Raw genomic sequence first — 144,179 nt, forward strand, 5'->3', positions numbered from 1 at the left:
CTGTCCCTTTACCTTTTACAGATTTCCCCCAATAAAACTCTTGCACTTCCAATCCCCCATCAGTTTCTCAGACCACCCTAACAAACAGAGCTGAATAATTGAGTTGAGTTGCAATTGTATTGATTTTTCTCTTTAAAATCTTCTCTAGGGTTGGAGCATCATGCAGACATTTATAGAACTCTTACCCTACCCAGTACAGATCAAGTATTAGTATTACTTGACTTCAGCTTTCCCAGCATCATCAACCAGCCGGGGTGTCCCCTTGACCAGCCAACTTCATCACACCAGGGAAACAGCTGCTCTGGTCCATGGGCCAGATCATCGTGGGTCAGGACGGCCAGGTCCGCATGGTGCTGGGGGCCTCCAGGGGCACTCAGGTCACCACATCCACTGCGTTGGCCATCATCCACAGCCTGTGATTCGGCTACGATGTGAAGCAGGCTGTGGAGGAGCTCCGGCTGCACAACCAGCTTTTGCCCAACACCACGACACTGGAGAAGGACATTGACTAGGCAGTGGCTGCAGCCCTGAAGACCTGACACCACCACACCCAGGTCACTTCTACCTCCACTGCTGTGGTACAGACCATCGTCTGCGCAGCCGGCATCTGGTCAGGACGCTTCAGACTCCAGAAAAGACGGGAACTCTGTGGGCTACAGAGTGCTCAGGCAGGCAAGGCAGGTGGACTGGCAGGCCAGGGATGTGATGCCCATGGGGCCCAGGGTGGGACTTTGGGGGATGTGCTTCCCCTGTGAACAGCAAAGCAGTGCAATAAATGGGGGCTACAGCACCAGGCTCTGGGCGGTCTTGCTGGCTGGCTCCCAATTCCCTGGGAAAACAAACAAACAAACAAAAATAATAATATTGATGAGAAAATGACCCAGAGCAGGAGGAAGAAGAGGAGGAACTGGCAGCTTCTCAAGTCTTATTGTCTCTAAGTCAGACCTGTTCACCTTTTTGGAGCAAGTGAAGGATACCTGGGATGTGAAGGGACTGGAGACAGGAGCCATACACCCAGCTGTATCTTCTCCTGGTATCCAGGGTTTGATGCTATAAAAGACAGGCATAAAAGAGTTTTCCCAAAAAGTGCTGCTCAGAAAATTTGAAAGCTGTCGCCTTGGAAATTTAAACATAACAGAAGACTGGGAATGTAAGCAGGCATGTCAAGGGTTGAAAGGACGTGATTATGGAAATAATCATATTGACACAATTCCCATAATAGAAATATTACTGCCAAAAGAAATAAAAGATATAAATCGAATTGGGAAAAACTCCACTTTTAGCCAGTAACTTATGGCAGAAAAATACTTTTTTGTGAGTAAAGACCCACATCATTTTTCTATCATACACATTCTCTGAATGGACATTTGGAAAACCTGGAGAGTCATCGAGTCTATAGTGTAAATACTCATTCAGACAGTTATGAATATAGGCTAGGAGTAAACATCCATTCAAACAGTCTGAAAACAAGAGATTTAAAAATGAAGAAAAAAATCCCAATATGATCAATGTGGGAGATCCTTTAACAAGTGTTCTTTATTCCTTAACCAAAAAATATTTAAAAATATATGAATAGATCTCATTAAATATGAGAAATATGAATAGATATCATTAAATCAAATATGAATAGAACAGTTTGGAACTTTGATTTACAGTGGAAATTGCAGAAGGGCAAGGCAAACCCAAAATAGCGATTCAGCCAAGTCTGCATGGGTATGTTAAGCCCCTGGTTTGGAAATGGAGAAAAGAGATGAAACAGAGAAACATGGTCTACTTCTTACTAGCCCATGCTGTCCCTTTTAGAGTTTCAATTGCTAATTCATTTGAAATGCTTCCAAAGTGAGGTCAGGTTGCTGAAAACAATAGCTGTTGAACACAAACAGATACAAGAGATATTGCCATTATATCTCTGAGCTCAAGAATTATTTTTTAGCAGAGTTTAAATGTCTTTTAAAAAAATTTTAATGGGTATCCAAGCTTCATTTGTGAAATTCAAAGCAGAATTTATCTTAAAAGATCTTATCAAACTACTCTGTTTTAGTAGAGCTCAAAAAAAGCAGATAACATTATTTTTTATCAAAAAAGTACCATTTTTTATGTCTAAGAAACTCTCAAATATATGCTTGTATGTTAATTAACTTTTAAAACAACAGTTAACTCCAATTTAACCTTCACAAGTTTGGAAGCAATGCTTTGGATGTGCTTTGCCTATCCAATGTAACAATCCTTTTATTTTTTTCATTAATTTTATATCAGGTGTGTTTCATTGAATTTTTTATTATTATTTTCTTATTATAAACATGAAAATAATTTTGAAAGAATGCCTGGAAGAGGAGAGCAATAGGTTGTATAAGCTGTAAAAGCATTAGAACATAACATAAAAACTACGGTACATAAATACTTGAATTGGTTGACAAAACTGAGAAAACATAACTTGAAGTCATTACAATTGTACACCTGCAAAAAGAGTAAGACTACCAAAGAAAAATTATCCTAGTATGAAGTATGTAGGGACACTACTGAGACATCTGTAAGACATCTAGTAAAAGAATAAAGTGGTGCTGAGAATATTGAAAGTAAATGAGAATAAATGGAGAGGCTAGGTACTGTTGCTTGAAGTGGGTATGGAGTTTGCTGCCCTGTAGAGGAAGCCATTACAAAGACCCGCGAAAGTAACAAGTTCCTTGGTCCCAGCCATATCACAGTTTCTACCTCACAAGTACAAAGCTGGTTTCCCTTGGCCCAACAAAGTGTCCTTTGGAGGATATGTAATCATGACTATATCATTTTATGCCCACTCAGTGCCTCTGCTTGACCACATATGAATGGAGATGGGTCATAATGGAACCACAGCAAGTGAGGGGGAATTCTGACACAGGCCAGCCATACCTGCCTCCAAAGACTACTGTCAAAGACAAATCCTGGGTTTGAATCAGAAGATTCATCATTTACTAATATATTTCCCAGATTATAAATCATCTGTCTCCCCCAAAACCACCCCTGAGAGAATATAAACTCCTGAGGGGCAGGAATCGTTGCAGATTTGTTCACTGCTTCATACCAAGCACCAAGAATAATAACTGGTAGAGAGTAGGCACTCAAAAAATAACTGTGTATTGAATGAGTAGCTCTCCCTCCCCCAGGAGAGTGTAAGACCCTTGGGAGCAAGAACCATATTAAATTGGCCTTTGTACATCCAGCATCCAGTTCACTGACTGAGACCTCTTTGCATCAGTGAATACTTGTTGAATTAATTAATTGATTATTTGAAAGTAGAACCAGTAGAAAGATAAATTTTCTTTCCAATCTGGAGATAGGACATTGGAATCTATCTTTGGGCCATGCATGTGTCTTTTGTTTATCAGGTGTCCTGCAAACTCTTCCAGTCAGGTGTAGGATTCAAGGACAAGTATAACAATGTAATTCATTTTTCTATGGAATCCACACAGAAGCTGGTGCAATTCTCAGGAGAGAACAGGAGCTAAGGTGGCATTTCCCAGACCTCAAGCATTTAAATATCACTTACAGAGTTGCTGCTTCCCCTACACCTCAGCTGCACTGATATATTTTTCAATTATTTATTATAAAACAATTTTCAATTTACAGAAGAGTTTTAAAGGCAGTACGGAGAGTTCCCATGTACGCTTCACCCAATTTCCCCTAATGCTGACATCTTACACAACCATGAAACATTCGTCAACACTTGGAAATTAACATCAGTACAACACTATTAAATCAGCTGCAGACTGTATATTTGTATTTCACCAGTTTTTCTACTAATGCCCTTTTTCTATTCCAGGATCTAAACCAGAACACCACGTTGCCCTTAGTCATAATAACTCCTTAGTCCCCTTCTAACCTATTAAAATTTCTTGATCTTTCCTTGTTTTTTCATGATCTCAACTAACAGACACTTATGAAGATTTGTGGTCAGGAATTCTATAGACTACCTCTTAATCTGAGTATGTGTACTGCGTTATGATTAGATTAAGGTTGTAGATTTGGAGGAAGAACATCATAGAGATGAAGTATAGTAGTCCATTAATTTTTATATCCCAAAGATGTTGCTATTTTACAAAGCAAAGTGAGTATTTCGTATCACATGCAACACATGTCAAAACTGGGTTGTGCTAAGCCTAGAACTCCTGGTAGATAGTTCTTTTGTTTACCAGAACAATTGAATTCATAGTCTAGAGATACAAGGATAGGCTAGGAGCCTAGTCTGGAGTGGGGGTCAAGGCTTAAATTACATGTGTGGGTGAAAACACCTGCTCCTGTTTTGGTCCTTCTAGTGACTAATCCCATCAGCTTCTGGAGAAAAGAAAATGAGAAAGAGACAATTTGGTGGGCAAATACCCAAGTTTCTTACATTGATATCATGAGTGATGACACAGTATAATAAATGGCGCATTGTAAATGTAATAAATATTTGTTGATGAATAAGTAAATAAACAAATGGCAAGGCAACAGAGGCACATCTTCTGGTACAACTGACAGAATACTGGGCTCTGGGGACAGTGGACCTGACCCAAGATGTTTGGCAATTTTTCTTTTCAGATGTCATAATAACCTGCAAAATTAGCTTATAATAGATAGTTGAAGAGAAACGGCTGGTAAGATCTCATCAAAGTTTACATTAAGTATAAAAGCTAGAAATTAAGTTGAGCCACACATAATAAGCTTCTTCTTGCCATTCTTTTGAACCAAAGGAAGATCCTAGAAAAAAATACTTTTGTTTCCTTATTTTAATTAAGTCAATATATCTAACAATCTTAAGTCAAGGCATTTACATTTTTTAACAACATTAAAATGAACGTTTTCTATATATTACAGACAAGAACTTACGTTCTCTTACCAAACTTAATGTAGTATAGATTATTGGTAGAATTTTGTCTTTTGATTTTTAAAGGTTTCACCTGGAGGAATCTAAAAATGCACATATCACTGAAAAGGCAGTTTTTCTATTTTGGAAATAATTCCTCCTTAAAGAATGTCTCTGGCTTAAAGAAAATTTGGAAAAGGTTTTCTCTTTGAAAAAACTCATACGATTGAAGAGATTTCACCTTCAAAGAGTTTTACTCCAGAGAGAGTCCCCTTTGAGAATTATAAGCATTGCATAGGAAATGTATTCTTTGAAGATTTTCATGTAAAAAAACAGTTGCATGACTTGGGTATCCTCTTTGAAGTTTTTTTTTAAACAATATTAAAAGGATTTCCCCCTTTGAATGTTTTCATGTTACTGAGTACTGCTTTTCTGAAAAATGTTATTCTCTATTCAGGGGGTGTGCTTTTCTTTTCATTTTTTCCCCATTACTATCATACCTTTAATTATTTTGTTCTAATAAGAGAGATTGAAGATACTAATATACCAGGGCTCCTTCTACCTGCTGTAAAACTAGGATTTGATTTCTCAGCTTCACCCTGCGTCAGATCAGATTCAGAAGTACTATAAAAATTACTACCCCATATAAGGAACCAACATAGAAATATGACCTAGCATAGGAGGTTTTATAAGAATTGGCAGTGTCTGGATGAATTACTTAAGAGCATCATTAAGTGATTACAGGTAACAGAGAACACCTCAATGAATAATTTCATCATTGTGTCCCTAAATCAGATACAGCTAAAGAAGAGACAAATCTTTTGGGGTAGATTAGATGAGGCATATCAAGATTAACATCAGGTTTCTCTCATTTGATTAACTTCCAGTGAGACTCCACTATATGTGCTAAATAGGACACAAAATAAACAAGGTATCAAACTTACTCTCAAGAAGTTTATAATCTTACAAGAAGGCATAAAATGCACACAAATGGCTATAATGTCAGATCTTGTGTTAATAAGTGCATCAGTAGTAAAAAAACCCTTATCAGGTTACAGAGAAAGGAAAGGCTGTTTCTGATTAGGGGGATAAATGTCTTCATACAGGAGGGGACATTTTAGATAAGTTTTAAGGCAGAGTTTCCATTTGGAGACTAGTAACCCATAATTGGGTCAAGAAATCAGTCTAGTGAGATGAGATTAGCATTTTCTTTTAATGAAATGGAATGGTAGAGAATAGAATAGAATACAATCAAAAAGAAAGTTTCTATGACTCAAAGTAAGGGAAAATGCACTTTCATGAAAATTTTATTCCATTTTATTTTTATGGACATATATGTGTGTGTTTTAGGTTGCAAGTTACTTCTTACAGTGGGTCTCAGTAAAACAAAACAAACAAAACAAAAACCATCTGAAAGCCACTATGTTAAAAATGGAAAAGATTTCAAGGAAGAAAATGAGCTAGGAGAATAGACACATTTTTGGCAGAGGTCAAAAACAGAAACATATTGAAGGACAAAATAATTCAGTACCTGGAAGATAGAGTTCACTAGAGGAGTGAGATAAAAACGGAGAAGTAAAATGAGGTGAGGAAATGAGTGAATTTTGGAGGAACCTGAAATCCAAGCCAAAGACTTCAAGTATTGTTCTAAAGTAGAGGGGAACAATTGAAGATGTTGTGACAGGAAGTAACAACATCAGAATATGGGCTAGGAAGATTAATCCATCAGGGATAGATTACAGGTAATAGAAATTATAAATGGGAGAGAGATTAGTGGTATATTGCAATACTGACTGAACAAGAGTGGAGTTTGTTATTTTTTAAATAAATATATATATACACTTCAAAAACACAAATTTTAAAATACTAAAATAGGATAAAGAAGAACTATTATAGTCTCAAATAGAGATGTGTCATCTTATAAAGAAACAAAGTAAAAAAATGAAAAACTTTTCCCTTTAATTGTGTTCTTTTAAATAAGAAGAATAAAAAAATTACACTACAGTAACACTGTGACAATGCTACATGTAAACACTGCAAAAACCAGGAATGAATTCGTAGGTCTTTTCTTCTTTTCTTTTTTTATTATTATTAGCATTAGGCTTTCTTTTTCCTAATCATTTAAAAATTAAAACTCCAAGACTTTTTTGAAGATATAACAGTTATATTCAGTAACTTTTATATAAAGATAGAATTCATATTGCTAATACGGCTAAGCATCACCATAACTTAAGAAAACTACTCAAAGGCCAGAATCACACCTTATGCCTCATATATTTCAGCTCCTAGCACAATGTCTGATGAATAGTAGGTAATTTTTCTATATTTGGCCTATAAAACTACAGGATTCCCAGTGAAGTTTGAATTTCATGTAAACGATGAATTTTTTTGGTATAAATATGTCCCATTTCAGAAAACAAATACTTTTTAAAATATAAGTTAGGTCCCAAATATTCCAATATACATACTTACACTAAAGAAAACTATTCAGTGTTTTTCTGAAGTTCAAATCTCACGTGTACTGTATTTTATCTGGCAATCCTAATAGTAGGTGCTCGCTAACGTTAAATAAATAAGTGAATGCTTATATATGCGTTATTTTTATTGTGGTAAAATATACATAATATAAAATTTATCATTTGAACCATTTTAAATGTACAATTCAGTGGCATTTAGTATATTCATATTGTGCTACCATCACCATGATCCACCTCCAGACTCTTTCACTATCCCAAACTGAAACTCTGTACCCATTAAATAATAAATCTCCATTCCCCCCTTCCCTCAAGTCCTGGCAAGCACGATTCTACCTTCTGTCTCTATGAATTTGTCTATTTAAGGTCCCTCATATAACTGGAATCATACAATATTTGTCCTTTTGTGCCTGGCTTATTTCACTTAGCATAATGTTTTCAAGGTTCATCTATGTTGTATTATGTATCAGAATTTCCTTCTTTTTAAGGCTGAATATATGTTTGTTTGTTGTTGTTGTTGTTTTGTGGTACGCGGGCCTCTCACTGTTGTGGCCTCTCCCGTTGCGGAGCACAGACTCCAAACGCGCAGGCTCAGCGGCCATGGCTCACGGGCCCAGCTGCTCTGCGGCATGTGGGATCTTCCCGGACCGGAGCACGAACCCGCGTCCCCTGCATCGGCAGGCAGACTCTCAACCACTGCGCCACCAGGGAAGCCCCATATATGTGTTTTTATTAGAGTATTCACATAAAGACTACCCTGTAATGCTCATATAGCCTTTCAAGCTTTGCTCCAATTCCAGCACTTTGCAGGTTAGAGCTATGATTCTTGCTGTTGCCTATCTACAACCCAACATCTTTGCATTTTCTGCAAGAAGCATAAGGAGTGGGGGGGTGTCAGAGGACAACATGACCTCCAAAAGAAGCTTTCAAAAAACTCATTCCCTTCTTCTGTCCCTGAACGCTGCTGCTTCCAGCAATCATACCTTCTGCATTTTCTGGACTCTGGAGCTTATCACCCCAGTCCTTCCAGAGCCAGCCACCTGTGTCTTCTAGCTTGGCTGAATTTCCTGAACCCCTGACACATTGTCTGACCATAGATCCCTACCAAAGCCTTCTTCCCAACTGCTACTGTGTACCGGGGCAATAACCCACTACAATATGTTCAGTAAGCAATTATAGTAAATATTTGCTAGCATAAGTTGAATTCTTTTTTATTATTTTGAAAAATTTATAATCACTGATACATCATTGGTCATTTTGAAATGATGTGTGGTGACTATAAATTTAACTTTAAAATCTTTTAAATATGTTTATATAATAATATTTTTATATAGCTGACATTTGTTTAATTTTCAGCTCTATTAAAGCAATTTTGTACTATTCTCCATATATATGAGATGGTTGCTAAGGAACTATTCAGTGTAAATATCAGGTAATTCAGGTTTGGGCTTCAAAGGTCAAAGAGCTAAATTTGAGAGATCAGGGGAAGATAATAGCAGTTTCTCTTTTTTCCCCCACTTGAAAATGCAGAGAGATATTCTAAAGTCTCCTTTTGTTTCTGTGCAAGATGAATCAACCATGGCACCTGTGCCTTGCCTATCATGACACTCATCCCATTTTATGGTGATTGTTTAGCAGCTCTCCTCTAGGCTAAGTGTTATGCTGTGTAAAGACTGCCTTGTGTACCCTCCTCAGTTTCCTGGCCCTGATAAATTCTTATTCATTTTTGCTTTAAATAGTCAATTATATTTTGAAGAAATGTTTTAAATGAAAAAAAAATTTAAATATAACACATATTTACCTTTTCCAGCACTTTTCATTCCCTTTTTAAGATCCAATTTCCTATCTAGAATAATTTTCCTTTTATCTGAGGAACATTTTTTTCATGGCACAGATATGCTGATAATTTGCTCAGCTTTGTTTGTCCAGAAAAGAGTTTCATCTTCCTTAACTTTTGAAAGATATTTTCTCTGGACATAGAATTCTAGTTTGAAAGGAAAATTTTTCAGCACTTTAAAGGTGTCATTGCAAATCATCTGGATTGCAATTTTTTCTCGTAAGAAGTCTGTAATCATTCTGTATTTCCTCTGGCTGGTTTTAAGATTTTTCTCTTTATCATTGATTTTCCACTACTTGATTATGATGTGGCTTCATGTGGGTTTTTGTGTGTGTGTTTATCATGCTTGGTGTTTGAGTTCTTGAACCTGCGGGCTAATAGTTTTGATCAAATTTGGGAATTTTTCAAGTCATTAATTTTTTCAAATATTTTCAGTCTTCCCTTCCAACTCAGAACTTCAATTACACATGTTTTAGACTATTTACTATCATACCATGGGTCATTGAAGCTCTGTTCATTTTTTTCAGTCTTTTGTTCCTTCTTATATATCAGTTTGGATAGTTTCTGTTAATTTTTATGTCTTCAAGTTCATTGATCTTTTCTTCTGTAGTGTCTAAAAACTCCATTAAGCCCATCAACAAAAAGTTTTATTTCAACTATTATCTTTTTCAGCTCTAGAAGTTCCATGTGATTTTTTTTTTTTTTTTTTTTTTTGCGGTACGCGGGCCTCTCACTGTTGTGGCCTCTCCCGCCGCGGAGCACAGGCTCCGGACGCGCAGGCTCAGCGGCCATGGCCCACGGGCCCAGCCGCTCCGCGGCATGTGGGATCATCTCAAACCGGGGCACGAACCCGTGTCCCCTGCATCGGCAGGCAGACTCTCAACCACTGCGCCACCAGGGAAGCCCCCATGTGATTTTTTATTTCTTTGTCACATATGTTATATAAAAATAATTTTATATAAAATAATCCTTTTATGTCTTTTATTTCCATTTCATTATATTTCTGTTTTTTCTTTAAATACTTGAGCACATTTATAATCACTGTCTAAGTAAATGTCTGCTAAAACCCATCATATCTATAATTTTGAGGTATATTCCTACTGATTGACATCTCTCTTGGCTATGAGTCTCATTTTTCTGGCTGTTTTCATGTCTTGTAATTTTGTATTGAATTTTGGACATAGCAAATTTTATGTTGTTGCATGTCTATGTTTTGTTGTCTTTTAAAGAGAGCTGAATTCTGTTTGGTAGACATTTAAGTTACTTTTGGATCAATTTGGCTCTTTCATGATCTTTTTTGTAGCTTGGTCAGGGATGGTCAAGAGCAATCTTAACACTAAGGCTTGTCTAGCCCTACTACTAAAGGATGACATTTCTAGGGTCTCTATTGAACATCCAGGAAATTCAATGAGGACTCTCTACTATGGCTTATTGGAACTCAAATATCTCCCAGCCCTGTGAGAGCAATGGTCATTACTCAGCTTACAGGTCTTCAGTTATTCCTTGACCAGCTTTATGGAGTTTTATTCTATTCATGTACAGCTCAGTATTCACCAGCAGACTCTAGGGTAACACTTGCAGACTTCTGGAGCTCTTTCTCTGCTCTCCTTCCTCTCCAGTTTCCCATCAGTTCAAATTTCAAGTTATTTAACCTCTCCTAAATTTGATATCTGTTACCTCAACTTAGTGAGACTGTCATATTGTGCTTTGCTTAACTCTCTCCTCACCATATTTCAGAAAGTGCCTTCAGACACAAGTTGGAGAGATCATAACGCTCACCTCATTTTTTCCCTTTTCTCAGTCCTGCACTCTTTGTTGTCCAGTGTATGAAAACAGTTATTTATTTCTATTTTTTCAAGTTTTCTAATTTTTTTTTTTTTAATTTTGATGGCAGGAGAGCAAGTCAGTTCCCAGTTACTCTTTATGGCTAAGGACACTAATGAGCCTAGCCCATATTCTTATCTGTGATTGACTTGTCTTGACTATTTACAAGTGAAGTTTCTGTTTTCCCCTGCTGTATTAGCCAAGAACCCTGATTTCACTATATAGAAGTATGTTCAGTTTGATTACTCCTGAGAGCTAAAGAAAGAACATAGCAATCTTAGAAGAAAAAATATAAAGAGTGGCCTACTCCCTGTGGACATTAATTCTGCTGTAGCTCAAGTACCTTGTCCATATTACAGCTGGGACAGATGTCCAGACTGGTGAACTTTATTGCTACCAGGGACTCAGGATCTTGACCATTATTTCTTAACTCAGGTGGTATTAATTTCATTAATGTTCTTTAAACTATTTACGAACATTTGTGTATGGTATGGATGAAATATTTCACAATAAAAAATCAGAGTTTCATATTGCAATACAGTAAAAGACTTGGTAGATCAAGGTGAAAAAAAAATGTAGTTTCTATCCTCAAGGACCTATAAGGTATGTGTGGTGGTGTAGTTGGGACACCCAGGCTTACAGAGATATTTAGAAAATAATAGATAAAAATGGGTGATGGAGAGCTATGGGATATTATTACAGCAAAAAGGGAAAGATTTTTTTAGTGTAAGTGACATATTAAATGACTCTAATAAAGTAAACAGAAATTAATTAGGCAAAGGACATGTGTGAGGTAGTGTGGCGTAGTGTGGGAAAGTTGGGAAGGTCATAAACAGGTGTAAACAAGGGCACTGAGGCAAGAATGGCACGCTAGGTGCAGGAACTTTTGGTGTCCTATTTGTCTGGAACATAAAGTGGGAGACTGGGAGTGTCTGAAAATGAGGTTCGACACCATGAAGAGTTTGCATACCATGTGAATAAGCCTGGACTTTACCTACGATGAAAGGGAGCCATTAAAGAATTTTAAGAAGATTGGTTCCATATTCAGATCTGTTTTTACAAAGACTCTGTGGAGTGTAGAGTTAATATGAATAAGAACACTGGTTAGAAGAGTCAAAAGGTTATTATAATAATTGAGTTAAGAGAAGATGCCTTCCCCTGAACAAAATTTAGTGATAGAAGAGGAGGGAGTCATTGAGAAATCAAGGACCTGGATGGTATAGCAACAAGGAACTGCAAGAGGCACCCTTCATCCTCAAAACTAGAGGAAAGGAGTAAGTGTGAGTGGTTTATCTAAATTATTTCATAGGTGAGAGACCTGCAAGTTAAGAGAGATTGTATATTATGGCCTCAGTTTTCTCAGTAAAAGTGGTCTGAGAGTGAGTGGAGAATTTGATAAGATTTGTGCCAATTTGGAGTAGTAATTGAGGGAGAGGAGGCTAGGTATGACTCAAGGGATTAATAGGAGAAGCTGAGGATCCGATTGTTTTGAAAATATGATTTTATGGTGGCAACATCTATAAGACTGGGAGATTTTTTTCACTTGTGACACTCAACTGTTCAGCTGTAGGAAAGAGAAGATGATAGTCTGAAACCTTGATTGCAGTTTTGTTGGGCTGAGTTGGGAGGATAGGGCTTCAGAGTTTTTTGAGTAGCGATTAAAAGCTTTCTTTAAATAATCAAAATCTACCTTTTAAAACTTCTCTCTCATACTCCTATAATGAAGAGGAGAAAAATGTATTCATCAGAATTCCTCTTGGGAAGAACAAAGTATAGTACTATTGGAAGAATTATTTCTTGGCATTTCAAATGAGACCCCCCCAAAGGCATGTTGAAGTAATAAATGGTGCTCACTAAAACTACACTCCTGAGAGAGGAAGGACACTTTGTTTTGCTTCAACAGAGAGAAGAGAGAATACAAAAATCAAGAAGAAAGAGAGAAGAAAAAGAAAGTTGTTGCAGAAGTCTAGCCCCTGCACAATATAACTCTTCATTGTCACCTCCAAATATTCAGGATCAATCTCATGAACACTTGGTGGAAACTGATTTATTATATTAATTAAACAAGGGACTGAATTTCACATGTATGTTAGTGCAAGGTGTACCGATGAAGGAAATATAGACAGAGGAACTGGAGGCAGAGTAGATCATGAGAATCTAAGCTCCCAGGAGTGGACATTGGTGATTCACACCAACTTTACCTTTAGTGGTAGGAAAGACCCCAATAGCTTCTCAAGGGCAGAATTCAAACTGATCCCTCTGTATCTCCTGACTGTCTTGGCATACGCCTTACACATGAGGAGCATTCAATAGCTAAACTCTGAGTCATCTGTCTCAAGGATGCACGCTACCTTTTATAAGAGGAACAGGAGAGAAAAGAGTGACTGGATCTCTGACCTTTCACTGCCTTCAAATAAACAACTCAAAGCACAGCTCAGCGCTGTCATTTTCATATAACAAGGGCATGACATTTTCAAACATCAGAGTACTAGGCTAGCACGGGTAAATTTTCTAAGAGAGACTGGATAACCAGAAACATACTTGCATTCAGTATCTAGTGTAAATTTTTGTGGCTGGGCTGCAGGTAAAGCCACCCTTATAACAACCCTGCACCAAAAGCCTTAGGCATCTATTCCTAAAGGTTAAGTGCTGGCTCTCTGTTCTCCTTTGGCTGGTCCAGGACATTATCTGCAAAAAGCTTGTCAGGTTGGTTACTATAGTGGCTAGTACTGGATTGACCAATAATTAGGCTAACTTCATGCCTCGGATAAAAGCAAGGTAGGAGCACCACGGGTTTTTTCAGTGGAAGGCTTCCAAATAGTCACTGGAGGAAAATGTATTGGACAAGGTTTAGGTGCGTTTTTTCCCCTAAATTTTGGATTAAATTGGGAGCTGGAAAGATGTGGGGGGAAGGAAAAAGTTTTCCTCAGCCCTGTTAGGGTCTCTGGATGGGTCTGAAAATCAAACTGACAAAGACAGATCAACAGCAGAAAAGCATACAAATTCTACTGAATTTTTACATGTACGGGGAGCCTTCATAAGAGAACGTAGACTTGAAGAAGTGACTAGAGCAGGAAGCTGTTATTCCTTTTAGACAAAGAAACAGTAAGTTTGTGAAGAATTGACCAAAGCGGTTTGGGCTAGAGGTAGTAAGTGGTGAAGAAATAACTAGGAAGGTAAGGGTGAGTTTAACAAAATTTGTACAGATTTCTCGACCCCAAATTCCCCATCTCTGATAACAAGAAGTTGTCCTTCTTACTGGTACAAAGAAAGTACCTTTCAGGTGGGAGTTTCAGAGACGGGTGGGGGGGGGTGGGACTTCAGAGTGACCTACCTGCTTCTGCCCTTTTCTTGAAATCCTTCAGCTTAAGATATTCAATATGCCAAGGTCGCATATTTTGAGTTAGTGTACCTTGAACCCCATGAAATGGAAACCATAATTTTGTAAGTAATTATGCCTTCAAAAAATCACTCTGTGGCCTATTTAGTGGATATTTTCAGCAGACATAATGTTGTTGGGTCCTAAGCAAAAAGGTACTAAACAAGAAGGGATAGTCACTGAAGAAAGGGGGAATGTCCAAGTTCATTTGACAAAGATGAAAGGTAGAAAATATTTCACTATTTCCCCCTATTCATTTAGCTGTCAAGTCTTAAGCAACTCAAACTCTTCCAGCTAACAACATGTTAGCTAATAAAAATCCTTAGGGGACTGATTGAATGAATAGATAAGAATTATTCATAAATCAACCATGATTAGCATATCAATTGTATGTAAATTAACTACTTGTGAAGTACTTGAGGGTGTCGAAGAAATAGTTTAGAAAACTGTAAACTTAGAAATAGTTTACAGTTAATGTTACTTTAAACATTCTGCTTACACTTAGACAGTTAAGTTGTACTGTTTGTAAGTAAGGAATTCTTTCAGGGAAGAGGAATGTTATTCAAGTCTGGCTCAACCTCAGAAGTTCTAAAATCCACAAAATCTGAATATTGTGGAGTTTTTTAAAAAAATGTTTTATTGTAGCTTTTAAATCCTCTCTTTTTTCTTTTTTTAGTGATTTTGGGAAGGAGATCCAGAAGATATGCCTACACTTGGTGAGTATAAAAAAAGGTCCAAAGATATATTTCATAAATTGTTAAAACCTTAGCTTAAAATATACCCTAATTGGTCACTTTGCATTCCAAAGCACATATAACATCAGAGTGGCCAGGCTGGCATCTTCTATTTAACTATATCCATGTGTCCGATGGAATGTAGGGAAGGAATAATCTCTTCCTCTGCCTATTTTAGGTTTTCCAACTAGGGCCTGTAAATTCGACTGACAGAAGATAGATGAACAAGAGAAAAACAAACAGAAGTTTATTAACGTGTATATCCCACATATGCACAGGGAAACTCGGGGATTAGGAGCTCAAAGGGGTGGCTAGACCTTGGGTTTATGCAGTACTTTACAAAAGAATAATAAATTTTTAGAGAAGTAACAAGACAAAGGAAAAGCACTTCGAGTCTCTAGGTCTCAAATTGCTAGACGGTAAATATCTGGGTAACTAATGGTAAATAAAGGCTAGTCAGTAAACTTTGTTATGCTTATTCCTCACGTGCTGCCTCCAGACTTATAAGGGTCTAAATTTGTCTCCAGTGGGGACATCTTTGTAAACTGTTGTCTTGCTTTTAAACAAACAGGGAAAGAACAAAGAACTTTTCTTGATTCTGCTTCTTCTCAGTTGCCTTCAAATCAAAATCATCCTTATGCCAAAGTGGCATATTTCGGGTGGCAAAATCTTTTACTCTCAGGGACAAGATTTTGTTTGCTGCTGAAACCTCTCTGTATTGGTAGAAAATATGAAAAAGGGATAGCTTTCGATGAGATATAAATAAGCTATGCTTCTTGTTAATATCAAAAGAAAGTATTCCTCCATTGCATTAACCAAGGTAAAATCAAAATAATATCATATTATTAGCATTAATATTGTTACCAAACTCAGGTTAAGCTGCTCACCACTCAAAAGTCAATAATTCGAGAGGCAAGTGTCAGTAGAAAGGAAAGTTGCTTTAATCAGAAAGGCCTGCAATCTGGGGAGATGGTGGACTGGCATCCAGAGACCAACTCGGAAGGTTCTGCTCAGCCATGACGGTTTGTAAATGGGAAAAAGGGGGAAGAATCTCAGTTATGTTAAATAACTTAATTTTCATCAAGGCAGGAGGTTGGGTTCTGATCATTCTCCATTGAGTGCAGACTGGGTGACTCTCTCTTCAGATGTTATCTTGTCTGAGTTATCTGCCTGCAGGATTCCTTAGGGAGCTGTTGGGAGTAGAGAGCTTATCATTCTTTAACTACTTCATTCTTCATTCTTCTTTTTATCTAGGGAAAGAATCAACAGGTTAGACGAGGCATGGTGTGCATCAGGAGAGCGTAAGTCAGGAATTAGTTTCAACTGCTTAGTGATCTCATTCCTATAATTAGGTTATTTTAAGGTCAGAGAGGAATAGAAATGGGCAAACAGGACCTACAGGAAAGGGGCAAAGGAGCTGCTTTCAATATCATGGGAAAATATCCAATTGGCCGATTATAGAAGCTTCAAATCAAAGACAGTTTCCAGGCTATACCAAGTGTCATGAAAGAGCTACTGACATAAATATCTTGAAGCTTTATGTATTTCAGTATTAAAGAGAAATGATGAATTCATTATATTGGCTTTTCCCCCTCTTCTGACATATCAAGAGTCTCAAGGGGGCAACAGTTTTATGAAACAGTCTTGCAACTTCCAAAAAGTTAAAATTGTAAATGTCTACCCTGAGTTTCTGCCCAAACATCTTGTAGGAACCTCATGTCCTCTGCTGCTTAAAACCTTCCAACAGTTTCCTGTTGCATTGCCTTTGGGATAAAGGTTCAAACTCCTTAGCTTGGCATATACAGACATTTCAGTAACAGGTTCCCTCTTTACTTTCCATTCCTTACAACAAAATGTTCAACACCATTGTTACCTCTCTGTGTACAGGTTCCAAGCACTTCATGCTCTCTCCTGACGCCCTGTTTTGCACATGCTGTTTCCTCCATCTGTAATGCCCTTCCCTGTCTCATCTATTGGCAAACTGAGGATCGAAGCTTCAACCACCCAGAGACCCTGATCACCAACGTCTCCTACTCACATTCCCCCCAGAAATGTGTAGGGGGCCTCCTTTATGTTTCTGGTTATACTAGAGCTGCACTGAATTTTATTTTATTTTTTTGCACTGAATTTTAGTAATTGATTTTCCCATCTCTTCTCTCTACCAGAAGTCAAATTACTTGAGGTTGAGGACAGTTAGGCTGTGTTGTTTCTTTGCTTGCTTTCATTCTTATGGCTTCAATACTTCACACAGAGATTGAGACATGGTAAATTTTCGATAAGTTATATGTTAAATAACTTAATTTTCAAAAATTTTGAAAAGCCACAGTTAACATGTTTCAATATATTTACATATGGAGTATTATACCTGCAGTCTCATACTGTTTTATCTTCTTTTAAGTCTCTGCTTAAACCTTACTTTATCAGAATGGCCTTCCCTAACCTCCCTTTTGAAATATATCAGTCAATTCTCATTTGTTACCCTTTGTACCCTGCCTTGCTATTTTTCTATATAGCAGTTATCATCTCCTGACATATATATGTATGTATACATGTGTATGCATACATGTATATATGTGTATGTGTATATATATATGTATATATATATATATTTTTTACTATCACTTCCTCTGGAATGTAAGTTCCTTGAGAGTAGTCTTTGTTTTGTTCTCTACTATGTTCCCAGTCCCTAAAACAGTGTCTGAAACACAGAAAGTATAAATTCATTCATTTAACAAATATTTATTGTTAATAAGATTAATATTTTATAGAGCCAGGTACTGTCCTAAATGCTTGGGATATATTGATGAACAAAGTAAGAGCTTCACCTTGTGAGTGTCCAGGGTGAGAGACTGTTGAGGGAGGAAGAAAGACAATAAAAAATAAACATAATACATAAGGAAATCATTTACTATATTGGAAGATGTTATGAAAAATGAAAGTAGGGTGAAGAGGATCAGGTGTGCTTAGGGGACAATTTACAATAGTAAATAGGATGTTCAAACAAATGTTTATGAATAAATAAATATGTATTGTGTGAATACATACTTGTTTAATGAATGAATGAATATCTTATTCCATGTGGTCAGCTATTTTATTTATATTTAAACTTCCATTAGTTAAATAACTTTGGCTCACCACCAGCAACATGAATGGTAACTTCTAGAATGGAAACTTATTTTTGTTTGAGCTGGATATTTCACCTCATGCAAAAATGAACTGAAAATCTATATTCTTAAATAAGATAACCTGATTAGAATCTTTGAGTTGGATCATAGAATCTGTACACCTCTAGTTATGTCATTTCGCAACATTTCTTTTAGTGAAAAGAAGTTAAGTGATACGTCCCACCCAGTTTAGGCAACTGACACAAGAGCCAGCTCTCCTGAATTACAGATCCAGTATTCTTTCCATTATCTCAGCCTGGTTCAAATCCAAATGTTCATTCTGAATAGAACTACTAGCCTGTAAAAATGCAACACACTTTATATCGGTGGGTAAAGTCAAATTGTTTTTCTGTATTTCAGTCTTCTAAACTATGAAACAGGATAAGGAAGAAAAGATTTGTCATCTGTTGTGCAGGCAGATCACTAGAAATAATAATGTTCCTAAGTAAACTTTCTTCTAAGTTCCCACTTCAGCTCATTTGTCTTATATATCTAATCACTTATTCATATATTCAAACACTTTTATTGAGTGTCAATTCTGGTCCAGGCACTGTGCTAAGCACGTACAATAGAGAGATGATTACCACTTGATTTAACAAAATCTATTCATTAATTCATTCCATAATAATTTATTGACTATTTGCTTTGTGCCAGGTATTGCTCTAAGTGTTGGAAGAGCAGCAAAGGACAAAAAAAATGCAAATTTATTACACTCATGTTGTTTGCATTTTGAGAGATGAGACAATAATAATCAATTAAACATTTAGATATACAATATAATGTTACACTGTTAATCCCTAAGAAGAAAAAAAGAAGTAAGAAAGGGAATAGAGTGATGGGAGAGAGTTGCTATTTTGCCTTTCTGAGGGAGGGGGGCACTTCTGAGCAAGACTTAAAGGGAGAAAACCATGCAAAGGTGCAAGAGAAGCATGTTCAAAGCAGCGAGCCCAGCCCGAGGTTGATGTGCTTGGCAGTGTATTCTAGATACAGCAAGGTGGGCTGTATCAGTGGTGTGTTGGAGACACTTGTACACACCCTCAAGAGCCAACTCTGCTCACCTCTTCCCAAATCCATGTTTAGTCATGCTTGTAGCTTGAAATCAGCCATGGAGGAAGAATTTAAGTCATGCAAATCAACAAACATGACCAATGAGAGCTTTTCTCCCAGTATTCTGCCTCTGTTCCCATGCACTGAGGCAGGGGAGAGTAGTAGTGGTGAGATCATCTCAGGGGGCAGATCTGACTTCTATGAGACTGGTTCACATGGCGGAGACCTGGCAAAAATGTTATGCTTGTTTTCTTATGTAGCCCTACGATCTCCCCCAACCTCAGCCCCTGAGGTGGAGAGAGTATCACTTGTAGTTACTGCTCCTTGTAATTGGCAGGTGGTGTCAGTGAAAATTCCCTTTGTCCCACCCTTGCACTTAGGTGCACTTATGTGCCACTCCTACTTTTTAAAAATGTTTAGTCTTTAACACCTATTTTATCATTTTCACAGTACCACCAACAACTAAACCTGAAAGAATAAAAAAGCTAAGTTGAGGACAGGAACAGAAAATGCTATTGATAATACCACCCGAAGTAAGTATGACATAAGAATGGCTTTAAGGTTCCCAAACTGAAATACATAGTACATTTGTAAAGTTCCAAAATACTCATTCTAGATCTGTTATCACATTTTTAAGAACATTATGTCAAGCACTAATATGATGGTGATAAAGGTAAAGCAACTAATGCATTGCAAAAGATGTCATACAACTTTTTTTTTATTGACAGTGTATGTAGTTCCAATTAATGTGTAGAAAGAATATTATCTTTACCCTTTACCCTTTACCCATATAAATGGTAGATTTCCTTTATTACCCCAGAACCTATAAATGCAGATAAACAGTGGTTAAAAGAAAAATAAATGTTTATTTGGTATAAGTAACAAGAAGAACTTGACTAGCTTACTAGCTTAAAGAGGGAGAGAGAAAGGCAGGGAGGCTCAAGGGTAGGAAAACCACTGGGCCTTAGGAATGACTGGAATAGAAACTGGAAAGTCTGATAGCCAGGCAGTATAGACTCTCATTAAGTTTTGCTCTCTTTTTGCATCAGCTTCATTCTTTTATTCCCTCTACAGACCAGTTATCTCCGCTCGTTAGCTCATATGGTAGAATATGGTTGTCCATTACTTCTGGGTTCAGATGTTACCTTTCTAATCACGTAAGAAGACCAGCTGAGAGTCTTTTCTCCTATCTCTAAATTTCTAGGTGGAAGGATCCAATTGATACAGTTTGCTAAGCTGCCCATTCCTAGTCTAATCAGCTATGGCCAAAGGGACTGGGCTCTCACAATACAAATGTGGCACATCAGAATACTTCAGACCCGATTCTGGAGTAGAAAAGAACTCAAAAAATCACTGAATTCAATCCATTGCCAAATGCAGTGATCTCTTCTGTCTGCTCTCTGACCGATGGCTATATTCAGCCTCTGCTTAAACACTCATAATAACAGAGAGCTGACTAAAGCATGAGGCAGCTCATTCATGGGTGAGGCAGTTTTATTGTTAGAAGGTCCATTCTTACATTGAGCTAAAATCTCTGTAACTTCAATCCATTATACTTTGTGGAACAATAAATAAGATGCCTAATTCCTCTTTTTACTTGGAAGCCCTTTATTTATTAGAAGATAGCTAAAATGTTCTTCACTGGTTTTCCCCAGTGTAAACATCTCCAACTCCTTCAAACTTTCTTTCTCTGGTAAGAATCCCCCATCCTTCACTATTTTAATAATTAGTTTGCTTTCAGCTATCTAAAAATGATATTTTTACTCCAAAGCATAAAGCAGTAAAGGAACCACCTTTGCTCACATCACTGGCAAGTCCAAAGTCAGTCTTCAGCAAGTGGGTGGTCCAGCAGCTCAGTTACACATTCAACCCTCAACAAACGCTTAGGGAGCACCTACTATGTGCCAGACATTTGTACTAGGCATTCGAGGTATGTCAGGACGCAAACAAACTGCCATTCTAGAGATTATATTCCAATGGAGAGAGACAGATGGTAAACAATAAATGTAAAAAAAAATAAACAAATCATATAGAAGGTTAGTGGTAAGTGTTTTGAATAAAAAAAAGTAGAACAAGGAAAGGGGGCTGAGATTGGGGGTGAGGTAGCAGGTGGCTGTATCAGGGTAACTTTCATTGAGATTTCAATCAAGACTTAAAGATGAAGACTTTATTGGGGGTGTACATAGGAAGTGGCAAAGGGGATATTTGAGGGAAGAGCCAAGAAACAGCTAAAGAGAAGACCCTAAGGCGAGACAGTGCCTGGAATATTCTAGGAACAGCAAAGGCCAGTATGTCGGCAAGAAATGAATATAAAGAAAAGAGTTATCTCGGCTGAGGACAGAGAGAGGGCAGGGGACCAGATCATGTAGGATTTATAAACCTTTGTAAGGACCTTGCCTTTTACTCAAAATGAAATCAAGCTCCATTTCAGGTTTCTGAGCAGAGGCGTGACATGGTTTTGCTTACATTTTAAAGGAATCTCCCTGGCTCCTATTAAAAATAGATTGTTGGGAGGCAAGAGATTCTTTCTGTCTTTCTGTAGGCTTTATGCTTAGGTAGGCTCCTGTTGTGATTTTAGTGTGGTTGCAAGCAATGATCAGAAGTACATGCTTCCATGTTTGCGTCCATCAAGAGAGAGATGATGATTATTACCATCATCAAATGATGGTAAATTTCATGCTGACAGACCCACCCTTGAACCAACCCCTGGTTTCAAGGGCGTGCCATGCTCTGATTGGCCTTAGGTCTGGATCACCCGAAATTATCACTGTGGAAGGGGGGGATGATTACTTTGATTGGTTTACCCCTGACCAAATTGCATGGCTACCCCACAATAGAGCTGCTAATGATATTGCTCTCCACAATTATCTTGTTATAACTGGTATTTTTTTTTAACATATTCTAACTAAATATAATCTGTGGGGAAAATTTGAGTAGGACACAATGGAACTATTATATGGTTAATTGAATACTTTTATTTCATTAACAAATCCTAATACTGTAATTGCTTTGGGTCAATGCTTCATGATTTCTTTATAAGTTGTACCATCAAACCCTGTATCCCCTAATATGTAGAGCATTTTGCAGCTGATCTTTAAAAACTTAAATAGGAGACTTTACATTTATATTCCTGTTGCAATCCTTTCAGTATCATTTTGAATGCTGATTCTATCTTCCTAATATAAGTTATCTGTCATTTGTAAATTTGGTAAAAATACTTCATCATAAGTATTAAATAAGGGCAAAATCATATTCATTTCCCCTTTCTTAAAAAGATACTTTATTTCTCTAGTAGAAAATGGGTATAGGGGGTGAGGGAATTATAGACTGAAGTGATGATCCTCCAACAGAAATATCTATTTGCAAAATAATTAAGAGATTTAACCAAACCTGAACGATTTTCAGCTCTCATTTCTCAGTTTTTCATTGCCGGTGTTAAGAAGCAAATGTATTCAAATTACTTTGAATACTCTAGAAATATTAAAATATATTTTGAAAATGCTGATGGGTTCCATTTTTTATTTGGTTCCTTTCTGTGTGAAGTTATCAAAGAAGAATTTAGTTTGGAAGAGTTACTTATTCCAGGAATGAGCTTAAAAGCTGTATTTTTATTTGCAGAACACTTGTCAGTTATCATTTGTGTGGTTATTTGCATAAAGTCAAATAAATTGTAATGTGGATTTTATAATACATTTATAGCATTTCATAATTTATGATATTATAAAGCAAAATGATGTTGTTTCTTTTGTATTTAGCATATTTTTCATCTTTTACTTTTTTCTTTACTTTTCTCCATTCATTATCCTAGTTTAGTTCTTTATGCATGATCATTCTAAAAACTGCTGATCCACTCAAACTATTGTGTTCTCTTCCAAGAATAATCTTTATTAAATGCACAGTATAGGAAGGACAGCCAGCTATGCTGAACTTTTTTCAGTGAACAAGTAGATAAGCAGTCGCTTTTGCAGAATACAAAAGAGCAATATTTGTGCTAAAACAGTCCTTTGTTCGCTGCCATCTAATCCTTTCCTTTTTAATGTAAAATTTATTTTTACCAAAGTAACACATGCACAAAGCTTAAAAAATAAATAGTTCTGGAAGATTTATCATGAAATAAACAAACCCAAACTACACTCTTCTGTCTCACCTTTTTCTTTTCCCTAAGTATTATATCCCAGAAACAACAACTTTAAACTCTTCTTCCTGATTTTCCTGGTATTTACCTCCATGCTTCTGATTAATATGTTCATATGCCATTTTCTCACCTATCAATTCTAGACATTATCTGTTGGCTTCCTACTTAGGAATATGAGAATTTGTATTCCCATCACACAGACATATGCACACATCCCTGCTTTTTTTCATCCTCCCATGAAATTGTTTTACATCTTAATTTTATTAATATTCACTGCTTACATTTTTATGAAGATGTAACTATTTTTATAACTGATCCACAGAGTGTACATGATTATACCTCCTTAAAACTTTATCTTGAAGTTAATTTTTTAAAAGTTTCCATGTATCTTTTATTATTTTTTTCCCCTAAGTTTGCCAACAGTACTATAAAACTCTGCTCAATGTATTCAGACATTTTTGGTCTATATGTTCCATGTTTTTCCTTGGAGTCATGTTTCCTGGAGCCCTCTGGTCTCATATTGCATTGGAACCCAAGGACTGATATATGGCTATATAGTTGTTGGCCTAGGCCTTAATTCATTGATATCTAATTTACTTCTCTTATATGTTTGATCTCTGGTTTCCTGGGTACCACATCTTCTTTACTGATGTATTCCTTCATTGGGACATACATCTTCCAGAAGATTTCAAAGAAAAAGTACATAGGGAACAAACTTTTCTACATTTAGTGTATCTAGAAGTATCTTTATTCTATTTTTGCACATAGATAATTTGGAAAGGAATCCTTCTTCTCAGTACTCAGGAAGATTTGTGCAATGTTTGCCTAAGGTGGAGGGAGGAGGTGGGCATTGACAGGTGAAAAAGAGAATCTTAGTACAGTTTTACTTTGGATGTCTCTTATTATAAGTGAGGCTGAACATTTTTGTTTTTACTTTTCTATAATGTTTGTTCATATTTTATTCATATGTTTTACCCATTTTTTAAAATTTGGTTGTTGGCCTTTGACTTTTATTTTTAGGAACTCCTTGTATATTAAAGAAATCAGCGCTTTTTTATGATAAGAATTGGTAATATTTTCCTGCAAGGACTCAAGGACCTGGAGGGTAATTTGATAGCATCTTTTAAAATAAAAAATGCATTCTACCCAGAAATTTAATTTATAGTATCTATCCAGCAGATATATTCACACATGTGAAAAATGACTTAGAAACAGGGATATTCATCAAAGATTTGTTTGTAAATAGCAAGATTGGAGGCAACCTAAGTGTCCATCAATAAGATCTAGTTAAATAAATCATGACTCTTATTTGGTGGAATATTTTGCAGCTATATATAAAGAATAAGATATTTCTAAATGTACTTACTGATAAGGACAGATCTCTAAGATATATTTTTAAGTTAAAAAAATAAGTTACAGGACAGTGTGTACTGTGGTTACTACTTTGTAATAAAAACTATGTATGTATGTAATCAATTTATGCATTAGAATATATGTGGAAAAATATACAGTAAACTGGTCCTCAGCAGCTGGAGAGGAGGTGTTAAAAATATGTGCTTCTTCTTTTTGAAACAGCTTTATTGATATACAAGTTACATACTATGAAAATCACCAGTATTAAGTGTATAATTCAATGAATTTATCATATTTAGCATATTTACAACTATCACCACAATTTAGTTTTAGAACATTTCCATTAGCCTAAAAAGAAAATTATGTCCATTTAGTTATTCCCCATCCCTACTCCCAGCCCTAGGCAAACACTAATCTACTTTCTGTCTCTCTCTGTTTGCCATTTCCAGGCATACTGTATATGCTTTTATACTTTTTGAGTTTATATTTTCCATTGTGAATTTATACCTATTATTCAAAAATACATACCCCTCAGAATTATCTAATTGATCCTATGATTATTTCCTCTTCTCATAAGAAGAAAATGCAGCATAAAAAAGTTAAAGGAAGTCTTTAGTAATATAAACAGACAAGAAGTGAGGCTAGGAATAAAATCAGAACATTACGAAAATGATCCTATCTCCAATTTTTTTTTTTTTTTTGCGGTACGCAGACCTCTCACTGTTGTGGCCTCTCCCGTGGCGGAGCGCAGGCTCCGGACGCGCAGGCTCAGCAGCCATGGCTCACGGGCCCAGCCGCTCCGCAGCATGTGGGATCGTCCCAGACCGGGGCACGAACCCGTGTCGCCTGCATCGGCAGGCAGACTCTCAACCACTGCGCCACCAGCGAAGCCCCTATCTCCTATTTTTATTGCATCAGTATTAGACCTCATTTTGGCTTAGCATACACTGAAATTTAGGTTTAATCATTGTTCACATAAGTGTAAATCTCTGTAAAAGGTCAAAACATTTACCACTCAGAAGGGAAAGAACAAATCATTATACTGAAAAAAGATATGGGTATGAAAATAATGCTGTACAGGCACTTCACTTTTTATTGCCTTATTTTGTTAGAAAGCCATAAATACTAATATAATCTTGTCATATATTACAAAGGTTGACCATCTGCTAATGTTGAGATTAATAATCTACCCCATGGTTAACTCATAAAATCATACAAATTTAGATTTGGATGAGGTTTTAGAAATTTATCTATGACATTTTCCCAGATTTATTCCACTAGATACCAGCCAATCTAATTATGTTAGTGGTGACATGTTTAACCTTTGTGAAAGTCTCTGTATAGATTTATTTATATGAATATTGTTGCTGTTAAAAAATCCAAGGGCCAAATTTGTGACCTGTTCCTTCTCAAGTGAATAATAATACTTAATAACAAAAATAATAAGGATGATGATAGCAACCTTTATTGAGTATTTACTGTAACCCATCACTGAGCTAGAGCAGTGCTTTATGTACATTATGTCTTTTAGGTTTCACAGTCACCTAGGATGAAGGCCCTATTTTTAATCCCATTTTCATTTTCAGGAAAGGAAATCCCATTATTTTCAGTAAATGAAATTTATTCCTGGAGGTTAACGAACATGTCTAGTGTCACACAGCTACTAAATGAAAAGAGCTCAAATTTGAACCCAGTCTTTAATCAGCATGCTTTTGTGATATACATTGTTGTATTAGCCTCACTCCTGACTCCATGTTGTATTTTGTCCTTTGTTTTATTTCTTATTTCACTTTTTATATTTCACTTTTTGTGTCTTGACTTGTAAAGAACCTTAAATCTTTTCTAGAAAGTGGTGGGGTTTAAATAAGCAAGCATATTGACTATTGTTTGTTTGTAGTCTTGTGCTTTATTAGGAGAAAAAAAAAGAAAAATGTGTTTTTGTGTGTATTATATTTTCTTTTGCCTCCTAAGGCCAGGTTTGCCCCCATGCAACAGTTTGTTTTTGCCAGGATAAAGCAAGAGCTAATCAATCAACATTGGTTGAATCAATGTGGGGAATACAAAGAATTATGCTAGAGTTCCTGCCCTTTGGGAGCTTACATATTTAATTGTTGAGTGAAAATACACGTACAAAACCACAAACGGGCTTCCCTGGTGGCACAGTGGTTGAGCGTCTGCCTGCCGATGCAGGGGACACGGGTTCGTGCCCCGGTCCGGGAAGATTCCACATGCTGCGGAACGGCTGGGCCCGTGAGCCATGGCTGCTGAGCCTGCGCGTCCGGAGCCTGTGCTCCGCAACAGGAGAGGCCACAACAATGAGAGTCCCGCGTACCGCAAAAAAAAAAAAAAAAAAGCCACAAGCACGTGAAAAGTGATTATTAATGGCACTGATAATGGGCGCTTTATGTATCATAAGTCAATGATTAAGGCAAAGAAACCACTGTAGGAAATAGGTGTTTTTGTTTTTAAGGAATCCCAATCCCTGAACCAAATCAAGAATTTTTAACATTTGAGTGCTTTGAAGAGTTCTATTTGGACAAGATGCTCTATAAGGTTTGCCCAAGTTAAAAATAATATAATTTTATGAATCATACAGAAAGTACCATTTAGTACAGTGAAATTCCAAATAGTAAAAGGATAAGAGGTTTGCATGCAGAAGATACAGGAAAGCCCATAATAGGCATTGAGAGTAACTGAAGAGACAAGGGATATTTGTGTGTGTGTGCACGCGCGCGCGTGTGTGTGTGTGTGTGTGTGTGTGTGTGTGTGTGTGTGTGTTGTGGTTGGGGGGGGGAAAGGTGGAGGAGAGAGAAAATTGCTGGCAAAGCAGTTACCCACTGAGCAAATTTTTCAAAAATGGATGCCTTTTCAAACGTTGTAGAGCCTCTGATAAAAACATTTTAAAGGAAATTTCCAATATGCTATTAAAAATAAAACAGAGACCGTGAGAGATACTGTATAGAAAAGGGAGTCAATTTGAGTAGCCTTTCTTAATGCTTCTTCCATCTCTAATCAGTGGTGAAGATGGAGCTACCGCTTCCATCCCCACTTGCTCTTTCAAGCCCCAAAATGGTAGATCCTACCCTTGGTACCAGCTTTTGTACCAACTCTTTAATACATCGCTCAATCTGTGTTCTTTTCCATCCAGGTATTGTGAATATTTCCTAGGGGTCCCCACTAATCATCAACTGAGTAAGGTGAGAATCACATCCTTCTCCACTTGGAACTTCAAGCGTCTGGAAGCAAAAGCGTATGTTTCAATCTGATGATGTGTACTTGCTTTGGAAATATTGTTTTTACTAAGCAGTGGTCTTGGTTAACGGGGTAAAGTGTTGTTTGTTTTTTAAGAGGATGGAGAGGTCTGCAAATAAAAGATGGCATAGAAAAAAAAGCTATAAAATAGTTTTTCCTTGGCCCGCCTAGGTCGAGGGGGGAGCCAACTTGGAGCCTGATTTGGAGGGAAAAGTGGAGGCTGCCTGGGGGCAGTCCTGCGGTCCAGTGACCACGCTCCCGAGGTCTAAGGCAGTGGGTGTGGAGGGTTGGGCGGTGTCGCACCCACAGCGCCCTAGGAGGGCAACAGGGACTTCGGAGAGGAACGTACAAAAGAAACGGAGCACGCCACGCTGCACAGCAGCAGGCCCCGGCCCACAGCGCTGAGAGCGGAGGGCGGAGGGCCTCACGCGCGCGGCTGCGCGTAGGAGGCGACGGCGGCTGCGCCCACTCCCCCTCGTTCCCGCGCCCCGCCGCTCGCCGCCCGCAGCCCGGCGCCGGCGCGCTCGGCTCTTTCCGCCGCCGCCGCTGCCGCGCGCTGCCCGGTGCGCTCCGGCACCTTCGGCAATTTCCGTCGGGACCTGGCCGCCATTTTCTCTCCGCTTGTGTGTCTCGCCGGCTGCGTGGCTCGGTTCTTGTGAGCGAAGCTTTGTCCGGTTCGGCAATGGACGGGTAGGTAACGAGGCCGGCGAGGAGGTGTGCGAGAGGGGAGTGGGGCCTGCCTTCGGCCTGGTCCGGGGTCGGGCCGAAACCCCCCGGCGGTCCCTCCCCAGGGCTGGGCTGCCGTTACCCAACCCCCGCCCCATCGCACACACCCCTCCTTGGGCTTCCCCCTGGCGGGCTCTGGTCGAGAAAACGGGAAGAAAGCGGGCTTGTGGACTCGGCAGGAGTTGGGGAGACGGCGGGGCGACGACCCCGGGGAGACAGCGGGCCCCGGCGGGGCAGCGGGGGATGGGCTCTGGGGGGTCCCAGGACGTCTCGCCCGGCCCTGCCCCCTCTAGGAGCCATTTCGATCCGTAACCTGGGACCCGGACCGCGGGCGAGCGGCGCGGCTGGGAGCGGGTGTAGCGGCCGGAGAGCGAGGCCTGCGTGGGAAGCTCCCTGCGGAGAGAGAGGCCGCCCCCACCTAGGCCCCCCCAAGCCGTCCCAAGCCTCCCCGGTTTCGCCCGGCCCGGCCCGCCCCGGCTGGGGGAGATGCCGGTGGCGGGAGCTCCCGGGAAGGCTGAGTGGGAGCCGCGGGGGAAGGGGGGGGGCGGGGAGGCGTGCGGTGGCGGGAGGAAGGGGGAGGGCAGATGTCACACTCCTTTGTTTTCACTGGAGTCCGCTAGTGGGGGCGGGAGGCTAAAAAACGCCTTTCTGTGTGGCCTAAGATCGTTCCAAGCTTGGCAGAAGGGCCCAGCAATTAAATCATCTCAAAAACGAAGTGTTTGTGGTCGACATCAGTCACATGGGCAAAGGCCAAGAGCCATGGCAGAAACAAGAGTAGATAGTCAACACAGGGCCATCTTTTCAGCTACTTTGACCAGTTTCTGGAAAAACAAAAACAACTCCAAAAAGCCAGAGCCGTGCTGCATCTTTGAGGCTGGCGATAGTGCTAAGTGAGGTGAGGCAAGGGCTTCGGGAAATGATACGGACCAGGGTGTCCCTGGTACTTAACGCTCCCCATCTGAAAAGATTCTTTAATAATTTAACTCATTGTTAGAAAGGAGGCACCCTTTAGGGTGAAAATATAGCCGTATTCATCCCGTTTGGGGGCATAGAAAAACAGTATCACTTAAAAAGTACGTTTATTGGAATCATTGACAGTATTTGAAGGGTCAGAAGTAAAATGTGAGTTTATTTAAATCATCTGGAGTTCAGTATTTTGTGAAGAAACTAAGTGCAGGTCACATAAAAGTTAACAGATTAACAAAATTTGAATCTTCCTAGAGGTTCTCTGGAGATTATTTTCCAGATGAAACAAATCCAGAGAAGTTCACTCTTTCCCCCAGATCAATATGGAAATAGATGGCAAAACTTGCCCTGGAATTCATGTTTCCTGTTTCTATCAAGATTACTAAAGAGTTAAGTTTTAAATCAAAGGGTAAAGGGGTATTAATAGGCTTTGGGGGTTTGTTCAGTTTGCTATTTGAAGTGTTAAAAAATACCAAAAGTGTGGTGAGTTTCATCACACCTTTGAAAGTCATTTCTAGAAAGCCAAGTTGATTATGTGCCACTGACCATCTTTGTTTTCTGTCTGCGTTGTGAGTGGAAAATTCATGAATGATGAAGTACCCTAAAAAGTTTCAAACAATGACCATTTGAAGAACAAGAGGTTGAAACTTGTTTTTTTCATTACAGAATTGTCACTGAAGTTGCAGTTGGCGTGAAGGTAGGAAAAAAGTTTAAAACTAATGAAAACTGGATTCCTCAGTCAACTGAGCATATTATCATCATTAGTGGAAACTTTCTGTTGGCTTTTGAAAACTATAATACAGCTTACAAAATTCAAGTGTAAAGTGTTTTGTTCAATTTTTAAAGTTGGTTTATATAAATAGTTTTAATCTAAATAGACAACAACCATAAATTTTTTTAGAAAGGCAGCCTATGAGAATAACATTTTAAAATAGTTATGAATGGTGTTCAAGGAATTTAAAAAGCTTTCAGACATGGCTTCTTGTGAATAGAAAATAACCCAATTTTCTGAGAGGATATGATGGTTTTAAATGGACAGATAAGTGATTTGACCTAAATCATATAATTTTAGTAATCTAAGATTTTTTTAGCTCTGCTTTTGTCTTACGAAGACTAAAATATTTTCACCAATAATAAGCCTCATTAGAAATCAGTTACTCTGATCTTTAAAGAGAAAAGAAACTTGTTTAGGCAGTTAGCTTCAAATTTGAGTCAGAAGTTATAAAGCTGGTTTGTGTGTCTGTTAAAGAAAGATAGGCCTTATGGTAGAGATTGTTTGGAATCTTTCCTCACTCACTATGGCCAGGAAAACTACTCATACTTTAAACGTTAGTTCTAGTGCTTAGGCGTTTCATTTCCTTGAATCCTTGCATATTTTAACATCGTGATTTATTATAAATTTTGTTTGTAAGCCTTTCTGCCGTCTAGGGCATGGTTCTTGTCTTAAATCTTCAATTTTCCAAGCCTGACACCATCTTCCAAGCCTAGTACTAAGATACTTGTTGGATGCAATGACATTGGATGCAGTGACATTTCCCCCCTTCAAGTGTGAGTAGGCTTGAGAGGCTGTGTGCTTAGTCCAGTTATGCTGATTGTTCCAAATAATTTTTGGAATTCTTAAAATTTCATCCATAACAGTGTGATATTAATCAGAACGCTTTTGGAGATATTTTGCGTTTTGCTTATTTTCTGTCCTCTGTATCTAGTAAACTAAGTACTTGTCCATGCTTTAATATTTAGGCTTGTCAAGTTCATATTATGTAGATTGGGGGAGAAATGATGAGTGGGAAGGTGTATTTATTTTTATTTGGCAATGCTGTTTTCTAAGTTGAGAGTGCAAGATGTAGATATTATAGTTACCATCCAAACAGCCTCTGGAAGTGAATTTTTTAAAAATAAATGATTCAAGTCTGAGTTGTCAACTGTTACTGGATGAGGAGAAAAGGAACTCACAGGACCCCGAACAAGCAGAGAGAAATGAGGATGCCTGGAAGAGGATGTACATATTGGGTTTATTGGCAGTTTTCTGTATTAGTAGTTTGAAGAGAAAACATTAGAAAATGATATAAAAGTAATTGCTAGCCACTTTTTTTGTCCAGTGTTTAATATAAAAGTTTTGATAACTAAAGTTATGTTTTAAATAATTTTCTAGGATAATGGTTAAGAATTTTTGCTTTGGCGTCAGACTTAGGTACAAGTAATTAAGCTTTTATGAAATAAAAAAAAAAATAATGTGCATGGTTAAAAAAAATTTAAAGTGAAAAGTATTTCTCCCTGATATCAAGTCCTGTTTCTTAGGTGTAGATAATTATGTTAACATTATTTTTGGTGCATTTTTTCCTGAAATTATTAGTTTATATATTAGCACACATATAAACATCCTTGTTTAGCGACACATATGGATTCATGCCGTGTGTACTGGTCCATATCTTGTCGTTAAAAAAAGCTTTATTGAGATACAATTTGACGTAAACTGCATATGTTTAAGGTATACTAGTGTTTTGACATGTATACCCCTATGGAACTATCACCACAATCAAGATAATGAACCCCAGAAGTATCATTTTGCCCTTTTGTAATCTCTCCCATCTGCCTTTCTCTCCCCAAGCAACCACTGTTCTGCTTTCTGTCACTATAGATGAGTTTGCAATTTTTAGAATTTTAAACAAATAGTCATACAGTATGTACCTTCTTTTTGCCTGGATTGTTCCACTCAGCATATTTATTTTGGGATTTCACCCATATTGTGTATCAGTAGTTCATTTCTTTTTATTGCTTTGTAGTATTGCATTGTATGGATATACAGCGATTTGTTTATCCACTCAACTCTTGATGGACATTTGGATTGTTTCCAGTTTTGGGCTATAATAAGTAAAGCTTCTGTGAACATTCCTGTGCAGGTCTTTTTGTGAATGTAAGCTTTCATTTCTCTTGGGGAAATACCTATGATTGGAATGGCTAGACCATATGGTTAGGCATATGTTTAACTTTTTAAGAAACTGCAAACTATTTTCTAAAGTGGTTATACTATTTTACATTGCCACCAGCAGGGTATGAGATTTCCAGTCCATCTACATCCTCTCCAGTGCCTGTTGTCTGGTTTTTTTTTGATTATAGAGATTCTAGTGGATGTGAAGTCGTAATCTTTGTGGTTTTCATTTGCATTTCTCTAATGTCTTTGGTGCTGAACATCTTTTCATGGGCTGTTTTCAAGCTGTGTATCATCTTTGGTACAGTGTCTTTTTAAATTTCTTGTCCACTTTTTAAATTGATTTATTTCTTTGAGTTTTGAGAAGTCTACATTTCTGGTTACAAGTTCTTTATCAGATATATGGTTTAAAATATTTTCTGCCACTTGTGTTTTCATTCTCTCCACAGTGTTTTGAAGAGCAGTAGTGCAGCAGTTTTTAATTCCGATGAATTTCAGTTTACCAGGTGTTCTGTGGTGTGTATTTTTTTTTGGTTTGGTGTGGCTCCTGCTTTTGGTCATATCTAAGCCATCTTGGTGTAACCCAAGGTCACGATGATTTTCTTCTCTTTTTTCTAATAGAAGTTTTACAGTTTTTAGTTTTGCATTTAAGTCTTTTTGAATTAATTTTTTTAATATGGTGCAATGTATGAATCAAGGTTTTTTGGGTTTCCATATGGACACTTTTTCTAGCAACACTCATTGAAAAGACTTTTTTTCATTGAACTGGCTTTGCACCTGTGTCAAAAATCAGTTATGTATGTACGTATGATTCTGTTTCTGTACTGTATTCTCGTCCATTGACCCATTTTTGTCTACCTAGTAGACAAAAGCGTACTGTTTTAATTACTGTAGTTTTATATTAAATCTTGAAATCAAGTAGAACTTTGTTCTTTTTCAAAGTTGTTTTGGCTCTTCTGGGTCCTTCACATTTTCCTGTGAGTCAGTTTCTACAAAAAGGCCTGCTGGGATTTAATTGAAATTAACTTGAATCAGTAGAGCAATTTGGGGAAAATTAACATCTTAATGTTGAGTTTTCTCATCCACGAACACAATTTATCTTTCCATTTACTTAGGTCTTTCATTTCTTTCAGCATTGTTTTAGTTTTCACTGTATAGATTTTGTATTTTTTTGGTCAGATTTAGCCTTATTTTGTGTTTTTTGGTGCTATTTTAAAGTAATTTAAAAAATCAGGGCTTCCCTGGTGGCGCAGTGGTTGAGAGTCCGCCTGTCAATGCAGGGGACACGGGTTCGTGCCCCGGTCTGGGACGATCCCACATGCTGCGGAGCGGCTGGGCCCGTGAGCCATGGCCGCTGAGCCTGCGCACCTGGAACCTGTGCTCCGCAGCGGGAGAGGCCACAGCAGTGAGAGAGAGGCCTGCGTACCGCAAAAAAAAAAAATCAAATGTGTATTTGTTATTAATATATAGAAATACAGATTATTTATGCCCATTGCTCTTGTATTCAGCACCTTTGCCAAACTCATTTATTAGATCGAACAGCTATTTGGTAGATGCCGTCAGATTTTATATATACACTGTTCATCATATTTATTATCTGGATGCCTTTTGTTTTTCTTGCCTGTGGCATCTAGTACAATATTTAAATGATGAGAGCAGGCCGCCTTACTTTTTTCCTGATATTAGGGTAAATTACTTAAATGATATATTTTTTTCTTAAAAGTTTGGTACAGTTCACTAGTGAAGCTGTGTGGGCCTGGTGTTTTCTTTGTGGGAAGGTTTTAAACCACATTCAATTTATTGAATAGATATAGGACTATTCACATTATTCTGGAGTGAGCTTTGGTAATTTTGTTTTAATAGAATTAGTCTGTTTCATCAGAGTTGCTGAACTTATTTGCATAGGGTTGTTTGTTGTATTACATTTTAATATTTTTATTATCTGTAGAATCTATAGTGATGTTGCCTCTCTTGTTCCTGGTATTGATAGTGTCTTTTCCCTATCAGTCTGGCTAAAGATTTATTTATTGATTTCATTAATATAAAACAGAAATCAGCTTTTGGTTTCATGGAGTTTTCTCTTTCCCATTTTATTGATTTCTTCTGTTTTAATGTTTTTCTGCTTTGTATTTAGTTTGCTCTCTTCTTAGTTAACATTGAGGTTGATGTAGTTGACATATCTTTTCTAATATAGAGAGGTTTAATGCCATGTATTTTCATACAAGTGTTGCTTTCATGGCATCCCTCAAATTTTGACATTTATACTTCTTTTCATTCAGTTCAAAATACATTCCAATATGCTTTTTTATTTCTTTGACCCATGGGTTATTGAGAAGTATTTGATTTCCAAGTATTTGGAATTTTCCATGTATTTTTCTGTTATTTATTTCTAATTTAATTCCATTGTGCTTAGAGAACATTTTGTAAGACTTGAATCTTTGTAATTATTTTATTGTTTTATGGTTCAAATATATATCCTGTTTTAAGTGCATTTGATAGGGATGTGCATTCTGTTATTGTTGTGTTCTATGCATGTCAATTAGGTCATGTTTATTGGTAGTGTTGCTCAAGTGAGCTGCCTTTCCTGATTTTTTATTGTTCTGTCACTTATTGAGAAAACGATATTGAAATCTCCTATATTGTGTATTTGTTTGTTTTTCCTTGCAGTTCTACCAGTTTTTGCTTTATGTTTTTGAAGTTATAATTAGCACATAAACGTTCAGGATTACTATGTCCTCTTGATTCATTGACCCCTTTATTATTATGCAGTGACCTTTTTTATCCCTGGTAATCTATTTTGCTTTAAAATTTAAAATTTTTAAAAATTTCTTTGCTTTCTTTTTTTAAAATTTCTTTGCTTACTTTTTCTGATATTAATACAGCCATCTTGGCTTTCTTTTGAATACAGTTTACATGGTATATCTTTTTCCATTATCTTACTTTCAGACTATTTGTATCCTTAGATTTTAAAGTGTATTTCCTGTAGACAGCATAAAATAGAGACTTGATTTTTAAATCCTATCTTACACCCTCTTCTTTTGGTTGTTGAGACCCTTCACAGTCACTATTGTTATATTAATATGGTTAGTTTTAAAAGTACCACTTTGTTGTTTTGTCTCTTATGTTCTTCATTCCCTTTTTTTTTCCTGCTTTCTTTTGGATTGAGTAATTTTTTTAATTCCATTTTAATCTCTTTAGCTGATTAGCTTATAGCTGTTTTGTTATGTTGATAGCTGTTTTAGGATTTATAGCATACATCTTTAATTTATCACAGTCTTAACTCAAGTAGTATTTATGCTACTTTACATATACTATGTGAATATTAGAATACTTCTCCCCCATTGGCCTCTGTACTATTATTATAACATTTTACTTCTATGTGTTATAAATTCTATACGGCATTCTTTTTATTTGTTTAAACAGCCATTTATCTTTTTAAAAGATTTAAACAACAAGACAAATAATCTTCTACTTTACCCTTAACATAGTTATGCACATGCATTGGATACTTAGGGAGGATTCTCTGCAGATTTCCAGAGTTCTCTCCGTGCAACTCTTTTTGGAACTCTGCCATACAAACTCTAGTTGCTTTGGTCCCCCTGGATTCTTGCCTCTTTCTTAACTCTCAGGGAGTTTTCCAAGTTCGACTTGGTTTCCTTATCTGAGCTGTGCCTTGACCTGGACTTTTTCTCAAGTGAGTAAGCTGGGACGATGATGGCTTTACCCCATGGTTGTTTTCTGACTCTGGGGGATCATTGTTCATCATTGTCTGATGTCCAGTGGTCTTGAAGAACATTGTTCTATATATTATGTGTGATTTTCTTTTTCTTTTATTTTTTTTCTCAGTTGGGCAAACTGGCTCATGTTATACCTTCTTGGCCAAAATTAGAAGTTCATTTTTTAAAAAAAAATTATGTAATATTTCTGCAGTAATAGATTTATCTTATTCTTTGTTCTGTGGATGCACCACAGTGTAGTTGCTTGACATACCACAATTTAGATCCACATTGATGAACATTTTGGTTTGATTCCCTTTGCAGTTAAAAATAGAAGCATACTAAAAATAGAAGTAAAAATGCAGTGTCAAATGAAATTTACAATTAAAAAGTTTGTTAAAACCACAATGCCACAAGTTTCTTTATTCATTTGTTTTCTACAGTTGTGTATGGGAGTGCCTGTTCTTCTACACCCTTACCAATCCTGGGTTTTAATAAAAATTTAGAATACTAGCTAATTTCACGGTAAAAAAAAAAGTTTTGTAATTTGAAATGGGTGAGATTTTTAAAATTTGACTTTCTGTTTCTGTGAACTGCCTCTTTGTATATGTGATCTATTTCAATGATTATCTTGTTTGTTACAACTCTATATAAAAAGAAAATTGATTCATATACATCATAGGTACTTTTTCTTACAGTTTATTACTTTTTTACCTCATACAGTTTTGGGCATCTAGGCGTGTTTGAATTATGAAGTAGTATAATTTATTTTTTTTGTCTCTGATACTTAAACATTTTTAATTTCAGTTTCCTTAAAATTGAGATTATAAATTCTGAAGATTAAAAGTGATTATGCATAAAAAGTATTTTCTGTGAATTAGGTCCTTTGTTAATGTTAACCAATTTATACTACATAAAGAACAAACAATTTTTATAGCTTTAGGGTATGTTGAAATCTCATTTTTCATTATCCTTATAAATGTGCTGTAGATTTTACTCAGTTCTCAATGATTTTAGACTCCTTTCTATTTGGTCAGGTCAGTGAGACTGTAAAACAAGAAAGGAAATTTGTGAATTTTTAATATGAAGTTTGTTGTATTTGTTTAAAATGTTTTTTTATGTTCTTTGTAATTTGTTTCAGAGGTTTCATTTCTGTACTCTTAACCATTTTTGCCTTTGAAATTCTTGCAGAATAATGGGCCCAAGTAGTTAGCTTTTTTCAAGTTAAATTTCACTAGAATTTTGAAAGCACTGGTTGTAAATTGCTGAATGCACAGTTTTAAGTTGTGATATGACTATTTTATTCATCATCATTGGCTTTCCTAGACAATTACAGTAAAATAATGCTAAAGAAAACTTTTTTTTAATAGTTGAACATAACTGATTTATAATAGGTAGGTTAAGAAAAACTGTGTTGTTTGGGTTTTTAGATTTTGAGTTTTCTTAAAATGTTACATAATGCTTGCTAGGGTATTTGTATTAGAATTTCAAATTAGAGACATTAGTGTGTCTGCTGAGTGTCAGCACTGTATTAAAGACTGGTGATTCAGAGACATTAAGAATAGAATATATGTGTCTTGAGGGCAGAGACCTTTTTTGTTTTATTGTTTCTGTGTCATCAGTAGTGCCTGTTAAATAGTACATACTCAGTATATATTTAATGACTATTGAAGGGTCTCTGGCTTCAACATGCTCATAATCTCATGAGCCACTTATCAGTAAAAAGGTAAATATCAATTTTATTGCACAACATTCTTCCTTTTTGCTGGAGATCCAAAAGAGCTGTATCTCTAGAACCTCATCTAGTTGAAGAAACAAATATACAAGGTTTAAGCAAATGCCCTATGGCTACGTTTAGGGAAGATTGGTTGGTAGAATCAGAGTAGATTTCATGAAATCAGTGGATTGTAACCTGTGTATTGTAAATGTTTGGGAGCAGAAGTGAGCAGTATATGCTGAGGGGAAGACATGGCCAAAGTTTTGTCAATAGGCTGGCACAAATTCATAGCCCTTGAACAAGTTAGCTGAATGATGGATTTTACAGCGAAGGGTTTGTGTAATATATGGGAGGGAGAGAAAAAATAGAATGGCCGATAGGTTGGAGAAAATTTCAAGTATTTCATGTGGTAGGCAGTATTCCATATATCTGTAAGCTTCCATACATGAAAGTAGCTCATTATTCTGCTATCTTTAGAATGTGGAGACTGAGCTGCAAAATAGTTGGCTTTGGTACTGTATGGAGCACCATGAATTAGAATATAGTCATTAACTATTCTAATCTCTTACTTGGTCCATTTGTGTTCCTGAACTGTAATAGCTTTCTTAATTTAGTTTCGGACATACTTCATTAAGGGCTAAGGTGGTTAGGTAATATTTTTACTTTAAAAGTAATAAAATACAACAGTTATGAAAGGTATGTGTTTTTGAGCAATGATTCGTCTTATAACTGTTATGGTGAATTTTAAACATTAAAAAAAGACACAGTAGTATCACGAAGCGTTATTTATATGTCACTCAGCCCCAACAATCATCAACGAACAACCCATTGCTAAAACTTAGGAGATCCACACTCTACTTTTCTCCTCCTGTATTATTTTGAGAAAAATTCCAGATTATTTGTTTCATCCATAAATGTTTTGGTGTGTCTCTTTAAAAGATAGGGTCAGTCCTCCCTCTCTTTCTGTTTTAAAGAAATACAATCACAGTACTGTTAGTGCACCCCCCCCAAAAAAAAATAGCAACAATTGCTTAATGTTCTTAAGTGCCAGATTTGTAAGATTTCTATTTGTCTCATGAAAGTCATAATATTTTTACAGAGTTCATTTTTCGTGGTGGGGAGGGATCAGGATCAAATAAGAACACATTCAGTAAATTGACATGCCTTTTAAATTTCTTTCAGTTTACGAATTCTCCTTTTATCACTGTGAGGTTTTTCATAATTACATTTTATTGTTGAAGAAAACTGGTTGTTGGTCTTACAGAGTTGTCCATAGTCTGCATATACTGATTGTATTCTGATGTTGTAATTGTTATGTTGTCCATATAGTCAGTTGGTAGATGGATCTACAGACCATCAGGTTCTCTTTCTGTTTTTAGTAATATTTTGTAAGTGGTGATATGTTTTTCCATTAGAAGATATGATATCTGATTTTTTTTGCATATGTCTGTGTGATGTTTTTTCCAAGAACATTTTGTAATAACTTTTTCTTCAATTTGTTTATGCTCAGCATAGTTTGCTCAATAGACATCTGTTTGTCAGTATTCTGAAAGGATATATACAAAGAAGTATATCTTGAAAGTCCAATTAAATTTTCTATAATAGAAATATATTAAAATTGAACATAAATTGGCATTACTGATGGTGGACAAGAAATTTTTTTCAATGAAGGGCTTGTCAAATTAAAAGCACGTGATGTAGAATTAACAGACTAGAGTTGGCCTCTAACATTGAACAAGGTAACCTCTGAGTTTCAGTTTTACAACTTTTAAGATGGGTTTAACAGGACCTACCTCAGAAATTATGTTGAAGATTGAATAATATGTAAAAGATTTAGCACAGAATGGCTGTAAGTGCTCAAATGATGGTGATGCTTGGTATTGTAGTTCTTTAATTTGTCAATCCTATTTAGAAGGAGCCCTTTATTAGAAGTCAACTTTGAAGTTTTTATTTTTTGTTACTGATTTCTAGGAGTTTTTGTATATAGTGGGTACTAAAGCTTTGTTAGTTATATATGGTACAGATAAATTCCTTCCTGTCTGTGGCTTGATTTTTTTGCATTGATGAATAGAGTAGGAAATTTTAACATTAAATTTATGTTTTAGTTTTAAGAAATCTTTCTTAAACTCAAGGTTTGATACTATATAGTCTTCTGGATTTTACTTTGAAAATTTTTAAATTTTGATTTTCACATTTAGGGCCTCAGTTTACATGTAATTTAATTTTTGTGTAATGTGTTGTAAATGGCTAACAAATCTGGTACAAACTCAGTTGAATGGTTCATATTTTCCTACTGATCTGCAGTGTTAGTTGTCAGGTTTCCATATATGTGTGAAACTTTCCCTGGGGTATCTCTTGTTTCATTGTCTATTACTGTCTTACTACCCAAATGTCTTAATTTAACGTGGCATCACAGTAAGTTTTGGAATCTTGGAGAGTGAATTTTGCAACTTCAAAATTGTCTTGGCATTTTCTTCACTGTATATATATTTTTAAGATCAGTTGGCTAAGTTCCATGAAGACTTTTCAGGTTTTGATTATAGTTGTACTAAATTTATAAGTTAATTGGAGAGTATTGTATTTGTATTATCAAAAAAATAAGATGGCAGAGCTGGAGAGAACAGTGATGTTTTTCTTTGAAGAATTTTTCCTTTACTTCTCCGTACTATTTTGTTTAATGCTTAATGCAGAAACTTAATGCTTTAGGCAAAAAGGAAAATATATTAATTCACTGATAATTTTACCAAAGCTAATCAGCACTGTATGTACTTCCCATCATTTTCCCTACATGTTAGAAGGATTTTTAAAAGCTTATGTGTAGGCATGAGGAAAGAGAGATGCTTCTTTGCCAGTTTGATTTTTTTCCAAAGTTATTGATTTACTTTTCTATTCTATTTACTTTTCTATTGATTTACTTTTCTATTATTGATGTACTTTTCTATTTCCCAGAATTTTATAGCATTTTTAAATTCTCCCTTTTTAAATTTTTATTAACAGTACACATTCATATTTTATCTTTTTTCTTTTTTTTTTTCCTTATCAGAGACCTTATTTTACTGGTCTTTTCAAAGTACCAGCTTTTGTTAATTTTTTTTGTTTGTTTCATGATTCACTAATTTATGTTTTTGTCTTTTTTTGCCCACACTAGATCTATTTTACTGTATTATTATTTTTTGTCCACTTCAGATTCCATCCCGAACATGTTTATTTTCTTGTTTAAAAATGCATTCAAGGTGAAGAAAGATCAGTTGATAGTTTGGGCAGTAAGCTTTGACTTTTAAGAGTTCCCTTTTTTCTTTTTTCTTTTTTTTTTTTTTTAAGATTGAGGTGTAATTGATGTAGAAACATTGTGTTATTTTCAGGTGCACAACATGAATTGATGTATGTATATATTGTGAAATGATTACCAGAATAAGTTTAGTTAACATCCATCACCACACTTAGTTAAATTATTTTCCTTGTGATGGGGATTTCTAAGACTTATTCTCTGCAACTTTCAAATATACAGTATTATTAACTATTATCAGCATGCGGTACATTATATCGTCAGGAGTCATTTATGTCGTAACTCCGAGTTTGTACCTTTTGACCACCACCTTCACTAATTCCTATCCCCTCTCCATCCCTCCCTAAAAGGCCTGGCTGTGCTTCTGGATACCACTGTTTTCTGTATCTGTGAGTTCAGTGTTTTGGGTTTTTGTTTGTTTAAGAATCTACATATAAATGAGATCATATGGTGTTTGTCTTTCTCTGACTTGTTTCACTTAGCCTAATGACCTCATTTGCATGTTGTTGCAAATGGTAGGATTTTCTTCTGTTTATAGCTGAATAGTATTTCATTGTATAGATTAACCACATTTTCTTCATGCGTTGATGGAGACCTAGGTTGTTACCATGTCTTGACTGTTGTAAATAGTGCTACAATGAATACAGGGTGCAGATATCTTTTATAGATAGTGATTTTATTTCTTTCGGGTAAATACTTAGGTGGTATTGTTGGATCATACAGTTGTACTTTTTAAAATTTTTTGAGGAACCTGTTTTCCTTTTCCTTAGTGGGTACACCAATTTACATTCCCATCATCAGTGCACAAGTCTTCCTTTTTCTCCACATCCTCGACAGTGCTTGTTATTTCTTATTTTTTTGGTAATATCCATTCTAACAGGTGTGAGGTGATATCTCATTGTGGTTTTGATTGGCATTTCCCTGATTAGTGATGTTGAGCACCTTTTCATGTTCCTGTTGGTCGTTTGTGTGTCTTTGGAAGAATGTCTATTGTGTCTTCTTTGATCATACTGTTCATTTTTTCTGAGTAGTATGAGTTCTTTATTTTTGATACTAACTTTCTATCTATGATTTGTAAATATTTTTTCCCATTCAGTAGGTTGCCTTTTCATCTTGTTGGTGGGTTCCTTTGCTCTGCAGCAGCTAAAAGTTTGATATAGTCTAAATTTATTTTTGCTTTTGTTGTCTTTGCTTTTGGTGTCAAAGCCAAAAAGTCATTGCTAAGACTGATGCCAAGGGGCTTAGTTATACTAAATCTTTAGTTTGATAAGGATTGAATTGAATCTGTAGATTGTTTTGGGTAGTGTGAACATTTTAACAGTATTCTTCCAGTCCATGAGCATGGAATATCTTTCCACTTATTTGTGTCTTCTTCAATGTGTTTCATCAACGTCTTACAGCTTTTTCACTTTTTTAAGCTTTGTGAAAGCTTCAAGGTATACAAAAGTAGGGTGAATGGTATAATAATATACTTCCTTTGCCTTCCTGTGGGAGAATATTAAAGCAGATCTCGGTGATTATTTTATATCATTCCTAAATACTTCAATGTGTATTTCTAATAGATATAATCTCTTAAAGATGACATTTATATCATCATACCTAATAAAATTTTAAATAAGTTTTTCCTTTTTTATTGAAGTATATTTGACATACAATATTATGTTAGTTTTAGGTGTATAACATAATGATTCAAAATTTACATACATTACAGATTGATCACCGTAACCATCTGTCACTGTAAAAAATTATTAATTATATTCCCCAAGCTGTACATTACATCCCAGTAACTTATTTATTTTATAACTGGAAGTTGGTATCACTTAATCCCCTTCACTTATTTTGCCCAATCCCACCCCATCACTAAAATAATTTCTTAATATCATCTAATGTCTAACAGTAGTCAGTTTCCCAGTCACTTTAAAGAAGTCTTTTATATTTTCTCTTTGAATCAGGGATCAAGGAAAGTCAACATGTTGATTTGGTTCTTTTAAGTCTATTTATGTCAGTTTTCCTTCTCCCTCCCCCTTTCTTGATTTTCTTTTTTAGAGAAACTGGGTCATCTATTCTGTACAATTTTCTGAAAATTATAATTTTGCTGATTATACCTTCATGTTGTCATTTTGTGTGTTTCCCATGTCTTGTATTTCCTGTGTACTTGTAGTTAGATGAGGCTTGATCGGATTCAGGTTTAATTTTTAGCAAGAATATTTTATAAATGTACTCTGTAATTTCTAATGTATCACACCAGGAGGAACATGTCTAGTTACCTCTTTGTGATGTTTTATCAGTAGGTTCAGTACTGACATTTATCAGTAGGTTCAAGTGTCCTCAGCTTGATGCATCCAGTGTAGAGTGCTCTATCATCCTTTCACCTAGTGGGCTTTAGTAGCTGATAATTGAGTAATTTCATTGGGTATTGCAAAAATGGTGATATTATTTTTTTCTCCTGCATATATTTTAAAATATTTTTCTGTTGGAAGAACTTTTTTCATCAAACATTTGGTCATACTGAAACACCCTTATCAAAAGAAAAGCAGGGTAGATTTTCAGTTAAAAAATTTTTCCTCATGAGCTCGTAACTCCAGTAACTCCAGTGTAATGTGAGTTCTTTAGCATTGATGTTAGGTCGTTGTGAAGGCAAGGATTTTTACGTTTATTCCAGTCTTATTGCAATGATCATTCCTTTAAAAATGTTTAAATTTTCTCATCTTGGGCCAGCAGCAGCTCATAATACCGGTAATTTTGATACTTACCTAAAGTATCATTTCTTCCTCCAAAACTTCAATTAGCCATTTCTTTAAAAAGAATGGTCCTTTGGTGAGACCTGGTCCTTAGAGACCACAGTAATGTGGGTGCAAAGGTGCCAATTGCTTTTAGGCTGTTGTTGTTTTAAGGTTTTTTTCAATTCACAAAGCTAACAAAATTTTTTTGAGACAAATATATTTGAACTCATTTATTTCCAGTTTGTATGTAATTTTACAATTTTTCCTCTTCCAGTTTTTTGTTTGTATCTCTTGTATGTTGTAAACTCTTGCTTGCTAGTGTTAACATAATTGCATATATACTAGTTTCTTTAAAAAGCAACATCAGTGTTAACATTAACGTTGTAATACAGTTTTAAGACGTTTGCAGTTATTTTTGTCCTTAAAGTGTATTTTGCAAAGAATGTATAGTAAAATCACAGAATTTTTAAATCTATTGAGATAATTCTGTGTGCGGTTCTACCACCAAGCTAATAGTTAGGTTTATTTGTTACATTTTGGTTTTCATTTTTAGGGAATTTTTTTCATGTTGAACAAATTTTCCAAAGTCAAAACTGCAAAACAAGATACATTCATGGATGTCTAGTCTTTCACTCCTGTCCACTCTACTTTGCTTTTTCTATCCCCTTATAGGTATCTATTTTCACTAGTTTTTGGCTTATTCTTTTATTTAGTAGAAGTAAATGTGAATTTCTTTTTATGTGCTAGCTCCCACCATCTTAGGGAAAAGGTAGCACAGAATACACAGGGTTTAATATCTTACCTTTTTTACTTAATGAGAAATACACTCTGGAAATCACTCCATGGGTATATATGGAAAATCTCATTTCTTTATACCACTGTATAGAAAGTATGCAAGTGCCTCAGTTCCCCCTAGCCATAGTATAGTATATTGTCAAATGCTTGGGGTTTTGTCAGTCTGAGAGGTGAAATAGCATCTAAATCTAGTATTAATTTGAATTTGTTTTTACTGTGAGCAAGATGAAACAACTTTTCTGTTTAAGCATAATTTCCATTTCGTGTGTGCTGAAAACTAATCTTATCTCTTGCCTATTTTTTTATGAGTAACTGGTCTAAATTTTCATAGGAATCTGTATTTGAAGGTTTGATTCTATTTTTGGCTCAGGTTTTTAGGAACAGTTTCAAAATTTTATCTGAATAAACTACAACAATTAGATTTTGTTCTATTTTTCTTTTTTCTCTTATTTTCATTAAAATATGTTTATTGTGTTTGACCAGATATTATGATCTGTATGATTTCTTCTCTATGGAACTTACTGAGGTATTCATTACATAGTATGTGATCCACTTTTGTGACTTACATACTCATGTATAAACATAAAATATTTTCTTCTGAAAAATTTTAAAGTCTTATCTGTTGCGTTTGTCTCTTAATTCATCAGAAAAAAATTTAATTCATTTATTGTACGAGGTGGGGATCCAATTTCATTTTTTCTTCTGTCTTTTTTACTCTTATAGAGATAGCCAGTTAAAATATGCAGTGCCGTTTTTTTTCACATTACAGATATATATATTTTAGGGTAAAGGCTAAACCACTATAACAAAATGGTAATGCAGAACATAGTGGTGTAAATAACCTAGAAGTTGATTTTTCATAAGTGAAAGTCCTGCAGTTGTAAGAAAATGGTATCAGTATGCTCCATGAGGTTATTCACTGGGCTAAGTTTTTTTCATCTGTTTTTTTCCATGACCTAATGATATATAATTATGTTTTTTTGGTTTTGCTTACCTAATTCTCACCCAAAGTTTGTCTATTGTTGTCTTGTTTTCAAAAAATCAAATTTTGGTTTTATTGATCCTCTTCGGTATGTCATTATATGTATTTTATATTTTTATTGGTTGTATGAGTTTGTGCTTTCACAGCTTTTAGCAGGTATGTAGCACTCAGTCCACCTCCTTTGTAGCACCTTTGTGTTCGTGGAGGCCAGAAATACATGAGTGAGAACCTTCCTTTCTCTCTGAGAATCTCATTTTCCTCAGGAACTTGATATTCACATCCTTGTCCCATGTCTTTCTGTCATGGTTCTCTTTTCTCCAGAGGAGAAAGTTGTTGGGCTAGTCTCAGTCCTGAAACCTGTCAGAGCCCAAGGATTGTGATAAGATGTTATCTCTGTTTTTCAAATGAGTAAGTTAAGGTTTAGAACAGGTAAGTAATTTACCAGTGACATAGTAGGTGAAAGCTGAACTATGGAATCCTTTTTCTTAAATGCCATATGGCATAATTGTCATAGAAACAAAGAAAACTAGGTTAATTCATCACATCAATCGACTAAAGAAGAAAAATCATATGATCATATCACTAGATGAGGATAAAACATTTGACAGAATTCAGCACCCATTCATGATAAAAATTCTCACTAAACTAGAACAGAGGGGAACTTCAACTTGACAAAGAACCCTACAGCTAACATCATATTAATGGTGAGAAACTCCACACTTTCTCATGAAGATCAAGTACAAGGCAAGGATGTCCCTCCTCACCACTTCTTTTCAACATCCTCCTGGAATTCCTTGCTGATGCAGTAAGGCAAGAAAAGGAAATTAAAGGTATACAGATTGAGAAGGAAGGTATAAAACTTGTTTGCAGATGACATGATAGTCTATGTACAACATCCAAAAGAATTGACAAAAAATTTCATGGAACTGATAAGTAGTTATTGCAGGATTGCAGGGTACAATGTTAATATATTAATAGGAAAGTAAATTGCTTTCCTGTATACCAATGGTGAGCAAGTGCAATTTGAAATTAAAAACAAAATACAGTTTACATTAGCACCCCCAAATTTGAAAATCTTAGGTATAAATCTAACAAAATACATATAAGATCTACATGAGGACAACTACAAAACTTTGATAAATGAAACCAAAGAACCAAATAAATGTGGATAGATATTCCACGTTCATGGATAGGAAGACTCAGTGTTGTTAAGATGTCAGTTCTTCTGAAATTGATACATAAATTCAGTGCAATCCCAATCAGAATTCCAGCGAGTAGTTATATGGATGTCAACAAGCTGATTCTGAAATTTATATGGAAAAGCAAAAGACCCAGAAAGCCAACACAGTATTGAAGGAGAATAACAAAGTTGGAGGACTGATGCCACTCAACTTCCAAGATTTAATATGAAGATACAGTGATCATGACAGTGTGGTTTTGGTGAAAGAACAGACAGGTTGATCAGTGAAACAGAATGGAGAGCCCAGAATAGAGCCGCCCCCCATAAATATAGTCAACTTATTTTTGACAAAGGAGCAAAGGTAGTCTCCCCAACAAGTGCTACTGGAACAGCTGAACATACATGTACAGAAGAATGAATTGAGACACAGATATTACACTCTTCACAAAAATTAACTCAAAATGGATCATAGACCTAAATATAGAATGCAGAACTATAAAACTTTTAGAAGATAAGGTAAGAGAAGATCTAGATGAGTTGGGTATAAAGATGTCTTTTTAGTACCACACCAAAGACATAATCCATGAAAAAAATAATTTATAAGCTGGACTTTTGCAAAAGATACATGTGATAAAGGGGTATTATCCAAAATATACAAAAAATTTTTAAACTCAGCAATAAGAAAACAACCCGATTAGGAAATAGACCAAATAACTTAACAGACATCTCACCAAAGAAGATATACAGATGGAAAATAAGCATTTGAAAAGATGCTTCACATCATATGTCATTAAGGAAATGCAAACTGAAATAACAATGAGATACTGCTACACTGTCAGAATAGCCAAAGTCTGGAACACTGGAAACCATAAATGCTGGCAAGGATGTGGAGTGTCAGGAATTCGCATATATTGGGAATGCAAAACTATATAGCCACTTTGGAAAACAGTTTGGCTCTTCTTACAAAACTGACCATACTCGTACTGTATGATCCAGCAACTCGTTGGTATTTATCCAAAGGAGTTGAAAACTTACGTATACACAGAAACCTGCACGTGGATCTTAATAGCAGCTTTATTCATAATAGGCAAAACATGGAAGCAACCAAGATGTCTTTCAGTAGGTGAATGGATTAATAAACTGTGGTACGTTCCAACAATGGGGTAATTATCAGCAGTAAAACAAAATGAGTTATCAAGCCATGAAAAGGCATGAGGGGTACGTGGTACCATAAATGCAAATTACTAAATGAAAGAAGCCAACTGAGAACGCTACATACTATGTGATTCCAGCTATATTCTGAAAAAGGCAAAACTGAGGAGACAACAAAAAGATCAGGGGTTGGGAGGAGTTTGGATGAATAGGCAGAGCACAGAGGATTTTTAAGGTAGTGAAGATACTGTGTATGATGTTATAATGACGGATATGTCATTACACATTTGTCCAAACCCTTAGGTATTAAAATGTACAGTATTAAACCCTTAGTTAAACAGAACTTTGGGTGATTATGATGTGTCAAAATAGGTTCATCCTTGGTGATAAATGTACCAGCCTGGTGGAGGATGTTGATAATGGGGGAGGCGACGCATCTTTGGTGGCAGCGGGTATATGGGAAATCTGTTCCTTTTTCTCAATTTTATTTTAAACCTAAAAGTGTTCTAAAAATTTTTTAAAAATACTAGGAAATTTTTTGTTGTTGATAGTGAACCAATAATGGATGTCAGCAGTTCTTAAACTTCAGCATGCATCAGAAGCATCTGAAAGGCTTGTTAAAACTCAGGTTGTTGGATCCTGTCTCCATTGTTTTGTTCAGTATATCTAGGATGGATCTGAGAACATATGTTGCTAAGGAAATTTCCAGGTCTAATGCCGCTCTAGGGACCACACTTTAAGGATCTCTAAAGTATCTAATTCTGTATATCATATCATGTCTTTATAAAACAGTGCCATGCTGAATCTTCCATACTTTGATTAAAAAATTAAATATGATGTAAATATGGTATTAACGTGACTTGATACTATGTTTTTATTTTTCTCATGCTTGTATTTCTGTGAACTTGATGCTAGCAAGTAGAAAGCTTTTTAAAAAGGGGATGACGTATAAATGTTTTTTCATCACTGTGATACTTATTATAATACAGCTTATTAAAGTATGAGTTTAACACAAATTAACATAAATTTTATGGTTAATTTGGATTGTTTTGGACTTTGTAAAATGCTTTGGTAAATTATCTCTTTTGTACATTTTTTTCCACTTTGGTGGTTGCATTCAACTTTGTCCTGATTGTCTAAATCAGCCAGTGTTGATTTAGTTATTTTAAATATTAATTACCCATGTATGTAAGTATACACATACTTAAAATATGCAAAACAGTTGATTTAGCTATTTTAAATATTAGTCTGCTCACACATACTTTTATATGCACACACATTTTTAAAATAGTTGAAACAACATTGGTTGGTTTGAACAACTGTGCAGTTCTGAGAACATACGATTTATAACCTTTTCTTTAAAGGATTTAAAGACATGATTCAATCTCTTTATATTGGTAGAAGGAAATTTCTCATTCCATAGATTTTTGCCTTTGTTTACAGTGTTCTAGCCATTGGAATATATACCTAATTGTTTAATTTTAATGATTATGAAAATGAATTGTCCAGCTCATGTAAATGAGTTGTCCAACTCACCATTGTGAAGTTCTCATTTTCTAAAGACCTGAGTTATCTGGATGAGTAAAGGGCTATGAGGCTGAAGGATTCACAGTGTCTGTGAGAAAGTCCAGGTGCTGTGGCATTAGTTTGTTTATTTAAAAAAATGATGTAGTTCTCCAAGGCTTCTGATTATGAAACCTAATCAGTTTTCCTATTTATTGTCTGTTGGACTTGGGTGAATGGAAGGAAGGAAACACTGTTGGCTTTGTGGAAAAGGAAGAGATGGATAGGAGAGTGGAGTTAACTTTTTATTTTAGGGATTAAATTTTTTATTCCCAGTAGTGTAACACCTGACATTTGTTTTGACATTTGTTTTTCAGTGTCTGTTTTTCAGACACTGTTTGAAAAGTTACCAGATAAGTGACAGACTTTCAGATTAATATTTTTAAATGTAAAGGGGTCTTATGCTAATTTGTTCTTGTTTTAACAGAGAGGATCTGACGAACTACTCTCAGGCAGTGTTCTCAGTAGTCCAAACTCTAACATGAGCAGCATGGTGGTTACAGGTAAGTGTTAACTCTCTTAACAGTCTCATAATTTGCCATTTTGCAGAGCAGAATGTTAAAAGTTTAGTGTGTTTTACCAGAATAGCCTTTATTTTTAAATACTCTGTGTTGAAACAGTTTAGAGAAATTTTACTATAGTATGTATGTGTCAAGTGAAAAAACCTTGAAGTGGGTGATTTGTGGGCAAGTAACTAAATCTGATTGCTTTTAATCACAAAAATGTAACCTTTTTTTCTTTCATGTCACGAGTTCTCTCACTCCTTTTGTACTTTTGTGCTTAGCTTCTATTGTGTGTCATAAAATATTTTTAAGTATTTCTTCTCTATCCCATAAATCCTAAAGCCCAAACTGTAAAAAAAATACCATAAGATTCAGTTGCATAGCTGTTTTTTTAATGTGCTTTAAATCTTTTTTCTGTGTGGTAACAGTATTTTTAACTCTTTGGATTGGTTTCCTTTATTTATTTACTTGGAAATATAAAATGATTTATTTAATCTTCATAGTTAGGGTGTTTAAGCTTTATATGTTTGAAACATTACTGTTGGTTGGTTGTAATGTCTGTCTATAAATAAATACAGACTAATTTTTAGAGCTTAGTTTTATGGCCAGTGGACCAAATTTGAATCTGATGATGACTGAATTAGTTTGCCTTATAACCCTACATTTTATATTATTACCTAAAGCCAAAGTTTCTTTTTTCTAAACCCTTTTCTGAATTACTTGTTTTAGGAATCGTATTGGGCAATATAAAGATTGTAAAAGAATGGAAGCATTTTGATTTCCTTCAGGTAGCCATGCTTGTGTATATGTACACCTCAGTGCACATGTACACATCCCTGACAATTAAGTAAGAATTATAATGAAGTATTTTTCAAATATAGTTATAATGATGTTAAGATGAATTTTTCTGCACATCATCATTACCGAGTTTTCCATGTCATGATTACAAAGCAAAGTCACTAGGCCATGATTTTGATAGTTAAGGTACCATGTACAAATAATTGAACAAACAGGCTCAAATATCTGTATCTCTGCTTTGCCAGTTTCATGTTTTTTGAAATAGTACATTTAATGATTGATAATGGAAATGTTTTCTAAATTAATATGTAGGGCTATGACAGAGTACTGGTAGCAGCCTTTCCTTCTTTCCATCTTTCCCCAAAATCAAAAACTACAAAACTGAATAAAATATATGGGACAGCTGTTGTCTGGAATTGATGAGTAAATAGTACAAGATAATGAAACCTGAGATAAGGGAAACATATGAAGTGAGTCTCATGAATACTTTGGCTTTTCTGCTTTGGGGTACCCTACTGTTGTAGCACATGGAGGTGGAGCTGAAGTAAAGCATGGAGGTCTCACTGTGCTGAAGAGACTAAGATTGGAATTCAAAGCTGCTGAGACATGTGGGATTTATGGAGAAGGATCCTGAAAAAGGAACTTGTCCAGGGGTTTGGGCATTGGTTGGAGGGCCGAATTTGGTGTGGGGATTCTTACTTAATTCAGAGTTTTGAATAATGGCTGGGCTGCATATGTGTAGGTTGAGACTGTCCTGGTCTATCAGAAATGACCAACTGTGGGTCAGAGCTAGAATGGTGATTCCATAGGTTGTGCAGTGCTCTGAGACATTGGAGTTCTGGGTAGTTAGAATGCATATGTCTTGCAGATAGACATTCTGTTTAGACTGCAAAAAGCTCAGGTCTTAAGAGAAAGGATCATACACTATAGTAAGTGACAGCCATAAGACTAAGTTAATAAACTCTGATAGTCCAGCCTGACAAGACATGAAGGATTCACCAGTAATTGAATTGCCTGCCTAAATAAAACAATGTGCCCTAAGGAAGACAACATGATTCAGTCTTCCCACAACTATCATCCACAATATCCTGCATACCATCAAATTTTACAAATCCTGTGAAGAAGCATTCAATAAGAATAGACCTCAAAATGACCTTGATATTGGAATTAGCAGACAAGGACTATAAATATTTTTAAAGCTATAAAAGAAAATATTGAGATAATGAACATGGAAGAATGTGTTGAGAAAAGAACTATAAAGAAAGCATATAGAAATGCTCTAATTGAAAAATACAGAATTTGGAATGAAAAATTCACTGGTTGGGAGTAACAGTAGTTTGAAGACAACTGAAGAAAGGTTAATGAACTTGAATACAGATTGATAGAAATTACTCAGTTTTCCAGAGAGAGTAAAAGTATATCTTTGGGGAGATCAAGTAGTCTAACATACATGTAATTGCAGTTTCAGAGAGGGAGTAAAGAGAATGGTGCCAAATATATGTAATTGAAGCAGTAATAGTTGAAAACTTCTAAAATTTGAAGAAAACTGTCAGGATAAGTAAAAAAAACATACCAAGGCACACAATAATCAAAATATTGAAATCTAATAATAAAGAGAAAATCTTATAAGCAAGCAAGAAAAAGATATCTCACAGGAGACTAACACCTTGCATTAAAAGAAAAAAAAGTTCTTTAGGCTGAATGGAATAGCACTAGACAAAACCTTGGATCTACAGGAAATAACAAGGAGTACCAGGAATGGTAAATAAATGTGTGAAAATTTTAAAAAGCTATCTCTTTTACTCCTTTAAACTTCTTTGAAAGACTGTGTAGGTATACAGAAAACCTTTGAATTATGTGGTTCATTCTGTACACAGATGTTTATATGACAGTGATTAGCACAAAGTGAAGATAAATGGAATTTTACAGTCTAAGGTTTTTATATTACATGAAATGATAGAGTATTAACTCTTACATAAGAATATTCTGGTAAATTAAAGTTGCATATTGAAACAATGTCTTTAAAAAGGTACAAAGACTTACATTCAAAAGCAAATAGAAAGTTGGAGGGCTGACTCCTGCTTTTAAAAGTTATTGTAAACCATAGGGTAATCAAAACAAAGTCGTATTAGCATAAAGAAAGATAAATAGATTAATGGAACAGAATAGAGAGTCCAGAAATAAAGCCACACAGTTATGGACAACTGGTTTTTGACAGAGGCACAAAGGCAATTCAGTGGAGGAAAAAAATAGATTTTTCAGCAAAGGATTCTGTAACAATAGGCTATCCATATGCTGCCAACAACAGCAGCAACAAGCTATCGATACTTGGATCTATACTTCATACAAAAATGAGCTCCAAATGGACTTTGATGTAAATGTAGAACCTAAAAATTATAAAACTTCTAGAAGAAAGCATAGTAGAAAATCTTTGTGACCTTGGGTTATGCAGAGATTTCTTTAACGTGACCCCAAAAGCACAATCTATGAAAGAACAAATGGGGACTTCATTAGTTTTAAAAACTTACATTATTCAAAAGACATTGTTAAGAGAATGAAAAGATAAGTCATGGAGTGGCAGATCTTTACAAAGATGTCTGATACATATACATATGTATATATATAGCTGATAAAGGATTTTTATCCAGAATATACATAAATTCAGACTACATATATAAACTCTAAAACTCAACAATAAGGCAGCAAACAACCCAATTTGATAAATTGGCAAAAGTAATTGAATTGGTCAGCAAAAAAGATATACAGATGACAAGTAAGCACATGAAAAAGATGTTCAACATCATTTGTCGTTAGAGAAATGCAAAGTGAGATAACATTACACATCTCTGCAACAGCTAAAATTTGAAAGACTGATCATACTAAGTGTTGGAAAGGATGTGGGGGAACTGTAACACTCATATACTGTTGATGGGAAAGTAAAATTGTAGAACTACTTTGGAAAACAATTTGGCAGTTTCTTAAAAAGCTAAACATTTACTGTATGATCCAGCTGTTTGTTTCCTAGGTGCTTACCCAAGGAATATGAAGGCATATACTCATTAAAACACTCATAGGAATGTTCATAGTAGCTTTATTCGTAATATCTAAAATCCAGAACAACCCAAGTGTCCATCAGCAGATGAATATATAAAAAGATAGCTCTTTTGGTATTGAATTCCATTGCATACAGTAAAATACTGTTTGGCCATATAGAGTGACCTATGTTACATGCAGCAGCAGGGATAAATCTCTTAAATAATTATGCTCTGTGAAAGACGGGAAAAAAAAGAGTATGTCCTGTATGAGTCTATTTATATAAAACTCTAGGAGATTGCATATTAAAGCAAATTGGTGGTTGCTTGGAATTTAGAGGTGGGTAGAGCAAGGGAGAGGGTTGTAAAGGGCATAAGGAAATTTGGGGGTGATGGATATATATATTCCCTTATGCTGAAGGTTTCACAGATGTAAATATATGTCAAAACTTGTCAGATTGTAACTTCATAGACATCTTATTCTATGTGAATTGTACCTCAAAAAGACTATTTAAAAAGAAAAGCCCATAGAGGAATTAAAATGGAATACTATCAAATATAGCAAGAGAAGAACAACAAAACACTGGACAGTTAGAAAATAAAGAGCTAGGTGTTAAGCCCAGTCATAAACGTAAATGTAAATTGGTTAAACTAACATAGTTTAGTGCAGTAACCACTAGTTTTGTGAGACTGTGGAGCATGTGGAATGTGACTACTCCTAACTGAGATGTAAATGGGTTTGTGTGTTGTTTAAAGACGTAGTACCAAAAAAATAACACAAAATCTCATTTTTTAAAATACTGATTTATATGTTGATATCGTAATATTTCAGATATATTGGGTTAAAATATATTATTAAAATTAATTTATTTGCAACTATATGCCAGTAATATGGACAACCTGGAAGAAATGGACAAATTCTTAGAAAAGCACAACCTTCTGAGACTGAACCAGGAAGAAATAGAAAATATAAACAGACTAGTCATAAGCACTGAAATTGAAACTGTGATTAAAAATCTTCCAACACACAAAAGTCCAGGACCAGATGGCTTCACAGGTGAATTCTATCAAACATTTACAGAAGAGCTAACACCCATCCTTCTCAAACTCTTCCAAAAAATTGCAGAGGAAGGAACATTCCCAAACTCATTCTGTGAAGCCACCATCACCCTGATACCAAAACCAGACAAAGATACTACAAAAAAAGATTACAGACCAATGTAACTGATGAACACAGATGCAAAAATCCTCAACAAAATACTAGCAAATAGAATCCAACAACACATTAAAAGGATCATACACCGTGATCAAGTGGGATTTATGCCAGGGATGCAGGGATTCTTCAATATATGCAAATCAGTCAATGTGATACACCATATTAGCAAATTGAAGAATGAAAACCATACGATCATCTCAATAGATGCAGAAAAAGCTTTTGACAAAATTCAACACCATTTATGGTAAAAACTCTCCAGAAAGTGGGCATAGAAGGAATCTAATATAATAAAGGCCATATACAACAAACCCACAGCAAACATCATTCTCAATGGTGAAAAACTGAAAGCGTTTTCTCTAAGATCAGGAACAAGACAAGGATGTCTACTCTCGCCACTATTATTCAACATAGTTTTGGAAGTCCTAGCCACAACAATCAAAGAAGAAAAAAAAATAAAAGGAATCCAAATTAGAAAAGAAGAAGTTAAACTGTCACTGTTTGCAGATGACTTGATACTATACATGGATAATCCTAAAGATGCCACCAGAAAACTAGTAGAGCTAATCAATGAATTTGGTAAAGTTGCAGGATACAAAATTAAAGCACAGAAATCTTGTATTCCTATGCACTAACAAAGAAAGATCAGAAAGAGAAATGAAGGAAACAATCCCGTTCACCATTGTAATAAAAAGAATAAAATACCTAGGAATAAACCTATCTAAGGAGGTAAAAGACCTGTACTCAGAAAACTATAAGATGCTGATGAAAGAAATCAAAGATGACACAAACAGATGGAGATATATACCATGTTCTTGGATTGGAAAAATCAATATTGTGAAAATGACTATACTACCCAAAGCAATCTACAGATTCAGTACAATCCCTATCAAATTACCAATGGCATTTTTTATAGAACTAGAACAAAAAATCTTAAAATTTCTATGGCGACACAGAAGACCCTGAATAGCCAAAGGAGTCTTGAGGGAAAAAAGGGAGCTGGAGGAATCAGACTCGCTGACTTCAGACTAGACTACAAAGCTACAGTAATCAAGGCAATATGGTACTGGCACAAAAACAGAAGTATAAATCAATGGAACAGGATAGAAAGCCCAGAGATAAACCCACGCACCTCTGGTCAACTAATCTGTGACAAAGGAGGCAAGAATATACAGTGGAGAAAAGATAGTCTCTTCGATAAGTGGTGCTGGGAAAACTGGACAGCTACATGTAAATGAATGAAATTAGAACACTCCCTAACACCATACACAACAATAAATTCAAAATGGATTAGAGACCTAAATGTAAGGCCAGGCACTATAAAACTCGTAGAGGAAAACGTAGGAACAACACTCTTTGACATAAATCAAAGCAAGATCTTCTTTGATCCACCTCCTAGAGAAATGGAAATAAAAATCAGAATAAACAAATGGGACCTAATGAAACTTAAAAGCTTTTGCAAAGCAAAGGAAACTACAAACAAGATGAAAAGACAACCCTCAGAATGGAAGAAAATATTTGCAAATGAATCAGTGGACAAAGGATTAATCTCCAAAATATGTAAACAGCTTAAGCAGCTCAATATTAGAAAAATAAACAACCCAATCAAAAAATGGGCAGAAGACCTAAATAGACATTTCTCCAAAGACATACAGATGGCCAAGAAGCACATGAAAACCTACTCAACATCACTAATTATTAGAGAAATGCAAATCAAAGCTACAGTGAGGTATCACCTCATACTAGTTAGAAGGGGCATCATCAGAAAATCTACAAACAACAAATGCTGGAGAGGGTGTGGAGAAAAGGGAACCCCTTTGCACTGTTGGTGGGAATGTAGATTGATACAGCCACTATGGAGAACAGTATGGAGGTTCCTTAAAAAACTAAAAGCAGAATTACCATATGACCCAGCAGTCCCACTACTGGGCGTATATCCAGAGAAACCATAATTCAGAAAGACACATGTACTTCAGTGTTGACTGCAGCACTATTTTACAATAGCCAGGTCATGGAAGCAACCTAAATGCCCATCGACAGACAAATGGGTAAAGAAGATGTGGTACATATATAGAATGAAATATTACTCAGCCATAAAAAGGAACAAAATTGAGTCGTTTGTAGAGATGTGGATGGATCTAGAGACTGTCATACAGAGTGAAGTAAATCAGAAAGTGAAAAACAGATATCGTATAAACGCATTTGCAGGGCAGAAATAGAGACACAGATGTAGAGAACAAACGTATGGACAACAAGGGAGAAAGTGGTGGAGTGGTGCTGGTAGGATGAATTGGGAGATTGGGATTGACATGTATACACTAATATGTATAAAATGGATAACTAGTAAGAACCTGTTCAAAAAAAATGAAGTTCACTCCCTTTTACTTTTTGATGTGGTTACTAGAATACTTAAAATTTATGTGGCTTTTGGTATGTTTCTTTTGGACATTTGTAGTCTAAGAAGTCCAATTAAAAGGCAAAGAATATCATACTGGATTAAAAAGTAAGACCTAATTACGGTGTCTACTGCTGTCGTCAGGTTGAAGTACAGAGACACAAGTTGAAAGTAAAAGGGATGGAAAATAATATTTCACGCAAACAGTAAGCACAAGAAAGTTGATGTGATTGTATTAACATCAGATGAAGTAGAATTCAAGACAAGGAGTATTACCGGGTATAAAAAGGCATATTTCTTAGGGTCGAAAAAGTCAATATATTGGAAAATATAACATTCCTTTATTTGTATATTAGTAGTAACAGTTTCAAAGTACATATTAAAAAATGACAAAATTAAAAGAGAAGCAGAGAAATCTACAATTTTAAATTTACAATTGGCTGTGGCTGTTTTAACATTCCTCATAGTAATCGATAGGACGAATTGATCTTAAAAAAACAGTACATAGAGGATTTGAACAATGCTGTCAGCTTGGCTTAAGTCACATTTACAAGACATCCAGTAACTGCACAATAGCCTTTTAAATGTACATAGGATATTCAACATGATGTTAACATAGCTTACAATAAATTTCAAATGATTGAAGCTCATATAGTACCTGATTGTAGTGGGATTTACAGAAATCTAGGAAATTACCAAATATTTAGAAATTTACACAATTCTGAAAAGCACATGAATCACAGAAGATATAAAGGGCATATTTTTGACTTAAAGAAAATACATCATATTTTAATCATACACCAAATGAAAATACATCTATATTTTCTTGGAATATAGAAGAAAATATAGAAATATTTTCCCCACAAGAAGTACATGGGGGGAAAATAGTTCTATATTAGTACTTATCTACCTACATTGGAAAATATCTGTAGCAGAAAAAAAGAAAGGTTTAAAATTTCTGTCAAGAAAGAAAAAGAAAACATAAATTACCAGAATCAGGAATGAAAGTGGAGATATCACTACAGATCCTACACAGTGTAATAGGACAGAAAGACAGTATCACAAGCATCGGTAATGCTGATAAATTCAGCAACTTAGGTGAAATAGACAAACTCTTTTATAAATCTAGTGAACCAAAATTGATATAATAGATTACCTCTATATTATAATATTATAGATATAGATTACCTTTATCTCTATTATCAAAATTGAATTTTTAATAATAAAAAACATCTTCTCATGGAGATTACTCAGGCATAGGTGATTTCACTCATAGGTGGTTTTCACTTGTAGGTGGTTTTACTCAGGCATGGGCGGTTTCACTGTTGAATTTTATGAAACTTCAAAGTAAGAAATAATAGCCATTTTTTCTTTTAACCTTTTTTAGAAAAAGAGAAGGGGAATACTCCCTAATTCACTTTATGAAGCTACCAAAACCAAAATCTAACAAAGATAATATAAGAAATCAGGATTTCACACTAACATTTTTCATTAACATAAATGCAGACATTCTTAACAAGATATTAGCAAGTCACTTTCAGCAGTATGTAAAAGGTAATTCATGATGACTAATTCAGGCTTACCTCTTGATTGTAAGGTTTAACAGTCGAAAAGGAATTCAGTGTAATTTATCACAATAGAATAACGGAGGAAAAAGAATCATCATGTTAATAGAAGCAGAAAAGGCATTTGACAAAAATACAGCATCCATTCATGATAAAAAGTTCTCAGAAAACTAATAAGAAAGGGGAACTTCTACAGGGTAGACAAGGGGCATCTACTAAGAGCCTACAATAAATTTCATTCATAATGGTGAAATATTGAATGTTTTTTTTTCCACTTTAAATTCAGTTTTATTGAGGTATAATTTCCATACAATAAATTGCATCCATTTAAATTGTACAGTCAGATAAGTATTGAAAGATGTGTACACCCATGAAATCACTGACAGTCAAAATATATATCCATCACACATACTAGATTCCTCATAGCCCTTTGTAGCCATCCCTTCCTGTTTTATCCCCTTCTCAATCACTGATCTGCTTTTTGTCACTATTAATTAGTTTGAATTCTCTAGAATTTTGTATAAACAGAATCATGTACTATGTACTCTTCTGTGTTGTACTGCTTTCACTTTCCTCTTTACTGCTGAGTAGTGTTTGCATTTTGTTTATTCATTCAGCCATTGATGGACACTTAAGTCATTTCCCTTTGGGGACTATTATGAGTAAAACTGTTAGGAGCAATCATGTTCAAGTCTTTACGTGAACATCCACTGTTATTCCTCTTGAGTAAATGCTAAGGAGTGGAATGCCTGTTTTGTGTGGTAGGTGTATGTTTAATTCTTATGTACATTTAATGCCAAACAGTTTTCAAAAGTGCTTATACCATTTTACATTCCCACCAGCAGTATATGAAAGTTCCAGTTGTTCAGCATCCTCACCTTGGTATTATCTTTTTATCTCTTCTAATGGGTGTGTAAGTAGTTTCTCAAGGTTTTAATTTTAGTTTTTATGACTAATGAGGTTGAGGAACTTTGCTCTTTTTTTCTGATTGATTAATCTAGAGCTTTTGTGTTTCCACAAAATTTAAGTAATCAATTTCTTTAAAACAACAGTAACAACAACAAAACCTGCAGGGGTGAATGTTTTCTTCTTAAAATGAGGAATGAAGTAAGGATGTCTGTTTCCACAATTTTTCTAGCTTTTGCTTACATTAAGGCGAGTAAAATAAATAAAAAGCATAAAGATCAGAAGGGAAGAAGTAAAACTGTATTATTCACAGTCAACATGATTTTTAAAATAGAAAACCCAAAGGAATCTAAATGATTTTAGAATGGTTTACAGGATACAGTTCACCATACAAAGATAATTTTTTTCTGATATTATTAGCAAAGTTTTGGAAAATGAAATTTTAAAAAATCCGTTTATAGAAACATCAGAAAGACAAAATATCAAAGAATAAATTTAACAAAAAATGTGCATGATAACTACATCAATAACTGCAAGGCATGGCAAAGAGAAATTAAAGACCTAAATAAATAGATACACCATGTTCATGAGTAGAAGGCTCAATGTGTTAAAGATGTCATTTTTCCCCTAATTGGGATGGAATTTATAAATCAGTCAAGCTAAACAGGCATTTACATTGAAAGTGATGAATTGGTCTACACTTTATATGGAAATAAAAAGACCTAGAATAACTAAAGCCATTTGAAAAAGAAAAAAAAGAGTTGGAATACTATTTCATTTCAAGAGTAAAGTAATGACAGCAGTTTAGTATAGCATGATTAGTGTCACAGAACAGTATTTATAAATAAACTCCTACATTTAGGGTCAGTTGATTATTTACAAAGGTCCCTTGGTCATTTAATGGTGAAAGGGAAGTATTTTTAACAAGTGGTGCTAGAACAGTTGGATACACAAATGAAAACAAAAAAAAAATTAGAAACTCAAACCTTACTTCATGCCGTATGGAAAAAGATGAATTACATACCTAAACCTAAAATCTAAATATGCAAAGCTTTTAAGAAAAAAAATCCTAGAATGTATCCTCAGCCTTGGGGTAAATGAAGATTTCTTAGAAAAGGTACAAAAATACACTAACCATAAAGGAATACTTTACAAACTAGAGTCCATCTAAATGAAAACCTTCTCATCAAACGACATTATTAAGAGAATGAAAAGGCACGGCACAGGCTGAGAGAAAATATTAATATTCATTCAGATATCAATACATGTCTGACGTACATAAATACTTATATCCAGAGTATGTAAAGAATTCTTGCATGTCAAATACAAAGAGACTAATTTTTTAAATGGACAGAAGAAGGTACACGAATGGCTAATAAGCACATGAAAAGATTTATTAGTCATAAGGAAATCACAATTTATAACTAATATGAGATACCACTTCAGACCAACTAGAATCTAGGCTAAAGTTGAACAAATCGGTAATGCCAAATGTTGATGAGGATGTGGAGCAGCTGAAACTATATGCCATTGTTGGTGAGTGTAAAATAGTTGGAACACAGTTTGACAGTTTCTTTTTTTTCAGCTTCACAACAAAATGAATCAGTTATATATATATACATATGTTCCCATATCTCTTCCCGCTTGCGTCTCCCTCCCTCCCACCCTCCCTATACCACCCCTCCAGGCGGTCACAAAGCACCGAGCTGATCTCCCTGTGCTATGCGGCTGATGTTTCTGATGCAGCCGCATAGCACAGGCAGTTTCTTATAAAGTTAAACATAAACATGTCCTATGACCCAGTACTTCCATTTCTAGTTGTACAAATGTGTGTATAAAAAACTATTCATAATGGTCCCAAACTTGAAACAATCTAAATGTCTATCAACAGGAAAATGGATCAAGAAGTTAGTCATACAGTGGATTACTACTTATTAAGAGCAAAAGAATTACTATTAATACATGTAGCAACACAAGTGAATATTAAGAAACGTTATATGAAGCAAGAGAAGCCAGACGCAAAAGAGTATATACTATGTGATTCCCTTTCTGTAAAGAGCAGATAATTAATTTTCAGTATAGAAACCAAAATAATTGTTGCTTGTGGGTGTTGGGGATTAATAAGTATTAGGACATTTTCTGGGGTGATGGACATGTTCTTTGTCAATGAACAAAGCTGTAAAATAAATAACAATTTATTTGAAATAGTAGGCTACCTGTGGAAACCCATCAGCTACTTGTAGAGTTCTGTCTTTCTGCAATGTAAAATGTGAGAAGGGGAATGAGTAAAAATGTCCTGGTGGGCAGGGGTCTGGATATAGGATTTGACTTGTTGTAATAAGGAGATTGGACTTCACGATATTTACACTTAGAAAGGATTTTTGTTCCATTTGCATATTTTAGGGGGCAGAGGGGGGTTACTACTGTACATAGGACAGTTTAAAACTTTACAATAATTTGCTTTAGAGACACCGAGGTCCTGAATTTTAGAGTCTCAGGAGTAGAATATGGAGAGAATGATATATGAAGAAATTAGACAATTTCTGAGTTATTTAGAAGTAGACTTTGGTAGAAGTATTAAGAGTTTCGGCCTAGAATCACTGGGTTGATGGATAGTAGTTCTATTAACAAAGGGAGCAAAGTAGAGAAAGTGATTTGTTTTTGTTGAAAAGAAAGAACAATCTGTTACTGTTTTCCTTTTTTTTTAAAGTATGTTTAGGAATGATAATGTACTTTGTGACTAAAGAATGAATCAAGTGTTTTTGTAGTGATGGAGTAAAATTTCTTAAAGCCTGTTTCAACCTAAGAAGTTTATATAGATTCAATTTATTTTACCTTTTTGAACAAAGGAAACATTGAGTTTTAAAATTGTTCTGTGTTTTTCCTAACATAGAAAGATGAGAGTCTGTGTATGTTCAAACAGACCCCAATTTGAATAATAAGACCTTTAAAAACCAGTGACTATACTTACCTGGACAAATATGCAGTTGTCATCCAGATGGCTCAAAAAGGGACTTTTACAGACAGTATTACAAGGACATTTTTATCATTATCAGAGACAAAACAGAATTTCATTCTTACATTCCAGCTTTTCCCAAAATGTTTCTTCTGACTTCACTAGAATTCTTTTTCCAACAGCATCTATCTCAACAGCCTTTCCCTGTCCAGACTTTCTTTCTCTACACGTATATTTGTGTCAAAGAAAAAAAGAATTTTAGAAGTGAGAAAAGTTAATGTTATTAGAAACTTAGTCTTGGGGAAATAATCTTATTCAAAACTATTTTGTAATAAACTAATTCCTTCTTTAGAAGCGTAACATTTCAAAGACACAGCTCTAACTAGTATTGGAATTGGATTTTATTGGAAGGAGTTTTTAACTCTTTGGAAGTGGGGAGGAGGCTTGACAATTGTAAGATATGGTCTCTCTTGAGTCCATTTTTTTATAGGTGTGGAAATGGAATACCTCTTTAAGTTAGGTATACATGTTTCTGCCAGTGCTACTGCTTTTCTTTAATATCAGTATTATTGCTGAAAGTATGACTTTTTCTCTATGTAAAAGAACTGAAATCATTTTATAGATTCTGTTACATGTTATTCAGAATTCTCTGAGATTTCCAATTAATTTTTACATACAGACATTTTTGATAAGTTATTTCATTTTTTTGTAATACTTTGAGACTATTCCAGCACGTTGTTTCAGTTTGAATGTTTATGAGGGTCCTAACAGCATGTCCTCTTGCATAGAGGTGTAGAGGTAATGTGAGCCTTCCTCTAATTTAGTGTAACCTTCTATATTTTTCCAGCTCATGCATAAGTTACTTTTGACAACTAGGCTATGCAGCTACTCAGAAATGCAGAGTTATAGGCAGCTTTTACAGTAAACCTAGTAAGATTTTTTGTGTGTGTGCGGTGACTGTTGGAGTTAACTAAAGCTAGTAGAATAACACAAGTATTCTCTACCTGTATATACCTACGTTTCTGGTTTAACTGTTCTTTGAAATTTCTGTTTTCCCATATAGAATGCAAAGAGTATGAGCATTCATTTTTCTTAGCTCAGATTAACTTTATTTTATTTTTTTGTTTTTCTAAAGCCAGCAGCTTGTATAACACTGTGCTTTGCCCAGAAGTCTAACTACAACTGCTTGAGAGTAAAACTGCTTTGCCTCTCAGTTATATTTTGATAAAGGAAGTTATGAGTGCTTTTTATAAATGCTTGCGTCTGGAAGAATTGGAGAATGAGAATGTACTTATATTTTGTTAAAATAGTTTTCACTGGACAGATGAAGTAAAAAGTTTTGAGATGTTGCACTTCAAGTTGGTATATACAGTTGAAAGTATAGAACTAGAAATATTGGTGAATGAGTGGGACTAAAATAATAGACATAAAATAGAAGTTGATTTTTGAAACCCCTTACTGGAGTGTCTATATGAGCAAGTAAAAATGGGAACGACTTGAGACCAGAACACGTTGGGACAGTCCAACCATTTTGGGAAGTAAATGAGTTAGCAGAGGGGTCAAAGCAGGTATCAAATGAGTCAGGGAAGTAAGGAAACTAGAAGTAAGTTATTAAGGATGCTGTGAGAACAGAGAGATTTGGTAAGGTTGAGAGGGCTCACAGCTCTTCCGCCACAGGTGGATTTAACAAATTACCCAGGATCTTGGTGAGACCCTTTTGTGTGAAAACTACAGTTAAAAAGCCAGTAGAAGACAAAAGTCAGTCAAAGAGAAAAGAGATGGACTGGGACTGTTCAAAAGTGAAGATGTTCACTTTAGAACTGAGGTAGAAAACTTTTAAGTTTGTATTGGAATGTTCACTTAGAAACAGTTTCTGTGTCTTGTTTTGAATTTGTGAGTAGAAGAGCTCCATTAAGCCAAAGGCTTTTTTAAGAAGGCATATATGGAAGACAGTATAAAGATTTCTACAATTTATATGCAGCTTACATGCATGAGTAAAAGCATTACTACATCTGTTGTTGAAAAACAGTTTTTAAAATTCTTTAGTTTTACATACCTAAACCAAAGTTTCTGTCTGGAATTACCTGGGAAGTGTAAGGGAAAGGATTGTGGAAAGAAGTCCAAATTATAGTACTTTGTCTTCTGAAGAATCATAGATCTGTAACCCAGAGAGACCCCATCTTCCTTACTTCTCTAATAGGGTCATAAATGGCCTACATGTTTCATAAGTTGAGGCCACACTTTGTTTTATTTATTTATTTTTGGCTGCGTTGGGTCTTCATTGCTGCACGCGGGCTTTCTCTAATTGCGGCGAGCAGGGGGCTACTCTTCGTTGCAGTACACAGGCTTCTCATTGGACGGCTTCTCTTATTGCAGAGCATGGGCTCTAGGTACGCAGGCTTCAGTAGCTGTGGCATGCAGGCTCAGTAGTTGTGGCTCGCGAGCTCTAGCGTGCAGGTTCAGTAGCTGTGGTGTAAGGCTTAGCTGCTCCGCGGCATGTGGGATCTCCCGGACCAGGGCTCGAACCCATGTCCCCTGTATTGGCAGGCGGATTCTAAACCACTGCGCCACCAGGGAAGCCCCAAGGCCACACATTCAGTGCCCTTTCTCTTTTCCAGGGTTGGGGTACTTTTATATATGAAAGTCAGCTTAGTTTTATTTAAAGAAATCATCATTTCTCAATTTTACATTCTCATAGTATCATTATTTAAAATTGAGACTTTCATAATATTTAGCACTAAAATATGAATATTTAATAGCCACCCTTTCTGAAGCTATTAACTGAGAGGAGTATCAAGTAGTGTAAAGACAGAGTGTAAATGTTGTTAGTTACATGGCATTTGGAAGAAAAGAACAGATCTTCTCTAGGCCATTATATATTACCTGAAGTTTGTCTTTATAAGGGTCCTCCTGTAGTAGTGGGTTGAGACTACAGACTATGGAGTCATACTCCTGAGTTTTAATCCTTTTCCTGCCATTTTCTGTCTTTACCACTTAGTAACTCTGACCTTGGGCAGCTTAAGTACCTCTCATTTATAAATGGGATTGATGGGTTATAATAGCAGTCTTAAGAGTTGTAAAGTGCCTGGCATGTAGGTTACTTTCAGTGAATGTTAAATATCAACGCAAAAGAAAAGTACCTTCTTTTCTACAAGTTATTTATCATCTTCTTTAACTGTGAAAACTGTCCCATCTACCTTTTTTACTCAGTTGTTTAACTCACCATCCACTGACAAGAAATCATCCAACACAAATTCAAAACAATAAACTCTTGTATTCTTTTAATAATAGGTTTAGGCAGGTTTTTGCCTTTTGGGAATCATATTCTAAGAATCATTTGAAAAGGGAAGCATTTTTTTCGCCCTGTATGTGTAGTGATGGGTAGTATCTTTATTGTGATTTTTTTTTTTTTCTTGCCTTTTTCCCTAAAGGAAAAACAGAAGTTTGCTGTTTGAGTTTCCTGATATCATAACCTATAATTCGTGGGACTATACGTTGGACTGAATTATTTGTTCTTGTTATTCAAACAAATGAATGAACAAGAACACAGTCTATCAGATTGCTTTGCTAAGAAAAGACCTTAGAAGAATATGCATTTGTATGTCAGTTATATGTTTTAAGGTATATGTGTATTTTTTGATTCCCTGCAGTATCATTTAACAGACCCAATGATGATTTTGTTAAAATAAGATGCCACAAAATAGGAAATTCAGCCTGTTTCTGGTAGGTTCAGGTGCCTGTGCACATAGATGTTTTCCTTACTTATGAAAGGAAGTGTGGAGAGCTTTTTGTAGTTCTTCTTATTTTTGGAATGATGAAGAGCTAACCAGCAAGATTTTTCTGGTAATATATTCAGAAGCCATAGCTTACTACTCTTCTGTACAGAGTCAACTTAAGGGAATTTTTAAATGCATTGGCTGTTCGTTCATGTATATAAACTTGAGTGAAACTGTTAAAATATGACTTAATTGACACTTTAAGTTATACTTATCAGGTGAATTCACATATTATCTCTGATCATCCAGTAAAATCACTACCACATCACCCTCTTCCAGTCCTCTGCTAAGTCACTTTTAATCACATTACTGTGCTTTACTTTCTTCATAGCACTTAGTACAACAGAAAGAAATAAGAAATAACCAAGTGGAAAAAAGTATTACTTGTTTCATTATCATAGTCTTGCTAACAGCTGAGTTTCTGGCATGCATAAATGCATTCATTCAACAAGCATTCATTGAATAAGCCTCAAGCCAGGCACTGTGCTAGGTGTGGTGGACATAAAGAGAAATAAGACACTACCTCCTCAGCTCTGTAAACAACTAATTTTAATACAGTGAAACTTAAATGTAGGAATAAAACGCCATAGGAGCTACAAAAAAGTGCTATGGGAAGAAATAGTTCTCCCCAGAGGTACTAGAGAAGTCTTGACTATAGAGATGATTTTTGAGCCAGTTGTGAAGGAAAGGCGTTCAGCAGGTGGAGAAAGTGGGGAAAATCACTGTAAGAAATAATCTGGTTCATGTACTGGGTAGTCCATCTCTCCCACTAGACTACAGGACAGCATCAGGGATCTTACTGCTTACTGTTCACTGCTGTACCCCCAGAACCTAAAGAAGTGCCAGACATATTCTTGATAACTCAGTAATGTTTAAAGAATTAATGTTTGAATAAATTTTGAAGGCACTTAGAAGATCCTGATGGTCTTAGAATTTTATAGATAGTATTGAATGTTTTCTGGGGGTGTACTGTAAAGTACCTAAAATCATATCAAAATGGAGTATACATGCATATTTCTCACTGTGTAAGGATTCTTCAAGTTAGTTAGATTCTCAGAAATATCCTTGAGTTCTTAGAAGATTAAGAACCACCAAAACATCACATATTTTATTGATTCTTTAGTAAGTTTGGATTTTGGTTTTTTGTTTATTTTGTGTGTTTTGGTAAAGCTTTGGAATAAAAGCAGGCAACTAATTTGTTGTTTAAAATATATCACTTTAAAGCTCAGAGTAACAGAATAAGATAATCAAGTCCATGAGTGATTTATAGTAGATTTTGATAGTGACAAAACATTTTAGGTAGAGGAATGTGACCTATAGTGTGGAGCGACTGCATAATAATTTTTACAGCATTGCCTTCTTTGATTCCATTTTTTAGCACATTTTTCAAATTGAACAATTTAGAATTTCTCAGGTAAAATTATAATTAATTTTTGCTAAGTCAAAATTTTCACTTTTTTGTATTTTCCTTAGTCTTAGACTAAGTCTTAGACTCCTTATTAGTCTCTAATAAGACGATTGAATTGTAAGATAATTGTGTTCTATAACCATTGACCATTTCTTTATGAAATTGCATTTTAATGTTTTTGATTATCACTTGCTACTCTTTACATATGCTGTCCAGAAATATATTTACCCAATAATAATCTTAATTGATGATTTCATTTAGTAGTAATTGGTGGATATGATTTTCTCTGTTACTTTGCAAACCTGGTTTTTGAATTTTTAGGAAGTATCCCAAGTATGCTCAGCTCTGTTTTTAAGTTCTTTATTAAAGTTTGTTTTGTGATTTTTTTATGCAAATAAGGAAAATCAATATACTAAAGACTGTTTCTTTAATGTCTTTCAGCCAATGGTAATGATAGTAAAAAATTTAAAGGAGAAGATAAAATGGATGGTGCTCCTTCTCGTGTACTTCATATTCGGAAATTACCTGGTGAAGTGACAGAAACTGAAGTTATTGCTTTAGGCTTACCTTTTGGTAAGGTGACCAACATCCTTATGCTGAAAGGAAAAAATCAGGTATATTTCTTTCAGGACTTATAAAATGTTAAGCCTCAGCTATCTAGCAGGTGTGAATTAGCTGTTGCTTGATGAAAGGATAGTATATAGTAGGTTACTTTTCTTAAAGAACATGACAGAAGTCTTACTCTGACTTCTCCTTGTAGCTGTGTTTGGGAAACTAATGGTAGGGAGCTAAAATGAGTAAGTCACCGTAGTTTTCAAATTTTGCCTTTTAAATTCCCTTTAGGACTCTAATTGAACTACTGGTCAATGAGATTGTAGGAAATACAGATGAAATACTTCTTTTATTGTGGCTTTGCTCTTTGTAATATCGGAAATCAGTAAGGACACTAGCAGCATCTTATCCTTTAAGCTTATCGCAGGGAAATATTTATCTGATAGCATTAGAAAAAGATAGTCATTAGTCCCAGATATTCTATATTGAATAGTTATACCTGTAGCAGTAGGGTCCAGGTATATTAAAAATCAAATTTTGTTTTAAAGTTTCTAATGATACCATTTAGAAGAATTTAGAGAAATTTAATGTTCTCTTAAATATAGTTAATATCACTAATATGACATTTAATTTTTTTCTTTGTTAAATTGTAAATGCTTTAAAAATGACTTGGTGTTCTCTTATGTTTTCTAGGTTAGGAGTGGTAAAATTCTGGTGCTGGAAAATGTTTAGATTTTATTTTCTCTAGCCTTTGTTGAAATGGGTACATTTGTAGTGTATGGAAAATCAGAGGTGGAAGTACTTTGTATTCTAAGAGCTTCTGAGTTTAGCTTTAATTGTATCTCTAAACTTCAGTAAGAGATTTCTAATTCTACCTACTAGAGCATCTAAATGTAACTTGAAAGGTTATATTCTAGATACTGATTTTTCTAATGAACCAAATAGATTACACAGATATTGAAGTTTATTTGAATTTGATTCATAATATTAAGATTTTTGCTATTTAAATTTTCAGGCATTTTTGGAACTAGCAACAGAGGAAGCAGCTATTACTATGGTTAATTACTATTCTGCTGTGACACCTCACCTTCGTAACCAACCGATTTATATTCAGTATTCCAATCACAAAGAACTAAAAACAGATAATACATTGAACCAAGTGAGTATGTGTAGGTACATAAATAAAATGGCCTAGAACGTATTAAGAATCTCATAAACATATTAGCAGAAAAAAATTTTTTTAACCATTCAGAAGATTTTTCTATGAGCATTTTCTTGTTTTTTGTTTTCTGTTTTTTTTGTGGCATTTTCTTGTAGCATGTTAAGTATTAACCATTATGTTAATTTACAGGAAGTATGTGTGGTCTCTTATTTTCGTATTTTAAGTTAATACTGGATAAATTAGTTAAATAGCATTTTTTTCAGTGCTTTTAAGGTTCTGGTCAAAGTGTTCTTTTTCTTTGTGCAAATTAAAGTTTTTGTATAGATACTGTCTGAGGTAGGACTTAAGTATAAACTGTTTATGCAACTCTGCTGCTTAGACTTCAGTGTACGAAGTTCAGTCCCTTTGGTTATTTGACTTTTTATAGGTCTTAATTTCTTATGGAAAAACTCCTACTGAGGATGTGTTAATGGTTTTCCTGGGGGGAAAAATGTAAGAATTGAGAATATATGTTGAGAATATGTGTTGATCTTTTAAAAATGTGATGTAGAAGATATTAATTATCTAAAATTATTTTTTTAGAAAAAGTATAAGAATGGTTTTAGATCTAAATACATAGGATTGCAATAAAAACTGGTCTAAAAGCTCTTCAAATGTAGTTTTTAACTAATTATATCTGTTTTAGTAAAATCTAAACTGTGGCTCTTATCAAAAATTAAATGGAAAATAATTTCTCATAGATTTTAACCTTTGTAAAAAATAATTTAAGGTCATTTTGATAGTTCATGAAAAATAAGCTTGTAAAACTTTTTGCCTAAAAGATAAGGCTAAAATTTCAGTTGTTTTTTTTAATTTGATAATTTTCATTTCTTTTGAACCAGAAGTTGTACTTCTCAGAATTTATCATGAGGAAATATACCAAAAGAAAATATGTATTCTCTGTTCTTTTTATTTAGAATTTAAAATGGCATTTAATATCCCAATTTTATTTTACATGTTAGTATTTTCAGTAATTAGTGAATGCATTCTCATTTAAAAAGATTCAAATGAAAATGATGTGGAAAGAATAAAGATAAGGCATCTATAGATAGATAGATATATGTAGGGGAGGGGGATTTGTAATTTCAAATAGGATAACCAGTGGAAGCCCAACCAACAAGTGACATTTGAGTAACAAACTTCAAAGTGATTAGAGAATAAGGCACTTACTGAAGTCTTGGGTATGTTCCAGACATAGGGAGCAGTCAGTGCAGTGTTCTTATGTTGAAAAAAATTTTTTTGACAGCCATATTTTTGATTTTCAAAAGTTCTTCTTTTCTTTGATACCCTTTTTACCTCGTAGTTGGTCATTCTTTACAGTTACTAATTAATGGTATTTTAAAATACTTGACTGTATCTTTTACTTTCTTTAGAATTAGCTGTTAGGTTTATCTTGTTCCCTCTATTCTTCTCTTCCTCCCACCCACCCTCATTGTCTGTTTATATTTCAGAATGGACAATTAGGTTTTATTGGACTTGCATGCTTTCCTCTAGAGTAAGGTAATGAGGACTTGGATACTAACCTGGAATCCCCCCCAAATGCCAGAGGTCTTTATTCTTGGCCTTCAAAACTCCTTTTAGAGTTTCTGTTCTTTTAAGGGAGTGTTTAGTTGTTGTTGCTTTTGTTTTTATTGTTTAATAATAAGTTGGTTGATGGTGAGGAGGAAGAGGATGTTTGTTAGCCATACTTTCTGTTAACCCTTTTATTTTCATTCTCCTTCCTCCTGTGTACCTACCAATTTCTAATTTGATTCCTATGGTTGCTACCAGTGCAAACCCTGTTTTGCTACGTGTTCACTGTGTCTTCTGTCCATGCATTTTCTGAGTTTTGGGAATTTGATAAAATTATTCTGAGCTAGTGATAACCTTTTCTCTTCAGTATCTGCATTTATTCCATTTTGTACTTATTTATAGTCATTTTAATAGTGTTTTATAATAGAAGAGAGAAATGAATGTGTGTGTCAATCATGAATTCTTCCAGAACCTTTCATCAAATCAGTAGGTTCTGTGAATTCACTCTTTTCAATATCTGCCCAGTTTTCTTCTTTCTTGCTACTTCATTTGCTCAGACACAGTCATCTGCAGCAAATCCTTTTCATGCTCAGGGTAAAAGCCCTTTGAGATGAGTACTGTTTCTGTCTTATGGCTACTCCCACCCTATTTTCCTGTGCTTCTATCCCAGTAGTAATTGTAGCGCCTATAACCTGGCATGCTTTCTCTTATTTTGTCTTTGGAGGCCATTGTGCTTCTGTGCTGTCACTTTGACTTGGAATATTGTGGCCTGCCTGCCTTTGTACCACCTTTCCATCCCTTACTTCACATGACCACTTGTTAGACATCTTCAGGTTTCCCATTAGTTAGTTTCCTTGAAAGCCATCCTCTGATCCACAGAGTGGATAAGGTTTGGATTTAGAACCCTTAATACAAATGAAAATCACAGTGAGATACTGCCATGTATACCATACTGGATAAAATTAAGACCAGTAATACCAAGTATTGGAACAATGTAGAGAAGCTTGAACTTCGTAAATAAGTGATGAGAATGTAAATTGGTAGAATCATTTTTAAAACCTTGAAATATCTACTAAAGCTGAGCATATACATATTCTTTGACTTAGTAATTTTTACTAGTCATGTATCTGAGAAAATACATACATATGTGCATGAAAAGATATGTATAAGAAAGTTCATGGCACACTGTATGTAATAGCCCAGAGCTGGAAATGATCCACATGTTCAGCAGCTGTAGAATGTGTTATGGTATATTTATTCGTTGGAATACTGACTGGCAAAAAGAATGAACAAGCTACTGGTGTCTCTAGAACTTGGATGAACATCATAAAAATTATGTTTATTGGAAGAAGCCAGATCAAAGTAGAACACATACTATATGGTTCCATTTATATAACTGGGAGAAAGCATGTGTGTGGCTTCTGGAGTGTTGGTAATGTTCTATTTTTTTATCTAGATAGTCCTTTTACAGATATGTTCTATTTGTGAAATTTTATTGAGCTGTATATACTTATGATTTGTGTCCTTTTATGTGTATATGATTGTTTCAATATGAAGTTTAATTAAAATCTAGGTTGGCAAGCCAACTCTGCTCCATGAATTTTTTTTTTAAAATGTATGAAGAGGCTTCTCTGGTAGCACAGTGGTTAAGAATCCACCTGCCAATACAGGAGACACGGGTTCGAGCCCTTGTCCAGGAAGATCCCACATGCCGCAGAGCAACTAAGCCCATGCACCACAACTACTGAGCCTGCTCTCTAGAGCCTGCAAACCACAATTACTGAGCCCACATGCCACAACTACTGAAACCCACGCGCTTAGAGCCCGTGCTCTGCAACAAGAGAAGCCACTGCAATGAGAAGCCCATGCACCGCAATGGAGAGTAGCCCCTACTCGCCACAACTAGAGGAAGCCCGCGCACAGCAACGAAGACGCGATGCAGCCAAAAATAAATAAATAAATGTGTTTATTTATTTAAAAAAAAATGGGGGAGGGAGATGCAAGAGGGAGGAGATATGGTGATATATGTATAGCTGATTCACTTTGTTATAAAGTAGAAACTAACACACCATTGTAAAGCAATTATATGCCAATAAAGATGTTAAACAAAAAAGCTACACATAAATGAGACCAAAAAATGTATGAAGTTACTTGTTAATGATAATAGAGAACATAATTGTTAAGGTAAAAAAGGAAGATGGAGAACAGTGAATAGTATTGGAAAGAAAAGTATGCAGTAGATAAGTACTTAACATGTTTGTATGGAGTACATATATACATATATGCTTGTGTATGTAGGGAAAGCAGACAGGGTGACTGAGTTGCAGAGGAAACTTAACTTTTTATACTGTTTGGATAGTACACCATGATCAAGTGATTACTATTTTAAGAAGACGTTCCATTATTTAAAATAGCAGATGTTAGAGTTGTTCTAAGTTGTGATATTTCCATGCTTATTATAATAAATGTATATAAAGACATGTTCACTAATGAAGAAAGTGAACAGTGAGCTACTTGCAATGAGCTACTTAAAATACTTTATTTAAATATATATTGGGTTAAATATGTTCAGATGTTTAACAAACATTGCTCTAGAAATCTTTTTATCCCTCTTTTTTTATAACTATATTCTTTATAGTAGTGTAAATGTGCCCATTGTATTAAATATTTATTGTATGTTTCAAAATGTTGGATTTGAATTAACAAGTCACTTTAACATAAATTTATAGGTCATATTTTATTAGCATTTAGATGATGAAGTTTGACTAGATGAGTGTGTGATCTCTTTGAGTACCAAGCTATATGATTTCCTGGTTATATAATATTTCAGTGAAATGACCATCCTCCCACCTTTTTTGAGATATAATTCACATATACATTGTGTGGGTTTTAAGGTGATTTGATATATTTATATTTCGCAAAATGATAACCACCACCACATTAGTTAATAGGTCCAGAAAAAATGTGACACTTCATGATTTTGGGGTCATATTTGCATAGGGCCATGCTAATCTCTGTGTTGTTCCAGTTTTAGTATATGTGCTGCTGAAGGGAACACTGATCATTCCTTATTATCATAAATGTTCTCATTCTTTTGTATCCGCCTTCCTTTTCATTCATCACTATGCTCTGTTTATATTCCTGTTCATCTGCCAATACAACTTTTTCAAACTATAAAGCAGTGTAGAGGTATTTGTCATTATTATATCTAACAGTTGTTTGCCTTTATATAGGTTTTCTGACCCCAGATAAGGTAGAAAGAAATTATTCCTTATCAGTGAATCTGTCAGTAATAATAGGAAAGGCATAATAGTAATAAAGGCAGTCTTTTTGGAACATTTAACATATGATTTAGTTGACAGATTTCCCAAAAATACTGTATTTTTTCAGTTCCATATATATATTTTTTCACATTTTAAAATCTCAGAAATCAAGATGTGTCTTATAATAGTTGATCTGTCATGGTTCAATTATAAATATCTTCCTAGTCCTACGTAAAATTATAGTGTATTAGATACCATAACATGTATGGAAAATATTCTTCATATTTTATTTTGAAGTATTCCTGAAAATTTTATGGCTTTGTAGTATGGTATACATCAATTTCTGTTCTAAAAATTTTGGTTTCAGAAGTTATGCTAGTATGAAAAAAAGACTTAATTTGTATCTGAATATTCTTCTAGGATTTATTGGAAATAATGTTTATGGGAGTTCTTTTGGATAATCTAGTAATCCCCTTAAGGTTTACTATGTGCCTTTTTTATGGAATGAATAATGTTAAAGTTTCATTGTTCTCTAAAAGTTTCTGTTTAAAACATTTTCTGAATCTGTCAGACTACATCTTGTTGTTTTGAGAGTAAATTACACTGACTTTCTTGTTCCACATTGGTCCCAAACCCTAGATAATTGTTTTAAAGTAAAATAAATACTAGTATAATACTTGAATTATAATCCTTGGCTCATGGCAGGTGCTCAAAAGTATTTATTGAGTGTTAAATTTTATTTAATCTATGTGTTTTAGAAAAGAATTTAATATTGTAACGTTTAGCAAAGTATAGGTGAAAATACCAGGAATGTTCCTAAAGTGCTTATCTTTCATTTTTTAGCGTGCTCAAGCAGTTCTTCAAGCAGTGACAGCTGTCCAGACAGCAAATACTCCTCTTAGTGGCACCACAGTTAGTGAGAGTGCAGTGACTCCAGCCCAGAGTCCAGTGCTTAGAATAATTATTGACAATATGTATTACCCTGTAACACTTGATGTTCTTCACCAAGTAAGTTTAGTTTAATTTGCATGTTTATCTATAAAATTGAGAAATAATAATACAGTAGATAAAATTTGTTTTGATTTTAATGTTTTAACAGATATTTTCTAAGTTTGGTGCTGTATTGAAGATAATCACATTTACAAAAAATAACCAGTTTCAAGCTCTTCTCCAGTATGGCGATCCAGTAAATGCTCAGCAAGCAAAACTAGTAAGTCTAGTTTTTTTTGAGATAGCGATAATTTTTCAGTGGTAGATATGTATATACACATATGTGTAGCTAATGTTATTAATACTGACATAACTTAGCGATACCATATAGCATTTTAGATGGCACACATTATTGTCATTAAGGTAATATTGGAAAAGCTTAGTATTTATGATAAAAAAGAAATGTTTATTTTTAACATTAGTCATATTTATAGTTATATGTAATACAGGCTTATATTTTGCATTTTTGTTTGATTTAGGTCCAGAAGTTTTGTGCTCTTGAGGATATAGCAGGATTGTTTTGTGCATGCATACCTGTATAAGATTTTACATTTTCCAGTGGGAGTTTCAAAGTAATATATCTATAAGATAGTTTGGCTGAAATACATCAATAGACATGTGGCTCAATTCTATGATAGCCTCTCAGCTATTTCCAGTATTCTTTTTAAGTATTTTTTTAAAAGATAGGTTTTTTGAATAAGTTCTTAGTCTCCCTTTTATTCACATTACTTACTTTTTTGTTGTTGTTGTTGTTATATATGGAGGGTAAGAAACTGTTCAAAGCAGTAAAATCTACCCGTCATAGCTACCACTGAAAACTGCATACCACATCTTTGTTTCTAAATGCCTAATCTTCTGTTTGTGTATCTTATTTAAATCTACCTTTGTCTGTCTCTCTAACTTCTTGTGCTGTAGTATCTCATTTTTATTCCATTATTAAAACATTAAATATTTATTATTAAACCATTAAATCAACTGTCTGTACTTATATTTGTCTTACCTTTTTTCTCCCTTTCACACTTTTACTTTCAGACTAATTATGGTCTATTCAATACTTCCTCCAGATCAAGATAGCTTGTATGGAACCAGGCCATTTTTAATTATTGTTTCATTGCATTCCATCCTTAGAATCTCATTTGGGGAGCAAAAATAGCTTCAGGTAGCAGAAAGGCTTTACTAGTAATAATAACATAATTGAAATGGTTTACCAAGTGCTGTTACCTCATTTTTTTCTGACTACTCCATTTATAAACAGAACAGGAATTTTTCCTGTGTTACAAGGGGATGCTAAGATTTAAAGAGGTAAATTACTTATAATGTACACTATCTGTAAAGTTGACATTTTTTTAGTCTACTTTTCTCCAGTGTGTTGCTACTCATTGGTTCCCAATTGCATGATCTAATCCTATTATGTTTCCCTTTTCAGCAATTAGAGTTCTTCTTTAAAAAAATAATTGTCTTTCCTAACATGCCCCAGCCCTCCAACTTTGGAGATATTTTATATTTAAAGAGTTACTGAAATCATTGTGGTATGAGGTTTGATCAATAGCAGACAATCTAGAAGCCGTGTTCTCGATGGCACTTTTCACAATTTCAAACAAATTTAAATATAGTGCACATTTTTCTTAATATGGAATATTTTCTTTGTCATTCCCTTCCGATCCAGAGGAAGAGTATTTGGTAAAGGACCAGTGAAATGGAATTTGATTCAGAATTATACTGCATTTGGGCTATACAATTCAGTGGTTAAAGTAGTTTATATATATCTTTCAGTATTTGATAGGTTTTCTTTTTTTTTTTTTTTTTTTTTTTTGTGTGTGGTACGCGGGCCTCTCACTGTTGTGGCCTCTCCCATTGCGCAGCGCAGGCTCAGCGGCCATGGCTCATGGGCCCAGCCACTCTGTGGCATGTGGGATCTTCCCAGACCGGGGCACGAACCCATGTCCCCTGCATCGGCAGGCGGACTCTTAACCACTGCGCCACCAGGGAAGCCCTAAACATATACTTTTGATGACTCCAGTCATTTTTCTTCATGCCTTTATCTGGACTGTGGACTGTACCTAGAGAATATCGCATAATCTAGCCAGTACTAATTTAAATTCTTCAGCATCAACTACAAATAGACTCTGCTTGCAAAATCTTACCACATTTCTTCGGTCTGTTCTCCCATTTTCCACAGTGACTATATCGGATAGAAATTTCTCTTTCCACCAAGTCTGTCTTCACTCTTTCTTACGACCTTGCCTGCTGCTTCTCAGAAAAAATAGAAACTATCAGATGGAAACTCCATCAGTATTTCTCACAAAATCTACTTATACCCACACATATCTGTCTCTTCTAAATAAAAGGCATAGATATTTCTAAGACCAGTAAACACCAGATACCATCCTGTTCTGCCTCATAAGAGCTTTTGCATTTTCATCCCCTCTTTCTCTTGTATTTTTCTCTTTGTTGGTTATTTCTCACCAGTGTTTCAAGTGTGCTTAAGTGTTCTCTCATTTTTTAAATGAATTTACCCTTAATTCTGTATTCCATATATCTGTCCATCTAACACCTTGTCTCTCCTCCCTTTCTTCATTTATAACTAGAATTCTTAAATAAGCTGTCTTTATTTGCTGTTTATACTTACTATCCTCTTCTTATTTCTCTACTTAGAGTAATTTGGTTTCAGCCCCTATTTATCCATATTTTTCTCCCTCGTGTCACCAGTGATCACTAGAGTAGCTAAATCTCAACAGAATTATTCAGTCCTTATCTTAACTAACCTTAGGTAACATTTGACATTGAACCTTTCTTTCCCTTTCTTAAAATCCTCTTTTCTCCTGGTCTCTGACACTTCTCACCTAGATATATCCCACCTCTCTGTCCCTTCCTTGTTATATCCCTCCCCTTCCACCACGGGGACCTCAGCTGTTACACACAGCTCAATTACACCTTTGTGATTCTGACTACTCACATCACTTTTTCTAGCTCAGACCTCTTCTAAGAGACCCAGATTAGGAACCCATGGACCATGGCGCACCTTCAAACTTAGCGTGTTCAATTAACTCCTGTCACCACCACCCCCCACCACCAAAAATACGAAAGCCTGTATTTTCTGTGTCAATAAAGGTCAAGGTACTATGAATCTAAGAAACAAGCCAGAAAACATTGAATCTTCCTTTATTCCTCTTCCTTTCAGCTTATCACCAAATAGTACTCATTCTAGACCCTAAATTTCTGTTGAATCTATCCTTTTGTCTCCAACTCTCTTGCCATCACCATAGTCTAAGCTAGTGTCATTCAAAGTGCTAGTCTTAGATGCTACAAGGCACTTGTGCAAAAATACAAATCAGCATACTTCTAGCTATAGTTTGTTTAGTGTCAGTGTTGATAATAAATTTGGACACAAAGTTCTCTTCATGCAGAGTGACTTGGGTTGCTAGTCCATGAACCACAGTTTGAGTAGCACTGATCTAAGCCATCATCTCTTAAATCTGTGTTTCATTGGTCTTCTGACAAAACTCACCACTTTGAGTTTTAAGAATGATCTCAAAGTCATATTTCTTCCTTTCTCAGTGCCCTTCAGTGACTGATTTTTGTCCTAAATATAAAATCCTCCTTCCTTAACATAGCTTATAAAAGTAAATCTTGCCTCTCCAGTATCATCTTCCACCTTTAACCATATTGGACTTCTTTAAATGCTTGCATATTCTATATATTCTCTGATCTCATGGGCTTACAACTTGCTGTTCTGTTTGCTAAAACTGTTCTCTCCATCTCTTATGCCCAACTCCTACCTCTCTTTCAAGTATCAGTTTAGAAGTCTCTTCTCAGAGAGGTTTTTCATAACCTTTCAACTAGATTGGATCCCTTCCTTTCTTAGTTCTCATCACTGCACATCAAACTTATAATTACTTGTTAAGTGTCTGTATTATCTGTTGGACTATAAGTTATATATGAGTGGGTATCATGTCTACTTTGTTCCCTGCTACATTTTTAGAACCTAGCACAGTGTATGGTGTATTACAGGTATTAGGGCTTTTTCAACCCATGTCACAACTTTCCCAGCATCTAGAGTGCTGTAGATCCTTCCGACCTTTCAACCATCCATGTACATCTAAGTGTATTATAAAATGAGTTGATTCTAAACTTTGTAATTCAGTTGCTGTATTTTTATGCTTGTTAAAACAGTAGAGATCGTATAAAATTTATAGGTAAGGAATAAGAATTTGGGAAGGGAATCTCAAGCCTGCTTCTCCACTTCTATAGTGATTGTTGTTCAAATGAATGAGAGAATGACAAAATATTGCTTACGCCCTGGGAATTCATTTAGCAGGCATAGTGTACCTTTAGGTTTGGGGGAAGAGAATTATAGTATTCTTTAAAGTATGGTCCAGAGCCCATTCTTATCAGACTGTGGTCCAGATACATTCTTATCATATAGATTGCTTACACAGAATGGGACTCTTAGGCCATTCTGAACTAACAGTTCTAATCTTTGGGGTTGGGAGCCCACTACTCTGTTTTGTTTTGAATGCCCTGGGAATCACTGCCATGTAAAGGCAGCTTGAGTGACAGAGCCAACCAAACTTTCCATATATTAGTTATGATCTTTGGCAATTATTTTCATTTAATTGGAATTCTTTCCCCCTAGCATTTTGCTTTATAAGAAAAGAGCAACTCGGAAAAAAACATTAACAGTGGAGTTTTATTAGTGAGGGTTGGAGGGGAAAAATGTAACTATCTCCTGAATTTGTCCTGAGGTTGGCTTTAAAAACCTCTTAAGTCAACAGAAAAGGTAATGTATATTGAGGGTTGACATTTAGGGTGGTAATCACAAGTCATTTTAACAATTATAATTGTCAAGTAAAAAGTAAATTGTTTTAAATGATCTTCACATTTATTAAAGAAAATGCCCTAATGCCTTTTTCAAAAATCTTGTTTATTGGCAAGCAGTGTATTGGGCAAAGATAATCACTTAACTGTGGCTTTCTATCTAGTTCAGTTTCTATATTTTCAAGAAATAGAAGTAATCTTTTTACCTTGACTTTTAAAAATTATTTGTTTTATATAACCCTGAAATTATAACACACATGGTAGAAAGTAGCTGTTTTTGTTTTTGTTATTAGAGACAGCTTTTCAGGTGTGTTATCTATCTCTATTAGGAATGTGTACAGTTGACACTGGACAGTGACACTGTGTCTTTTGGAAATCCTTTAATATGGTCACTCTGTTTTAATATGCAAGTGGATTGTTTCTCATTAATGATTCCTTCCAGGAGAGAGTGTATTTCATTAGTTTCATTGTTGGCTTTTCCTGTTTTTAATCCATATGCAGTGTTTATTGTGTTATTAACTATACATTGTGTATTTAACATCTTTACTGAGTTTATCATGTTTTTGCCATAAATCTTATACTTAGTATGAAAATACTTTTTCCTGATTGTTTTTGAGTACTCCAAACCTTCCCTTTGCATAGACACATTTGAGAGGCCTTTCTGCAAATTAACTTGAGCTTTTACTGTCAGAAATCTTTGCTCTAGCAAGATCACTGCAATCCCGATTGCTGAACACAGACTGACTTTTGTGCTGCCATTATTTCCTGGAATTTTGCAAACACACGAGCTTGAAGTGAGCTTGCATATCTAGTTTACTCATTTGTAGTCATCTTCCCTCAGCCAGCTATTGAAAGTGCATGGATTTCTATTCTTGTGTATCCTCAGCTCTTGTTCCTCTTGTATGTTGCTAACAGGTGATTTTAATTTACATATTGTTTCCTGATTTCTCTAGCTTTTGTATCTTAGGTATACTTGTGTATCTTCCATCTACATAAAGATACTATTTTTTAATTAAAGGAAGAATGTCAAAGGCTTCTAGAGGGCTTTCTAGCAGTTAGCATATTCATGGTAGATATTTGGCAGTCAACCTCATTGAAGGAACTCAGCCCCAAAGAAACTCTGCTTATTGTGAAGTTAGTGTTTTTGTGTCAGTAATTGCTTTTTGCATTAATTTAGATAATATGACCCAGAGCCAGGTCTTTTCTTACAAGATATCAGATTTTTTTGTATGATGTTATTGAAATAGTCACCTAAGAGTGAATTTTGCTACTCATCTTTTGACGTTCATATATTGGGGAGAGAGATAGATTCTATTACTTGGCTCAACATTTCCCCTATAGGAATGAGTAAAAGAAGACCTATTTTCAATGCTTTGTTTGTCTTTACAGAAGAGTATTGAATTAATACTTATATTACTCTGGCTGAGAGAGTTGATACTTGGTTTTCATTCTCATATGATGATAGGTACATTGCCTAATTCAAATATAATTCAAATCCTGATGTGTATGTAGTCCCTTTAAGTGAGTTTTCATCAGTAATTATTGAAATTGGTGAACTTGGGTTGAATTGTGTTTTTAGGTTAGTTTTTAGCTTGGTAAATGTATTCACATAAATCTTACCTTTTTTTGAATTTTATTTTATTTAGTTTTTTATACAGCAGGTTCTTATTATCTGTTTTATACATATTAGTGTATACATGTCAATCCCAATCTCCCAATTCATCCCACCACCACCACCACCCCCAACACTTTCCCTCTTGGATAAATCTTAATTTTGTATATTAAAGGAACGGGTTTTCTTTTTTTAGAGTGGGAATATTTTAATTATAAGCTTTATATACATAAGGAGCTATTATAGAGGTTTACTTTTTCCATAACAGGGCACTCTTGATTATATTTTAGTCTGTTTCAGTTACTTTCCTTCTTCAACAGTGTGACAATTAAAATAGTCATACTGAGGTAATACAAAAATTCTCTTTCAAACACCAAATGTGAAAAATATGTTGGTCTACTATTAATATAGTTCTGGTTTTACACACTTAATAGATCTTGGTCTGCATAGATATCAGGCTTGATCTATTTATGTATTGTTATCAGAAGAATTGTTTTCATTTTTGAGGTGAATTATAGAGCTAAACATGTTCTTCATTTCTGGACTGTTACTTTATATAGTAAATGTTTATTCTTCTAATGAAAAATTAACAGTGTGTTCCCCTGTTCTCTAGTTCGTTCCAGGTTTCTATCCAGCTGGAGTAGCATTGGTGATTATATAGGAACAGAAAAAAACATAATAATCATAACAGCAGCACAGTCCTTTTATAATTCATATATTTTACATATGTGTTAAATATATATCTGTGCTTTTACGTATGTGATCTTTTATCTAATCCTCATAATAACCCTGCAAGGAAACATGGCAGCCATTGTCATATCTGTTTTCCAGGTTCAGAAAGATTCTGAGATTCAGAAAGGTTAAATAACTTGTTCAAGATGACCTTTCAACTCTAGAGGTGTACTCCTTCTATTCCAGAACTTTCCTGGGATGACATTTAATTTGCTTATTCAGCAAGTTATTCTGATTCAGGTTGAACAACCTAGGTTAAGGAAGATAATATTGGGTTGGCCAAAATGTTTGTTGGGGTTTTCCTTAAGATGTTATGGAAAACCCAAATGAACTTATTGGCCAACCCAAGAGTTTTTGCTCATTTCATGGTAGTTGCTATTATGCATCATAGTGATATTTAGTTGTCTTGAGGCACCTCATTTAACGTGGCATCAAACAGAAGTTACCTTATACCTATACCAATTTTTATAAGTGTTACCATACAGCAAAAGATATGTGTATAATAAAATTAACTTTAAAGTATTGTGCAGACTATTATGGTACTACTTTGGCAGCACTGACTATATTTGTGACCCTTGTTAATTTTTTTAAATTAAAATATTTGCAGATTTTTAAAATTAAAAGTATTAGCACATATGTTTAACTGGTTACATTTTAGATTTAGATAACACTTTTCTATTTAAAGAAGGTAGTATTTGTGGAAACCAGTATATATTGGTTGGAATAGTAAAGAACAGGGTATGGAATTTGATCTCTTTCCTGGTGACTTATGTGCAGTTTTTCATCGTTGAGTTTCATTGTCAAAGTCATACTTTTTCTAATTTTTATTTCTTAAGATTGCTGATACATTTTGTTCACTTTTACAGGCCCTAGATGGTCAGAATATTTATAATGCTTGCTGTACCCTAAGGATTGATTTTTCCAAACTTGTGAATTTGAATGTAAAATACAACAATGATAAAAGTAGGGATTATACTCGACCTGATCTTCCATCTGGGGATGGACAACCTGCATTGGACCCAGCTATTGCTGCAGCATTTGCCAAGGAGACATCTCTCTTAGGTATGATTTTTATTGTCTGTACCACTTTTCTCCCATTTTGCCAAATGGGAAAGTGCCTGTTAAACTCCAGTAAGTATAATGAATCTCCCATTTTCGAATTTAAGAAATTATGTTAGGTTTCTCCCCGCATCAGGTAAGAAAGCATATGTATGCTGTTGGAAGAAAACCCTAAGTTCATAAGTATAATGAAAATTATATGTTATATTCTTTTTCACCACTCTCATCTTCTCTCCCAGAATAGAAGAGGAAAAGCTCTAATGAAGAAATACTGTTGAGTTCTTAATAAAATATTTACACTTTAAATTGAAGTCATGCTGTCTAGGGCCCCTTGTGCATATTCTTTAGGGCCAATCTAATTGTTTCAATTTAGCACTGCACAGACAATGAAAAGTTAACAGATGCAGCATATAATGGGAGTAGGTGTATAGAATTTTTTCAAAGCATATTATATTCTCTCTTTTAAACAATTTTAACTAGAAAGAATTTTATATAAAATTTATTTTGGTATTTATCAGTATTTGCATTTTGTCTTAATCATTGTATTTCACCTCATTCTACAATGGATTTGACCCACCTAATCAAAAACAAAACAAAACAAAAATTTGCAACTAATAGTTGACAGAGTCAAGATGAAGAAAAAATAAAGGAAAATGTTATTTTGTAAGTAAAATAAGTGATTTATAATTTAAGATGAAATTTTACAGTTTTATTTGATGTATTCAGGAAATTCTTGGTTTCTGAAGTTTGTAAGATTATCATTAAATGAGTTGTTTCTATACATATGGAACCCAAGATTGATGAGTCACAAACTAGTTCTTACAGTTTATGTTTATCAATTAAAAAAGAAAAAGCATTATAATGAAGTAATTTTTGGAAATAGATATTTACTTACTGTGAATATATAGCATGTGTTATCCATTTATAAATATGTAATATAAGTGATACATCTATGAACTGAGACACACTAATGCACAAGAGAAGCATTTGATATGTGAAATTAATTCTGGTAATTTTAGACAAAACTGACCCTTTATTCTAGTTGTCTAATACATCTAGCACAAGTCATAGCAGTTTATCATGACCATAATAGATTCTTTAGGTTGGTAACATTCTTTCTTGAGAGAATCTCTATCACTGTGTGGGGCTAATTTAAGGCTTTATTCCCTCAACTTGGCTTGTAAGTAGATAATATTGACTATGGTGTACCATTTTTTAAAGTCAAGAGTGAGACAGTAATGAGTGATACATGGCCTTTGCTTGTAATTGTTACTGTGAATTCTTAAATTTTTTTAACTGATAGAAATTATTTTATAGAAAAGACAAAAATCAGCATTTACTGAATAGTTTCTATGTCATAGGCATTCTGCAAGTCACTTAGCAGATACATTATTTAATCCTTAAAATAACCAAAGTAGAAGATGACAACAAGATTTTTTATAGTAGTTTCTAAGAAGTTTAAAATATTACATGCAACTCATTAAAGAAACAAGGGTAAAATACCAAGAAACTTCAGCTAGCGTCAAACATATGACCGTAGTAATCACTTTCTTGGACCCTAAGAGCTATGTGTGTTTGCTCATTTGGGTGTAGTTAGATGAGTTTGTATGTGTTTTTGATTCTGGGTGGAGTCATGGTTAGAGGGAATTCATCATCGTTTTCCTTGTAATCTCATGGCTTTGATGGAATTTTTTTAAAGTAATAATAAGTCTCATAAAAGATTATAAAGTTACACCATAACTAACTTCTGTCTTATTCAGTGCTTTTATCATTTTTCAAGTGTTCTACATTTTTGCATTAAAAGATTATGAGTAAAGTTGCTCAGTTCTTAGTAAATAAATTTGGTGTCTTCTTCCAGCTCTGTCTTGAATATTTTAATATAATATGCTGGCATACCTCGTTTCATTGTGCTTCACAGATACTGTTTTGTTTTTGTTTTTAAAAAACAAATTGAAGGTTTGTGGCAACCCTGCATTGTCAGATGATGGTTAGCATTTTTTAGCAATAAAGTATTTTGTAATTAAGGTATATACATTTTTTTTAGACATAATGATGTTTACACACTTCATAGACTACAGTATACTGTAAACATAGCTTTTGTATGCACAGGAAAACGATAAAATTTGTGTGACTCACTTTATTGCAATACTTGCTTTATTGTGGTGGTCTGGAACTAAAGCTGCAATATCTCCAAGGTATGTCTGTATTTTTGTTTCTGTGCTCTGCCTGATAAGAACAAGGAAAATATTTTGTGGTGAAACTATGTGAATTCACCTTCCTTTACTAAATGACTTCATCATTTACCTGTTTTAATGGTTTTACATCTTACAACTGGGTTTTTTTATTTTAAATGTCTGCAGATAGTTTTTGAAAATGGGTGAGTTATAAGTTTTAAAAATCAAATAATGGAATTTATAGTTTATGAGATAACTTATATTTTGATTTTTTTCTTATTTTCTATGTAAATACATATTTGTACAAAATTAAAATCACACTATTTTATTTGAATTATTCTACGAATTTTTTTGAAAATTGATAATTATAATAGCTTCATAACATTCTAGTGGATATATAATACTTTTGGAAGTATGTTGGACATTTAGTCTACTTTCATACTTTTCATCAGTATAAATGGTGCTGTGACAAACACCTGTACATAACTTTTTTGTCTCTTACTTACTTAGACTAGATTCCTGGAACTAGAATCATTGGGTCAAAGAAAATGTTAAAGCCTTCTGAATCTTGTTGCAGATTTCTTTCTAGAATGGTGATATTTAAACTAACATGAATTGTATATGAGGCTGGCTATTGTACTTTTTCCTCTACCAGCTTATTATAATTGTTACTATTTTATGAACTAGTTTATAATTTTTCATTGCTTATTAGGTACTTACTAGTCTCTGAATTGGTTGTCTGGATTCTTTCTATTAGGATGTACAAAACATAAAATGTATATTAAGGATATTATGTTCATATTTGGTATGAACTAAGCATTCAACTTTATACTTACATTTTAGACTGGCTAGTTACGGAAAAATATTTTAAAATAATTCATCACAATCCAAACCTTTCCATTTACAGGACATTAAGGTAACTTTTTTTTACCCCCCACACCTTTGGTGGGTACCGTTATCTTTATGAGGAACCACTTACTGTTTTGCTTTTTAAAGTAGTCATCAAACACTCTTAATAGTGACATACACTGTTATGTTAGTGAGGTCATGCCTTCTGGAATGGTGACTAAATTTTTTTCTCTGTTTATTTGCTTCTAGTGATATTTAGTAAGTCAGGTGACTTCAGAGTACAACAAACTAATATTGATAGGATCCATTTCCTGCTTGAGTCTTCCTCAAACAGTACTTGTGCAAAATGAAATAATTGCTCGGTATCCTTTTATTTCAAAGATTCTGTAAGAACACAGATACTAGGTGATAATTCTTTTCTGCTAAATATTTAGGGGGATTCACTTTACTTTGTATGATTTTTATATTATATCTAAGCACTTGACTAATTAATTTGGAATCAGTATTATAAATTTTAATTGGTTTATTTTACACAGTAATTTTTTAAGACTAGCATTCTCGGCTTCATTTTTTTAGTGCTAGGGACCACAGTGTCTCCAAAAATATAATTTATTCAAGAATGGAGACTGAGGGCTTTTTAATTAGTTAGAAATCTGACATTTAAATACATAATCACAAACTTGGCAGACTATTAGTTATTCACGTATTCTACATCAGAGAACAAGGTGATCAAAAATCCTTGAGATTATAAATTGAGATGTCATTATAATGATCATTTTATCATGTTTAAGAAGTGTAGTTAATTTATTAAGGGGTGGTCACTTTTAGAAAAACTGCTAGAAGTAATTAATTTTTCATGATCATGTTGTCTACATTTTTAAAATTAATGCAGATAATATGTACAAAGAATACTTACTTTAGAGCCTTCTGTGTATTTTGAGTTAATAAGTAGCAGCCGTTCTCATCATACGGTTTTAACAGAAAAGCAAAGCAAACTTTGTATAGGATATCTTTTGAGGTGAAAATAGTTGATAATTGAGAACAGATATAACAACCATTTATTCATAAGGGTAAATATGTAGTTCTTATAGATCAGTTTTTCTCAAACTTTCCTGCACATCAGAATTACCAGGTCTTACCCTAGACTGAGAATCCCTAATGATTAGTGGGTTTCTAATTTTTTAAGATTCCAGGATTCCAAGATGTAGTGGGAGTTGAGAATTACTACTATAGAGGAAAGTTTGTAATTTTTTAGGTGCTTTATTTTAGTTTTTTAGCAAAATTATTAGTGTTCTCATAAAAACATACTTTATACCTATTGAGCCAGTATTCTAATACTTTTCTTTCTTCAAGCCATGTAAATCTGTCTTGGTATCGGTACAATTCCAGTGTTTAGCTGTTAAATTGAATTTGGTTTTCTTTTCTATGTGTTTATGATGCATAAAATTAACAAGTAAACTTGTTTTTAAAATATTTTTTAAAACTTACTTTAAACTTAATATTTTAAAATTTATTTTTAAATGACTTCTGAAAGCTTTTGTTTTTGTTACTTTTGAATGAGTTATTTACATGGTGGTTTTTTTTTAAGTTTTTATTATCAAAGACTTCAGTTATCATATCCATTATCTCAATTCACTAGTTCCCACACTTGTTTTATCTGTTCATTTTTTCTGTTGTATTTTGAGGCAAATCCTTAACATCAAGTCATCTCAAACATTACCATAATTTCTCTAAAGTAATGACATTTTCTTACCAAGCATACCTGATCAAAATTGATTAAAACCTGATTATCATACCTATCAAAATTGATGATGATTTCTTAATGTTGCTGAATACCCAGTCAATCTTGCATTTCCCCAGTTGTCTCAAAAAATGTTTTTTAAGCATTGATTTGTTCAGAATAGGATCTTCTCAGGGGCCACACATGGCATTTGGTAGTTATGTTTCCTGAATGTCTATTACTCTGTTAAAGTCCTCTCCCTCTGCCCCAACCCTCAATTCCATTGACTTATTGTGGAAACCTAGTTATATTCTTTAAGAAAATGCCACAATCTGGATTGGTCTGGCTATTTATTTCCTTATAGTGTCATCTTTTTTTTTTTTTTTAAGATCACGTGTTCTTGTGTATTCATATTTATTTATTCATTTTTAAAAAATATTTATTTGGCTGTGTCGAGTATTAGTTGCGGCCTGCGGGCTCTAAGTTCCCTGACCAGGGATCAAACCCAGGCCCCCTGCATTGGGAGCACAGAGTCTTAACCACTTTGTGTCTTTAAAATGTCTCTTTTAAAGAGGAAGTTGCAAGAGCTGGGATAGAATTGTTCATTTTAAAACTTGGATAACATTTTTACTTGTGAATCATGAATTAACTTGAAGCAATAAGCTTTAAAGAATTTATTTAACTCCAAGTACATTTTATATAATATTTGAATTAATATGTTTTAAATCTGAAAATTTTTTTGTCTTCTCAGCAAAGGAAATAGTTGGTGGTAATTGTATACTTCATACTTGGGAGGTATAATGGGCCATAAACATTAGGAGAAATACATTATTACATCAGTTCATATTTACTTATTTACCCGCCTTCTCAAATGGAATAAGCTTATAACTGTAGGACTAAAATGTTATTCATAGGCTGCTTTTTAACTATCCAGGGTACACATTTTCATTCAGAGTTCTTAATGGTTGATTTTATAGTCCTAAACTGATTTGTTATGGTCATCCATTCTATTGTTCTCAGCTATAGCTTTAAGAAATTTCTTTTATTAATCCTACGTTTACCTCCTCCTTTTCCATGATACCCTGTCACACATTTGAAAACCTTATATTTATCCTGGTGTTCATATTTTTAAAGCTAAACAGCTAAACAACAGAAATTGATTTATCCTGGTGTTCATATTTTTAAAGCTAAACAGCTAAACAACAGATATTGATTCAGTGGTAATCAACTTCAGCCTTTGGATGTAGAAGACAGATTTAAATTAAATCATATTGTAGATTTAATCTTGAAAAATTTTTAAGAGTTGACAGTTATGTATGTGGTATGGCTAAGACAAAGTAAAGCCTTCTAAAGTATATTACTGCTACCTCTGCAATTAGTAGAAGAAACACTATGCATTTGTGACCATAGTATAAAATGTGCCTCTATCTGAAGGAGGTAAAAGTTATGCAGGAAGTTTTCAGTCTCTAAAGATGGAAAGCAGTAGATACATACAGGAAATTTTAGTGTTTTTTTTTTTTTCTGAGTTCCTCCTAACTTCATATTTCTCTTCCTTTTAATTTCTATATTTTTTCTTTTTCCTGTTGATTTTAATTTAAAAATGGTATTCTGTCTCTGAATCTACCTCTCCTTTTTGCCCCACTTTCTGAATTTTTCTTACCCGCCTTAATTGCTGTGAGCTTTTCACATTCCTAGAAGGATTCTACCTCACCTCAGTGGCATCCTGCTTTATTCATTAATTGCATTTTTCAGCAGTCATTTTAGCACTGTGCTGGGTACTGTAGGGGCTCAGAAAAATTACAAGGTTTCTGTGCTTGTAATCTTGTTTATACTCTGGTGGAGGCAGCATACGCCTGAATATCTCTAATGTGAGGCAAACTGAAATTTATAATAGAGTTTAATGTAGTATTAGAGCATAATGAAGTGAGTAATTTATCATCCAAAGGAGAAAGTGGAAGGGCTTTATGGGCCAAAGGCATTTGATTTGGATAAGAATAAAGGATTTAAAAAACACAGCATGAGAAATGTGATGAAGAATATATCATGCATGTTTAGGAAGTGACAAGTATTCAGTTGTGAATGAGGCATAGGGTAATTGGGAAAACATGAAAGGCAGTGATGTCAGAAAGAACTAGTTTGAGAGAAGATCTTAGAACTGATGCTATCCCAAGGAGTATACTGGAGACTGTTAGTCTAAGTAAGGTAAAATTGTGAATCTAAACTAGGGACAGAAATGAGAATGGAAAGAAAGAAACATGGGAAAAATTAAATGTAAAAGTAATAGGACTTGGCACCTTACAATATGATGACTCATGAAGAATTAAACTTGTGGAGGAGTCCACCTAGACAGTAGGAAATTCAGCCTAGGACTTAGGCAAGAGTTCTGTGGGGTTGAGAATTTGAAAGGCCAGAGGAATGTTGTTTTGGTTTAGAGAGATCAGATTTGTAGTTGCCAGACACAGGGCTTGGGGGTGGGGAGAAATTGGATAAAGGTGGTCAACAGGTACAAACTTCCAGTTATAAGATAAATAAGTACTAGGGATGTAATGTAACATGGTACATATAACGAACACTGCTCTATGTTATATAAGAAGGTTGTTAGGAGAGTAAATCCTAAGAGTTCTCATCACAAGGAGAAAAAATTTGTTTCCTATTTCTTTAATGTTGTATCTGTATGAGATGATGGATGTTCACTAAACTTATTGTGATAATCATCTCATGGTGTATGTAAGTCAAATCATTATGCTGTACACCTTAAATTTATACAGTGCTGTATGTCCATTATATCTCAGTAAAACTGAAAGAAAAAAAAAACTTTGGTTTAAGATTCTCAGGTATAAGAGAGCAAGAGGGCTAAAGACTTGAAATTGAAACTTTAAGCACTACACATTTATGTTGTGGGAAAGTAAAGAAGTAAGGGATTGAGGGATGAAATAAATAGGGTTAAATTAGAAGTGCCTATTCAGTTTAGTAGTTACCATAAAGTTTATTCTTATTCGTAAGAATGGGTATAAATCAAATTATAATGGATTAGGAATGTAAATTTGATAAAGTACTTACTATTCTTTGAATAAGTGCTGTAGGAAGGAAGGAGAAATGGGATGGTAGTTGAGGAGCAAATCAGGGCCCAAGAGGAAATGTTTACAGTAAAGGAGTATGCATAATCATTAAGAGTATGTGGTCCAAATCCAGACATCCTCAGTTCAAAAGCTGGCTCAACTTCACTGTCTCAGCTTTCACATTTGTCATGGATATAATGATAGTAATCCCCATGTTTTAAGGCTAGTGTGAGGATTAAATGTTTTAATACATACAGAGAACTTTTCACAGTGTCTGGCATAGAATGAATGCTAATTTCATATTAGCTAGTATTTGTTTTGAAGGCTAGCTTAAGTCCTAGAATTGATTGTAGTAGATTGGATCAAGAATATAGTGGAAATGTTGGGGCCTACGAAATATAGAGATACTTTTCAGGACCATTGTGAGAACTGGAAGGAATTTTTATCAAGCTCACAGAGAGATTTAGGGGTAGAGCTGGAGCCGGAACTGAAGTCATCAGCTTTTGATAGTCCATATTCTTTCTTCTCACCATTTGTATCTTTATGAAGAAAGGGGAACAGATAAAGAGAGAGAGAGGACTTTTGAAGTTGATTGAAAATTTGGGGGGAATTCTGATCTCAGTCTTACAAGATACTTGCTGAACATAACAAGGACTTAAGTCTAGTGGATTTTTAGGGAATTCTTGAAAATAGAATAGGAAATGCGGCTAACATCAAATAACAAAATGTTCGTGGAATCAGTTTGGGGTTGTAGGGTGTGTGTGTGTGTGTGTTTTCACTCTAATATTTTACAAACCTAGATGAAAGCATATCCAAAATGTAGGATTTGATTTATCCAAGTCTGGCATTGTAGAGCATTAATGGATTAGGAACAAGCAAGCCAAAATGCTCTAGACATAGTATAGTCTAGCCAAGGGAGAACAGAAAGGGAAGTGGTTGTCATATAGGCTAAAAATGGGTTGGTTCAGTGGCTGGTATGGGAGTAGGAGGATCTATAAGATGGAAGAACGAAGTCAGGAAAGGGGATGTAATGTTAGAAATGAATGGCAAAAAAAGAAAAAAAATCAAAGATGTAGCAAAAGAAGTTGGTAAAACAGACTGATACAGTAAAAATCATCAAAGTAGAAGTTTTTAAGAAATAGTGAGACCAGTGTGTCAGACAGATCACAGGATGAGGACAAGAGCTGAGATAGAAGGAAGAAATAAAGCCAGGTGCCAAAGTCTTAATGTAATGAGAGAAAATGTCCCAGTGACCTAATGGCTGTTTTGATGAGAAATGATTGCATGGTACGACCTCAAAGACATTCTAATTGGTGACGGCAGAACAGCAGTCTGAAAGTAACATTGGGTGGTGAGATAGTGGGATGAATAATGCACCCTTTACTTTCCTTTGGGGAAGGGTTTAGGGAGGTAAAAATGACTTTTTGAGAGGGTTATAAGATAAGTTTCATTAGGACCAAGCAAGCTTTTAATTAAAAATTTTCTCTAAGGAACACATTGAATAAAATGCAATTGTTAATGATAGAAAAGAAAAATGGGTTCTAGAGGGTAAAATAAAAATTGAAGGGAAGCTTGGTGGAAGAGGAAGAATGGATTGTTTGAGGAAAAAATAGCAGCTGTCATTCTTGTCAAAGGTAAAATTTTTATTTTCAAGTCAGGAAATAAAATATTGTAAAAACTGCCCCCCTCACCCAGGACCCTATACTACATGAATTATAACAGGCCTCAAAGTCCCACCACCAATCCTCTGTTCAGTCGTGTGTGAGAATAACAACCACCAGATGTCTTGAAAAGAAGTGTAAGACCAAAAACAGGGGAAAGAACTTTAAGACCAAAAGATATGATGTAATTGACTTTGGATAGATGTTTCAGAATAGGAAATGAAAGGATAGAACAAATTCTGCATCTCTAAAAAGCGTGGATAAAACTGTCGTAGTCAAGAGGAGACTAAGGAGGTATGACTAAATCTAATAACGGCATCCTGAAACAAAAAAAGGACATTAGATGCAAATTAAGGAAATCTGAATACTTTATGGACCTTAATTAATAATAACATTAATACTGGCTGATTAGTTGGAACATATATCATACTATTGTATGATAGTACAATATATCTATTTGTAATATATATGATATATAACTATATCATGCTATAGTAAGATATTAATAATGGGGGAAAAGGGGTGCCCAAGGTTATAAGAACTGTGGAGAATTTTTAATTTTTCTGTAAATCTAAAACTGTTCTAAAGTAAAAGTTTATTAAAAATTATAGATAAAATTTGCAAATGATTTAAGATGTTATCAAGAACAGTTTAATTCTTCAGTTGTAATGGACAAGGTTAGGGATGTCTGTGTACCTCAGCAAAATATGACCTGAGGGATAGAGGGATAGACAGATGCATAATTTGTAATCACTTCATCCCTTTGGACTTTGAATCTCTATCAGATAGGTACATGGCAGTGTGGCCATCAGTCTCAGGGAGAAGGGGGCTAGTAATGTGTCAGAACTAATATAAGAAATTTATAAAATTGCTGAATCACTCAAAATTCTGGGTGGCCCAGCCGATGAAGATCATTTCACATAGAAGGGGGATCCCTGTGACACCTTCCTTTTCATGTGGCAGTTTATGAAGCTCTTTGACATTATTTGATTCTTACAACAATACTGAAAGTAAAACACATTTTTATCCCCCATCTCAATATGCATAGTGTTTTTTACAGCATACCTGCTGCCTTGAAGACGTAAATCATTAAAATTAAAATAATTTCTACAGCTAAAAGTAATCCATTAGAGCCAGTGTGCATAACGTGTTTTATATGTTTTTTTACAAAGGGAAGATAGTAAATGTATTTTCTCTCACAGCTAGGAGTTAACATTAATATGAAAAGTACAGTGCACAATTCCTTTTCAGAATTCATTATAATAGTACATCATGAAATACTTCGTAGGTTTTTATATTTTTGTGTAGCAGACAACACTGAGATTAAACCTAAAAAAAAAAAATTACCTTATTGACAAAATAATTTTTTAGAGAAGAGTATACTGAAGGAAATGGTGGAAACTATCCTTAGAGGCTTTAAAAGTCCAATAAAAACGTCAAGACTATTTTAGTGATTTGGAACTGTGAAAGGTGACTGAAATAGTTTTTCTAAGTTACCAGACTAGGAGAAGAAATAGTGGAAGAGAAATACATGCTAGTGGTGCTAAGGACAGTGACTGCCCTCATCTCTTGAAGTACTTTTGCATCATGCTCTGGGCTGCCTAAAATGAAGAAAGAACATTTGGCAAGAGGATAGATCATCTGACTTTAGTAGCAAGTGACCCAGAATGGTGAGAATAAATGGAGAAGTAGGGAGATTATGAAGTAGCATTTGGATAGTAGCAAGAACAGTGGGGACCTCATAGCTTACATTCCACATTTTGCTGAGCTTTCCATTATCTCCTTACTAGAAGGAGATAAATTGTGTCTACTTGGAGCCACAAAATTTCACGAATATTTTCACAAGAAAATTAAGTCTTATTTTTACTAAAGTGTAATGTTGTTTATTAAAACGTGGCATTCTTTTTTTTTAAGTCTCTCACACTTCAAAAAGGGCTTTAGCCTAGTCTCTTAATTCTTAATTACCATTTTTTAATTAATGTTAATTATTTTAATTCTCAGTGATTATTTTTCCATGATGTCTTGATGTTTTAAATAATATTGTGCTACCACGGTATCTCCATTACAAATCCCAGACTTAAAGTTTCTTTGAATAAATTTTTCATCATTGAATATTTTGGTGAAGTATTATGATGTTTAATTGTATATTGGCATGGTAGAGATGTATTTTAGAAGAAACCATTTTCTGCAAAAATGAAGTGTTTAGACTGTTGTGTTTAGACTGATATATCAAATGTATTGATGTTTTTATATGTGTTTCATGAATTAGTAATTTTTCTTGAAATATCAACAGAGAAAGACAAATGATAAGTAACTTAGAACTATAAGTTTTGGAATCTAACTACATGTCTAATAAGAGTATGCAAGATCAAAATGACTGTGAGTACATACCTAGGAATTAGGAATGTATCTTACAGTGGCAGCATTTTAAGATATCCATTGAATGTTAAATGGAAACAGCCTATCAAATGTAATGAGAGCTATTATATTTAACATTGAGAAGTTAGTAATACCATAGAATAGTTAAAGTGGTGGATCCTAAAAGGCACTAAAGTCTATTATGCATGAGTAATTATTAGACGTGAGAAGTTTCTATTTTAAAATTAGATCCTTATTTCTGGATTTACTTTAAAAATGAAATTTGCGAGTAGATACAACACGATTGGCCATGAGTTAATAATTGGTAAACAATTGTGGATACATGGGGCTCATTATTCTAGTCTCTTTACTTTTGTATATGTTGGAAAATTTCCAAAACAAAAAGTAAAATCTAAAAAATAAAAGAGGAGAAATAAGAAAAAAAGATGGGGGGGAGGGAATCCGCAAAAATGGTATGTGGAGTGGTGGTGTGGGGGACTGTAAAATAAACTCATACAGAGCAAGAATGTAAGTGAGAAACACCATTCTACTGATGGGGGAGGTACTCAGAAAAGATAAAAGGAGATTGGGAGGGAAAAATTTTGTAAGTCAAAAACTAAAGAAGTTAAGAATTGTCAGTCTTCAAGAGCTGTTCACCCTGCCAATGAAAGGTCATAGTTTCTGTAAAGTAAAAAGATAAACAAACTTGGCTAAAAGAGTAACGTCTGAAACCAGAGGTAACAGCACATCCTTATGACATGTACAAGAAAGCTGGAAAGAGAAAAGAAGAAATAAAACATGAACTTATGGGACAACAGTGCTAAGGGCCAGTTCTACCCAGGTATGTCATGAATTAACTTCATGTAGGTTGAATGTTTGTCGCCTTTATCATGAGAAGGAAAAAAAAGAACATATAACTCATTTCTTTAGTGAACTAATATTTATTGAGAAATAAGCTGGTATGTAAGAATTTAAGGGATGAAAGGAATCCAAGTTTATTGATAATTGAAATACGGATAAAGATGCTGAGACAAAGGGAATTCCATGGAATAAATGAAGAATCCTGAAGATGACAGAACAACAGTAAGACTGGAAAGTAGAACAGTAGAAATAAGAAGGAAATGTTAAAACTGGTAGGTAAAGGATAGGAAAATATTGAAAGAGAAAGCTTGTGTGATAATAGAGACTTTTTCTCATTCTTTCTACGGGGGAAGTGTTGTAATTGAGAAACTTGTGTTATACCTATTTGAGTGTGGAATTAAGGAAAACAGATTGTGGTAAGATTTTCTTTAGGTCACTTGAATTAATTAAATAATGATGTTCAGGGTGATTTTGTCTCTAAAAGTGAAGGACTTACTATATATGTTTTGTAAGCTGTAATTATTTGTCTAATTTCAAGCACGTTTATAAAGAAGGTAGCACTTGTATAAAAAAGTGAGTTACTGTTATGTTGAAGATGATTTTTTTTTAGATTTGGCTCCTCACTATGAACCATGGAAGTGAATTTTTCAAGTCTCTGACTTGGAGGTATATTCTTTATGCTGTGTTTGCTTTTCCATAGGAAATGGAATGTTGTATATTTAATTTTTTTAACATAATACAGGTATGTACCTTAGTTCTAATATTTAATGATTTCATTGAAACCAATTAATTTTATCTACTACTTATGAGCAACTAATTTTTCTAAATGTTATAAAAATTAACTTTCAGGAACCATTTGGAACGGTCAGCCCTAAGCCGTGCAGCCATCATGCTTAAATTGGTTTTTGTAAACGACTTGTGTGTGTTTCGTAAAATATGCTTTATTTTAAAATTAGGGCTTCCTGTTGCAGCTGTTCCAGGAGCTCTGAGTCCTTTGGCTATTCCAAATGCTGCTGCAGCAGCTGCTGCAGCTGCTGCTGGCCGAGTGGGTATGCCTGGAGTCTCAGCTGGTGGCAATACAGTCCTGTTGGTTAGCAATTTAAATGAAGAGGTTAGTAAAATAATTTTCTAGTGTTTATTTTTTACCTCCATTTCATTTGTGAAAGTTTTTCATGTTTATTTCATTTTGCACTTACCTTTCTTTTTATGTACATTCATTAGTCAAAGTATTTTCTGTGTGTTTCTACTTCCGAATAAAATCTATGTACTTGTTTAGGTAATACTTTATTTCCGTAGACAGTCATATCTCTTTTTATATATATATATATATATTTTAACCTAACTACCTATTTTTCCTAAGAAAAATATGGTGAAGTACTGTAGTTTGGCTTTTTATCTTTTTGTTGTTCTCAAAAGGCAAATGTGATCTAATTTGCAGATGTAACTGTAAAACAATTTTGCTCTTTGCCTTTTCTAATTATTTGCTTGTTCATTTCATGCTTATGTGTCATTGCATTTTTTTAAATCTTATTTTATGTGAACTACTCTAATACATTTTTCTTTGAAGGTTCTTCCAAAGATCTTGACGAGGCACTCTTCCAGTCTTTCTTAGTAATTTTTTCTTTGCAGTTATTAGTCATTGTCTTCTAAAAATATTTTTCAACTTTACCCCTCCCTGAACCCCTCCCACCCCCTTAAATAAAGTTTATTGCTGAGTTATTTTCTTTAGTTGTACATTTTATGTCTGGTATATTTTATTTTGATTGCTATGGAAGCTGGTATGAAATGTGGGAAGCTCAATGTATCAGTTTATGATGTCTAATTTGAATATTTCATTTTTAATTGGCCTCTGTTAATATGAACATTAAGCTATTTTATCATTTAGTACTATTGTCATCCATAGTTCTGCATGCTAAAATGTTTGAATCAGAGTGCCTTTGTTTTTCTCTTAAGAATTTTGCCTGCATTTCATAACCAGCCATGCTTATGCAGTTAAAGTTCAAAGTTTAAAATTCCTGTGCATGCTTTCCTTCCCTATGTTGAGATGAAATGCTGTAATTTACTCTTTGATATAGATGTACTTTACCCATATTTGTCTTGGATGACTACATTTTACTCAGTTTTTCTTGTACAGTACATAAACCAACCATTTTCTGACCAAATCCTGCATTTCCTATGTACTGACCTATATTTTATTTTTTTTTTGTTCCCCAATTCCTTATTTTTTTCTTCTGCATTGCTGTTTCCCTTCCCCATTTCATCCTTTTCCCTGTGTGTTCACCTTCCCTTTCCTTGTCTTTTCCCAAATGCCCATTCCCTTCCCTGTCTTATCCTTTATTTTCCTTGTCCTTGTCTTCATCCCCTGTCTCCATTCCCTGTGTTCATGCTTCTGTGCTTGAACAAATGTTCCTCGGACCAACTTGCCCCAATTAACCGCCTTGAACCATGATCCATGACCACCTCACCATTCTGCGGGAACCACCCTTCGTTATGGATGATCTGTTCATCTCCGCTCTTCCTCGACTCTTCTCTCTTCTTGTCTTACGCTGCTTGCTCTTCTCTCCTTCTAAAGATGGTTACGCCCCAAAGTCTGTTTACCCTCTTCGGTATGTTATTGTTAGCACTATACTTTTATTATTGATTTGATTTTTGTTTCACCTTAATTCTTATTTGTAGCTAGCACTTTGGCTTAAAGTTGAATAGTAAATCTTTTGCTATTTTTCTTTGCTATTTAAAACTCTCCATAGACACAAAATTTGTTTTAATGCATGCTGATTTATTTTGCATGATCTTTAATTTAATATCATTCACATAGCTTTGAGGGTTTATCAGAGATTATTCTTTTCAAAATTCACTGTTCAAAATCTTGATCTTCTTTATTCATTTGTGAGAATGATGAGTTTGAATGAGTGATCATGTTGATGTCTGAATGTTTCATTAATATGTCAGAAAGATAATATTTAGCTGACTTGCACGTAAAATTAATTCCATTTTTGGATTACCTCTCTGTGGCTCTAAAATAAGGTGTTTATGGAGATGTGCAGCGTGTGAAGATTTTGTACAACAAGAAAGACAGTGCTCTAATACAGATGGCTGATGGAAACCAATCACAACTGGGTAAGATTAAATTATATGTTATCTATACATCTTCAAATCTGATTTCAAATATATAATCTAAACCTGTGAATATAAACAAACTCTTTATGTTAGTAAGAAGCCATTTATTAATAGCCAGGGTTCAAAATGTCATGTTAATTTTCATATTTTAACATGAATAGTTGTACATGATGAACATATTTGTATTTTTCTGCTGTCCTCTTAACCATTTCTTGTGTGGAGTCTAAGGAAGAAATGTTTTGGCTTCAAAATTACAATAACAATTTCACATAAGAATTATGACATACATATTAAAGATCCTTAGTGTTTTTCATTCCTGGATACTCCTTGTAATCAAAGTTAACAGTTCATATAGTCCACGGAATCCTGATTAACGCTGTGTTATTTTAATTCTTCTAAAGTCATTTGCAAGTATTTAACTAAACTTAGTAAAGAGTCACATGGGAAATGTATTTTAGAGATACCAGGTTCTTACAAAATGAAAAATTTACACCAAATATCCCACTGTTAATCCTTTTTGAAATCTTAAAATGTACTTCAGACAAGTTACACTTATACTATTAGATAAATAATTGATGACTTAATTAACATCTCGTTTGAATTCATGCACAAAGCCGAATCACATAAATCTGGAATGTAGCTGCATATTCATGGTGTGATTGACTGTAAAGTCAATATGTTCTTAGCTTATAATTCTGTTAGTTGAGATTTGGCGATGATGGTACTTTAGATTGGGTGTACTCACGTTATTAATTTTGAAATTTGCCATTTTTGGGGTAAAAACTAGTGTATTTTTGCTATTATATCCAGTGAGACTCACAAACTAAGAACATGATGAACTAGACCTTTTAGCCTTTGGAGTCAGAAGTAAGTTTGAAATTCTGTGTTTCTTACCAGCTATTATCCATCTTTAGTGGAAGTTATATAAAAGTGCTGATGATGTGCTAGATGCTAATTAAATCTTTTCTTCTTCCTCTGCTTGTGTACACTTCTGTACTCTGGTGGGTGTAGTCATTGCCATTGTTTTTATAAACTTTGCAAGTAGCATTTTACAGTTTTTGTTTCATAGTTGACAAAGCATTCTTAAATGTTTGATTTTCTTCCTCATTGTGTGAGCTGTGGGTGGCATTACCCTCATGTAAATAAAGGATACGCAATCATTACGGTTGAGAAGTACCTGAGGTAGAATTTAACCAAATGTTTCACGATATTTTTGGTTTTGTTTTATGTAAGGACTAGATAACTGATAATTTAATTTTTGCTATACTTGTATTAGTCTGTTTGGGCTGCCATAACAAAATACCACAGACTGAGTGGCTAAAACAACAGAAATTTATTTTCTTATAGTTCTGGAGGCCAGTAGTTAGGTGCCAATAGATTTGGTTTCTGGTGAGGACTTTCTTCCTGGCTTTCAGACAGCTCCATTCTCCATATGTCCTCACATGGCCTTTCCTCTGAGCCTTTTCTCAGCCTCTGAGGCTCTGATTTCTCTTCCTGTACTTATAAGGACACCAGTCTTATTGGATTAGGGCCTCACCCATGTGACCTCATTTAACCTAAATTACCTCCTTAAAGGCCCTGCCTCCAGGTAGTCACATTGAGGGATTAAAGCTTCCATATATCACTTTTGGGAGAATACAGTTCAGTGCCTAACAATACTTAACATTGATAAATCTTTTACCCCTAATTTTTATAAAATTTTTTTACTAAAGCTTTGACTTACTAATAGCATGATTTATAGGTTTCAAACTATATGTAGTGGCAAATAATTTATTATTTCTCATTGCTGCCAGGTTAAATTTTGCTTTCTTGAAGTATATGTCCATAAAAATATGTACTTGCACCTTTAATGCCTTTATAGCACACACACAAACACACAAATCCTATACAAAACTAGGGTGCGCTATTGAAAAAAATAAGTGAAATTTTTTTAAATGTAGTATGCTTTTTTTATGGGCTCTGTTCTCATTCTTTTTGGTTTTCATGGGACTCTGTTTGGAAATACTCATTGTTTTATAATATAGGCAGATGTTTTTATGCTCAGGAAGTAGTATGGGAGAAATAAACGGCAAGGTATAGTTAGTAGTATACAAGTGTGAATGGGGTTGTTGCAAATCTTAGAGGCCATGTTAAATCATTTTAGACTAGAGTTTTAAAATTTGCAAACATTAAGATGTTTCAATTTCTACCATAACCTATTTAATTGATACTGGAATTTTCTTAAATTGGATATTTTAGGAATAATATAATTTGTAAATTATGTTTTGAAGTAGTGTACTGATCTTCAGCGATTAAAGTAAATGAGTTCTAAGGAAATGTCAAAGAGTAGTTCCTTGTTAAAATAATTATCTTGTTTCTCCAATTCATATTTTCAAGACCTACTTAAAAGAAAGCCTCAACTGTTCTTATTTAATATGTAGCTGCCATCTCAAAAGTAAACTTACTTCTTCTTTAACTACTAAATTATATCTAGCGAAGTGTGCTGTAAAGGGAGTAGGAATCATGTAACTCTGGTGTTGTGATATTTGAGCAGTTTTTAAGTATGTGTATATATTGGCTTTCACTTCTTCATTACTGTGAGTAATGGAGAACTCTAAGTCGCACTTTGAGGTATTGCTGGTCTCATAGAAGGGAGCTCTCAATAGACCTTCCCCCCAAAAAACAGTCAAAAGAAAGGAGGGAAAAATAGCAAATGATATGGAGAAAATGGGGGAAAATAGAAATTTGAAAGTAATGATAGAATCAAGTCCAGATGTATCAACAGTAACAACAGATGTAAAGGAGTAAATTCATCAATTAAAAGACAGATTTGATTTTTTAAAAGCCACCTATTTACAAGAGATGTGAGGTGCAAAGATGTAAAAAGATTGAAAGTAAAGGGATATAAAAAGGATAATTGACAGGTAATAAGCAAAAGAAAACTTATGTACCTATATTCATTTAAGATAAAGATTATTGATAAAAGATTTATTAGTTCACCAAGAAGATGACAAGTTTTATGTGTATGTGTGCCTAATGAAATAGCTTCAAAATGTGTAAATTATAAATGGATAGAACTGCAGGGAGAATTGAGCAAATTCACCACGATAATGGAGGTTTTTATACACCTTGCTGAATTATGTCAGGCAGAAACCCCCCCAAAAAAATCAGCAAGACGCAAATGATACAGCACAATTAGATTAACAGAATTACACATATATAGAATTAGGCATCTAATAGTTATACATCCAACACATTCTTTTTAAGTACACAAGGAATGCTTACAGAAAGTGATCACAAACTAAACTATAAAGCAAGCTTCAGTAAATTTCAGAGAGTAAGTATCATACAGACCAAATTCTCTGACTACTGCGCAGTTAAGTTAAAGAGTTAATAACAGAAAGATACATTTAAAATCTCCAGGTATCTGGAAATTGAAAAATAATTCCAATATCTCATGTCTCAAAGAAGTTATTTTAATGGGAATTTTAAAATATGTAAAATTAAATGGTAATAAAAGTACTGTACATATTAGTATGTGTGGTACAGTGAAAGTGATGTTTTACAGAATGTTTTAACTGTTAAGGATAATGGTATAGGGACTTCCCTGCTGGCACAGTGGTTAAGAATCCACCTTCCTGGGCTTTCCTGGTGGCACAGTGGTTAAAAATCTGCCTGCCAATTCAGGAGACACAGGTTCAAGCCCTGGTCCAGGAAGATCCCACGTGCTGAGGAGCAACTAAGCCCGTTCGCCCTAGAGCCCGTGCTCTGCAACAAGAGAAGCCACCACGATGAGAAGCCCGTGCACTGCAGCGAAGATACTGCCCCCACTCGCTCCAACTAGAGAAAGCCCGCATGCAGCAACAAAGACCCAATGCAGCCAAAAATAAATAAATAAATTTATAAGAAAAAAGAACCCGCCTGCCAATGCAGGGGACACGGGTTTGAGCCCTGGTCTGGGAAGATCCCACATGCCAGGGAACAACTGAGCCCATGCGCCACAACTATTGAGCCTGCGCTCTAGAGCCTGTGAGCCACAACTACTGAGCCCACATACCACAACTACTGAAGCCTGCATGCCTAGAGTCCATGCTCTGCAACAAGACACTGCAATGAGAAGCCTGCGCACCGCAACAAAGAGTAGCCCCCTGCTCGCCGCAACTTGAGAAAGCCCGCACACGGCAACGAAGACCCAACACAGCCAATAAGTAAATAAATAATTTAGAAAAAAAAAGAATAATGGCATAAACCCAAGGAAAAGAGATAATAAAGACAAGACTAGAAATCAATGGTATAGAAGACAGTTGAGAGAAAAAAAAAATAAAGCTAAAAGTTGGGTCCTTTGACAAGACTAATAAACAAGTGGATATCAAGATTCATTTTTTTTAAATGGGAGAGGCAACACTATTTTTAATTATAAAGGGGATAATTATTGATATAGTTCTAGTTCCACATTATGTAAACTACGTATTTTTTTTTTACCATCTTTTAATTTCTCGTTATTCATTACTATTTTCAGAGATAAAGGGAGAGGTAGAAAATAATACTCAACCAAAAATGACGTTTCCACTATGCAACATTGACTTTTTTCTTCTTGATCATTGATTGCTTTGTTCATTGATGCCATATTTCTTGGAACAGATTTCAAGATATTAGAGTCCTGTTATTTAAACTTGATTCATTTAAAATTTTTCTAATCATTTCCTTCTGCTTTGTTTAATCAATATATATACCTCCATTTTTGACGAGCCTTTTATTGTTTAATACCCTTAAAAGCCCCAGTATTCTAATTACCCCTTTCCTTAACCCCCATCCACTTTAAATTTACTCACATCCTTTTATCAGCAATCAGCTGACTAGAATCTCCCGTATTACGTGGTTACTTTCTGAGTTAGCTGTTTGGTTATTTTGCTTTATTTTTGACCCCGTTTCTCTATCATCCATCTCCTCTTGGTGCAGTTACTTACTATGCCTAGGACCTCTTGTTATTTGTGCCCTTCAGTATCTCAAAGCTCAACTGTTTGTGTAGTATTTTTATAACTTCTCAAAAGCTGCACTAATACACCTTTTCTTATGACAACCTTAGTCTACTTCTTTATGCCACTTTATTCCCAAAACTCATTCCTTATAACACATTTTGTATGAGGTAATAGCTAATAGCACTTTATCATAAGCAAAGTTCTGTTCACTTAAAACAACAAAATTAATAGAACCTTAAAAATATTTTATAATTCAAGTAAGCTTTATTATAAAAGGAGTTTACATACCATCACTATGGATAATTGAGTTGATTTTATAAGTATACGCGAAATACAGTGTAAGGAAGTTAAGGCCTGACAGCTTATTTTTTTTATTAGCCTCAGTTGAAAATCTAAGAAAAAACTATTACAAATGTATAACACTGCAGTAAATCAGGAAGAGTAAACTTTTTTTTCCTTCCAGTTTTACAGTTATACAGCACTGTGTAAGAGGTACAGCATTAATGATTTGATTTGTATACATCATGAGTTGATTATCACAGTAAATTTAGTGAACATCCATCATCTCATATAGTTATAAAAGAAATAGAAAAATTTTTTGTGTTATGAGAACTCCTAGGGTTTAGTCTCTTAACTTTCATGTATAACATACAGCAGTGTTAAAATTATGTTTATCATGTTGTACACTACATCCTTAGTATTTATCTTATAACTGGAATAGTAAACTTATTTTTACAAATTAGGGAAGCTATAAATGAAAAAGATTTTTTGGAATGGTACCTTATACTTCTATAGCATTTTCCTTTTCAGACCTGTTTTATATTTAACTGGTTTATTCTATACAAGTAAGTATGACAAGATGCATGGATTTAACAAATTCCGGGTATCTCCTGTGTCAGACTGTGTACTGTAGTATACTAATCAAATTAAAACATATGAGAGTAGGGATTTTATTCTCAATTTCCTGCTCTTCCATATTGCCTTTACCTCTCTGTTTAATACTCTAATACTTTGATTTGAGTAGTCAAATAGACCTTCAATATGACTTATGACATGGTTTTCTTCAGTTGTGACTAGTGAATAAAACATAAAACGTATAACTGTTCTCTAATCTCAGACCAGTTCTTTTAGTTGAAAAGTAACCCAACTGCTGCCTCAAGAAGTAGCTATGTGATGTTCTGTGTTTAGGCACTGTGCTGTGTGCTGTGGGGAGAGACACTGGTTCCTGCTTTCATGTATCTTACAGTCTGAAGGAGGATATAAATAATTAAAATGTAATGAATTTATGAAAATAAATAAAGGGTACTGCATGGGGGAGTATCTAGTGAGGTTCTGAACCTTTTCTAGATGATGAAGAAAAGGCCCTCTTGAGGAAGTAATACTAAAGGATAAATAGATTAGGAGGGATAGTGAAGGAGATAGGAAATTGTTATAAATAGAAAAGCATGCACACGGGGCTAAAGGTAAAAATAGTGTTTAAGAAAATACGTTTTGTACACCTGGAACATTAAGTACAAGGAATACAGTACTAAGATACTCTAGGTTCCATGAGGAGGGCTAGGATCGTTCTTGTCTTACCACTTGATTCTCAGCATTAACAAAGTGGTTAGTATTGTATATCATCAATAAATGTTTTTTCAGGGATGCTTGATAGAGATGTTAGGGTCAGACTGAGAAAGGCGCATAAGCCATGTTAAAGAGTAAGTTTAGACTTTATCCCTAAGGGTTTTAAGCAGGTAGTGACATAGATTTGTATAGAATGGATTGGAGAAAAGTAGAGAAAAATCCAACAAGACAAATTAGGAGACTGACTGAGTTATCCAGATAAAAAAATAATGGCAGTGAAAAGTGTAGAAATAGAAGATGAATTTGAGAGTAATTAAGAGGATGGGTATGGTAGGACTTGGCAATTAGGATATAGATCAGCAGGGAGAAAACGTTACAGATAAGTACTAAGTTTCTTTCTTGGGCATTTAGCAGGACTGTCAAGGAAGAGAGAGACTCACATTTTGGATTTTCGTTCTATAAAAGAAGCTGGCTTTTTTGCCTCAGTGCCTTGTCTAGTGCAAATGAACTTGTTTTGTCACCAGTGGCTGTTGTAAATTCATGATTTATTTTAAAATCATAACAGAATTCAGATATTTCAACTTTTCTAAAATGAGAATTATTTTTGCTTTGAACCTTGATACTGTGTTTTAATAGGCATTCTTCCCCTTTATAGCCATGAATCATCTTAATGGACAGAAGATGTATGGGAAAATTATTCGTGTTACTCTGTCTAAACATCAGACTGTACAACTACCTCGAGAGGGACTTGATGATCAAGGGCTAACAAAAGATTTTGGTAATTCCCCACTGCATCGTTTCAAGAAACCTGGATCCAAAAATTTTCAGAACATTTTTCCTCCTTCTGCAACCCTTCACCTATCCAATATCCCGTAAGTATTAAAGCTGGAGTAGTTTATTAAGGATATACATTTTAGGAAGAAAATATAAACATTTTTTATTAATTGTTACTCTTTTTCTCTAATTTTCCCAGTCCTTCAGTAGCAGAAGAGGATCTACGAACACTGTTTGCTAACACTGGGGGCACTGTGAAAGCATTTAAGTTTTTTCAGTAAGCAAGCTTTCTTGTCTTTAAATTAGTGACTTGATAGAAGTAAAAGTTTTCTTCAAGTAGTTCTTTTTGTTTCTAGACGTCTTTGATTCTGGAATGGGCAAAAGTTAAGTATTTAAGCCCTTCCTAATTTTTATGAAGTATCTAATTTCATACTTTTGTTTCAGAAGAGATCACAAAATGGCTCTTCTTCAGATGGCAACAGTGGAAGAAGCTATTCAGGCCTTGATTGATCTTCATAATTATAACCTTGGTGAAAACCATCATCTGAGAGTGTCTTTCTCCAAGTCAACAATTTAAAAAAGGGGAGATGAAGATTGGCGATGAATCACATTGTTTGGTGTCAACACCTATTGACTGTTCAGAAAAGTGGGGACCAGAGTTTGATTTTTTTTGTTGTTTTCTTTTTTCTTTTCTTTTTTCCCATGCTGTTATCATTCCTTGGTTATAAAAAGAAATGGCATATGTAAAGGCAGAGTTATTAACTGCTCTTTTTCATCTGTTCTGTAGAGAAGCCATTTTTATTGTCTGTTTAAAATTTTAATTTTACTTTCCTTTTTCAACTTAGTTGACATACGTGCCTTAAAAAGGAAAACTAGTGTTGCTATTGTGCATTTACTAGAAGAAAGGAATTGGTTGTCTAGGGCACATTGTTAAATGGGAATTAACAATATGTTTAGGCAGGGGTGTGTAAAAAGGGTTAAGTTTTTGTTTCTCCTGCTTGGAACTTATTTTGAATTATTGGCTTGTCACATTTCTTTCTATTTAATCAAATAAGATACATAATACTGAAAGAATAAAGCAGCATTTTTTTAGTTTTTACTACCTTAGGCTTTATTGCTTTAAAAAAAAACATTGGCCTTTTGTATCTCACAATTCTGGTCTAGATTCAGTTATGAATGTAGGCATTAGTTAAAATTAACAAGATGCAGAGTATTAATTTCTTAAGACAACAAAGTGATTTCTGTAAGTTTGAGCCCTACGTGGAAAGCATTGTGGAATCTTAACCTTTTTGTACACACTCTTGTGGGACGTATCATATAAATGTCAGCACTAAGTAACGTCTTGTTTGTGGCTGAATATTTTTCGTAGATGTTTTTGAAGTTGACATGATTTATGTGCATTTAAATATATATTGCCATCCTTAGTTTGTAATTAAGATTTGGAATACGGTTGTGGATTTCTGAGCATGTGCAGACTGGTCTAGCTAGTTCAGGAACTGGTGCATGTATTTTTCAAAGATAAAAGAAAGTGTACTGCGAAAATTTGCAGGAAGATTAATTTTGTGGCAGTTTTCTAAAACTGACAACCAGGTGGGACCAAAGTTTATGTGCCTTTAGTCTTAATTTACCTTGCATTGTAATATTCAGTTTTAATAAATCTTCAAAATATTTTGTATTTAGGAATAGATCTGACTTTGACTTTAATAAAAACATGGCTCAGAATCTACAGGTCAAATTAATTTGAACAGTTCTTGTCAATCTGAATTGTTGATTCTGTTTAAATGACCAATACTTTTTCAAATTGATGTACTTAGTTTCAAGGTTCATAGATTCTGTTATCTATGTAGACAGAATGGTCATGTATATTTTCTATTAGTTGAGTTTTTACATCTTTAGAAATGTAAAATTCAGTATAGTTTGAAAGCGGCACAATTAAAAATTAATTTTCTAACAAAGTTGGGAGGTTTGATGGTTGTTTAATTTCCTTTTGTGTGTACTCTGCTTACCTCTGTAGCATGCTCAATAAACACTTCTGTAGCTCTGTATTCACCTTTTCTGTCTTTCTCTGCTGCCTTTTCTCTCTCTTCTTCTTTGTTTTCACTCCACTGTGCTTCTGAATTCATGTTTATTCTCTGCCAGGGTGGGAAAGGAATAATAATATTACAATTCTATGGCTTTATACCATAAATAAATCTAGATGCTGTGAAAATATACCAGCTGGTTTTTTTTTAATTTGAAAGATGGTAACTGCTTTTCAGGAGGACACATATTAAACATTTCCCACCCTGTTATAATCTACTGCTTTAAAGACATAACTTTTATTGTATCTTGTTAATTCTTTCTATCTCTTTTGTTGTTGTTGTTTTTTTTCCAGTAGATTTATGCACTAATAGATCTTTTGGATTTGCCATGCTCTCTTGCTGCAGTTTCATCTTTCATCTTTTGTGTCTGCTAAAGATTTCCTACCTTGTGAGTTTTAACAAAGGGTACTTGATGTTACTGGGAAGAAACAGTATGCCATCTGCTTTTGCCTTGGGTGGGAAGGAAGATACACATTCAGGTATTTAAAAGTTTAAGGGGTAGTATGTGATGTTACGATTTTCACTTTTTAAAGGGTTTCGATTAGGGTGCTATTTGTAGTACTCAATATTTTGGGGGGGTCACCTTTTTTTAAACAGGCATTTTGGTGTCTGATAACTTTGTTATACATGTTCCTTAAGTTTGTTCTAACTGACAATTATGCAATACTCATACATTAGGAAAGTTAAAAACAAATGAAGGAGTATGCAGTTCATTTAAGTGTGCTTTATTAATACAATAATTCAGTCACTTCCGAGAAAGAATATAGTAAATAATTGTTTACATTTGGGTCGACATGGGGGGTGATTTGGAAGCTAAGTTATCTCAATTTTTTTTTTCTTAAAATAGCACTGTAGTACAGAAGAACTCTAGCAACAGCACATGAGCCTAAAAAGTCTGTAAAAAACCCATAATATGAATGAATAGTAATCGAACAGTTTTCTTTAAGTGAAGTTTTTCTCAGTATTGGGTGGTAGTTGAAATATCTGAAAGTAGGTGCTATATCTGTTTTTCAGGTAGTTCCTTGTGGATGGGATTGGCTTGGAAGAAGAAACACAAGTTCTGAGATGTTTGTGGGAACTGGGGTTGCTCCAATTACTGAGCTAAGGAGTTCCCAGTATTTCTGATGGGGGAGTGACCAGAAACCCAAGTTTTTCCTGCCTAGGGAGTGTCAGATTCCTCAGTCTTTTAGGGTGCACTCCAGTGCAACCTTCCTTCCAAAGCAAAAGCCAGTGAAGTGAGAATTTTGACATTTTGAAGTGCTTTATTTTCGTACATTATTTTAACCCAGTCCTCAGCATATAGTAAATTGTTTAATTAGGTGAAAATAATAGCTTTGTCATCATTATTATTACCGCCATATGCCTCAGTCTTCTCTCTCAAGCGAGCTAGCTAACTGTGAAGTGTTCTTAAGATGCAGCTGCTTTTTAATAGAGGTCTTACCTTGAATATTAAGAAAGATTACTTGATTATTTTTTCCTACAACTGAGAAACTGATTTTTTGACATTAAGATTTATTTTGGAAAATGGGTTTCAAAATACCTACTTACGGAATGGATTCATAAAGTTTACATTTAATGTTAGAAATCTAATTTAATATTTGAAAGCAGCTAAGAACACCCTGGCTTAACCAGGACTAAGGAATCATTATATTTAGTTACATTAGGGATATATTAACACTTTTGAGGCATTTAAAGTTCAAAATATAAGGTTAGTATAATCAGATTGTGGTAATTGGTTATTTCTATTTTTGGATCAACATATAGTTAGCAGAAAAGGACAAGTTACTTTTCTAAGCCTCAGTATCCCTTGTGTATGGGAAATGTAGGCAGTACTGCTCTTCCCACCTCACAGGGTACTGTGAAACTCAAATAGTAGGAATGCGGAAATGCTATGCAATTGATAAATTGCTATGTGGAAGGAAAAGTTGCAATGTCAGTTTCATGTCTGCCAGATCTTAGTTATCTACAATAAATAATACCCCGATATCTCTTTGCTACAGAGGACTTTTTTTAAAGTTTTTAACTGATAACATCTGCTAAAGCAAAAAGATGTAGAATGCAAGTCTATAATGCATCCCAAAGCCAAATGAAAGGAGAATCTGGATTTAGCCTTGTATTTTCTGTTTGAACTATTAGATAGCCTAGTAACACAACACAGATACATATTTAATTATGGACTCCATTTAAAAATGAGATTTTCTGTGTATATACCTTTAAAGGTTGCTGTGAAACAGAGGTAATTTTAACAAAGTCTTTGGAGAATATGAAAAGAAAAGACATTCTCATGAGTAGCTTGGGACTTCAAACAATATTTCCTCACTGCCTTAATATTTTTAAATAGAGCAAAAATCTGAAAATGTTTTTTCATTCAGGAGGAAAGGGTATGGAACTGTTTAGTGAAATTGAACATACATAGGTTTCTATTTTGGCTAAATATTTGTTTCAAGAAAATCTGTTGGTAAGAATTCAGTAGAAAATCTCAGTTTTAAGCCAGAGTATTAGGATATGTGTACCAATTATCAAAACCCTTAATTTTGGAGTTATTCTTTATTCTACTAAGTATACTTATTCCCTTTATCTTTTTTTTGTTTTAGATTTTGCCAATAAAGTATTAATGTTAAAAGTCAAGTGTCAGATTGCCCACATTAAGGACAAAATGAAGTGTTCAGATACGCAGAAAAATACAAAGAACATAAACAGCTATGCACTTACTATTTCACCACCTAATACTTTCCATACTTTGTGTAATTTTAATATATGACTTAAAAGAAATAAAACATTACAGATTGAACTGACATCCTTTATGTACTCTCCCTGATCTTAGCCCCTGTATATCCCTTCTCCACAGGTAATCGTTACATTGAATTTAGTATGTTTTAAGTTCAGTGGTGGTTTTTCAAAGAGAATTTGTTCTGTATTCTGTAGTCTTAAGTTTTTTTGTACCTTAAAAAATACTGCAAATATTTATGATGTTTATTAAATGGTATGATATTTTGTTCAACACACTTTAAAATTTTGTTAAGATTAGGATGTCTGGACATTAATAATCCCCTTATCAAATCTCATGACATTTAACCAATTTTAAGGTTATTAAATCAGTTCCTTTTCAATAAATACCATATGAGTTGTTTGAGTCTCAAGTTTTTCCTAAGGCAAAGATGTAAAAAGTAAACAAGGAGCTACCGTTAGTATTTTAAAAGCTGAAATTATGTGTGAGATCCTCAAATACAAAGATATCCTTTCCAGCTTCACATTATAGCCACACTTCGTGCAACTTAATGCCTCTCTCCCATTTCAGTGGACAGAAAGAGTATTCCTCTTAATTGGTGTTAGTGCTTAGAAAATAACAAACCTCCCTCATTCCGCTTCAGTTACCAACTTAATGATCTTTCTTGTTCCTCCCATATTATCACCTCCCAGACGTATTTCATCATCAGGTTTTCTGGAATGTTTTCCTTACAGTGTTTTATTCCTGGTCATGGTCACTATTCTGCAGCAATATCTGGGCTAGCCTAGCTTGTCAACATTACAGTTTGTTCAGATCATAGAACGTTGCTACTCAAAAGTCAGTCCCCAGACCAACAGCACTTATCACCTGGGAGCCTATTAGAAACTCAGAATATCTAGCCCCACCTCTGACCTGCTGAACTACATTTTGACAAGATTGGTAGGTGTGACCCATTTGGACATTCAAGTTCTATGTTAGTAGAATTTTTTTTTCAGTTCAGTGAAAATCAGCTTAAAAGTTTTTTCTTACTATTTTGCTGAGTGTGAACATTGTTATATTTTCTTGGTAATTTCAAGTTATTCGAGAGAGATGTACTGTTAACACTAAGGAATAACTGTAGAGCTGAAAAGAACCTTATGTATATAGTTTTAACTTCATTTTAAACTGTTCTAGATAGGTCAGGTGAACAGTTTAGCAACATATTTGTATTGACTTACCTGTAATTAGATTACAGGTACCTGGGTTTCCAGTTAGTCCGGCAATGTGTTAAACTAATTAAAGGAAGTAGAGGCCTGCTGTTACTCATAAATTAAAATTAATTTAGTGTACAAGATAATAGGTAAATTGCTAATAACAGAAATCAATACGATTTTTTATTTAGTATAAACATCAAGTTTAGCCTGACAGGGAAAGGACTTCCATGTGAATTGATTTTGTTAAATGACTGGAAATTAACACTCTTAAGCCCTGTCTCTGTTACATCATACTTTATAATAAAATGACCCTTGGGTCATTTTGGTAAATAGCTTTCCTATTCACTGAATGCTGCTTCAGTTCCTTTCCCAACTCCAATTGGATAGCACAGTTCTGAAGTTGCAGTACCTAAACTTTACTAGTGATGCTGCTGCTAACTGAGTTAGAGCTGTGATAAAAATATAGATTTAGCTGTGCTGTACTATGCCTTCAGTGACTTATTACCCATATCCTTAGCATAGTTTTTCACGTTGTGGCTAGCAGTTTTCTCTGTTGTCCTGTCTTGCTGAGTATTTCCTGTGTGCCACTCCCATTGCTGTCTCTAAACCTTGTTGCTGCTTTAGCTATCACTTTTATATTGTTTTTCTCTTCACTTTTCATCCATCTTCTCTTTGCAGTTAATTTCTTGCTCCTGTGACTTACATTTTTATAACCACAACCAACCAGTTAAAAGGATTAATGAACTGATTAATGAAATGATAAATGATGGTGCAAATTGTAATATTCAGATGTTTTTCTGTTTTTGTCTGGTTCAGCTTAAAATCCTCCCTTTTTTAAAATTTTGTTTCTTAATTTCTGGTATTGTAACAATTCCAGACAGTAGAAATCACTAAAAGGCTCCAGAAACCTGAAGTATTAATGATATTTATCACTAGTGTGTTCAACGCTAGTGGAGAATTAGTCAAAGAATTGTGGTTAAAAAGCTCCTTATGTTGACACTTGTAAAGTTCTAAAAAGGTGGTTCCAATTCACTTAGTAATGATTCATAGAAGTTAAAGTACATGTATACGTTCAAAGGAATAATTACTGCTGTTTTTTAAAGATGTAAGTAAAACAGCCCCAGGGAGACCATAGTAACATTGCAGTAGTTGTCTCTTCCCTGAGTTTGGAATTTTATAATGTATATTATAAATTATAAATATTTTTTGTTCTGGAAAATGTATAGGCATTGACATTAGACTGAACTGTATTCAAAGACCTTATTCTGCTACCCAGTAGTGATGAGACCTTTCAAAGCCTTAATTTTCTCATCTGTAAAATAGAGATAATATCTGCCTCATATGTTTACTCTGAGGATTATGTGAAATACAGATTCATTCCTTTGGTAGTTTTTCTTTCTCTTGCTTGGGGAAGATTCTTGGCATTCCGTTTATGGAAGTTTTTTCCCATAAGTGTTAATTTATACGTTTTCAAAAGACGTTTGTTGGAATTTGCTATTTGCATTGTAGGGAATGAAAGATAAATGGAACCACTGTACACTCAGCTCTTCTTTTTGAACTTTGAAAATGCACATTTGTTCCAACATATTTGATATATTAAGGAAGAATTTAAGTGTTCCATGCATTTTGCATTTAATGTGCGATTTCATCATGGGAAACATGGAAAGCAGAAAACTGCACCCAGCTAATCCAGGCTGTTTAGAAATACACCAGGTGCACACATGTATACACCTCAGACATCTGTCAGCTACCTGCCTCAGCTCTTCACGTTAGGGGGCACACTTACCCACATCTGGTGTTAACAACTTTCTGTCCAATTTCATACAATCCTTCCAACACCACGATGACTCACAAACTACAACACTTCCAACACCCACTTCCACAAGCAAGCTTTCAATTTTTTTTTAAAATAAGGTGTCATAGTATTTATATATTTCTTAAGCATTTAAAATGCAAAAGTGTGCTGCCATTTTTTTATTGTTTCTGTTTTTGTGTGATGTTTTTGAGTGTTGTGTCCCATAAGCCCTGTGGTTTTTATTGTGTGATTTTGCATCATATGGCAGTTTCTGGAAATGCTTATGCTTTGTTAGAGTTGTCTACTCTCAAGGAGCTTCTAGGCCAATTCACATTATGACAGAAGGTATATAGCAAATTGTGATGCTGGACATGAGAAAACAGGGTTTGAGGTTGGGCATCACCATTTATAGATCATGGCAGCTTGAAAAAGCCATGTTAGTCTGAGCCCATTTTCTCGTCTATGGCCTTTCCATCTTGTCTATGCTGTTACAGGAATCATGCTTAAAAAGATAAAGCCCAATATGTTTCTTTTCTAGTTTTTGTTTATCATAATCTCTTGAGCATTAGTTTGTAATCTGGTCATGGTATTTATTCCTTTCCTGAGATGATAATAGTATTAATTTCAACCAGTCATGAATACTAAAAATATCGCACTCTATGTAATCATAGTATATTTATTGCTAAATTAATGTGTAGATTTAATAGCATAGGCAACAAAAAATGGCAAATATTAAAATATTTTCAAAATAAAAATGATTATTTTTAGTTTCAAACAAAATAATTAATGCAAGCACTTCATATCTACTGCTGTAGAAATACAGTTTGGGAATGTCTGTAGTGATAGAAAAAAGAATCACCTTTTGAACCAATTTTAAGGTGAGATTATTTTAACAATTTTCTGAACGAATGGAGGTAATTTTCGACCTCAAAGCCCATGGCTCTTTTCTCTCTACACCACAATAACAAAGTGATATAAATTATTTGTGGTTAGTTTTTTCCCTTTCCATTTTTGTTTTGTTAGATAATAATTGAATTTATTTATAAAAATTACAGGAGAACACATGAAGAGATAGATTTCGGTTTTAAAAGGCTGTCAGTATAAAACATCCAGTATTATGCTTTCAGATGAACCACTAACTCCTCAAACTGTATTTCTACGAACTAGAAACAAACCATACTTACTTGCTAACACCTTCATTCTGCAAATACTACTACATGCTAACTAGAAGCTGTGAATCAGCATGAAACACAGTTCCTTCTTATCAAGGGGCTTTCAGTCTGATGTGAAATAATAGCAGTTGTATAGTTTGGTAAGTTTTATGCAGAAACTACTGGGCAGTATTGTAGTATACTCAACCTTTACCCGTTAGGAAAGGATTCTTGGAGCTACAGTTGAACCTCGAACAACGTGGGGTTAGGGCTTATAACTTTATAGTCCTCCCTTTGTACCCTTGGTTCTGCATCTGGGGATTCAACTGAGGATCCTGTGGTACTGCAGTACGTATGTATTTATTGAAAAAAAAAATCCATATTTAGGTGGACTCATGTAGTTCAAACCTGTGTTGTTCAAGGGTCAACTGTAGTTACAGTTGAGAGCTGGGTCAGAGGGATGAGGAAGGGAAGTGTTGAAGACAGAACAGTTTGTTTAAAAAAAAAAAAAGTACTGAGTCAAGATTATGGCACCCTGGAGAAACTAAAAGTTTAACATGGCTAGGTCACCAATTATGAGACAAGGAAGCAGTAGAGAAATGTGTTTGGGTATGAAAAGGTCAGATTACAGGTCATGCTAAAACATTTGGACTCTAAGATCCGTGTTTTTAAACAATTATTGGTAAAGTGGATTTAAGAGAAGGGTCAGGGTTGGAGTGACAAAGCTGATAAATTTACCCTGCTCATTAAAATATACCTTTTAAATATAGAGGGGTTTTTTTTTCCTAATTCTAAAAAAATCACAAGTATTAAGTTTGTTTAAATCTGTCCATATAAAAACCTCAAATAAAACTTGATACTAAATTCTCCTAAAGAATATAAAATTAAGACTTCCAAAAGTATCTCGTTGAGTGAGTGCCATTAAAAGGAAGATCCTTACTCTAATGCTGCATCATCCTCTGACGATTTAGACCCCATGACCATACCTTTCTAATTATATGATAAGGATTAAAGAAATCCATGAAACAAACATGATGCATGGTTTCGGCATTGTCTTTTTTTGTGGTAATTTAAAAATATTTTCCCATTAAAACAAACATGGACATATCAGAAGAATGCAAAACATAAAGCATGTAAGTGACAACAGAAGATTTAAAATGAAATTTCAAAGCCATTTTAGCCACTGTACTTTTAGGGCCATTTTAGGCAGTGATTCAAATTCCCATAGGAATATTGCCTGAACCGCCTAAGCTGTTCATGCTGCCGTTTTGGCTTGAGAATTCTAGAATCCCTATTCTTAAGTAATATAGAAATTTTAAATCTGAAATATCAGTTTTGTTGAGTCAAAAGACAATGTAGTTGAGCAAAGACCCCTTTAAAAAAAGTTTCAAGTCCCACGGTAAGCTTAACTATTACTTGCTAATAAGTAGTATGTTAACCATGATTTTTGTCTTTCAGCTAATTCAAGCAGATTTATACATGCAATATATTCTTGAGTTTACCACCACACTCAAAAACAGTTTGATTGAAAATTCAACATATTTTTCTTCACCATCTGTTCCTCTAAATTTGCTATCTACCTTAGCTTATCATTTTGTATACAAAAGTCATATGTGTTTGAGTTTAATGAGAATTACTTGAAATCAAGTAGACAAGTAAGATATCTTTGGGAATACTGTGCTTTATATTAGATAAATAGAACTGCCAAAACTATTTGTTAGCATTTGCTTTCTTTCTGATCACTGAATCACTATACCTGACCTAGAACTCTAGAAGTTCCTTACCAATATATTGTCTCCCTCAAGTATGTTTTCTTTCTGTGTCTCTCTTTATTCATCATTCTTAACTGCGATGATGTATGGAGTTGATAATTTAGGTCAGATCCCACTTTAGAAACTCCAAAGACTGTCAAATTTTTTGACACATTAAATGAATTGTTATTAAACATGTAATTTAGTTTTAATTAGTTTAAGTGTTTGACCTAAGGAGATCAAAGAACTCTCATTCATTCTGTATTTAATATATTTACTGCATAAGTATCATACCATCTTGGTCTAACTTATGGAGTAATAAATGCAAAATAATTGGCAGAATTAATCCAAATTTTGTTTTCATTTGTCACCTATTTTTGCTAAACTCTAAATGTGAACATGATATACACAGGTACTAGTATACTAATACACGAGAGTTTGATTTGTTTCTTCAAGAGTAGTTAGGATGTTGTCTTCTGTTAGGGTAGGAGAGCTTAAGTATGTGGGTCTTTGTAGATTTGTTGAAGCAAGTGATAGGAGACAATTCAGCTGATAAAACAAGACACAGAAAGCAGCAAAGTCATATGACATTTAACAGGATTTCTGAAAACGCAAACATGGTTAAGTGTGTCCTTTTCCTTTTTTGTATTCATATTCAACAATGAACACTTGTATAGAGATCTGTAGTCACAGTGTACCCTTTTCTTTCCCTGTCTTCCTTCAGGGGGGAAAAGTATTATGTGTTCTCTAAGAACCTAAATTTATACTTTTATATGCTATCATAAAGACATGATCAAAATCAATCATGGACCTAATCTAGCTTTGTTAGATTTGTAGTGCCAGAAGGAGACATACTTTTTTAATTTGTTTATACAACCAACACTAAAAGCAAACTATCCACATGGTAACCCTTCAGTCAAAGGAAGAAGAAGAAAAGATCTTTTTTTTTTAATGTGATTCTTCTTGGTCCTGGTTGCTTATCTATATACCTTTTATCCCTGACACAATTTTACATTACATAACATTTCTTCTGTCCTTTGGATGTAAATCTTGTACATTTTTATCATAAGATCTTTACTTTTAGTGCATTTTTGCACTAGAGAGCCAGAACTTTCTCTTTGCTGTCTTCTATCTTTCTCCTACAGGATGATCATGAAAACATCTGTTTTCCTTTTTCAGATAATGGGGGCGGGGGGGGGAGGGTTTGATAAAACTTCAGGAAATGACACACATGTTGGAGCAGTGGCAACAGGAAACACAAATCTCATGTGCTGTAGGTCTGGATTTGCAGTTGTGGTCCTGTAGTAGGTAAGAGATAGAATTTAAAGAGTATTTGATAGTAATACTTATAATGCTGAACCCTGTATATCTTTGTACATTTAATTCCTGTGGCAACACTGTAAGGTAAATATATATTATTTCCATACTAGAGAAAATGAGGCTCAGTAGATGTTACTACCAAAGTCACACAGTAAACAAAAAAGACTGAGCCCGTATTTTTTGTTTTTGTTTTTTTTGTTTTTTAACATCTTTATTGGAGTATAATTGCTTTACAATGGTGTGTTACTTTCTACTGTATAACAAAGTGAATCAGCTATACATATACATATATCCCCATATCCCCTCCCTCTTGCATCTCCCTCCCACCCTCTAGGTGGTCACAAAGCACCAAGCTGATCTCCCTGTGCTATGCGCCTGCTTCCCACTAGCTAGCTATTTTATATTTGGTAGTGTATATATGTCAATGCCACTCTCTCACTTCGTCCCAGCTTACCCTTCCCCCTCCCCATGTCCTCAAGTCCATTCCCTACTTCTGTGTCTTTATTCCTGTCCTGCCCCTAGGTTCTTCAGAACCTTTTTGGTTTTTTTTTTTAGATTCCATATATATGTGTTAGCATACGGTATTTGTTTTTCTCTTTCTGACTTACTTCACTCTGTATGATAGACTCAAGGTCCATCCATACCTCACTACAAATAACTCCATTTCTTTTTATGGCTGAGTAATATTCCATTGTATATATGCACCACACCTTCTTTATCCATTCATCTGTCGATGGACACTTCGGTTGCTTCCATGTCCTGCTATTGTAAACAGTGCTGTAATCACTGTGGTACATGGCTTTTTGAATTATGGTTTTCTCAGGGTATATGCCCAGTAGTGGGATTGCTGGGTCATATGGTAGTTCTATTTTTAGTTTTTTAAGGAACCTCCATACTATTCTCCATAGTGGCTGTATCAATTTACATTCCCACCAACAGTACCAGAGGGTTCCCTTTTCTCCACACCCTCTCCAGCATTTATTGTTTCTAGATTTTTTGATGATGGTCATTCTGACTGGTGTGAGGTGGTACCTCATTGTAGTTTTGATTTGCATTTCTCTGATGATTAGTGATGTTGAGCATCCTTTCATGTGTTTGTTGGCAATCTGTATATCTTCTTTGGAGAAATGTCTATTTAGGTCTTCTGCCCATTTTTGGATTGGGTTGTTTGTTTTTTTGTTATTGAGCTGCATGAGCTGCTTGTAAATTTTGGAGATTAATCCCTTGTCAGTTGCTTCGTTTGCAAATATTTTCTCCCATTCTGAGGGTTGTATTTTCATCTTATTTATGGTTACCTTTGCTGTGCAAAAGCTTTTAAGTTTCATTAGGTCCCATTTGTATATTTTTGTTTTTATTTCCATTTCTCTAGGAGGTGGGTCAAAAAGGATCTTGCTGTGATTTATGTCATAGAGTGATCTGCCTATGTTTTCCTCTAAGAGTTTTATAGTGTCTGGCCTTACATTTCGGTCTTTAATCGATTTTGAGTTTATTTTTGTGTATGGTGTTAGGGACTGTTCTAATTTCATTCTTATACATGAACCTGTCCAGTTTTCTCAGCACCACTTATTGAAGAGGCTGTCTTTTCTCCATTGTAAATTCTTGCCTCCTTTATCAAAGACAAGGTGACCATATGTGTGTGGGTTTATCTCTGGGCTTTCTATCCTGTTGCATTGATCTATATTTCCGTTTTTATGCCAGTACCATACTGTCTTGATTACTGTAGCTTTGTAGTATAGTCTGAAGTCCAGGAGCCTGATTCCTCCAGCTCCATTTTTCTGTCTCAAGATTGCTGTGGCTGTTCAGGGTCTTTTGTGTTTCCATATAAATTGTGAAATTTTTTGTTCTAGTTCTGTGAAAAATGCCATTGGTAGTTTGACAGGGATTGCATTCAATCTGTAGATTGCTTTGGGTAGTATACTCATTTTCACAATGTTGATTCTTCCAATCCAAGAACATGGTATATATCTCCATCTGTTGGTATCATCTTTAATTTCTTTCATCAGTGTCTTATAGTTTTCTGCATACAGGTCTTTTGTCTCCTTAAGTAGGTTTATTCCTAGGTATTTTATTCTTTTTGTTGCAATGGTAAATGGGAGTATTGCCTTAATTTCTCTTTCAGATTTTTCATCATTAGTGTACAGGAATGCAAGAGATTTCTCTGCATTAGTTTTGTATCCTGCTACTTTACCAAATTAATTGATTAGCTCTAGTAGTTTTCTGGTAGCATCTTTACGATTCTCTATGTATAGTATTATGTCATCTGCAAACAGTGACAGCTTTACTTCTCTTCTGATTTGGATTCCTTTTATTTTTCTACTCTGATTGCTATGGCTAAAACTTCCAAAACTATGTTGAATAATAGTGATGAGAGTGGGCAACCTTGTCTTGTTACCGATCTTAGTGGAAATGGTTTCAGTTTTTCACCATTGAGAACGATGTTGGCTGTGGGTTTGTCATATACGGCCTTTATTATGTTGAGGTAAGTTCCCTCTATGCCTACCTTCTGGAGGGTTTTCATGATAAATTGTTGTTGAATTTTGTTGAAAGCTCTTTCTGCGTCTATTGAGATTATCATATGGTTTTATCCTTCAATTTGTTAATATGGTGTATCATATTGATTGATTTGCGTATATTGAAGAATCTTTGCATACCTGGGATAAACCCAAATTGATCATGGTGTATGATCCTTTTAATGTGCTGTTGAATTCTGTTTCCCAGTATTTTGTTGAGGATTTTTGCATCTATGTTCATCAGTGATATTGGTCTGTAGTTTCCTTTTTTTGTGACATCTTTGTCTGGTTTTGGTATCAGGGTGATGATGGCCTTGTAGAATGAGTTTGGGAGTGTTCCTCCCTCTGCTGTATTTTGGAAGAGTTTGAGAAGGATAGGTGTTAGCTCTTCTCTAAATGTTTGATAGAATTCTACTGTGAAGCCATCTGGTCCTAGATTTTTGTTTGTTGGAAAACTTTTAATCACTTTTTCAATTTCAGTGCTTATGACTGGTCTGTTTATATTTTCTCTTTCTTCCTGGTTCAGTCTCAGAAGGTTGTGCTTTTCTAAGAATTTGTTCATTTCTTCCGGGTTGTCCATTTTATTGGCATAGAGGTGCTTGTAGTAATCTCTCATGATCCTTTGTATTTCTGCAGTGTCAGTTGTTACTTCTCCTTTTTCGTTTCTAATTCTGTTGACTTGAGTCTTTTCCCTTTATTTCTTGATGAGTCTAGCTAATGGTTTATCAATTTTTTTTATCTTCTCAAAGAACCAGCTCTTAGTTTTATTGATCTTTGCTATTGTTTCCTTCATTTCTTTTCCATTTATTTCTGATCTGATTTTTATGATTTCTTTCCTTCTGCTAACTTTGGGGTTTTTTTGTTCTTCTTTCTCTAATTGCTTTTGGTGTAAAGTTAGGTTATTTATTTGAGATTTTTCTTGTTTCTTGAGGTAGGATTATATTGCTATAAACTTCCCTCTTAGAACTGCTTTTGCTGCATCTTTGGGTCATCGTGTTTTCATTGTCATTTGTATCTAGGTATTTTTTGATTTCTTCTTTGATTTCTTCAGTGATCTCTTGGTTATTTAGTAACATATTGTTTACCCTCCATGTGTTTCTATTTTTTGCAGTCTTTTTTCTTGTAATTGATATCTAGTCTCATAACATTGTCGTTGGAAAAGATAGTTGATATGATTTCAATTTTCTTGAATTTACCAAGGCCTGATTTGTGACCCAAGATATGATCTATCCTGGAGAATGTTTCATGAGCACTTGCAAAGAAAGTGTATTCTGTTGTTTTTGGATGGAATGTCCTATAAATAGCAATTAAGTCCATCTTGTTTAATGTGTCATTTAAAGCTTGTGTTTCCTTATTTATTTCCATTTTGGTTGATCTGTCCATGGTGAAAGTGGGGTGTTAAAGTCCCCTACTATGATTGTGTTACTGTTGATTTCCCCTTTTACGGCTGCTAGCATTTGCCTTATGTATTGAGGTGCTCCTACGTTGGGTGCATAAATATTTACAATTGTTATATCTTCTTCTTGGATTGATCCCTTGATCATTATGTAGCATCCTTCTTTTTCTCTTGTAATAGTCTTTATTTTAAAGTCTGTTTTGTCTGATATGAGAATTGCTACACCAGCTTTCTTTTGTTTTTTTTTTTTTTTTTTTTTTTGGCGGTACGTGGGCCTCTCCCTGCCGTGGCCTCTCCCCTTGCGGAGCACAGGCTCCGGATGCGCAGGCTCAGCGGCCATGGCTCACAGGCCCAGCCACTCCGTGGCATGTGGGATCTTCCCGGACTGGGTCACAAACCCGTGTCCCCTGCATCGGCAGGCAGACTCCCAACCACTGCGCCACCAGGGAAGCCCTCAGCTTTCTTTTGATTTCCATTTGCATGGAATAACTTTTTCCATCCCCTCACTTTCAGTCTGTATGTGTCCCTAGGTCTGAAGTGGGTCTCTTGTAGAGAGCATATATACAGGTGTTGTGTTTGTATCCATTCAGCCAGTCTGTGTCTTTTGGTTGGAGTATTTAATCCATTTATATTTAAGGTAATTATCGCTATGTATGTACCTATTACCATTTTCTTAATTGTTTTGGGTTTGGTATTGTAGGTCTTTTCCTTCTCTGCTGTTTCCTCCCTACCTAGAGAAGTTCCTTTAGCATTTGTTGCAGAGCTGGTTTGGTGGTGCTGAAGTCTCTTAGCTTTTGCTTGTCTGTAAAGCTTTTGATTTCTCTTTTGAATCTGAATGAGATCCTTGCTAGGTAGAATAATCTTGATTGTAGGCTCTTCCCTTTTATCACTTTAAATATTATGTTCCACTCCCTTCTGGCTTGCAGAGTTTCTGCTGAGAGATCAGCTGTTAACCTTATGGGGATTCCCTTCTATGCTATTTGTTGTTTTTCCCTTGCTGCTTTTAATATGTTTTCTTTGTATTTAATTTTTTTTTTTTTTTTCTGTACGTGGGCCTCTCACTGTTGTGGCCCCTCCCGTTGCGGAGCACAGGCTCTGGACACACAGGCTCAGTAGCCATAGCTCATGGGCCCAGCCACTACACAGCATGTGGGATCTTCCCAGACCGGGGCACGAACCCGTGTCCCCTGCATCGGCAGGCATACTCTCAACAACTGTGCCACCAGGGAAGCCCTGTATTTAATTTTTGATAGTTCGATTAATGTGTGTCTTGGCGTGTTTCTCCTTGGATTTATCCTCTGTGGGACTCTCTGCACTTCCTGGACTTGATTGACTATTTCCTTTCTCATATTAGGGAAGTTTTCAACTATAATCTCTTAAAATATTTCCTTAATCCCTTTCTTTTCTCTTCCTCTTCTGGGACCCCTATAATTCGAATGTTGGTACGTTTAATGTTGTCCCAGAAGTCTCTGAGACTGTCCTCAATTCTTTTCATTCCTTTTTTTCTGCTCTGCAGTAGTTATTTCCACTATTTTATCTTCCAGGTCACTTATCCGTTCTTCTGCCTCAGTTATTCTGCTATTGATTCCTTCTAGAGAATTTTTCATTTCATTTATTGTGTTGTTCATCATTGTTTGTTTGCTCTTTAGTTCTTCTAGGTCCTTGTTAAATGTTTCTTGTATTTTCTCTGTTCTGTTTCCAAGATTTTGGATCAACTTTCCTGTCATTACTCTGAATTCTTTTTCCTCTTCATTTGTTAGGTCTGGTGGGTTTTTACCTTGCTCCTTCATCTGTTGTGTGCTTCTCTGTCTTCTCATTTTCCTTAACTTACTGTGTTTGGGGTCTCCTTTTCGCAGGCTGCAGGTTCATAGTTCCCGTTGTTCTTGGTGTCTGCCCCCAGTGGGTAAGGTTGCTTCAGTGGGTTGTGTAGGCTTCCTGGTGGAGGGGACTGGTGCCTGTGTTCTGGTGGATGAGGCTGGATTTTATCTTTCTGGTGGCCAGAACCATGTCTGGTGGTGTGTTTTGGGGTGTCTGTGAACTTAGTATGATTTTAGGCAGCCTCTCTGCTAATGGGTGGGTTTTTTTTTCCTATCTTGCTAGTTGTTTGGCATGCAGTGTCCAACACTGGAGCTTGCTGGTCATTGAGTGGAGCTGGGTCTTAGCATTGAGACGGAGATCTCTGGGAGAGCTCTTGCCAATTGATATTACATGCATCCGGGAGGTCTCTGGTGGTCCAATGTCCTGAACTCGGCTCTCCCACCTCAGAGGCTCAGGCCTGACACCCGGCCAGAGCACCGAGACCCTGTCAGCCACACAGCTCAGAAGAAAGGGGAGGAAAAAAAAGAAAGTTATTAAAATAAAAAATAGGGCTTCCGTGGTGGCGCAGTGGTCAAGAGTCTGCCTGCCGATGCAGGGGACATGGGTTTGTGCCCCGGTCCGGGAAGATCCCACATGCCACGGAGAGGCTGGGTCCGTGAGCCATGGCCGCTGAACCTGCATGTCCAGAACCTGTGCTCTGCAATGGGAGAGGCCACAACAGTGAGAGGCCCGCGTACCACAAAGAAAAATAAAATAAAAAAATATTAAAATTTATAAAGTAATTAAAAAAAAAGAGACAACAAAACCAGTAAACAAATCCACCAATGATAACAAGTGCTAAAAGCTATACTAAGATAAACATGAGAATCAGAAACTAGTCTGTTGCATACAGCGAACCCTAAGTCTACAGTTGCTCCCAAAGTCCACAGCCTCAATTTTGGGATGATTCATTGTCTATACAGGTATTCCACAGATGCAGGGTTTATCAAGTTGATTGTGGAGATTTAATCCACTGCTCCTGAGGCTGCTAGGAGAGATTCCCCTTTCTCTTCTTTGTTCACACAGCTCCTGGGGTTCAGCTTTGGTTTTGGCCCCACCTCTGCATGTAGGTCGCCCTCTGGCGTCTGTTCTTTGCTCAGACAGGAGGGAGTTAAAGGATAGGCTGATTCGGGGGCTCTGGCTCACTCAGGCCGGGGGGAGGGAGGGGTACGGATGCAGGGCGAGCCTGTGGAGACAGAGGCCGAGGTGACATTGCAACAGCCTGAGGTGCACTGTGTGTTCTCCCAGGAATGTTGTCCCTGGATCACGGGACCCTGGCAGTGACGAGCTGCACAGGCTCCTGTGAGGGGAGGTGTGGACAGTGACCTGTGCTTGCACACAGGATTCTTGGTGGCTGCAGTAGCAGCCGCAACTCAGGCCCGTCTGTGAAGCTCGTTTAGGCGGTGTTCTGAATCTCTTCTCCTCATGCACCTGGAAACAATGGCCTCTTGCCTCTTTGGCAGGTCCAGACTTTTTCCCGGATTCCCTCCCGGCTAGCTATGGTGCACTAGGCCCCTTCAGGCTGTCTTCACGCCACTAACCCCAGTCCTCTCCTTGCGCTCCGACCGAAGCCTGAGCCCCAGCTCCCAGCCCCCTCCCGCCCCGGCGGGTGAGCAGACAAGCCTCTCGGGCTGGTGAGTGCCAGTCGGCACCGATCCTCTGTGCGGGAATCTCTCCGCTTTGTCCTCCGCACCCCTGTTGCTGCGCTCTCCTCCGCGGTTCCGAAGCTTCCCCCCTCCGCCACCTGCAGTCTCCGCCCACGAAGGGCCTTCCTAGTGTGTGGAAACCTTTCCTCCTTCACAGCTCCCTCCCAGAGGTGCAGGTCCTGTCCCTATTCTTTTGTCTCTGTTTTTTCTTTTTTCTTTGGCCCTACCCAGGTACGTGGGGAGTTTCTTGCCTTTTGGGAGGTCTGAGGTCTTCTGCCAGCATTCAGTAGGTGTTCTGTAGGAGTTGTTCCATATGTAGATGTATTTCTGATGTATCTGTGGGGAGGAAGGTGATGTCCATGTCTTACTCCTCTGCCATCTTGCGGGTCCTCTGAGCGCATGTTTTAAATACCAGTCCTTCTACTATCATCTCAGCCTACATAGTGATAACATTTTGTCATACACCTCCATAAATATGTGTAATTTGCTTTTGACACATTTATTCTTTATCCTGTCTTACTGCCTTCCCCAGGCTCTAGGGTTTAGAGCCAAGTGATGGGACAAATAAACACAAAACTAGGCTCACTTTCTGGTGGGAGTGTGTTATCAGAGACCAGGTGATGGTATTTTTTGCTCTTGAGTCTTTAAGTTGGGCATTTCTGTTTTAATTGACATCAATGTACTGAGATCTCAATCCACTCTGAGTTTCTGAATATACTGGCCTCCGTTTCCACCAAGGACCTATTCTTGCCCTGGCTTCAACATCAACAGTTCAGACCTCTGATTTCCCAGCATGTCAGCCTATACTTACTAACTAGCTCCATTCAACTTCCAACACTTCCCTGGGCTTCAGCACATTAATAGTAACTAATAATTAAGAATTGCTATGTGCAAGCTCTACACGAAGCATGTTATATAATTTCCAAAGTCGTAGAGTCTATAAGTGGTAAAGCTGGAAATCTAACTTAGGAAGTCTCTCTAGAATCTGGACTCAACTGTTGCACCCATGCTTTTTGTAACATTTGAGTCGACTAAATACACTGCTTGATTGCTGCCCAAAATGTAATTCCTCAAGTCCTTTATTGTTTGCCATATACCAATCCTCATAATTTTCTGTGCTTTCTCTTTCTGAAAAAACTTCCCACTGTTACTCTTTCTCCTTGACCTTTTCACACTGTTTGTGGAACCCTCACTCATCACTCCATGGTGAACAAAGCCCTTAGAGTGTTCACATAATGCCTTTCCCACTTCCTTAACTAAACCCTGATTCTTCTCATTTTACATATATCCCATGGGATTAGAAGGTAGGGCAAGCTTTTTTCTCTCAACTACTGCTTCTCTCCATCTACTTTCAAGTAAACATTCCTACTCCAGTGATACTTTTGCGTCTGACCACACCTTCCTTTGCCCAGTTTCATCTCTTCAACATAGCAATCTCCTGTTCACTCTTTCACATTCATTGAAGACTTTTGCACCTGGCTTTTTATCTTATCACCCAAGTGCTAACAAATGTTTTGACTGATTTCCTACCCATGTTTATGACTTATGGAATATATTCTCCTTAGAGTTTCTTGCTCTTCTAAACTCCAGTGACCCATACCTTCACAACACTTCAATCATCCCTTCCCAGGTCAATGTATGCTCTTTGTATCTTCCAGAACTGCTTTATCCCTGAAAATTTGAACTTCAACAAATGTTATGGGGATTTTTGTCTTTTTTCTTCTGCTATATCCCCAGTTCCTAAAACAGTATTTGGCACATAGTAAGGGCTTAATAAAGACCTATTTGATCCATAAGTTACAACTTTCAATATTTCAATCTCAGTATATCTGGTTTTTTGAAAACAGAGAGCCTATGTTCCTTGATTCTTCCCAGTTCTTCTACCTAGTCTGGAGCTAAGAATTGTCATCTGAACCACTCTCACTAAAATCTTCATTTCCCTTATATCTGTCATTTATGTCACACCTGACCAACAAATCTCAACCCAGATCAATATCAAAATCTATGTTCTTTGCTTGAATTGCTAAGTACAGTTGAACAAAATCTTACATCCTCGCAAATTAGCTCAACTCTGAGTACTCCGCACATCTTAAAATTATTTTAAGGACCAAGGTCAATTCCCTTTTTATATTTCCCTTAGCCTATATATATACCTATTCCCAACTTTACCACTAACAAATACTTAGGGACCAATGTACATAACATTACTTTTTGTACATGTTTGTCCTTCTGCCTATAATGTTCTTCTCTCTTTCCTAGCCTGCCGTTTTGTACTTATTCTTAAGAGTGAATTGTGTTACTGGAATCCTTCCCTGATTTCTCAGCCTAGACTTGGTAAATTGTCTCCCCTAACAAACTGTTTATCTGAATCACTGCACTTGCCAAATCCGTTCAATTCAAGGAAAAATTGCAAAAATGACTCACAGTCTAGCAAAGAAAACATAAAACAACCATATTGCCATGGTTATAATAGAGATGTATATAAAATTGTGCTATGAGAGCACATGGGAAGGATAAACTAATGCCACAGAGGAAGTGACATTTGACTAGAGTACTAAAGGCTAAGTAAGCACTTGCCAGAAAGAGAAATGGATAAGGAAGGTATCTTAATGCAAAAAAAAGATATGTACAGAGGCACAGAGTAATGGAAAGACATTATTTTCAGCTCATATGAATAGTTCAATATTGATGGAATATAGTATGGGAGGTGGGAGTGCGGAGAGATAAGACTAGAAAAGTTGGTAAGTCTTGTCTGTCATGCTGAGAATTTTAGTCTTCCCTATAGATAGAAAATGTGAATACTTAAATAAGGGCTCTATGTGATCAGATTTTTATTAGATAACTGGTAGGAATGATGAGGATGGATTGCAGGAAGAGACCCTGGAGTAATTGAGATTAGTTGGGGAAATTCTTGGAACAGAGCAAGCCAAAGATAATGCTATGAATTCTGGCAGTGGAAAGGGAGAAAATTTGAGGACTATTTCAGAGATGGGCTGGGAAACTAATTAAATGAGAGGATGTGAAGGAAAAGGAAAATTTGATGACCAGAGTGTTATGCTATTATTTTTTTTTTAAAGGTAGATAAAGAAGTAGCTCTTGTAGTGTAGTTTTAGAGCAACAGTTTAAAGGACTGTTGGAACATTCAATTAGATTGTGAAAGAGGTGGGAGTGGAGATAATGTCCAGGGAGTCTTTGGACCTTACCATATAGATAATAGTTTAAGCAATAGGAGTGGGTAAGGTCATCTATAGAGAGTGGGTAGAGATTTTTATTTTTATCTATTTCCTATTCTATCAGTCCTCTCTGCCCAGGTAGACTGTCTGCTCATTGAGAGCTAGGATTGATTCAAATTTTATATGCTTCCAAGAGCCCAGCACAAGAAAATGATACTTTCAACAGGAATGAGTATTTGCTAAAGAATTTTTTTTCCCTCTTTGCTTTCTTATCTTCAAAGCACTTTTCCTTCTTTGCTTATGCACTCTCTGTTCAATTCAGCACAGAGAGTAATTTGGAAAGTAATTTCTGGTGAGGTGTATAATATAATGAAATATCACCATAGGGAAAAATTTGAATGTTCTGTGGAACTTGCCATTAAACTCCAAACACAGTTTCACCTTAGAGGCTTTTTAAGAACATAGAAAAGTTATTATTTTTTTTTTGGAAAGTAATGTTAGTGATATATTGTTACTTCTATTGTTCTCCTTTGAAGTTTAAAAATATGCTAATCTGAAAGGCTACAACATACAAATAGGCCTATGTACTGTATGGTTTTCACAAAATATATGAAAAAGAGCTTAGAATATCAATGCTTATTCTGTAATTATATGTTACTTTTAGATACACTATCACAGAATATTTACACAATTCTAGATCTACATATACACTCTATGTAGATAGGTTGAATCTATATTTGTTGATACTTGATAAAATTTTATTCCATTAAATTTGGCAATTTTTTTCTTTATATTTTCATCTACCTGGCTTAGTGGGGCTTTTTTCCTCTCCTCCTTTACTCCCTCCTGCCTCCCCCGCTTCCTTGTTCCATTAGATTCTCAGAGTTAAATAAGCAATTTTCTAAGATGTCCTTGTCAGGCAACATTATGGAAATTATTTGAATATCATTGCTAAACCAGGTGAGCCATTTAAAAATGTAAATAATTTGCAATACCATGAATCTAGCTGATGAAGAGCAACCTTAATGCTGACTGATTTATTAGAATCTTTTCCTGATTAGTAATTGCTTCAAAATCTCTTTTCTGTGGTTCAGTTTATCATTTTTGTGCCAGTTCTTAATATAAATCTGTATAACTATCAAGTCTGTAATAAGCACTTCACATCATTACTCTATACTTTTCAAGCCAGTAATAGAGGGCAGTAACTGTATATTTCTTATAGCTATTGACTACTTACAGTGTTAGTTGATATTATTAATGATCTGATTTATAAAATATTTGAAAGCTTTGCATTGGTCCGACTCAACACTATTTTGTTCCCCAGGGTGCTATATTTTCAAATATATATTATGGCACCAAAACAAGACATTCAGGTTTTTATCCATTCTTTAAAAGTATTTTAAAGGAAAAGATATAGTCATGACATTGAGCCATTTTGAACTCGAGCTTTGTTTAAAATTCACAATCGTGATTGTAATTTCAAGAAGCACTGTCTTAAAGTCGTCTCATTGCTGTAATGAAGCTGCTAGAAATTTCATTTATTCTCACGTTAAATCTCAGGAAACCTATTTTATCATAGGAAATAAGTCAGTGCTAAAATACTGCTTTGACTCTGAGGTTCAAATTTACTCATAGATCTCTTGAGGAATGCCTATCAGTCAATCACAGAAGTTTTATTGCCTATTATATTTATTTTTTAATATAAATTTCAATTTAGCATTCTCTGAGGGTAAGTACTCTGTGTATTGCTACTTTCATCACGTGTGTATCTTCATTTATTTAACTATACATACATCAGGAAGCTTACCATGCTCTACATATCACAGATTTTAGATGTGTAGTGATAGTAAAAGCATTTGAGTATAATACATATTAACTAAAAAAATCTGATTTTCAGCTATCTATTTAACAGAGATAAGAGACTGTACTATGTGCTATATAAGAATCATTCCCACTTTGGAATTAACTTTACTGTGAAGTAATTTTGGCTGCTGTGACTTTCGTAACAACCATGATTTACTGATGCAAATCTAATACTTGATATATCCATGAGAAAGTTAGGACATATCATTCACTAAAACAAGAACAAATACATATCTCTTAAAACTGTTCACATGTAGCTCAAATACTTATACACTGTTTTGTTTCAAAAAATACCCTTTTGTGGGAACAAAAACTCTTCATTTCTTTTAATTTCTCAAACTATAACTATTTTTTTTAAAAAAGCATAATTATATAAACAATTTGTGTGCTTATATCTGTTACATTTAAAGTATTTTATTCTTAAATGGGGGAAGCTGGAATCTAACATGTTTCAAAATTCCAGAAGATATACACCAATATATTGCAAATAATATAGGATTTCTTTTCGCATATTCATCTAAATGTTGAGTTGTTTTTGCACCTAGAGGCATGTCTAAGTTTTTTTGCTAAATTCCAAACCTTTCCTGATGATGTACAGGTTATTTCCATTCCATTTACATTTGTTCTAGCAAGAATTTTTGAGGCCTAAAAAGACTACTTGTTTGAAATAATACAATATTAGAGATTAAAATGAACATTTCATTTCTGAAGTCAACGTGGAAGAAAGGATGAACTGGAAGGATCCTACCTAGAGTAAAAATGCAGTGCTTTTTTTCCCAGAGATAGTTGTATTAAACTAAGCCTTTTCTTTCAATTGATTAGATAAGATATAGTTCAAAACTGATCAATTGAACTTATAAGTTAATAAACACTTCCTAAATAAAAAAATGTATTTATTTAGACATTTAATTTGTTTATACTGGTCTATTTATACAACGTGAAGACTTTGTAGCCCCCAATTTACTACATTTATTTAGTTCAACTGTATTTTTTCATCTAGAAAATGTTTATTCTACCATGAAAAATTTTTAGATTTAAAACTGAAGCTTAATATATAAGGGAAAACAGATTCTGTCTCAGTCTACAAACATATTCACATTGCATAAAACACACAACTCTGATCTCATGTCCCCTTCTATGATTTAATCTCACTTCCCCTTCACATTCACACTTTTACAGGGGTAGTCTATACTCACTATTTCACAAGACTTAATCCACTCCAGTCAACTGCAGTTTGACTTCTGCCACCAATATTCCACAGAAATTTCTCTCATCAAATCATTAATGTCCATCATTAATGACCTTCTAACTGCCAATTTACTAAGCAAATAGTTTCCATATGTCACAGCATTTAATTTGCTAACATCCTATCAAGTGTATATTCTTATCCCAGTTTTGCAGATGAAGAAATCCACTTCCTATAATTCTTCAAGTTTCAAAAGTTAGCCTGATAGGATCAGCTTGAGTCACATACTAATTGATGAGATCATCACCACAAAATTTCTCTGACTAGGCAAGTTGGGGTTGTGTGCCTACCTCTGAACCAATCATGGTAGCCAGGGGAATTGGATGCTTTGATTGGCTAAGATTGAATCACTTGCTCCATCCCTGGAGTCCTTGAGCACATAAACTAAGAACAGGGAAAAAGGTGCTTTCCTAAAGGAAATTCTACCACCTTTATGTTTATGTGTCATGGTTTTTGTATTCTATGAATTTTTTTCCACCAAAAGGTATTTTCTGCTTTTTTAAAAAAATAGTAGCAGAATCTCTGGAAAAATAATATTCCTTAATTCCAAAAACATATGAAACTTATACTATGTCTTAGGCATGGCATTAGATCCTAGGAGTACAGTATACAAATAAGACATACATAGCCCTTACTATAAAAGAGCTTATAACGTATAACTGTGTTCATTAGTATTTTATGCTCATGTACCTCTTAAAACAATTTTGAAAATGTGTGTACCCCTTGGTATACCTTAAACTGACATCGAAAATTTTTGTTATAAATTTGAATAATAAATTTAAATAAATGATTTGATTTCCAGGATATTATAAATGTTTTTTAAAGAATAAAACTGTGTGTTTCTTTAAAATAATACTAATGGTATTTAAAACCCATAATCATTTGATACACACCATCTTCCATCTAAAAACTATTTTTTTTTTTTTAATTCTTTTGGCTGCACCGCACGGCATGTGTGATCTTAGTTCCCCGACCTGGGACTGAACCCGTGCTCCCTGCATTGGAAGCACAGAGTATTAACCACTGGACTTCCAGGGAAGTCCCTAAAATCTATTTGTAACAGCTTTTCTTTGACATTCAAAAATTAAAAATTTTCCTTTTACTCCCTCACTTTGGGTTTTTATTCCTTTTTCCAAATATTTCTTTCCTTTTTACTGATTATCCTTACATCATCGTATGCAACCAAAATATTTATAAAAATGAAAATATCAACTGTATTCATTTTTTATTGTTGTGTAAAAATTACCACAAGATTAGCAGCTTAAAACAACCCATATTAATTATCTCAGTTTCTGTGAACCAAGAATCCAGGCCTGGCCTAGCTGGGTTCTCTGCTTAGGTTCTCACAAGGATGTAACTGAGGTTGAGACAGGTTCTCATCTGAAGGCTCAACAAAAGAAGAATCTGCTTCCAAGCTCATTCAGATTGTTGGCAGAATTTATTTCCTTGCAGCTTTATGACTAAAGGGTCTAGCTTTCTGTTGGTTGTGGGCTGGAGTCCTCTGGAATGTCCTAGAGGCTGCCTATGGCTTCTAGGAGCCGTTTGCACTTCCTCGCCATGTGGGTTTCCTCAATATGCCTGCTTACTGTATCGTGTTAGCAAAGAGAATCCCTCTCTGTCTTCTAAGGAGGAGTGAGTAGTCATGGAAGTGACATGCCACCACATTTACCATAATCTGTTAGTTTGAAGTAGTCCCAAGTGGTGCTCACACTCAAAGGACAGGGCACCAGAGGAAAAAAAACCATTGGGGTTCATCTTAGGGTCCGTTTGCCACATCTACATTTCACTACTTCTACCAATAATTCTCTTTGCTTTGCTTCCTTGAGACCTTCCCCACTTCTATGAAAACAACTGGAAGACAGAAGAAACAAATATCTGGATTCAGGATATCCCAACATGGACCAAAATTCCACATTTCTAACACAAGCTTATCCCAAGTAGAATATATAATGATAGGAAAATAGAAGAATTTTTATGGACCTATGGCATCTTGATTAACTATTGAAAGGTATGTCTCCCCTTTTTTTGGCAACAGATTTTCAAACCTCCAGCAATAAATCATAGCAATATTTAATGTGTGGGAGAGGTATGCATTACTTGGTAAAGGGAAGAAGGTCTTTTATGAACCCAGGCAGGTCCTTAGGCAAACCTAAGGCAGGTCCTTAGGCAAAAGAGTACTATGGAAACTGAGGGCAGAAACTGATTTCCTTGAGGCCATTCATGCTCCTTACCCCCTGGAAAGTCTTTGCACACCAGGAGTGTTTATATTCTGCCTTGAAAGATCTTAGATTCATGTAATCCTCATAGAACTGATGCCTTTGTCAATCCCTTTATTTTCTGAGTCCCACATACACAAAAGAGAGTACCCCACCCACTAAATTAAAGTTCTAAAATTATTTTCTGTAGAAATTTCCACTGGGACCTTCAATATACTAATCTATTTCGATATTCTATTCTCTGAACATCCATAAATAGGAAAAAAAAAAAAACAATGGTGCTATTCTAACAGGGCTATCCATTTCTATAAAATTTCTCCAGTCTTTTTGTGTTTGAGGACCTTTCATTGTATCAAAAAAACAATCATGATTTCATGAAAACTCTTACTCTTAGTACCTTTTGATTGAGAGAGTACACAGTAGTAGAAAACTATGATTTTAAATGGATCTGCTACTTTTTAAACCACGTGTAACTAAAAATATTTCAGTATACCTCACAATGCTTGTATAATTTCACACCTATACACACACACCTATACGATGTTTGTATAATTTCAAAGTTTGTAGACCTTTTATAATAACCACCAGGACTCTGTGGGACTCAGGGTGAGAAGCACTGAATTATGGTATACCCACTTCCGAAAGGATTCAAAGCAAATGAGGCAGTGAGTGTTGGTTATTATCAGAACAGAGCACATGGTGTTTATTTTTGCCACATCTTGCCCCAGAAAGTTTTAAAGGCAGAGTATAAAGATATATTACATGACAGATAGCATAAGGAAAAGTGAAGGAAAATAAAATCAAAGATGAGGACAAAGTAGAAGCAGGATTAAAAGCCACATTGTCCATTTTACGTGTCACTATCTCATTTCTCATACATAAATTCTCACACATAAAAATGCAAGCCCCATGTCTATCTCCTCTAGGATTTGGATTTATTCCTTAATCTAAAATTGTATTCTTTTTCTTTTCTAATTGTCCTATTGATTGAGTTAAGTTAACTTTTCCTTTGCCTTTGCTGTCATCATCCCCCTGAAGTCCATCTCCTTTCTTACCTCTTTCTAAAGTTCCCCTTTCCAGCTCTCTCTTCTTACAGTGTCCCCCACTGTCCAAAGCAGCTTCTGTAACATTCATTTGGGAAAATATTACCCAATTTAATATTAGGGGTTTTGTTTGCTTGGTTTTTTTGGCCACACAGCTTGGCACACGGGATTTTAGTTCCTCGACCAGGGATTGAACCCATGCGCCCTGCAGTGGAAGTCTTAACCACTGGACCACCAGGGAAGTCCCTTTTTTTTTTTTCATCCCAGACCTTTGACCCATTTTATGTGTCTCTGTCTCCTATTCTGAGATACTTTTGTACAGGGGCATAGATAAGGAAGCACACTGGAAATAATAAGACACTATATAAATGCAAGATAGTTTCTTTACTCCCAGACAGGAACCCAATCATTTTTAGAGAAGGAACTACTGTGTCCATTTCTAAATAGGAGCCACTCTCTGTGATATGTAACATTAAACTCATGCGATATCTTCAGCCACATGTATAATGTAACTTTGGTTATACCTGTTTGAGAACCGTGGCAAGACTCCCTCTGCCATGGTTTAACTCACAATCATTTTTTCCAGGCTAAACCACACTCTGCTGATTTTACTGAACTGTTAATTCATCACTCTCCAGTTTCCAATCATGAAGAAAATGGGCAGAGTGTCTAGGTGATATCATTTTAGAGTTTCTACCTGCCTCTTTTCTTCTGATACCACCTCCAGAAAGAGTCAAATTTCTCTTCTGGTCTGTAGTCCCCACCTAAATTCTTTCTTCAGTCTGAATGGCAGGAAACGTACCATTTGGACACAACCTGAGTTAGCGAAAGGCCTGCATGTCATGGTTCACAGAGCTTTCAACCCAGGTGAAGCAAGACCTCCGGGGGACCCCACAGTCACAGTGTACTCCCCCAGCTACTCCACTGGTGGGCTGCCTGAGCCTTCTTTCCTTTCCTTCCCTGTCTCCCCAGGAACCATGTTATAATAAAAAGCTAATGATAGTTTGAAACATTAGCTGATATTTCCTCCTGGAATATCCTATTATGTTTTTACTTTCTCCCAACTGGACCAATAACACATCATTTCCTCAAGAAGAATAGGTAAGAGAATCAAACTCCTGGCATTTCTTCAAGCTGAAGTATAAAAATAAAGTAATAGCTTTGGAAGAAAAAGTCATTTGTCAAAGCCGGCTTTTTCTTGTCCTCAAGACTTTATCTTGGGAGAAAGAAATGATTAAAGGAAAAGTAAAGAGCTTAGAATGTTGGAAGGGCTGAATAGAAGTCATACATCCTGCCCCCCACAAAAGTGGGCTGAGACTTGAGGGGAACTGATTAAACTTTGATAAATTTGTGAATCCAAGAGTAGGAAAGGCCTATATTTTATTCTCTAGGGAAGCTGAGGGCAGGGTCAGCAAACTCTGACTGTCCCACGTGCCAGTTGCCTGTTTTTATAAATACAAACCCATGCATTTATGTACTGCCTATGGTTGCTTTGATGTTATAATGGCAGAGCTGAATCATTGCAACAGAGACCTTATGGCTTGCATAACCAAAAATATTTACTACCTTGTCCTTCACAGAAAACGTTTGCCAACACTTGGCCTACGGCACTGGGAAAGTCCAGTTCCCCGGGTAGAAGTGTGGAGTGTTGTCTGGGAGTAGAATGAATGGCTAGCACGCTTAGGTGGATAGGCTTAAAACAAACAACCAGCATGGCACATAAAAGTCAAATGCATCTGACAGTTTCCCATGCAGTCAAAGTGGCAAAAAGATGGATAAAACGCTGAGACAGTCCTAGCGAGTTTTTTGAGACTTTTGCGTGGTATGGAAGCAGCAGAATGGTGACTATACAGAAATAACCAAGAATGCCATCAGGGCTCGGAGGAGCCAGCACAGACAAGAACAAAGAAATGACCCGTTAGCATCCTTCAGGACCCAGTGGCCAAGGAACCTAAGGGATGACTGATGTAACAGATGTCAGTCTGAGCTGTGAACCTGCACTACAGACCAGGTGCCAATGCATAATCCCGTTCAACAAACTTCAGGAACCAGAGGATGGAGACCCTACATCCACTCTTCTGTTCATTCATCCATTCCACAAATTCTCAGAGTACCTATTCGTTTTCTATTATTGATCTAGGCCTGGGAAACACAGAAATAAACAACAATGTTGCTTCTCCCAAAAATATCACCAGACAACCTGTTAATACAGCAAAGGTAAATTTATTAGAACTTGCTGAGGTAAGGGAGAACACCACCTTGACGGAGTTTTAACACATTATTGACCAGGGGATATTTGCAGAAACTAACGCCTGTGGCCATAATACGTCTCCGGTCAAAAATGTGTTAAGTGTCTCAGAAAGAAACCGAAAGTAAAATGTTATAGGACTTTGGGGTCTGAACTCAAGTAGTTTAAGGAGGGTCTCTCAAATGAAGTTGGACAGAGATTGTGACATAATCTGTCAGGACTGGCCAACATAGACAAGTGAGAGTCTTGAAATGAGTCTTGCTAAGCAAACCGTGGTTGATGAGCAAAGTGTTTGTCAGGTGAGCAGGTCATTGTCTTTGATAAATTGTTCTGAGGGTATTTCCTGCAGTAAGCAGTGAAGTTATTTATTGGCTTACAGCCATGCCTTTTATGGGCAAAGGTTTTCTGTAACAGACAACTAAGTCAGGCTGACATAAGTGGTCTACACTCATCGAAGTCATATAGCCATAGGTGGTCTCCATTCTCAACCAAGTCCTCATGGGGCTTCCATTCTGGCTGGGGAAGACAGACAATAAACAAATTCTATATAAATCAAATGTGACAAGTGCAGTGGAGAAAATAATAAAGCCGAACAAGGTAGAGAGAGATTGGAATAGGGTTGTGAGTGCTATTCTGTAGAATGTGATTAGGAGAGGCGTCCTTAATAAGGGCTCATTCGAGCAGTTCCTGCAGTGTGTGTGAGAGAGAGTCACAAAGGCTGGGATGGGGATGGCTTGAGAGCATCTCTACCACTTTCAAAATAGGGGCTCAATAATTCGTTCAGCAAGAGAAAAATACAGTTGCATTTCTTCCTCACCTGAGTTGACAGACTGAGATTTATACCTCTTCCACCATAAAAAAGCCAACCTGCCATTTCTTTCTTTCCTTCCCTTCCTACTTGGGATTTGCTGTCCTGCCTCAACTGTTGATCTTTGTTCTGGGTATATCATACCTGCCTCAGGTCTCCTGCTGGAAAAGCAGCTCTGGGTTTGCAGACCCCATGTTTCTCCTTCACATTTCACCATGCCTGACTCTCCTCCTTCACTTCCTGAACTTCCTGCAGGCTTTCTACACAGGAAACACTCCTCTCTCCCAGGGCACAAGTAGCCTACTTGCCTGTGCGGACCAGTGGGCAGGGCAGTTGAAGCCATGGCACTCTGGAGACAAGAGGAGACCGAGGCACAGACTGGTGAAAGAATTTCCCAGCATACAACATTAGGGCTGCGATAAGCAGCTGAGCTCTCCTGACACCTAGCTCCCACCCCTCCCAAGCTGTGTGTGGTACGTGCAACCTCGCTCTGAGAGCTGTTTACTATGGTTTTACCTTGTCAGGGATACCTCAGATTCTCAGGTCTGGACTTTTTATTTAAAATAATTACAACTTACATCCATGTGGTTCTTTGTAGTTTGCAATGAATTTCTTCAATCATTTGCACTTTACACAGGCCCAAGGTAGTCTAGAGGATAATGACGATGATGATGATCAGAGCAGCTAACCTTTAATGGACCGCTAACTATGGGTCCCTGTCAGTTCTCAGTGATTGATATCTGCTATCTTTTCATCCTCACAGAATCCCCTATGATGATCGCATTCCTGCTTTACTGGTTAGGAAACACAGAGAGAAGTTCAGTAACTCATCCCAGGTATGTTAGTTGTATGGGAATTCAGCCCAGAAGATCTGAAGCCTGCACATTCCCCACTCTGCTGTAAGCCTCTATAGGGTCCCTGTTTCACAGGTTTGGAAACGGAGGCTCCACCTAAGTGGTGGAGCTAGAAATATAATTCCTATTTTAGTGGTCTTTCCACCTCCTACAACCTCCCTTTTAAAACCTAACCCTTTGGGGCTAAATTCAAAATGGAAGCCCTCAGGAAGCTGCTTTGTTTAACCTGGAAGAGAGGATGAAAATGCACTTAGGAAGAAGGTAATTTTTCACTATTAAAGACAGTGTAGGAAGTTCCAGACTTCACTCTCCACCCCCTTTCATCTTCCCACAGCTTTCGGTCGTGGGTCCCTGCTCACGTAAACTCTTGCATCATACGAGCTCTGAGTAAGGGCCAGCATCCCCTGAAGATGCACCAGTCTCCGTGCAGTCCCGCTGAGACATTAAAAACTCTCTTCTCATAGGCTGACGTGAACGATAATGTTTCCCCTTGAGGACTGCTTGCTCTGTGACACTTAAAACCCTTATTTCTGCAGTTTCTCTTTACCTGACTTATAGACAGTTTGAATCTAGAAGTTTAAGCCAAAAAGCTGGGATATGAATAGATTTAATGGATTCATCTGGGCATTTGCTGTGGTTTGAAATAAACAGCTTCTCGGTGAACAACTTTATTTTTAGAGTTATCTATCTTATCCTCTTGAATATCCTGTGGCTCTTCTCCTTAATATGCAGCTTCCTGAGCAGCTAAAACGGAGTGAAAGCAAAGGACGTAGAAACATTTCCGCGTGCGATTCCGCGTCTCTTCACGTCCTCTCTCTGCTGAGCCCTCTCGCTCAGAGGAGGAAATGCTACCTTTGCCCATTTTCATCTTCAAAGAACTTTTCTGGATAGTTGGTGATTACTCTTTATAAGCCCCTTTAGAAGTGTTTGCATTCCCTCTGTAGTGTGGGTGAAGAAACCCAGGTGGAAAAGTCAGGAGGTTGAGACATTTCCCCAAAACTGGAGAGGTTTGATGAGGGCTGAGAGTAAGATGCTGCCATATCTCTGCCTCAAGTTCCCTGCTCACAGCTCTCCCTCTCCATGAAAAATACATGCCGCTTAAATATTTACATTTTGCTAACAGTAGCAGAAATAATGCCAACACATGTTAATTAAGCAGCCATGAGATGATTAAAACACTGGTCTGGGCCTCCCCAGTGAGAGTAAATCTATTAACATTTCCTTATTGACTCTCAGAAGCCTCACTGGGATCTGTCTCCATGAGCTGAAACAAAACAAAATTTCTGATCAAAGGGATTTGTCCCAGGGGGAATCGACTTTGCATTAAGGAAGTACTCATGCCCTGGCTGGTGGGGAGTGTATGCTTATCTGATGGCAGCCAGACATGGCAGTATGACTCTGAGAAAAGGATTTGTAGTTAAGAAGAGTAACTGTCTGGGGGCCAGGTGCCAACTAGGGCCTGCCAGTGCCTGCTTCTACTGTTTCTCCAAAAAGGGCCATCTTTGCTCGCTGCTTCCACAGGTGAGGTCTCTCTAGCTGCTGGCAGTCTTGTGTACCTTAACTGTAGCCTCAAGATGCCAGCTGAGTGTGAGAGTGTGTATGTGTGTGAACAGGGGTAGAGGGGGTCAGCTTTGCCTTCTCCCCTCATCCAGTTCTTTCTCTGTCAAGTTAGGAACTAGCTGCATCACCTCCGTTAAGTACAGAGAGGCAGGCTAGGTGCACTCCATTTCCTGTCCAGTGATTTTTTTTTCCCCAGCCCTTTTTTTTTTTGCATTCCCATGGGTTAATACTGACAACTTTGCTTTCCTGCTCACTCCTGCCCTCCCTGGCAAAGGTGCCGCCAGGATGCTTCCTTTCCTCTTTGAGGCAACTCTTGTGAGGACCGCTGGACGAGGGCCCACTTTATAGCCTGGGCTTTTCCCCAGCTCTGGTGCACTCTGTCATTTTTCCCACTTGAGAGAGTCTCTTTTTTGTGGCCTTGCTGCTCCCACTGAGAATTCAGGTGTGTGCATGGTAGATAGGCTGCCCCCCCAGTTTGCACGCCAGGAGCTGGCTCACAGGCTGGCTTTCTAGCAACCCCTAAGGCCACAGACTCTTGTCGTTAAAGGAAGGGGAGGTTTTTGAACAGAAAAGATTTCCATTACTGGCAAGAACCTATAGAAAGAAGAATCGCAAAACAAGAAACACCTCCTTTCTTCAGTGTAAAAATATTCTCATGGATGTTGGGACTAAAAAGCCACCATGTCTGCACCAAAGGAACTCAGGAGGTGGTGGAAGAGACGTGGGTAGCCAACACTCACAATACAGAAGGTGAGGGCCCTGACAGGTATATCCCTAAAGGGCACCAAAATCAGACTGTTGAGTTCAGGAAGCCTGCCTGGAGGAAGTGATACTCAAGCTGAGTTTTGGAGGATAAAAGGTAACTGCAGGTAAGACTGTACACAGGGGACTGTTAGAGTTATCAGGTGAGAAAGTCATCCAAGTGGACAAATTACAGCAATTAAGCAGAAAAAATACACAGGACCTGATGACTCACAGCCTCGGAGAGGAAGTGGGGTTGGTCTCGCGAGAGATGGAAACATTAGAAATAGCTGTCAAATTGCCCTTCTGAGCGTCTTGGTAGATGAAGGTGCCAGTCATCAAGATGGGAATACAGGAGAGGGATTGGGCTTGTTGGGGAGGAAACGAGTGTGGTTTCGGACGTTTCGCCTTTGAGGTGCCTGTAAGTCACCCAAATGGAAATGACATCCCCCTCGCCTGTGTGTTCCCCAGACCCAGCTGCAGACAGAGGAATTGCCAGGCTCTAGCAGGGCAATTTCCCATTAGCAGAGAGTCTTAGCATTTCCTGAGCAGCAGTAAACTTTTTCAGGTTCCTGTGGATGCGTAGACTTTTAGGAATGGAAGCACCTTTAGAGAACAACATCTAGCCTAATTTCGCAGATTTGTCTAACCTTAGCCACAAGCTTTGTGCACCCTTAGAAGAAAAAATGACTGACCAAACAAGGATTTCTTCTGCCCCTAATACAGGGTGCTACGGATTATGAGGTCCTTCTCTGCACTAATTCTGAGCCTGCTTTATTCATGTGTGAATAAGAATCAAGAAAGCACATACTTACTGAACCATGTCATGAATAGATGACTTGATCTGGGAAAAAGATACCCTTCTTCCCCTCAGCGCTCTGAACCAGAAATCCTCAGTAGCCTATGATATCCTTGACCCTCCTGGACAAGGTCAGGGAGAAATTAGAATCAGAATCTGAATAACTAAGACAATCTCCCTTGACATTTTGTACTCACATTCACCTCTATAAAATACACTAATTCAACATTTATTGAGAATCTCTTCTGTACCAGGAACTGTGCTAAGTACCATGGCTTTTAGAGACAGGAAGGGAAATTACAATGCATAGTCTAAACCTTTAGGTTGCTTCTGGCCTAGAAGAAGAAATGCATATTGAAAGAAAACGTGATGACATACATCCTTGACTTGTTCTGTACAACTTTCTCTCTCAAAAGGTTAAGAAAGCAAAGAGAGGAACCAGCGCTTTGGGTCTACCTGTGAGAGACAGACAGGGAAGAATCATTAAACTCACATTTTCCTTTCCTCTCAAGGAAAATTATCTTTAGCAGAAAATACTACATGAGACATATGTAAGAGGGAATTAAGACCTGAGAGAAGGGAAAGCTGAGGTGTCCTGGTGTGGAGGGACTTCATCTCAGATTACTCTCTGAACTTAAGAGTACAACCCTCAAATGCTGCTTAATGATTTTTGAGGAAATGGGGAGTCCTGGAGAGGCACCCCAAACTGAAGCAATAGTCTTGGTTTTCAAAAAAAGGTCGGGGGAGAAGGGTTAAGTCTTTCAAACTATTGTACAAGCAGATGAGTGTAATGGCAATGGAGGGCAATGTTCTAGACTGAATTCCCTTTTTAAAACATGCTTACAAATACTTAGAAGAGGAAGCACAATTAACAGGAATCAAGCTTGTTAATGAAGAGTGAATCATGCCAAACTCACCCCCACTTCTCTTTTTGATACAGCCACAGCACTGATGCATCAGGAAAACGCAGTAGACATCGTGTATCCAATTTATTTGGGAACAACATATGTGACTTTAGAACCATGATTCCAAAGAGTTTACAAGAACATTAAAAAT

General features: G+C 35.5%; 1 protein-coding gene and 1 non-coding gene across 6 annotated transcripts; one reads left to right on the forward strand and one right to left on the reverse strand.

Annotated features, from left to right (window-relative positions):
- The first annotated feature begins 28,454 nt into the window (after positions 1–28,454).
- Positions 28,455–112,344, forward strand: PTBP2 (polypyrimidine tract binding protein 2). 5 transcript variants are annotated; one of them, XM_027114431.1, is made up of 14 exons: positions 28,455–28,711; positions 30,380–30,410; positions 50,184–50,259; positions 68,750–68,922; positions 69,876–70,019; positions 75,680–75,844; positions 75,936–76,046; positions 83,855–84,050; positions 97,686–97,840; positions 99,302–99,335; positions 99,754–99,846; positions 107,026–107,242; positions 107,344–107,421; positions 107,589–112,344. In XM_027114431.1, the coding sequence occupies exons 1-14, from the start codon at positions 28,704–28,706 to the stop codon at positions 107,719–107,721; spliced, it is 1,614 nt and encodes a 537-aa protein (XP_026970232.1). In that variant the 5' UTR covers positions 28,455–28,703; the 3' UTR covers positions 107,722–112,344. The 5 variants fall into 5 exon arrangements, with proteins under 5 accessions (XP_026970232.1, XP_026970228.1, XP_026970229.1 ...); XM_027114427.1 differs by having other exon boundaries at positions 28,456–28,711; positions 107,592–112,344; XM_027114428.1 differs by having other exon boundaries at positions 28,456–28,711; positions 97,701–97,840.
- On the reverse strand, positions 74,530–74,631 carry LOC113624632 (U6 spliceosomal RNA). Its single transcript, XR_003434419.1, has one exon. It is a non-coding gene; the product is annotated as a U6 spliceosomal RNA (small nuclear RNA).
- Positions 112,345–144,179: the final 31,835 nt, after the last annotated feature.

Source organism: Aethalodelphis obliquidens, unplaced genomic scaffold (genome assembly GCF_003676395.1).
Source record: "Aethalodelphis obliquidens isolate GAN/ISIS:26980383/991018 unplaced genomic scaffold, ASM367639v1 scaffold13, whole genome shotgun sequence".
In the NCBI taxonomy this organism is placed as follows: domain Eukaryota; kingdom Metazoa; phylum Chordata; class Mammalia; order Artiodactyla; family Delphinidae; genus Aethalodelphis; species Aethalodelphis obliquidens.

What these genes read in the sequence shown, in the direction of transcription:
- PTBP2 (XM_027114431.1), top strand. An exon ending in AAGTCTGTTTACCCTCTTCG is followed by an intron (nt 99,336 to 99,753) that starts GTATGTTATTGT and finishes CTCTAAAATAAG; the next exon opens with GTGTTTATGGAGATGTGCAG. An exon ending in TGGAAACCAATCACAACTGG is followed by an intron (nt 99,847 to 107,025) that starts GTAAGATTAAAT and finishes TCCCCTTTATAG; the next exon opens with CCATGAATCATCTTAATGGA.